At 41.3% G+C, this 144,179-nt stretch overlaps 2 protein-coding genes and 3 pseudogenes across 2 annotated transcripts; all 5 read right to left on the reverse strand.

The window, feature by feature from the left end:
- Nucleotides 1-332: 332 nt before the first annotated feature.
- On the reverse strand, nt 333-2,453 carry LOC145799217 (wall-associated receptor kinase-like 8; annotated as a pseudogene).
- Nucleotides 2,454-5,532: 3,079 nt separating this feature from the next.
- Nucleotides 5,533-10,040, reverse strand: LOC114271533 (wall-associated receptor kinase-like 1). The gene is given in 5 exon segments (XM_028213146.2): nt 5,533-6,707; nt 6,928-7,179; nt 7,345-7,389; nt 9,049-9,388; nt 9,390-10,040. Coding segments are annotated over 5 exon segments (2,178 nt in total). The 5' UTR covers nt 9,975-10,040; the 3' UTR covers nt 5,533-5,751.
- A 1,720-nt stretch (nt 10,041-11,760) lies between these two features.
- Nucleotides 11,761-72,752, reverse strand: LOC114281333 (wall-associated receptor kinase-like 1). Its single transcript, XM_082888753.1, has 5 exons — nt 72,618-72,752; nt 71,257-71,505; nt 71,092-71,169; nt 51,364-51,445; nt 11,761-13,108 (listed from the first exon to the last, which is right to left on the reverse strand). Exons 1-5 carry the CDS (start codon nt 72,750-72,752, stop codon nt 11,898-11,900), a joined length of 1,755 nt encoding a protein of 584 aa, XP_082744879.1. The 3' UTR covers nt 11,761-11,897.
- Nucleotides 45,247-47,960, reverse strand: LOC114285837 (wall-associated receptor kinase-like 1 pseudogene; annotated as a pseudogene).
- Nucleotides 48,445-49,941, reverse strand: LOC114285836 (wall-associated receptor kinase-like 1 pseudogene; annotated as a pseudogene).
- Nucleotides 72,753-144,179: the final 71,427 nt, after the last annotated feature.

Consider the following 144,179-nt stretch of genomic DNA (forward strand, 5'->3'; position numbering starts at 1 on the left):
TTTTCTTTGTACGTATCTTTTTTGAATTTAACATCATTCATACTTTGCTCTGACTAATGACTTATAATCAATCTCCAAAATAATTAAATCAAACAAAACTAAACTAAGTTTTGTAACCCAATCGAGTAGTGAATGATTCTATATGAAAAATCTAGAATAATCATTTATTTATTTTTATTTTTATCACTTAAAATGAATTATGGTATAGAAAAATATTATTATTATTGTCAATCCAAAGCATAAGTTATTAGTACATGTTTGTAACATAACATGACAGCACATAATTATTCTAACTAACATTTGAATAACAAAAGCTTTCTGGTAACTATCTAGCATGGACAAGCATTGCATATATGGTTTATACTTCACTACTTGGTATATGCAATAGTGGTTGGACATCAAATGATAAAGCTGTGCCACTGCCACTATCCAAAAATAACCCTGTTGAGGTCGAAGCAACAGCCCAAGCCTCAGAAAAATCAGTTGTATTGTATTCAATTTTTTAGTGTTGGTGAATGGTTGAACCTCCTTGTGACATTCTGATTCCTTCCAACACAACTGCTACACTTTCATTGTATGTCTCTTCTTCCCATTCAAGTTTAGGCATCTTCTTGCGAGGTGATTCCATAAAATGCGTGACTATACTCCCTACTTTCTCGAGATCTAGTGGAAGAGATTGGTTTTTGCCCAGTTAAAAGCTCAACAATAATAACTCCGAAGCTGTAAACATCACTTTTCTCAGTAAATTGGCTCGATTGGAAGTACTCTGGATCCAAATACCCAAAGGTCCCCTGTAGTAGTGTGGTCAAGTGACTCTCATCAATAGCAATTAATCTTGAAGTTCCAAAGTCAGAAACTTTTGCCTTGTATTTGTCATCCAAGAGTATGTTGGTTGACTTAATGTCTTGATGATATATGGGTATAAAAGCTGCATAGTGTAAGTCGGAAAGAGCTCCAGCTATTTCTGTGGAAATTCGAAAGCACATCTCCCATGATAATGGGAACTCTTCGTTTGGGTCATGAATATGTTGAAAGAGTGTTCCATTTGGGATGAACTCGTATACTAGTAGGGGAACGTCTGTCTCTAGACAACAACACAAGAGCTTGACAACGTTCCTATGGTTAATTTGTGAAAGATGACGACCTCATTGATAAATTGTTCAACTTTTCCTTCGTCAACAACTTTGGACTTTTTAACAGCAACGATTTTTTCATCTGACAACACGCCTTTGTAAATGGTACCTTGGCCTCCTTGGCCGAGGATACAATCCTTATTGTAATGGTGGCTTTATCCAACTTGTTTGAATTAAACAGTTTGGTTTTTTCAACACTGCCATGACTTGAAGACACTTCTTGTCGTAGCAAGAAACCACCATTCCGCTTAAAGAATTTTTCCTTGCCTTTCTTGTCATTTATTTTCTTTATTACTTTGCTTAGCCACCCAGCAATAAGTAAAACAATAATCCACCTGATCCAACGCAAACACCTATAGAGAACTCAACTCATAAATTAATATAGAAGCAAAGATTACTTTAATTTAAGATTTAGAAGCATATATGACGGTTGAATCAATAGAAACAAAGAAATAGATATCAGAAAAAATTCTCTCACATGAGTTGGGTTCCACCTTTTTATAAGTTTCATACCCATTTAAGAGGATTTTATCAGATTCACAAATAATTTCTATGCAATTATAAAATTGTATAGATAAAAGATAATAATACCTGTATTCTCACATAAAGACCCACTCTGTCTATGAATGTGTGTGGGTGTCAATCTTGGTGTGTTTTGTCTAAAATTTTATTTAGAAATATTAATGTATTGTTCAGATTCACTTTATGTATGAATCCCACCATACACTAATTCAATTTGAACCACAAGTTACTGTTAATTCTTAATAAAATTCTTTATTTTATTTATTAATTATTTTGAGCATCTAGCTTTTTCCTTGTAGAATTCTTCAAACAGTTAAAAGGGAAAATGAGCTTACCAATGATAATGTCTTTCCGCCTTTTGCACCAGGGAAGGTTAGGATATTGTGAGCATTCATCTGCATATAATTACGATAAATTCTATCAGAAAATTAAAGACACATATTTAACACTTGAACATTAATTCAAAGACATAGGTAGATAGGTTGAGAGAGCATAAGACGTACCTACACATCCATTGGGAAGATAAGGATTTCCGACAAAGGGATACCTGCAATGACATTGGATGCTTTTAACAACACACCTCCCCTCCAATAAGGAAGGAGTAACACGGGACAACATTAAACATGGGCTGTTTTTATCGTAAGGTGCCAAACCGAGGTCTGTTGTAGTATTGTGTAAAACCCATTCGAGAACAGCAGGGATATGAATATCAAAGTAAAAGGAGAACCCATTTACTATTTGGTGATCCACGAATGCATATATACACTCTTGTTGTTGTTGCACTCCACTTCCACTCATATAGTCTCTCAAACTTGCTTTGGTATCTGCAGGGATTTCAGTTCAGCAGCTAGTATTATTGATGAAATTTTGAGTAAAATTGCAAGTAGGCGTGCACCGGGTAGTCGTCTTGTTGTACATATCTGTCATGGCAACTATTGTGTTATTGTTGTTGTTGTTATTAGAGTCTTGAGGTCACGGTCATGAATAAATTGTACGCTTCTGAGAAGAGGAAAGGGCTATTGGTCAAGTCAACACTGTTTAAACTTGGGCTTGTGCATCCATTGTTAACAAGGGGACAGTGGAGAGATATTACTGGATTCTTGACTTGAACATAGTTTCCAGATAAATTGACAGAACTCAAGATTGACGCTTTTTATGTAAGGTGCGAATCCTCAGTAGCTGCTGCTGCTGTGGGAGTTCCTGCACTCTACATTGTACCAGTCATTCAAGTAACAACCGGGACCAATTCCAAAAGGAAATGAAATTCAAACATCTCCGCAGATTTCTTGACAACCAGCCTTGGCATATGAATTTTGCGCCAATGTTTTTGTTAGCCATAGCAACAGCAATTGCAGCAGCAGCAGCAGGGAGGAGGAGGAGGTGGTTTTTTGATTATAGTGTATTATCAACTGCAAAGCCATGCTTCTTCTTTTTGTTTTTTCCTTTTATAACTACTACTATAGTTGCATAATTTATACAAGAAGCCCGGAGCATTATTTATTATATTAAATATAATATATTAAAATGACTAAAATTAATAAAATCAAGAGCAAAATAGAGAGTATATAATTGAGTATGGACTATCAGACTTTGTCCGATTCTCATATTCAAACTTTGTATTTATTGATATTTTAGTGGCTAATAGCAAATGAATTACAGTGTCAATTATCATAATAAGGCCGTTTCATTTAAATTGTTGTGATACAGATTTTAACTTATAATTAAATTTGGTCTGCTATCATGAGCTAAGTGCTTGGAGACTTTGACATATTCAAACTTTTTACTTACTGATATTTTAGTAGTTAATATCAAATTTAATTACTATTTCAATTGTCATAATAATGGGGCCATTCCATTTAAAGTCTTGTGATAGTGATCTTATAACTTTAATCTAATTTGATCAACTATGATGAGCTAAGTGTTTGGAGACTTTGTCATATTCAAGCTCAACTTGAAAAATGATTCGTCCACTGAATTTAAGTTTGCCCGAATTGCTTGAATTTGTGTGTGATGGTCGACTGCCTGGATGACCACTCGAACGACCGGTACAATCCTTGTCAATTGCGGTTGTCACCCTTGTCAACCGTGGTTGTGTAACGCCCCGAAAATAATCTAACATGAACACATTGATTAACATCCACTAGACCATGACGATAAACCATCCATCTTTACATAAATAATGAGAGTGTTTATACAAAAGTTCACATGCGGATATCCGTTCAACGATAAAAGAATCACTTGAAGCTATAGCATGTGATGCATCTAATCTCAAACCAATAGACCGCCCTTAAGGGCTTACATCTTCCAAGGTAATAGCCCGGTTACACAAAATGGTCTCTTGGACCCAAACATATTAGCCCTTGGCGTACAAAAATATCACAACAAAAATAAGAGCAAGGCTACTCTTCACCAAAACACATTCCCACTCTTAGCTCGGCGGAATCACAACGTCTTTACCTACACCAAATCTCATAGGAGTGAGCATAAAGCCCAGTAGAGAGTTCTTACAAAGTATATACAGTTATGCATACTCCCAATAAAATGCCAATGTTCATGCTATGCCATGCCTTTTAAAGAAAATTTCCATTTCAATGTAAATTAGCAATCTTAACACATTCAACAAACTTCCAATTTTAATCAATAGGGGCGGTAAATACGACATTGGTAATCCCTAGGCTGGTGTCTGCAAGTAGACTTTACGAGTACTACCAAATTGTTATTTTTACCGGTATTAACCGGAAGGCTCGACACCTATCTGCGTGGTTTTCTGGTCTTTCACCATGGACACTCAGGCCAACTTATCAAGATCAACTACACCCCCTATCCGGACTTACCACGTATTTACCCCATACCACATTTCCATAGTTCTCATTACAATAATACTTTTCTTCATAATGCAAATCTCTTTCATTTAAGTTCACAATGCACAATGATAAATGAAGTAACATACAATGCAAAGATCTTTTCCACATCTCATAACATTTCTCCAACAAGAACAAGAACGAAGGCTTTAATTTGGAAAAATAACTTCCGAGGGTTTCAAACCCAACGAGGACGAAAGAGAACGAGACCAAAAGAAAGAAAGGAGAGGAAGAAAGAGACTCGGTCGTCACAGGTTGTCACCCTTGTTGTTGGATGACCAGCTAGACGACTAGCTAGTCGACTACCCGGACGATTGGCACGCACATATTCAGGCAATTCGGGCAAGCCAAAATTCGGTGAATGTAGCATTGCTGTTCAAACTTTCTACTTTCACAACCAATAGACTTTTATATATGGTTTTCACCTGGCCAGTGTCCGATCAAAATCAAATATGAGTAGAAAAACAAATATTAAAATTTAATGTTTTTTACTTTTTCCAAGATGAAAGTTTTTAGAATGAAAATTTTCTAATATATTTTCAATTGATAATACTTTTAATCCAACTACTAATTAGGTTTTTATAATCAATTTAGTGAAGAAGAAATGTTATTCTTCTTGAAAAATATTAGGCCTAACATATCTAACTATTTTGGAGGGCCAAACCAAAAAAAAAATATCATTTTATCTAGTACACTATAGCACATATGCCTTCTATTTATTTGATTCAGTACAAATATTGAGAAAAAAACATAAAGCTTCATTTTTTTTTAATTTATAATTATGATTTCGGCATGTGTGACTTATCAACTTTATTTTTACGTCTGGAGAAAGAATGGGTTTTTGCAGATTTTACACATTATTAAGCGTCTTTGTTTCATGACAACATATATTATTAACAGTATTAAGAACTTGGGGGCCTTCTCAAATGTTGAGCCTCAGGCGTTTGCCTAACTCGTTTAATGGACAGATCATTATTAATCACTCATACGTACATTAAATACATATAGATGATACCTTTATTAAAATGAATTATGTATAGTATAGGAAACTACTAATATTGCCAATCCAAAGCATAAGTCATACAAGTTTGTAGCTTTGCATACTAGTACTTAATTATTCTAACCAACATTTCAATAACAAATCTTTATGGTAACTTATTGGTATAGTCTCAAGCAAAAAATCTAAGATGGACAAGCATTACATATATGTATTATGTTGTGTGTATGTGTATACTTCACGGCTTGTTATGCAATAGTGATTGCATTTCAAATGTTGAAGCTGTACTGCTATCTAAAAAGGTTCCAGTCGAGGTTGAAGCAACATCCCAAGCCTCGATAAGGTCAATTGTATTGTATTCAACCTCTTCATAGTGTTGGTGAATTGTCGAACTTCCATGTGACATTCTAATTCCTTCCAACTCAACTGCAACATCTTTCATTGTAGGCCTATTCTTTCCATTTAAGTTTAGGCATCTTCTTGCGAGGTGAGCAACAACAATCATCTCTTCTTTCCGACCCTCTTTGAGAATCCGGGGATCAAGAATCTCAAGTAGACGATTTTCCTGCATTGATTCCATAAAATACGTGACTAAACTCCTACTTTCTTGAGATCTATTGGAAGAGATTGGTTTTTGCCCAGTTAAAAGCTCAACAATAACAACTCCGAAGCTGTAAACATCACTTTTTTCAGTAAGTTGGTTCGATTGAAAGTATTCTGGATCCAAGTACCCAAAAGTCCCCTGTACTCGTGTGGTCAAATGAGTATTACCAACATCAATTGATGTTGAAGTTCCAAAGTCGGAAACTTTTGCTTTATATTTATCATCCAAGAGTATGTTGGCTGACTTCATGTCTCGATGATAGATGGGTATGGAAGCTGCATAATGCAAGTAGGAAAGAGCTCCAGCAACTTCTGTGGCAATCCGAAACCGCATTTCCCATGATAATGGGAACTCCTCATTTGGATCATGAATATGTTGAGAGAGTGTTCCATTTGAGATGAACTCGTATACTAGTAGAGGAACGTCTGTCTCTAGACAACAACCCAAGAGCTTGACTATATTCCTATGAATAATTTGTGAAAGAACGACGACCTCATTGATGAATTGCTCAACTTTTCCTTCATCCACAGCCTCAGACTTTTTAACAGCGATGATTCTCCCATCTGACAACATGCCTTTGTAAACAGTACCTGTTGGAAAATTAATTGGAAGTAAGTGGTTGATTAAAATAAATAAATAAATAAATCTTATTGAAATCAGAGAAAACAAAAAGCCTAAGGCATGAAAATTAATTGGATGTCTGTAAGAAACAAAAAATTTGCCCCCACTCGGTCAACACTTTGGTGTAGATTGCTCTTGGCAATCATTCTTCAAACAAAACTTGTGTTTACAAAGCATTCCCAACAGTACCTTGGCCTCCTTGGCCGAGAATACGATCCTCATTGTAATGATCGGTGGCTTTCTCCAACTCTTTCGAATTGAATAGTTTGATTTTTTCAACACTACCATCACTTGAAGACAACTTGTGTTGTAACAAAAAACCTCCATTTCGCTTGAAGAAAATTTCCTTGCGTTTCTTGTCATTTCTTTTCTTTATTACTTTGTAGAACCACCAAGAAGCAATTAGTAAAAACAATCCTCCAGCTAATCCAGCACAAACACCTATATATTAGCAATCACCACCGTCTATATTAGCAATAAGTACCAAATACTCTAATACAAATTTCTAAGAATAAAATAAAGTAATTTATAAACCGCTTCATAAACTACACGAAACAATTGCTCCATTTCTATGTTTCTAAACACTTGGAATGAAAACAAGCTTACCAATGATAATACCCGCATTTGACTTAGGAGGTTTAATGGACGTATCTGCATACAATTGCAATAAACTTTATCAGAAATTTAAAGCAGTTATCAATCCAAAAAAAAAAAATTGCAAATTACTAGACAATAATCACTCCAATAATACTAGCTGCACATAATTAGAATACAAAATTCGATTTGGTGAACCATTCCTTTAACTGTTCTTTGGTCACTTTGGAAGACTCGCAATGATGTCATCTTCAACAATCATCAACCTATCCTTGAGGACCTGTGTGAGTTAGTCAAGGTCAGGATTGCTCATTGGGTCAAGGCTCACTCGGTTGGTTTACCTTATTCAATTGAGGATTTCGTTTCCAATCTGAGCCAGGTTCGCTACTGCAGCCGCTAACTCTGTTGGAGCTGCTTGACTGCTGGCATAATCAGGATATCAGAGGATTTTCTTGGTGGTGAGATGATGTATCAATTATTTTTGTGTTGATGTGCTGGCTGCTCTGGAAGGCTTGGATTGGTTGATCATGGCCTGCTGCTGTTTTATCTATGGGCGGACCTGTTATTGCTTTTTGGCCCTATGCTGGTTGCTGTGTTCTGTTTTGGGTTGCTCTGGTCTGGTTCTTTTTTTTGTTGTCTGTTGTTTGCTTTTTTCTTTCTTTTTCCTTGTTGGTTTCCCACCAACCTCAAGGCTTGCGCTAGTAAATGATTGGGTTTGCTTCGCAGTGTCAATCTAGTTGGGATCATGAAGTTTTATTGTGATGCTTTTGCACTTCCTCTTCTTTATTGATGTATCTTCACATGTCATGTATGTTTTTATACATCAATAAAGTTGTCTTTCTTTTGCCGACAAAAAAAATAATGCGTACAAAAAATGCTGTGAGTGGGTGAAATTTGTTGAATATAGGAATTAGAATATTTTATTTTTAGTAGATTATATAAAATCTATGATTGTATGAATCACGGATTTAGAGCCTTGTTTATATTATTTCTTAAATTGTATCATGAATATATTTTATATAAATGGTCTCTACCTCATTCATAGGTAAGCCAAACACATTCTCTTCACTTTATTTGGTATCATTTTGAGTATGACCTTTAAAATAAATCTTGGTCAATTTTCTGTATAGATTTTGTTTTCTAATTTTATGCACCTAACACGACTCTAATCACTCAAATTGCAAATATACATCTAAACAACAGATTTACAAGTAGCTAGTCACCAAGTGAACTGTTTTTAGACGATTTATATTTTAATCCATAGATTTTTTTTTATTATTTTAAATGTAACTAATCTAGATGTTTCTAAAAGTTTTAAAAATTGACTAAAATATATATAAAAAAAAATTTGCTAAAAATATGAGAAAATTCAAACAAAAGTCTATTTTTAGACAGGTAATGAAACAGAAATAAAAGTCATCATTTTATAACTTTGCTGTGCCAAACACAAATCGCAAATAATTATTTTCTCATTAAAATTTTCTTGAGTGGTTCATCAATTTAGACTTGTCCACAATAAAATTTGCTACTTTTATTGAAAACCAAATTTCAAAAGTCGCAACTCGAGGTAACAAATTTGTATTTAAGATAGCAAAGTACACAATTTCTACTTAAATTTGCTACCTCTCTGGCGATTGAACTGTCTCAGTTGAGATTAGTTGGTTGGTTGGTTGGTTGGTTAATTAGATGGGTTGAGAGAGCAAAAGAGGTACGTACCTACACAACCATTGGGAAAATAAGCATTTCCAAGAAAGGGAAAATTGCAAATGCACTGGAGGCTTTGAACAACAACACACTTGCCGTCTGAGAAAGAAGAATATGCAAGCGACCACGGAAGACAGGAGTAGCTATTTTTGTAGTTGTCGGGAACCAATCCGAGCTGTGTGGTACTGTACCGGACTACCCATTCGAGAACAGCAGGGACATGAATTTGGACAGCCTCACTGAAACCCTTGTTCACACCGACCAACACTTGTGTTTGGGCATCTACCAAGAATGCATATATATACACATGATGTTTGGACAACTCCACCTCCACTCTGAGTACTGTTGTTTGTGCTTTGCAAATTCACCTTGTAGCCCTGCAGGTACTGCACATACAGTGAGATTTCGACAGCGCAGGAGCTAATATTAATATTATTAATAGGATCGCAAGTAGATGAACAATTGGTAATCCTTTGGTTGTCCGGATCAGTCAATATGGCCTCCTGGTTGTTGCAATTCACTCCCGTGGCCATGAATACATTGGTTGTTTCTGCGAAGCGAAAAGGGCTAAATCTCAAGTCAATGCTTGAAGTTGAGTTTACGTTGTTGTTGATGGGGCAGTTGGGAGATGTTACTGGATTGTTGACTCGAAGGTAGCTTCCATTGAATGAAATTTCCAGCACCTCAAGATTGATCTTTATTAAGTAAGGTGCGACTCCGTTGTTGTTGCTGCTTGAGTTCTTGCATCCTATGGAGAACCATTCATCTAAGTAACAATTGGGACCTATTCCAAAAGGATATGGAATTCTAACATCTCTGCAGTATTCTGGACAACCAGGCTTCGCATAAGAAAGTGCCGATGTTTTTGTCAGCCATATCAGCAGCTGCAGCAGCAGGAGGAGGAGAGAAGAGGAGGAGGAGTTTTTCTGCAAAACCATGCTTTTCTTTTCTTTTCCTTTTTTCCTCTTCGTCTATAGTTTTTATGTCGTTTTTATTTTGCATATTTATGTTATTTCCCTCTTGATGAGGTAGTAGTGTATGTGTAATTTACTAATTTAATTTAATTAAACAGAGCCGTCTCGACCTTTGCAAATGTTTATGTAGAAGAAGTCTTGAGGTTCTCAGCTGTCATAATTGACCACAATCTACACTAATAATAAAAAGACTTCTGTTATATGTCAGCAAAGTAGTTTACTATAGATAAATAATATTTCTCTAATAACAAATAAATAAACAACAATGATTCATCCCACTAAAAACATCACCACTAATAACACTAATGCATTAAAAAAGTTAAAAAAAAAAAAAAAACACAACTCCAAGACCAAAACATCACATCATTAATGACGGGACCCACTGCCACCTAATTAGTGGGAGCACTAATAATTAGTGCTCCCAAGCATTTTTCATAAATAAATAAAGTTTTTTGAGAAATTCTTTAGAGCATGGAAGACTTCACCGGCGTTCCTCATTGTTTGACGTGGAACTCCATTAAATGTAAGAGTATGAATCCAATAATATAGGAACCACAATGACAGTCCTTTAGATTACAAATATGCAGAGAAATTTGATGATTCAGGGATAGACTGGCTAATTGCTGGAAGGGTGACAGGGATTAAGGCAAGGCAACATTGTCCAATTTACCAATGTACTACTTGTCTGTTTTTTAGAATGCCTGTAACAGTGGAAAATAAAATGGAAAAATTATAGAGATGATTTCTTTGGGGTGGTTGTGAAGAGATTAATTCGGTGAATCGGGAAAAAGTGACAACAAGAAAGGAGTTTGGTGGGTTGGGTGTTATTCCTGTAAGACTAAAGAATTCATCCCTTTTGTCAAAATGATGGTGAAGTTTCGGGAGAGAAAAAAGGACACTTTATGGAGGAAGCTTATTGTTCACAAATATAATAGGAATGAGAATGAATGATTGATCCCATTGCTAATGAGGGAAGGTGTTGCTTCTGGTTTATGGAAAGGAATTGTGGAGGTTGGCCAGAGTCATATGATTGATAGAGTTGGGACAGTGTTAAAACAAAAACTTCAACTAAAAACCGTGAAAAAGATTGCAGATAAGGTTTTGGAAGGATAAATGGTCTCATAATTATTTCTTCAAACACAGATTTTTTGGACTTTTTAAACTTTCTTTGCAAAAAGATTGTAAAGTATGGCTGAGGCCTGCTCTTTTGATGAGAACAACAACATAGTTTGGGATTTCAGATTTAGAAGATCTTTATTTGAATGAGAAAAAAGAGAATCACGTGGAATATTACTCAACTTATTGGAAGCAGTCCAATCGAGACTCAATTCTGAGGACAACTTAATTTGGAAGAGAGGCAAAGCTGGTCTTTATTTATTTATTTTTTTATCCCCCCCTGTCAAGTCTTTCTGCAATTTATATCGCACATGAGGAATCAACCAAACATCCTCTCCTTTTATGTAACTTCGCTCGGAAAGTCTGGACTGAGATTTTGAGAGTGGTGGTTTAGGTGGGGGTTTCTCCAATTTGGAGAAACAAATATGGGCATAACTTTTCTTTGCGACTATGTGAGACTTTACGGACTACACAAGAATGATATCATCTTCAATAGAGCTCAATCTAGTTGGATCAATGTTGTGGGTTTGACCAAGATCATAGCATCTTTTGGGGTGTTCGATCAAAGAAATGAATCTAGTTTGTTTTAGGTGAATGAATTTATCAACATGAATTATGGTATAGAAAACTACTATTATTGCCAATCCAAGGCATAAGTTATTAGTACAAGTTTGTAACATTACATACTAGTACATAATTAACATACGAATAACAAAGCTTTATGGTAAATATCCAGCATGGACAAGCATTGTATGTCTAGTTTAGACTTCTCTACTTGGTATGCAATAGTGGTTGGATGTCAAATGATAAAGCTGTGCCACTCCCACTATCTAAGAATGTCCCTGTTGAGGTTGAAGCAACATCCCAAGCCTCAGTCAAATCAGTTGTATTGCATTCAACTTCTTCATAGTGTTGGTGGATGGCTGGACCTCCTTGTGACATTCTAATTCCTTCCAACTCAACTAATACATCTTTCATTGTAGGCCTCTTCTTCCCATTCAAGTTTAGGCATCTTCTTGCAAGGTGAGCAACAGCAATCATCTCTTCTCTCTGACCTTCTTTCAGAATCCTTGGATCAAGAATCTCAAGTAGATGATTTTCCTCCATTGATTCCATAAAATGCGTGACTAAACTCCTACTTTCTTGAGATCTAGTCGATGAGATTGGTTTTTGTCCAGTTAAAATCTCAACAATAACAACTCCAAAACTGTAAACATCACTTTTATCGGTAAATTGGCTTGATTTGAAGTCCTCTGGATCCAAGTACCCAAATGTCCCCTGTACTAGAGTGGTCAAGTGAGTTTGATTGACAACGACTGATCTTGAAGTTCCAAAGTCAGAAACTTTTGCCTTATATTTTTCATCCAAGAGTATGTTGGTGGACTTAATGTCTCGATGATAGATGGGTATGGACGCTGCATAGTGTAAGTGGGAAAGAGCTCCGGCAACTTCTATGGCAATCCGAAAACGCATATCCCACGATAATGGGAACTCCTCATTTGAGTCATGAATATACTGAAAGAGTGTTCCTTTTAGGACGAACTCATATACAAGTAGAGGAACGTCTGTCTCTAAACAACAACCCAAGAGCTTGACAATATTTCTATGGTTAATTTGTGAAAGAATGACGACCTCATTGATGAATTGCTCGATTTTTCCTTCGTCGACAACCTTGGACCTTTTAACAGCGACGATTTTTCCATCTGACAACATGCCTTTGTAAACAGTACCTTGGCCTCCTTGACCGAGGATACGATCCTCGTTGTAATGATCAGTGGCTTTCTCCAACTCCTCTGAATTAAACAGTTTGGTTTTTTCAACACTGCCATCATTTGAAGACACTTCTTGTTGTAGCAAGAAACCACCATTCCGCTTAAAGAATTTTTCCTTGTGTTTCATGTCATTTCTTTTCTTTATTACTTTGGTTAACCACCAAATAGCAACAAGTAAAAACAATAATCCTCCTGATCCAGCACAAACACCTATAGAGAACTCAACTAAATTATCAATATAGAAGTACAGATTACTTTAATTGAAGATTTAGAAGCATATATGGTGGTTGAATTGATAGAAACGAAGAAATCGTGAGGTTACCATCAGATCAGTGCTCATGTGTAACGCCTCACTACTTGCTGGCCCAAATAACTTGTGGGTTGACCAACAATACCCAAAAGCTTAAGTTAGTAGCAAGGTAGTGGTGCTATATATGCCCAAGATCACCCATGCAAACTTCCGATGTGGGACAGGGTGTTACAAACACACCCCACTTATAAATGCTCGCGTCCTCGCGAGGGTCTATAATCAATCAGAATACCACGACAAGCTCGTGGCCAGCCCAGAATAAGTGGCCCACATGGTTGTGTGCATGGGTTGGCTCTGATACCATTTGTAACGCCCCACTACTTGCTGGCCCAAATAACTTGTGGGTTGACCAACAATACCCAAAAGCTTAAGTCCAAGTTATTTAGTAGCAAGGTAGTGGTGCTATATATGCCCAAGATCACCCATGCAAACTTCCGATGTGGGACAGGGTGTTACATCATGCATAATTATTCAATAGTTATGGAATACAATAAATTATTATTTACTTGAACTCTAAACCAATGACATAGCAGGGAAATTTGATGAGTGTGACAATAGCGACTTACCTTTGGAGGCAACGAATGTTAGTATAATTTATCATTTTTATTTATTGGGTTGAAAATATAATATAAATAATAAAGTTATCAATGTCTCTAATAGTTTGACTTTTTAGATGAGTTTGTGGTTAATAATTCAATATGGTATTAGAGTAGATAATAAATCTTGTGTTCGAATCTCACTGCTTATCCAATAATTAAAAAATATTTGCACATATTTGGCTTGCTATAACTAAAACTTTTAGATGAATTGATAGTTAACAATTCAATATACGGGAACATCTCATAGGCAATATCATAAGATATCACGGAATTATTTAATAATTTTCCGTGCCAAACTTCTGCATCAATAAATGTTCTGTTGATTTGTTAGTCTCTTCCATTTGTTTCTTTTTCCATTTCAAAGGCTAACAAGGTTGTTTTACTAGTCTATTGTCTGGTAAAAAACCATTTGTTATGAAAGTGGATTATTTTTGTTCAACTAAATGACATACGTTTAGGCTATCCGCTACGCACTCTAATATATATATATATATATCAAGAATAAATTTGATAATTAACCCGACATAAAATATTACTAAATCATTATCTCAAAAAAAAAAAGAAAGAATAATAATTACCAAGAATTCTAATTTGAACCTGTAAAATCCAAAATTTTATGTGTAGAATTATTTTTGGATAAAGTAGTAATTAAATTATTTTATATGGGTCATTTTAGTAACATCAAGGAATTAGTTATGAGGTGGTTTTTTTTAAAATTTTTATTACTTAGATGGTTAAGTTTGTAATTTTGGGAGATTGGGTTATAGGCCCACTTGGGCTTTAGGTCTTGGAAACATAGAAGCACAAACAAATAGAGGCAGTGATGTTGTTGTGGCTGCTGCGGCAGATCTAGCAATAGAAAAAAAAAAAAAAAAAAAAAGAAGAGAGAAGAAGAAGTAAAGAAAAGAAAGAAGATTCATAGATTGGTGACTTTGATCTAATCATCCCTTGGAGGTAAGATTTGTTTTTATGGTACTCCTAACTATTTCTTTAGACATAGTATCTTGTATGTTGATTGGGTGTATGTATTTTGGGGTTTTGGAATTTACTTGTAGACTATAGGATTAGATTAGTACATTATAAAGAAAAGAATGATAGATGCATCATGGTGATCAATAATAATTGTTTATGTGGTATAATATTTTATTAGGTTTGTGAGATTGAGGTGGATCTTGGTAATTTGAGATCAGCTTGGGAAATATTATTTTAGCTGTTTGAGGTAAGTAACCCTCTATCACTGTTGGTTTATTTTTAATCCTATCGAATCGTTTAAAATCATAAATATTTATTCGTAGCTTTCCTGTTCTCTTAAAATAAAAATATGGGTCAAGTATAAAACAACATCGAATATTATTATGAAAATTATTTGAATATTCGGTGAAACTATTCTGAAAATTATACTAAACGTTTATTCTGAAAATATCGAATGTTTTATTTAAAATTTGTGTATTGTGTGAATTTTGAACATCACTCTAGTCTGACTATGATTTGGACCCTAGCCAATGGGGGTTATTTATTGGCACAGAAACTAGTTTCTTTTGGGGCTTTACCACCGGCCTATGTGTGGTTCTGGGCCTTGTCACGGGCTATGTGACCGTAGTCAATAAGACTTGGGTTTTGTGAATCAAATCATTGAACCATCTGAATATCGAACCATCGATTTGAACAATGAATTATTTTGAATTATCTTGTTGGCTTTTCATTTAAAATGTATTGTACATTGTTTATTTTTAGCTATGAAACCATCTTACAAAATAATTGTTCATTTATTGAACTGTAGAAAAATTTATATTTATTGATTATCGTTTTATTTATTTATTTTTTTATACTTGATCCAGCTGGCAGTGATGGTTGGTTATTTACTAGGCTGTCTAGCTTACTCTTATTTTATTTTTTTCAGATTCTGAAGAGTAGAGCTGCGCGGGATTTTTTTACATATGGGAGTGCCGAGAGTAGGACTATGATTTAAGTACTTGGATTATTTGTTTTGTTAATGGATTTTATTAGTGGACTTGGTGGATAATTTCATATGATAAGAATAATCAATTTTTTTTTTTATGGATTTTAGTATTATGATAATTAAGGATTTGATTGGAGTATTTTACACTGTTAGTTATGTGTTGGACTCTTAGCCTTGCATGCTCACTTAAATGAGTGTGCGGCTTTGTCACGGAGCTTGGGACGTGACAATTTAGTGGTATCAGAGCCAGGTTGTAATTTTTAAAGGCTGGTATAAAATAGTGGTGAGATTGGGTAGATATAGGATTGGGAACGCTTATAATTTGATATAATGTTATTTTTATTTCCTTGTTATAGGGACTTGAGAATAGAATAAGATGGGATTTTATTATTGATGCATTTAGGTTGCAATGGAACATGAGGAGACATTGGCAAATATGGCTAGGAATACACGCCAGGGTCAAACGAATCGACGGACTGGTAATAGCAATCGGCGAGGGAATGTGACTAATAATGGTAGTGGTTCTCAAGCAGTCGGAGGAAATCAGGGGCAAGAGTTGGGACACCAAGAACAAGCTGCAAGCCCCAATCCAATTGAAATGGTTCAAGTGCTTCAAACGTTGGCCGAGGTGGTGTAACAACAAACCACCATAGGGAATAACTTGACTAGACTTATGGAGCAACAACAGCGGATGCAGCTAGGTGTTGGGCCACAACCAAGGCCACGTTGTAACATTACCGAGTTTAAGAAGATAGCCTTGGCATTTGACGGAGCCACAGACCCTTTGGAGGCTGAAAAATGGTTGACAGAAATGGAGAAGTTGTTTCCCGTTTTTGAGTGTACGGATGATCAGAAGGTGACCTATGCTACGTTTATGCTACAAGGGATAGCTAATGATTGGTGGCAGATGGAGAAGCGCATACGCGAGCATGATGCCAACCCCTATACATGGGAAAGGTTTAAGAAGGCATTCAATGAGAAATACTTCCCTAGGAGTGTTCGTCTACAAAAACAGAGGGAATTTTTGAAGTTAGAGCAAGGGAATAAGACGGTTGCAGAATATGAAGCTGAGTTTACGAAGTTGTCTAAATTTGCATCAGCATTTGAAGCAGATGAGGATAGCAGAGCACGAAAGTTTGAAGGTGGACTAAGAACGAACATTATGCAACAAGTGGTTCCTTTCAAGTTACCTACTTTTGGAGGAGTGTTGAATAAGGCTTTGCTAGTTGAGAGTGGCCTTACCAGAGCCCAAGAAGAGAAAGAAGAGAATTATAAGAAGAGGCCTAGTTCTTCCAACTTCCAAACTAACAATTCGAAGGGCAATGCTAAGAGACAAAACACTTCTTCGGTTGGGAGTTGGGGAAGTCGAACTATGGGTAGTAGTGTTGATAAGAAGAATGATCGGGTACAATGCACTAGGTGTAATGGATTCCATCGGGATAGTGAGTGTCGTTGGAATACTGGGGCTTGTTTCTCTTGCGGGCAACAGGGGCACAGGATAGCTGATTGCCCTAATCGGAAGGGGCATGAGATTGAACAGAAAGCATGGACAAATAAAGGAGCATCAACAGACAAAGGGTCTTCAGGAAGTCAAAAGAAAAATGGAGGTCATAAGCCAAAGACTCAGGGCCGAGTGTACGCACTCACGCAACAAGATGTCCAGACTTCCAACACGGTAGTGTCAGGTACTGTTTTAGTGTCTTCTGTTTATGCACATGTGTTATTTGATTCTGGTGCTACAAATTCATTTGTGTCTATGGGATTTGTTAAGAAACATGGATGGAGATGTGTCTCTAGAGAGATCGACTTATGTGTTGAAACCCCGATAGGAGGGGTTATGGTTGCTGCCTTAATTTGCAAATCTCGTGTGGTTAGTATAGATGACAGGAAATTGCTTGTAGACTTGACTGTTTTAGATATACGGGACTTTGACATAATTCTTGGAATGGATTGGTTGGCAACCAATTATGCTTCTGTGGATTGTCGAGGCAAAAGGGTAGTATTTCAGATTCCTAATCAACCAGAATTTTGCTTTGTGGGTAGTGGAGTTAACACTCCTCTTTTGGTAATCTCAGCTTTGCAAGCTAGACGGTTGTTAAGGAATGGTTGCGAGGGCTATTTAGCTTCTGTGAGAGATACCCGTGAGACTGAATTGAAGTTAGAGGATATTCTAGTTGTGAAGGAATTTCCCGATGTTTTTCCTGAAGAGTTACCAGGGTTGCCACTTGATAGAGAGATTGAGTTTGCCATTGAATTGATACCTGGCACGGGTCCTATCTCCAAGGTTCCGTATCGGATGGCCCCAGCAGAGTTGAAAGAGTTGAAGGAACAGTTACAAGAGTTACTAGATAAGGGCTTTATTAGGCCTAGTGTTTCTCCTTGGGGTGCGCCCGTTTTATTTGTGAAAAAGAAGGATGGTAGTTTTCGCCTTTGCATTGATTATCGAGAGTTGAACAAGGTGACAATCCGAAATAAATATCCTTTGCCTAGGATAGATGACCTATTTGATCAGTTGCAAGGAGCACAAGTCTTTTCTAAGATTGACCTTCGTTCTGGCTATCACTAGTTGAAGGTTAAGGCGGAAGATATACCTAAGACAGCCTTCCGAACTAGGTATGGGCATTATGAATTTTTAGTGATGCCGTTTGGGTTGACCAATGTGCCTGCAGCTTTTATGGATTTAATGAACAGAGTATTTAAATCCTTCTTAGATCAGTTTGTGGTAGTTTTTATTGATGACATTCTTGTGTACTCAAAGAGTAAAGAGCAGCACGAAGAACATCTGAGAATAGTGTTGCAGATATTAAGGGAGAAGAAATTATTTGCTAAATTAAAGAAGTGTGAATTTTGGCTGGAGAGTGTATCATTTTTGGGTCATGTGATATCTAAAGATGGGGTGTCTGTTGACCCCAAGAAAGTGGAGGCGGTGGTGGAATGGAATCGGCTTACTAGTGTCACTAAAATTCGTAGCTTCTTGGGTTTAGCAGGATATTATAGAAGGTTCGTTGAGGGATTTTCCCGAATTTCTATGCCTTTAACTCGTTTAACACAAAAAGGGGTTAAATTTGAGTGGTCTGATGATTGTGAGAAGAGTTTCCAAGATCTAAAGAGTCGATTGGTGTGTGCTCCAGTACTTATAGTTCCGTCCGGAGATGAAAGTTTTACCATCTATAGTGATGCATCGAAGATGGGCTTGGGTTGTGTCCTGATGCAAAATGATAAGGTAATGGCATACGCATCTAGGCAGTTGAAGCCATATGAGCAGAATTATCCTACGCATGATTTGGAGTTGGCTGCCGTGGTGTTTGCATTGAAAATATGGAGGCACTACCTGTATGGGGTGAAATGTGAGATATTCACTGATCATAAAAGTTTGAAGTATATTTTCACTCAAAAAGAATTGAATATGAGGCAAAGGAGATGGTTGGAGCTATTAAAGGACTATGAGTTGACTATCAATTATCATCCAGGAAAAGCTAATGCAGTGGCGGATGAGTAGAAAGACCCCGAGTAATTTGGCTACCTTGATCACTGACCAAAAGAATATCTTAGAGGACTTACAAAGGTTGAATATTGAGATTAGATGGCACAACCATGGAGTGCAGTTGGCAAACCTTAGGGTTCAACCCACATTGATTGATAGAATTAAAGATGCTCAAGGAAGAGACTCTCAGTTGCAAAAACCTAAGGCTGAAATGGAAATAGGGCTACAGATGGAATTTTGTATGCATAAAGATGGAACCTTGAGATTTGGAGAGAGGTTGTGTGTGCCTAATGATTTAGAGCTCAAGAGAGAAATCCTAAGAGAAGCTCACAGTTCAGGATATACTGTACATCCAGGAAGCACTAAAATGTATAAAGACTTGAAGAGGAACTTTTGCTGGAATAATATGAAGAGGGAAATTGCTCAGTATGTTGCTCAATGTTTGGTATGTCAACAAGTGAAAGTTGAACATCAGAGACTTGCAGGTAAGTTACAACCTCTTCCTATTCCCAAATGGAAGTGGGAACATATTACCATGGATTTTGTGACAGGGTTGCCTAGGACCCAAGGTGGTAACAATGCTATTTGGGTTATCGTTGATCGATTGACCAAATCCGCTCACTTTCTAGCTTTTAAGGTAGGGTTCTCCTTAGAGAAGTTTGCAAAATTGTATATCAAGGAGATTGTGAAGTTGCATGGTATTCCGGTGACCATAGTGTCTGATAGAGATAGCAGATTTGTTTCTATGTTTTGGAAGAGTTTGCATACAGCTTTGGGCACTAGTTTGAATTTTAGCACTGCCTTTCATCCTCAAACTGATGGATAGTCAGAGAGAACTATTCAAACCTTGGAAGACATGTTGAGGGCTTGTGTTATCGATCTTGGAGGTTCTTGGGATGAGCATTTGGCCTTAGTGGAATTCTCTTATAATAACAGTTATCATGCGAGCATTCAGATGGCACCATATGAGGCTTTATATGGACGAAAGTGTAGATCACCTATTTGTTGGGATGATGTGGGTGAAAGGAAGTTGTTAGGGCCTGAGATTATGCAACAAACAGTGGACAAGATCAATCTTATTAGAGAGCGACTTCGCACGGCACAGAGTAGACAGAAAAGTTATGCAGATAACAGGAGACGTGATTTGGTGTTTGGGGTTGGAGACCATGTATTCCTTAAGGTGTCTCCTATGAAAGGAGTAATGAGGTTTGGTGTTCGTGGTAAATTGAGTCCTAGATTTGTTGGGCCATTTGAGGTTTTAGATCGAATTGGTGAGGTAGCTTACAGACTTGCCCTACCACCTTCACTAGTTGGAGTTCATAATGTTTTTCATGTCTCAATGTTAAGGAAGTATATACCGGATCCTAGTCATGTGATTGATCATGCACCGTTGCAGTTTAAGGAGGATTTGACATATGAGGAACACCCTATACGAATTGCTGATAGGAAGGAACATGTTTTGAGGCGTCGAGTCATTCACTATGTTAAGGTTCAATGGAGTAATCACTCGGAAAGAGAAGCTACTTGGGAACTTGAGGATGAAATGAGACAAAAGTATCCCCAACTTTTTGAGACTCCAGGTATGTCAAATTTCGAGGACAAAATTTCTTTTAAGTGGGGAAGAATGTAAAATCCAAATTTTTATGTGTAGAATTATTTTTGGATAAAGTAGTAATTAAATTATTTTATATGGGTCATTTTAGTAACATCAAGGAATTAGTTATGAGGTGGTTTTTTTTAAAATTTTTATTACTTAGATGGTTAAGTTTGTAATTTTGGGAGATTGGGTTATAGGCCCACTTGGGCTTTAGGTCTTGGAAACATAGAAGCACAAACAAATAGAGGTAGTGATGTTGTTGTGGCTGCTGCGGCAAATCTAGCAATAGAAAAAAAAAAAAAAAAAAAGAGAGAGAAGAAGAAGAAGTAAAGAAAATAAAGAAGATTCATAGATTGGTGACTTTGATCTAATCATCCCTTGGAGGTAAGATTTGTTTTTATGGTACTCCTAACTATTTCTTTAGACATAGTATTTTGTATGTTGATTGGGTGTATGTATTTTGGGGTTTTGGAATTTACTTGTAGACTATAGGATTAGATTAGTACATTATAAAGAAAAGAATGATAGATGCATCATGGTGATCAATAATAAATGTTTATGTGGTATAATATTTTATTAGGTTTGTGAGATTGAGGTGGATCTTGGTAATTTGAGATTAGCTTGGGAAATATTATTTTAGCTGTTTGAGGTAAGTAACCCTCTATCACTGTTGGTTTATTTTTAATCCTATCGAATCGTTTAAAATCATAAATATTTATTCGTAGCTTTCCTATTCTCTTAAAATAAAAATATGGGTCAAGTATAAAACAACATCGAATATTATTATGAAAATTATTTGAATATTCGGTGAAACTATTCTGAAAATTATACTAAACGTTTATTCTGAAAATATCGAATGTTTTATTTAAAATTTGTGTATTGTGTGAATTTTGAACATCACTCTAGTCTGACTATGATTTGGACCCTAGCCAATGGGGGTTATTTATTGGCACAGAAACTAGTTTCTTTTGGGGCTTTACCACCGGCCTATGTGTGGTTCTGGGCCTTGTCACGGGCTATGTGACCGTAGTCAATAAGACTTGGGTTTTGTGAATCAAATCATTGAACCATCTGAATATCGAACCATCGATTTGAACAATGAATTACTTTGAATTATCTTGTTGGCTTTTCATTTAAAATGTATTGTACATTGTTTATTTTTAGCTATGAAACCATCTTACAAAATAATTGTTCATTTATTGAACTGTAGAAAAATTTATATTTATTGATTATCGTTTTATTTATTTATTTTTTTATACTTGATCCAGCTGGCAGTGATGGTTGGTTATTTACTAGGCTGTCTAGCTTACCCTTATTTTATTTTTTTCAGATTCTGAAGAGTAGAGCTGCGCGGGATTTTTTTACATATGGGAGTGCCGAGAGTAGGACTATGATTTAAGTACTTGGATTATTTGTTTTGTTAATGGATTTTATTAGTGGACTTGGTGGATAATTTCATATGATAAGAATAATCAATTTTTTTTATGGATTTTAGTATTATGATAATTAAGGATTTGATTGGAGTATTTTACATTGTTAGTTATGTGTTGGACTCTTAGCCTTGCATGCTCACTTAAATGAGTGTGCGGCGTTGTCACAGAGCTTGGGACGTGACAGAACCTACATCAGTTGAACGTGATCCTAATCAAATTTCCAAAGTCATCCACAAGAGCGTGATTTTCTTAAGGTTCAAATTGTCTATCACAAAATAAAATATAACTTTATTTCTATTATACTACTACCTAATAACACTATTTTCGGTAACATGAGGTGTTAAATCGTTACACTAGTAGTCACTCAACACAATGGCAGTCTAATTTTGATTTTGATTATTGTTTTCTATTCTATTTCTTATGAGGGAAATCTGGTTCGACTTATCAGGGAAGTTGTTTAAAACAACTCAATAGCAATAGATTTTCTTTACAATCTATTTTTATTTTCTAGGAAAATAATTTTATTTGGCGAACTATTTATGAAACTATTTTTGAGAAAATTACAATGTTTATTTGTCAAAACCTGTTTTGGTTTTTTGAACTTTCTGATCAAATAAAATAGATTTTTTTTTAAAGATTTAGTATACCTGTTTGAATTTTTTTTTCTCAAATTATTCAGCATATACATGAAAGATATATACAATTATATATAGTTATATCTACCACAATTGTTGCTACACAAATATTTAATTTAAATACAACTTGTAATCTAGCTCAACGTTTCCCCGATACTATTTGTGCATTTGTCTTGTACTCTAATGCTTTGATAAAAAAATAATTTTAAAAACCTAAGTTCTAATACCACTTGTCATGACCCGCTCCCCGTACCTAACGATTAAGTATTGTGATGTCCAGTAACTGAAGTTATCTCTGGCCAATTCTTAAAGAAATTACTAAACGCGAGCGGAAAAATATTTAAGTGTGGGTACCAAAATAATCATTGAAACTTCTATGTTTATAACAAAATTTATTGACCAAAAATGTCGATATTTACATATGAAGAAAAGAATTATAAATACTATAAAAGTGTTATGTGTGTCTATTCCGTAGTCCCGTGTCTAAGACTCTCCAAAATCTATTTCTGAATTGCATTGTTTCCTGAAAATTGGTAAACAACGATAAGCACATGGCAAATAAGAATATTATACTGAAAGCATAAGGGCATACAATTCATCATGGATAATTATTGGCTAAACAAAACTTGATGTAAAAATACAGAGTATATAATACAGAGATCATTTGACATATAATACAAAAATCATATAAACAAAATAATCATAATCACGATACAGAACAGAACATAATAGATGTATGGACTCAAGAGGTGGCTCGTACGAACTCTAGAGGTGGCTCCCACCATGGTGTAACACTTAGTTTCGTACAATACTTTGCTCCACATTAGAAATCATAATCATGGTATAGAATAAAATAGATGTACGGACTCAAGAAGTGGCTCGTACGAACTCTAGAGGTGGCTCCCACAATAGTGTAGCACTTAGCTCCGTACAACACTTTGCTCCACACCAGAAATCAAAGTGTCAGTGGATCCATAACAGGCAGAAGGTCACAACGTGACTAATCAGAGGGCCAATGGTTGTTTAAGTCCCCCAAGGCATGGGACTTCCGTAATGGTACTTATAAAATAATTACTCAAAGCACATTTTAATAAACAGTTATATTCATGGGTTTTCTTTAGTATATAAAATAAGGTTCATAAAATAAATAACATAATTAAAAATACTAATATAATTTATAAAACATAATTTGCGTAAAATAAATCATGGTAACTCAAAACATACGTAAAATATATTATGGTAACTCAAGGTATAATATAACTCACCTTAATAGTGATTCCTCACTCTTTGCCTTCGTTCAATATTTTCACTTTGTTTTGATTTTTCTTTCTACTTTTTTCCCTTCACCCCCAGCAAATCCTCCTTTCATAGAGAGGTAGCTGTGGGCACCAAGCCACCAGGCTACCACGTGTCTAATTCCCATTCTTTGCACCAAGCCACAAGGCTACGTATCGTAAGTCATTAATTCATGCTTATCTAAAATGTTTAACTTTAGGTTTGATTCTACTTTGGCCCAAATCTTAACTTAATTATATGTCCTTTTTTTTCGATAATATATAATCCCTAATTTAATTATACTTTGTCTCATACACCCATAACACTCAATATTTTATTTTACTCTGACGGAATATTTAATTAAATATTTAGAGTTTTTCTCATTTATAATTAAATAACACTAAAATAAAATTCAAGGGACAACTCAAATTTTCGGGAATCCTCCTTTTATAGAGAGGTAGCCGTGAGCACCAAGTCACCAAGCTGCCATGTGTCTAATTCCCATTCTTTGCACCAAGCCACAAGGCTACGTATTCTAAGCCATTAATACATGCTTATCTAAAATGTTTAACTTTGGTTTAATTCTACTTTAGCCCAAATCTTAACTTCATTATATGCCCCTCTTTTTTTTCCCTGATAATATATAATCCCTAATTTAATTACACTTTGTCTCATACACCCATAACATTTCAATATTTTATCTTACTCTCATGGAATATTTAATTAAACATTTAGGGTTTTTCTCATTTATAATTAAATAATACTAAAATAAAATTTAAGGGACAGCTTAATTTTTGAGTTGTTATAGGATCCCCTCTAAATACTATTCATTCTATATTTTTTATTATATTACAAATAACTTCTAATATGTAAATTTAATTTTTATTAAATCAGCATCATTAAAAAGGGTGAAATCATACCTTTAAAATGAGTATAATATTAAATAAATTTTACAAAAATTTCAAAATTAAATATTTGTTAATGAACAAAAATTATGTGTCTAAGTTAATGTTTAAAAAAAAAAAAATTGCTGTTGACCGGTCGGACGTCTGGGCGGATGTCCGGTAACACCCAATCTGAAAGAAAATGAAGGTTTGTGGTTAGAGTTTGAATGAATAGTGACATACTCTATATTTACTTTTTGAATAAAAAAATTTATTTTCATCCTCTTAGTGAGAGGATTGGGTTGGATATGCTCTTATCGATAGAAAATAACAAAATTTTAATTAATGTGGAAACTTATAAAAAATTACAAAGAATAATGTTAGGGATACCAAATTTGATACCAAACAAATGACCAAATGTCTCACATAGGTGTGGGGTCCGCAATTTTGTGAACCCTATACCCATATGAAATATTAGATCATTTATTTGGTAAAAAATTTAGGACCTATAATATTTTCCAATTACAAATTCAAACCCACCAGCCTTTCAACAAATAACAAACACATTTGATGACAAATTTTCTCCAACAATAAAAAAATAATGATGGCCACCACAATAAGTCAAAATCAAATTAATTACAATAAAAATAGAATTAGAAAAAATGAGAGGAAATGTCATATCAGAGGATTAATTTTTAAGAAAAATACTATACTTTATCTCCCCATCTTAATAATAATATATATATTATTAAAATTTATCACTCACACATGAAATAAATGTATAAATATGTGACACCTTAAATATTTAATTAAACATCACATAAAATATCCATATATAGATAATTAGAGTAATATTAAATATTGAATGTTATGGGTGTATAAGATAAAGTGTAATTAAATTAGAAATTATATATTATCAGAAAAAAAAATTGTATATAATTATTTTAGGAATTAGGTCAATAGATTGAAATTAATATCTCTTACTCTACTATGTGCTTATAGCTGTTACCCCTTTCAGGTGATAAAATATAAGTAAGGATTAGGACCTCGTGTAGTGGACCAGCATAGAACTTATTGCCGACATTTTTATTTTTTATTTTTCTTTTCTTTTCTTACTTTTTCTTCATTTTCTTGTCAATCACCGAATAATAAAATAATAAAAGCCGATAGCTGAATTTCCTTTTTATTTAAATAGTAGGGTAGTTAATGAAGTTAATTATTTTCTTACTTTTATTTCGCTTCCACTTGCGCCACTTAATTTGTTCAATTAGAATTAATAAGTTGCGATTCTAGCCCTAAGCATCAGGCGGTTGGGTCGTGACAAATGTGGTATCAGAGTAATGGTTTAATTCAAAAAAAAATATGTATATATATATATATCTAGAAATTAATATTTCCCGAATATTGTGGCACATTAGATCTTTTCTTTGCACCATAGTTAATTGTTATGTGATGTAGGGATGTCCGAGCAAATTCTCAATGAGGCATTCTGGAATGAGCTCGGGACCCTGAGTTTGAAGGGGATCTTAGGAGTGCACTACACCCCTGCCTCGCCAGAAGGATGGGGAGACTCTGAGAACATAGTCAGACAGCTACACCTTGGCCTCAACCAACTGATGGGTCGACCGGTATATCTACAAGCTGATCTTGATGATTTGGCATATCTATCATGGAGATAGAGCCGTGTATATACTCGAGAATGGTATCTCAGACCTACCCACATAGTTGGCCTTGCCGCAAGACTAGACTGTCCTCATTAAATAGTTGGCCCTTTACCCTTGCATTTTGCTGAGAGGAAGGGAAATGTTTTTTCCGGCAACTACACACTCACCGACGTCCCCAACCCTCTAGACATTATTAATGTCCAAAATGTCGATTTCAGGAATGACTTAGGCCTCGTTTGGGAAGCGACCGATTTAGTCAAAAAATCAAAAAGTTACTAAAAAAGTCAAAAAGCCAACAACCTATACAAAAAATTCAAAGATTCCATTTTCTCTCTACTTTTTGTACATCTTTTCGTAAAAAGCCAAAAAGTCATCCCAAACATACTAATTTTTTTTATATCCTATTTTAGTAAAAAAGCCAAAAAGTTACTAAAAAAACCTGTTCCTAAACGAGGCCTTAATATATGTCGAGACACCTGGGTGGATTGTTGACTGAGTGTTTTGGGGATATCTACAGTCCGTACCTCTTTATACAGTTCAGGCAACATGGATCTGTTTCGGGGTAGTGTAGTTGGGATGGGAATTCGAGCTTCTCATGCAACAGTACTTTTCGTGGTTGTTTAACTAGACGCTGGAGAGGAGGATCCTTTTTGTGAGCTAACCATGATTAATTCTAATCCCTATTTTTGTACTCAAGGATTACACACTAACATAACTTTGAACTTTTGGATAAGAATGTAGTACTAATACTATATTTGTATCAATAGGAAAGCTGGTGTTTTATATATATATATATACACATGATGCTTTATACATATGATGTCGCGCTCATTAAATTATTTCTACTAAATTTACCTTATAGTAATGGCCAATGATGGTAACGAAACCGAGTCGTCAGTCAGCGGAACAGAGTCAATGGAAAGAATCATGGAAAGAGCAGTGACCAGCTTTTTGCAAGCCTTACAAACCAACATAAACACGGAATGCCAAAACGGCGAGAAGAGTCGGTTACAATAAAACAGTTCTAGGATCTGAAGCCCACCATATTTACTGGCAACTCAAACCCATTGATAGCAGAAGCTTGGGTCAGGGACATAGAGAAGATTTTTTGCGCGTTGCCTTGAACAGAAAGGCAGAAGGCAATGTTTGCCACTTTCACTTTCCAAGATGATGCGCATGAATGGTGACTTAGGCAAGATTCATGGAAATTTTACGAAAAATACTTTCCGGATTCACCGCAAGAACAAAAAGCATTAGAATTCATACATCTAAAACAAGGAACAATGTCGGTGACCGTAAATGAAAGCAAATTCACTCAACTAGCCCGATTCGTAACATATGTCATTCCCATTGAAGCCCGGAAAGCTAGGAAGTTCAAAGCCTGCTTAGGTGATGACATCAGAAACAAGATTGAAGTTTTGAAGATGCCAACATATGCAAGAGTGGTGGATCGAGCATACATAGCCGAAAAAGGAATTAAAGCCTCGCACTCTGGGGAACCAAGTCAAAAGAAGCAATTTTGGGAAAGAGGCCACAAAAGATTTGGTGCTGCGCCTCCCAAAAAAGTAAATACGGGCTCAATTAGTCCACACAATCAAGGTCCTACTAACCTGTAGACACCCCATTTTTAACCGTCCTCAAGACTTGGATGTCACCGCTTGAACACTCGGTGATCATCCATGTTTGCGTTCGTCTTGAGTTCCCGAAGGTCTTGGCTACGCGCTTTGCCTCAGGATCTCTTGACTCGACCGTTTTGTGTCTGGTTTTGCACCAAACACTTGTGTTTTTGCTTTGGAGGGCAGGGAATGGCTTTTAGGACATCCCTACACTCCACCGGCCGTGGCTTGAGGCCACCGGCTGTGTCTTGTTGCCATCGGCCAAATGTGATGGTCGGTCGGCCAATTTGACTGCCGGTTGGCCACTTTGATGGCCGGTCGGCCAAATGTGGTTTTCAACAGATATCCCTGCAGACAGCTGGCAGCTGTCATTCAAGGCCATACCCCAGCCCATACCTAGACGTGGGTGCTCTGAGGAAGCTGCAAATTGATATATAGCTATATCAATCAACACAAGAAAAACAAAAAAAAAAGAAGAAAGAGAGAGAGGAGGAGGGAACTTAGACATTCTAGGCAAAATTTCCAAAGCTTTGAGTTCTAGGGTTAGGGTTTGTTCATACCCTATCTCTATATCTCTCTCTTCCTTGAGTGTTCTAGGTGTGTTTGTTCATAGTTTTACACACAAACACATAGTGTTACACCATCCTCTTGGAGCTGAGGCCCTTGGAGGTTGTTTTTGAAGTTTTGGAGCTGGTTTGAGCCAAAGAAGCTGCTGGTCTTCCACTCTTGAAGAGGGTCTACAAGGGTAAGGTCCTTTTCCCTTTTATTCCCCATTTTTTGTTTAGTATTTTTGGCTACCTTGCAACTGTTTTTAGGCTTTACATATAACATATAAAAGTCTTGTTTTTTATTGCTCTAAATAGTTTGTTAAGGGTGTTTTAAGCTTTGGGGTTGTTTGACCCCTCTTAAGGCTTGTTTGGCCTTTATTTTGTGCCATTTTGGTTGAGCTCCGGGACCATTGTATTTGGGCCTCCTCACCACTGAAATCTTGAGGGATTTCAGAGGTGAGGATGGTGCCTTGAGGTCCTAGGAAGGAGAGGGCCACCCCCTCTCCTTGTTGTCCTAAAAAAGGGTCATTTTTGCCTCATGTGTGAGCACCAAGTTTAGGTTCATGTTGACCATGCCTTAGCTGTTATTTGGTAGTATTTTGCCATGTATTAGCTCTGTTTTTAGTTGGTTTAGACACACCATGCATGCTTTGCATACTTGTCTTGTAATGCCATGAAATTGCCTTACCATGCTTTGTGTTTTGAGCCTTGTTTTTAGCATGATTTCAGCTTAGCTTTGTGAAGCTTTTATGCATGTTTTAGTATGCTTGAGGTCTGATTTTGGTTATTTGGGTCATCCATGACTTGCTTTGTATAGCTACCATGTAATCTCCCTTATAAGCTTTGAGTGTTGGCCCCTCTAGCATGCTCCCCTTGCATAATTTCAGTGGTTTGGCGCCATTAGTCATGTCATTTCAGTCCACTTAGCATGCTTGTATACTTGCATTTATGGCTCCTTTGATGTTTCAAAAGGTTTGTGTTTTATGCTCCATGTTTGAGTCATTGCGCATGCCTTTAGACTTAGGCCATTTAGATGCCATCTAGGTGTGTCTTTGACCTTGTTTTGGTCTTCTTAGGGACTGTTTTGAGTCCCCTCGACCCTTTGAGACTCACCTTGCATAGCCACGGTTTGATCTCTTAGGTTAGCCTTGAGCCTTGGACCTTGCTTGCATGTTTTGATTGCTTTGTTTAGTTGGTTTGGCACCATCCTTGATTTTCAGAGCTTGGTATGTATGCCATATGTCCATGTTTATCTTTTTTTAAGTGTGCTTAAAAGTTGTCTCTTTGATGCTTAAGTGTTGGTCCATTTGCATGCATGTTTGTATGTGTATTTGCCCCTCATTCCATAGCATTTTGGCCACTGTTTTAGGTTAGTTTGAGGGCTGCCTAAATTAGTCTAAGTCCATTCTTGCATGTTGTGACATGCTTACCTTGTGTGTTAATTGCATGCTTGGCCTATCACGTGTTGTGGCATGTTTAAGTGACTTTGCATTTGGCATGCATTTCTCTTAGTTGGAATTGCCTAACATGTTGCATGCTTTGCATACTTGCATGCTTGAGTAACTGGCATAGTTGTCACATGCCTTGTATGCTTGTTTGCATTACTTGCTTGCATGCCCATATTGTACACTTAGGCTCACATGCTTAGGATTGCATTGCATTGCATTGGCATGCATGCTTCACCTCTTGATCAAGCCATGATAGAGGTTGAAAGCCCCCTTGGTTTGTTTATGTGCATTGCATCTCATTTGAAATCGAAATGCACACTTGATGCTTTGGGCCATCATGCGTGGAAATGCGCAATTGGTGGTCCGAGAATCGAGAACCATATCCCTTTGAGTCATGAATATGATAAGGGGTGTGATTGGTGCATACATTGTTTGAAATACATTGCCATGCCAAGTCCTGTCCTCTGCTGCTGTCAAAACAGATTCAGCAGGAATATTTGGCCGGCCAGCAGTGTTTGGTGCCGGCCGGCAAAACGATTTTGGCCGAGAGCATGATTTTGTGGCCGGTGACCATTCTCCATGGCCGGTGGAGTTCTCACTCAGCCGGTAGTGTCCCACAACACTCAGAGAAGCAACCTTGGAAGTTGTGCAATTTTCAGAGAAGCAGAACAGCCAAAGCAGTGGCAAACTTGTGCATGGCAGTGACTTTCCGAGCGGAGCCGAGTGCGCATTGCATTGGGCCCTCTTCCTGAGGCTGTTTACTGCTTTCATTAGATTAGTTAATTTGTTAATTAATTAATTAGTCTGTAATAATTAATTAGCTTGATAGCTAGTTAATTGTATTATTCTTTTGATCCCTCCGAGCGAGGGCGAATTTGTAATAAGTGTGGGTGCGTGTGTGCATGTCTTCCAACCCCCACTTCTTTCTCCCTTTTATTTACCTGCTTTTGATGGTTAGTATTAGGACATGTTGACTTTAGCATACCTTATGCTATGCATGCGTGCATCATTCATTAGTCTTGCATGCACCGGGCTCGGCGCATCATGCTAACTGCATAAGTATTTCAAAATCTAACTTGAATACGTGCTACTTGTCCATTTTCACATGTCATTCATAGACTAGCCGAGCCTACTCTAGTGACATTCCGTATGCGTTGCATTAGACATTTAAACATGGACTTGGATCATGCATTGATTGCTAACGAGTTCTTTGTTTTGGCACGAAGTACGATGTAAGTATTTATGCTTTAGCATCTCGCATGAGTGTGAATGTTAACATGATAGTATTCTTGCCATGCGGCTATATGTTTACATGATATTACTGCTTGAATGCCTGTGGGTGAAGGTTGGATTGTTTGAGTTGGAACAACTCATTGAAATCCGTATTTTTTTAGCCTACTTACGAGTAGCAAATTTTAAATTGTTTTCCAAACAAACGGATATGCAATGTTTTGTTCCAATTTAGGCAATTTGGTCTATACTTGTTTGCTGTGCGCATAACATAGTAATTCTAGGCTAATAACCGGAATAAGAACACATAACGTTTTCAAAAATGGATATCATGGTTAGTAGAGGCCGATCTTCGGATCGGGCGAGAGGGGGTGCTCATAGCTGACCTTCCCCAATCGTACCCAAGCTCCCGAGCCGAGGCAACTTTGGTGATGACGGACACGTGGCCTTTGGCACCGAGTCAAGGTTTCCCAAATTCCCCCATAAAAAAATATTTAGGTGGCGACTCTGTATCTGGCAAAGCAGTCCATGTTTGGCACTTCTTTTCAAAAATCTGTTTCTCAAAACGATTTGCCGGATTTGGACTCTTTGGTTCAGATTAAGGACCGTGACACAAATTGAGTTCGAACTGTAGTGAGGCCCACAGGCGCGTCTACATAACCCCATAAATGGCACCATTTCAAATTGCCTTACGTGTGGGAAGGCTCATAGGGGATAATGCCATCGAAGCATGGGTGCATGCTTTAGATGCAGTCAAGTTGGCTGCTTGTTGCGAGATTGTCCAAAGTTTACCAATCCTATAGCAGGCCCCTTCGAACCAGCCCCAAAATCCGCAGTACCTGGAAGAGTGCGGAATGACCAAAAATGCCAAAGAAGAGCTTTCGCTTGGTGCCTGGAAACCCGGAGGTTACCGAGAACGTTATGTCGGGTGCAATTTCTGTTTATGGTCATTTAGCTCATATCCTCATTGACTTTGGTTCAACTCATTCTTTTGTTGCACCGCACTTTGCTTCCAAGTTAGCATCAACACCCGAACCCTTAGGATATATACTGTCTGTGTCTTTTCCTTATGGTAATTCTGACCTTGGTACTAATGTGTACAAATCTTGCACTATATCCTTAAAAGGTGAAACCTTATACGTAGATTTGATTCCCCTCCGTATTGGTAACTTTGATGTGATCTTAGGAATGGATTAGCTGGCTACCAATCACGTTTCTATTGATTGCAAAGCTATAAAGGTCTCCCTCCGATTACCAAACCAACTCAAGCTTGTCTTCGATGGAATTAGAGTTTTTACCCCCCTCCATGTGTTATAACCTCCATGGCAGCTCAACGACTTCTAAGAAAGGGTTGTTGTAGTTATATCTGTTATGTGATCAATACTTAACAAGAGGCCCTCATACTTGATGCAATTTTGGTGGTTCGAGAATTTTTGGATGTCTTTCCTGAAGATCTACTTGGCACCCTGGTTGACCGAAAAATTGAATTCACCATTGAAACTCAACCTGGTACACAACCAATATCAAAAGTTCCTTACCGCATGTCAATGACAAAATTGAAAGAACTGAAGACCTAACTCCGAGAACTACTGGACAAAGGCTTCATTCGACCAAGTACCTCGCCCTGGGGAGCTCTAGTATTGTTTGTAAAGAAGAATGATGGTACCATGAGATTGTGTATCGATTATTGAGAATTGAACAAGGTCACCATCAAGAATTGGTACCTCCTGACATGAATTGATGACTTGTTCGATCAACTTTAAGGTGCCCAAGTATTCTCAAAAATCGATTTGCATTATGGCTATCATCAACTAAAAGTTAAAACGAAAAGCGTCAAAAAGACTGCCTTTAGAACACGTTACGGGCACCACGAGTTCCTCGTCATGCTATTTGGCGTCACAAATGCTCGAGCAGCCTTTACGGACCTCATAAATTGGGTGTTCAAGCCCTATCTTGATGAGTTCATCATTGTCTTCATTGACGACATTCTCATATACTCCAAATCACCAGAATATCATGAACACCATTTGTGAAAAGTCCTACAGACACTACGTGATCACAAATTTTATGCCAAGTTGAAGAAATGCGAATTCTGGATCACTAGTGTACACTTCCTCGGTCATGTCATAAACAAGGATGACATCTTGGTTGAATCCCAAAAAGTTACAACAATCGTGGATTGGCCACGACCTACTAACGTGTCTAAGATTCGAAGCTTCTTGGGTATAGCCGGCTATTATCAATGCTTTGTACAAGATTTCTTGAAGATAACATCACCATTGACCCAACTAACTCAGAAGAACACAACCTTTGAATGGACTAACAAGCAGAACATTGTTTCCAAGAGTTAAAAAGCAAACTGGTGTCAGCTCCTATACTAGCACTCCCTACGGGAATGGATGGGTTCGTAATTTATAGCGATGATTCATACAATGCTTTGGGTTGTGTAGACGTGCCCGTGGGCCTCATGCTACAGTTTGGACTCAGATAGTCATGGTTCTTAATCTGATCTCACAATGTGCGATGTGAGATTGATAAATCACCAAAGAGTCCAAATTCGGCAAATCGTTTTGAAAAACAGATTTTTAGAAAGAAGTGCCAAACATGGACTGCTTTGCCAGATACAGAGTCGCCACCTAAATGTTTTATTTTGGGGGAATTTAGGAAACCCTGACTCGTGCCTAAGGCCACGTGTCCGTCATCACCAAAGTTGTCTCGGCTCGGGAACTTGGGTACGATTGGGGAAGGTCAGCTATGAGCACCCCCGCTCGCCCGATCCGAAGATTGGCCTGTACTAAGCATGATATTTTGTTTTGAAAACATATGTGTTCTTATTCCAGTTAATTAGCTAGAATTTACTATGTGATGCGCACAGCATACAAGTATAGACTGGATTTCCTAATTCGGAACAAAGCATCGCATGCCCGTTTGTTTTGAAAATGGATTGAAATTTGCTACTCACAAGTAGGCTAAAACGCGGGTTTCGACGAATTATTCCAACTCAAGCAACCCAACCTTCACCTACAGGCATTTAGGCTGTTATATCATGTAAGCAAATAGCCTCATGGAAAGCATGCTATCATGGCAGTCACTCACACGCATGCAAGGATGCTAAAGCATAAAAAATTACCTAGTACTTCGAGCCAAAACAAGAAACTAGTTAGTAACCATGCATGATCCTAGTTCATGTTAGCAATGGCTAATGGAACGCATGCAAAATGCAACTAAGATAGGCTCGGCTACCCTAAGAATGGCATGTGAAATGCGACAACTCGATACACGTATTCAAGTTGGAATTGAAACACAATGCAGTTAGCATGATGCGCCGAGCCCGGTGCATGCAAAACAGATGAATGATGCAAACATGCGAGCATAAGTATGCTAATTGAAACAAGTCCTAAACTAACCATCAAAAGCTAGTAAATAAAAAGGAAAAAGACATGGGGTTGGAAGAAATTCACACACGCACGCACACTTATTACAAATTCGCCCTCTCGATGGAGGGTCCGAAAGAATAATACAAATTAATTAACCTATAAGCTAATTAAATATTTACAACACTTAACTAACTAACGAATCAATTAAGGTAAGAAAAGCAGTAAAGAGGCCTCGGGAAGAGGGATGAATGCACGCGTGCTCGATTCCGCCCGAAAATCCATCGCCATACTCTTGCTGCCTCTGTTTGCACTGTTTTTCTTCTCTGGCGACTGCACAAGTCCCAAGGATGCTTCTGAAATACTCCCTGAGGGTTGTGGGATGCCACCTGTAATAACCCGACCCTCGCATGTGATTCTGCTATATTTTAGTCTTTATTCTGTGCTTACAAATGCTTAATGTGGCACTGCATGAGAAATTAAGTTTAAGTATATATATGCTTTATGAATCGAACCTGTATCTGTTTAATGAGGAAAAGCATCTGTTACCATTATAATGTTAAATCAGAAATTGGAAGCCCTAGAGGCTTAATTATCTGAAATTGATTATATATCTGGGATCAGCATAATTTTTAAGTAATATTGAGCATGGTTACAAAATTTCAATTTCGGAATGATTAAACGATTGAATTTTGTCTTATATGCTTTATATATGAATCTATATAAGTTCAAGTCTTCTTAGGTGTGATCAAAACTTGAAGTATCTCCTGGAGAGGAAAAAAAAAAAAAACGAAATAAGAGAAAAGGGAAAGGTTAACAAGGAAGGAGGTGAGATTAATTAGGAGGATCTTGGAGATTTGTGAAGCCAAGGTATGTGAAATTAATTTTGCATAAACTTTCTCTTAACCATGTGTAAAAATTCTCCTTTCAATTGTGAGGAAGGGTTGTCAATTTCTTATGGGAGCTACTAGGGTTATAATGGAGAGTTGTGTGTGATTCTTGTGTGATTATCAAGACATGCTCATTAATGGGTTGGGTTGGGATCTAATTTAAGTGTTGTGTAGAATTCTACTTCAATATTTAGTTTCCATGCCAAACTCAAGTAATTCTATTGATGAATTGTGCTATGTTTATGGACATAAGGAATCTTATGTGTTTATGTTACATAATTGATAAGATCATCCTATCTTTGAGTATTGTAGTCCAACTTCCTTGAATTGTTATGCTTGAACTCAAATATAGAGACATATGGCTCTATGTATATATATATATATGTGAGAATGCTCAAGGAAAAAGGAATTGGATGGTAGTTATGAATTTAAAGTTTTGATGAATCAAATTGAGTTGTGAAGTTAAGAGCTAGTTTATATTGAGAATCATCATGTATGTGTAATGATTTTGGAAGCTTGTTTTGGCAATTAAAGGATCTAATTTAGACCTTGTTGATGCTCACCAAAAGTGGGATTTTTCAGAATTTTCAGACTGCCAAACAGGGCCTTGGCTGCACGTGTGGAGAAGAGGGAAAAAATCTAGGTTGCCTACTGTCTACGATCGCTCGTGCAGAGGAGGGGGACCGCACGTGTGGTCAATGTCCACTCGTACGGAGGGGGCTGCCGCACGTGCGGCCCAGGTTGGAAAGCATGCCGGTTCTGTTTTGCGTGCTCGACCCTCTGATATGCTTAAAATATTTTTTTGATAATATGGTTAAAAATTCATTCGAAGCATGTGATTCAGGAACTATTTAACAAGAAAAAGAGGAACTAATGTGAATCTTTGTGTGTGTAGGAAGCACGTCAATAGGAACTAGTGCCCCGTCGCAACACAGTGAGTAATAGTACTCGATGTACCTCAATCACGTTAATCATTATTGTTATTGACGTTATGTTTAATATGTATGCTACTTAGAAACCAATATGAAGTTATGAATTTGAGACACATTGTGAAACTATGAAAACATCAAAAGGAATTGTGAAGTTATGATCCTATGTGGCCAAGGGCCATTTGTGAAGTTACAAACCTATGAGGCCGAGGGCTGACTTGTGAACTATGTGAAACATGAAACTATTACTATGAGGCCGAGGGCCGACTTGTGAACTATGTAAAACATGAAACTATGACTATGAGGCCGAGGGCCGACTTGTGAACTATGTGAAATATTAATCTATGAGGCCGAGGGCCGACTTGTGAAATTGTGCATCCAAGAGGCCGAAGACCGATGTAATAAGTGATGAATCTATGAAGCCAAAAGCTAATTTGTGTATGTGTGAACCTATCAGACCAATGGCCAATTCGTAAAGTTGTGGAACCGACAAAGTCGTTCAAGTAATATGGAATCAGACTAGTTATGTGATTACTGCTTCCTTTACGTTGTTATCTATATATGAGTAGTGAAGCATGTATGTACTATTGTTCACTGAGCTTAGCTCATCCTATGTTATGTCTGTTTCTGTAGGTAACCAATCAGGAGGTCGGTCCTAGACTTGGCGTCGTCATACTTTTGTCAGCCTATGCATAGCCAGGCACCTGCTCGAAGCCGTTTATTTTTGTGATGTTGTGCTAAATTATGGCTTATAGTCTAGTTATTGGCTTAAGAGGAATGTATATAATGTTTTTGCTATACGCCCAACCATGGGGTTGGTTCTGTATATGCATATGTATATAACTAGTTCTCAAACGTGTATCTCCTCATGGCTGTTCGTCTTATGCTATATCTGTGATCCTGGCATGATAGTGATAGCTCAGTGGATGTCATACTTTCTTATATACTATTCTATGATTACTACAATGCTTCCGTTCAGGCCCCTATATATATATATATATCAGGTTAAGTGTCCTTTTCTGCATTGGTCATGCCCAAACTTTCAGGGGCAAGTTGGGGGCGTGACAAGTGGTATCAAAGCACGAGTTGCTATCTCACACACGGATCCATTAAGCTTAGGGTGTCTAGAAAAGCTTTAGGCATCTTGCATAACATCCTGAAAGTATATGAAAGAGCGATGGCAACGTTAAGTGTACTCTGATAATGTTAACAACTTTGAATTATGTTTCTTGTATATAATTGATGGTTGTGTAGGAAATGGTGAGAACAAGGACAGAAGATGCGGAAGATGCTACTTCTGCACGGTTGGATAGGATGGAGAGAATGATTATGGAAATGGCGGAGACCCTACGACAACAATAGCAACAACCACAACAGCAGCAACAGCCACCAGAACAACCGCCACCACCACCGGTACCTCCACCGGCAGTACCAGATTTTCATGCTGAAGATCGAACCATCACCCTTACTAAAGAGTTTAAAAAGATGAAACCACCAGTCTTCAAAGGAGGCATAGGACCAATAAAAGCTGAAGCATGGGTGTTGGGAATCGAGAAACTATTCGAAGGTTTTCCTTGTACAGAAGCTCAAAAAGTGCAATTGGCTGCTTTCACTCTTGAGGATGAGGCGCGGAGATGGTGGATGCTCACAAAGATGGTGGATGCTCACAAGGACCATACACCCAGGATTAACATGGGATAGATTTCTAGAATTGTTCTACGACAAATATTTTCCCCAAAGCATGTGAGATAAGAAGGTGACTGAATTTGAAACTCTCAGACAAGGGAACAAGACTGTTGCTGAATATGAAGCCCAATTTGCAGAACTAGCTCGATTTGCGCCTCATATGGTGGATACGGATTATAAGAAGGCACGAAAATTTGAAGGGGGCTTACGGGGTGCTATCCTAGACCGGGTCAATATGTTAAAGCTACCTACTTATGTCGATGTGCTAGAAAGGGCCGTCATAGCATAAGGGAATCTTGCTGCTCAGAATCGGATTTCCGAGTGGAAAGGGAAGAGGCAGAATAATCAATGGTCAAAAGGATCAATTACCCCACCAAACAAGAGGCAGAATTCAGGGAACTTCAGCATTACCACCCCTACCCACAACTCCACTCCGGTGTGCCCAGATTGTGGAAGACAACATCGAGGGACTTGCCACTGGAAGACTGGGGCTTGTTTTAAATGTGGCAAAACGGGTCATCTGGTAAGGGATTGCTCGCAATGGACTCAACAAAAGGGCAATAGGACTGCTACAAGTTCCGCGGGGTCTACACCAACCCCCAACGCGAAGGCAGCTGCTAAACTTATGAATAATAAAGATACTGCAAGGCAAGGTAGGGGGTTCGCATTGGTTCCAGGTGATGTACAAAATGCGGCGACGGTGGTGTCAGGTACATTTACTGTTTATGGTCATTCTGCGCATGTATTGTTTGATTCTGGCTCCATCCACTCTTTTGTGTTGAAACTATTCGCCCCTAAATTAGATAAAACTGAAGAAAACTTGTCTTATATGTTATGTGTGTCTTCCCCTTTGGGAGACTCTATGATCTGTGCTTCGGTATATGTAGCCTGTGAACTTCAACTTGGGGATATTCGGGTGTATGCTAACTTGTTACCTCTCGACATGACCTCTTTTGATGTTATTCTGGGAATGGATTGGCTGAGTGATTATGGTGCAACTATAAACTGCTTGACTAAGCAAATCAATTTCCATCCTCCGGGGCAACAAGAGACTATTGTTTAGGGGCAGGAAGTGACTTCGCCATCTTATCTGATTTCTGCCGTGAAGGCTTATAAATTAATGCAAAAAGGATGTCAGGGGTATTTATGTAGTATTTTGGAGGAACAAGTGATGAATGGGGGTATTGATGTGATTCCGGTGGTCCGTGAATTTTCGGATGTTTTTCCCGAAGAATTGCCAGGGCAGTTGATAGACCGCGAAATTGAGTTTATAATTGAAGTAGCGCCAGGAACCCAACCCATCTCTAAGATGCCGTATAGGATGTCCCCAGCTGAAATGAAAGAGTTAAAGATTCAATTACAAGATTTGCTTGAGAAGGGATTCATCCGACCGAGTGTATCTCCTTGGGGCGCGCCAGTTTTATTTGTGAAAAAGAAGGACGGAACACTTCGGCTATGTATTGACTATAGGGAATTCAATAAGGTAACCATTAAAAACAAGTACCCCTTACCACGGATTGACGATTTATTTGACCAGCTACAAGGGGCACAAGTTTTCTCAAAAATTAATCTACGGTCTGGATACTATCAATTGAAGGTCAAAGCTGATGATGTGGAGAAGACAGCTTTTCGAACCTGGTACGGCCATTATGAATTTCTAGTCATGCCCTTTGGAGTTACTAACGCACCGGCAACATTTATGGATCTAATGAATCGCGTCTTTAAACCTTACCTGGACGAGTTTGTGGTAGTCTTTATCGATGATATTCTCATATATTCAAAGAGTGCAGAGGCTCACGAGGATCATCTTCGCCTAATCTTTCAAACACTCTGGGAGAAGAAATTATATGCAAAGTTAAAGAAATGTGAATTCTGGCTACAAGAGGTGGCATTTCTGGGGCATGTAGTAACAAAGGAAGGAGTCTCTATTGATCCGCATAAAATTGAGGCGATTGTGAATTGGCCAACTCCTACCAATGTCACTGAGGTGCGTAGTTTTATAGGATTAACTGGCTATTACAGAAGGTTTGTTCAGAATTTCTCCAAAATCGCTGTGCCGCTTACACAATTGACTCGAAAGGGAGTTGCATTTGAATGGTCAGAAGAGCGGGAGTCTGCTTTCCAAGATCTGAAAACAAAGTTGACTATAGCACCAGTTCTGGCCTCACCATCTGGTACCGAAGGATTTGTAATTTACAGTGATGCTTCGCATAAAGGGCTTGGTTGTGTACTTATGCAGAATGGAAGGGTTATCGCTTATGTCTCTCGACAATTGAAACCCCACGAGAAAAATTATCCCACACACGACCTTGAGCTAGCGGCAGTAGTTTTTGCTTTGAAGATATGGTGGCACTATCTCTATGGCACAACCTGTGAAGTCTATACCGACCACAAAAGTCTCAAATATCTGTTTACCTAGAAGGAGTTGAATATGCGACAGCGGTGATGGTTGGAGTTGCTTAAAGATTATGATTTGCAGATCCATTACCATCCTGGTAAAGCCAAAACAGTCGCGGATGCATTGAGTTAGATAAACTGAATGTGGAGTATGTGATGCGTGGACAGGAGGTCATAATGGCAGCAGTAATGGCTCAACCAACCTTACTTGAAGAGATCAAGTTGCATCAAATGGAGGATGACACTTTAAGGAAGATATGTGATGAGTTAGAGACAAAACCAAAACCGGGGTTCAGTTTAATGGAATCGGTGCTCAAGTTTCAAAACAGAATATGTGTCCCCAATGTGTTGGAACTTAAGCGGAAATTGATGGAAGAAGCACATGCCTTAAGATTTTCAATGCATCCGGGAAGTACTAAAATGTACTGGGATTTGAAGCAAAATTTTTGGTGGCCAAGTATGAAAAAGGAGATCGCGGAATTCGTTTCTAAGTGTTTACAATGTCGGCAAGTAAAAACGGAACATCAAAGACCAGTAGGATTATTACAACCCCTTCCAATCCTGGAATGGAAGTGGGAACATTGGACCATGGACTTTGTTGTGGGGCTACCACGGACTCCTCGTGGTATGAATTCGATATGGGTCATTGTAGATCGGTTAACTAAGTCTGCTCACTTCTTACCAGTGAAAACTCAGTATAATGCAGATAAGCTTGCAGTACTGTATATGAATGAAATTGTAAGACTTCACGGCGTTCCTGTTTCAATTGTGTCGGATAGGGATCCCAAGTTTGTTTCGAGATTTTGGCAAAGTCTGCAGGAAGCTATAGGTACAGAACTTAAGTTCAGCACATCTTTTCATCCTCAAATTGACGGTCAATTCGAGAGAACGATACAAACTTTAGAAGATATGCTCCGAATGTGTGCGCTAGATTTTCAAGAAACTTGGGAAACCCATCTACCGTTGGTAGAATTTGCATACAACAATAGTTATCATTCGAGTATTGAGATGGCACCTTATGAAGCTTTATATGGAAGACCGTGTCACTCCCCAGTATGTTGGGCCTCGGAAATGAAGGATAAAGCAAGTTTAGCTGATGTGCTAAATGGAAGAAATGATATAGGTTCCATCACCTCAGGATGCTGAGGTAATAGAACCTAGGGGGCAGTTGTGGGGATATATTTTTCTAATGACAGCACGTGGCCAAGGTGGCATCGAAGTGCCAGCCAAGGTGCCACATGCACTGGTCATGGCGCCGAGGTGATCTCGGCTAGGCCGAGGTTATCTGCGGAGATACCGGAATCTGAGATGAGCGGATAAGGGATAAGAGTCCTAGAAAGAGGAAGGACCTCAGCCTGGATAAGGATAAAGCTCTTAGGAAGTTTATCTTTATCAATTGGAGAGGCCATGATGAGCATTGAGCCAGAGTCCATTGAAGCTAGGCTTCTACGAGGACCAGGTTAGTATAGGCTATAAAAGAAAGGCACCCTCGTGGGTCTAAGGTACGCTTTTTGTATTATGAATAGTGAGTTAAGCACTTTTGCTATCTTTGAGAGATAACCGACTTGATCGTTGGAGTGCCCCCGGGTGAACGAACCACCGCCGGAATCTCATCTTTCTATGACAGGTCGTTCGGGTGCAATCTATTCTGCTGGTGTTCTCCAGCTGAGTAGCTGTTTGGGCAGTGTGGTCAGAAAACAGCACACACAACAATATTAATATAATGTGTCTTAGCATTAATATATAATTTTAATAAATTGCTGACAATGACACATAATATAGTACAAATAAATAGGAGTGGTCATTCACCCACTAGGCCGGATTTGGGTCGAGCCGACACTACTTAATAAGAAATTATGTTTGTTTAAGTCCATTTGGCTCAAACATCAGGCCTGTATAATCATTTCAAGTCCAACCGTAATATAAATTATAATTCTCAAGTTTATCCATCGAGCCATATACATAAGCTATTAAAAAAAAAAAAAAAAAACTAAACATTATAGCATCTATTATTTTTTTTTCACAATAAACAAAGACCTATCAAGCAATTAACAGTTAAAGATTTAATACTATATTAATTAAAACATTATAAAGTTTTTTAAACCAAACACACCTATAATTCTATAAGTTCAAAGTTTTTAAAACCAAATTATTAGTAGTACATCAATTTTTTATTTTTATTTTTATAAAAAAGACCACGATTTAAATTTCAAACTTCTCCCTCTCTTTCATTATCATCTTTTGAAGAGTGAAAATAACCATTAACCATTATTTCTAATGATACTAAGTTTCCTACATTATCAATAAATAAATTATTAACATGAAATAAATATCAAAATAAAAAATTATACAATTAAAAGAGTACATATGTATATATATTTTTAATCTATTATATAAATTAATTAATTTATTAAAATAAATATGTAGCAGGTCAGGATGGATCAGAAATACAATTCTCAAACCCAGATCATTTATTAATCGGGCTAAAAATATCAAGTCAGTCCAATTTTATAGATTAAAATTATATTTCAAAACTCGAAAAAAATAAGACTTAATTGGATAGGTGAGGCGGGCTAACGGATTGATACCCACCCTTACAAATAAATGATTTTTGTAACAAGATTGTGATTCTATATATTATGTTATTATAATGGCAGATTCTCATTACATTTGTGAAATAATCGCATTAATTGATTTTTTCTTAATTTATATTCACTGATCAACCAGTAAATTCAATAGGTTTTCACTGGGTGAGGTTCAAAGCCAAAAGCTACATTCTCTAATGTTGGGGTTAGTCCGTTATACTTTCTCTCCAAGTCATTATTGTTGAACGGTGTCCGTATGCTGAGTCATTCAGTCAATTTTTATTCATGTGTGGGATTGTTGGAAAAAATGGATTTTTGGTGACTTTAATTAAATATTAAAATAGGTCGCAACCATGTATTGTGTTGGGTCCAAGTGGGTCTAGATACTTTGCAATGAGATCTTTACACCACAAAAAGAATGGCCAAAAATCATTAAGAATTGAATGAGAAATTGCCTCATGAAGTTAGCTTCATGAAAGAGATATTGGGATTAGTGTGTAACATCTATCTCATATTGATTGTAGAGGAATGCATTGAAGAGTATTTTAATCCCTTTTTGGCTAAAGTGTGTGAGCCTTTTGGGCATTCAAATTTTTCAACTTTTCGAAGGAAGAGAGTTATGGATGCTTTATAGGATGGGCTTGGGTCCATGTTGGTTCTGGCAAAAGTACCACACGCACGCACGCGCCGTCTGCTCGCCTGATCTGGGTCCGTGGGCTTGGCTTAAGGCTATAGGCTATAGGGCTTGGGCTTGGTTTGGTGGTCCACCAAACTCTAAATATATTCTTTTACAGACCCAGGGTTTGGTGTGGCTATTGTAGGATTATTATACACATGTGTATAATATGTTTGTAACTCCTGCTATATTGCAGAGGTTAATGGTGCATTAGTGACCAGCTTGAAGGCTGGAGGCTCCTCCTCTCTCCCCTATACATGTATAAATTGAGACCCTCCTGTCAAGTCTCAACACAGAAATTTTTGCTTCCATTTTTACAAGTCAGTTTGCCAGAAAGTTCCTACAGTGAGAGAGTGCTGCCACGGTTTTTGTTCAATAAGGTAGACAGAGAGTGCTTCTGCCATAGCTGGTTTTTTGACCGTCGTATCCTAGGAGACAAACGTCGGAATTCCTCAAGCACTCGATCGTGAGGCGGAGAAAATCTGTTTTAAAGAAACTGCTACCGTGTAGGCTTCGGTTTGCTTTCTTTACCATTTTATTGTATTGGGTATTTCTGTTGTAATTTAGTTGTAATTCTTAGCATGTATTCTTGGTTTATAATTTTGATTTATTCGTGAATCTAATTGTTTAATTTCACAATTTGGGCAATAACTCCAATTTGAAGAAACAAATATGGACATAACTTTTCTTTGCGACTATGTGAGACTTTATGGACTACACAGGAATGATATCATCTTCAATAGAGCTCAATCTAGTCGGATTGATGTTGTGGATTTGATCAAGATCAGAGAAGTTTTTTAGGTATTCGATCAAACAAATGAATCCAGTTTGTTCTTGTTGAATGGTTTTTTATCAATAGAAAATATGGTATATAAAACAACTATTATTGCCAATATCCAAAGCATAAGTAATTAGTACATATGTTTGTAACATTACATACTAGTACATGATTAACATTTGAATAACAAAGCTTTACGGTAAATATCTAGCATGGACAAGCATTGAATGTATAGTTTATATTTCATTACGTGATATGTAATAGTGGATGGACATCAAAAAATAAAGCTATGCCACTCCCACTATCTAAAAATGTCGCTGTTGAGGTTGAAGCATCATCCAAAGCCTCAGTCAAATCAGTTGTATTGTATTCAACTTCTTCATAGTGTTAGTGAATGGTTGAACTTTCTTGTGACATTCTAATTCCTTCCAACTCAACTGCTATATCTTTCATTGTAGGCCTCTTCTTCCCATTCAAGTTTAGGCATCTTTTTGCGAGGTGAGCAACAACAATCATCTCTTCTGTCCGACCGTCCTTGACAATCTGTGGATCAAGAATCTCTAGTAGACAATTTTCCTCCATTGATTCCATAAAATGTGTGACTAAACTCCTACTTTCTTCGGATTTAGTGGAAGAGATTGGGTTTTGCCTAGTTAAAAGCTCAACAATAACAACTTCGAAACTATAAACATCATTTTTATCAGTAAATTGGCTCGATTGAAAGTGCTCTAGATCCAAGTACCCAAATGTCCCCTATACTAAATGAGTATTATCAACATCAATTGATTTTGAAGTTCCAAAGTTAGAAACTTTTGCTTTGTATTTATCATCTAGGAGTATGTTGGTTGACTTCATGTCTCGATGATAGATGGGTATGGAAGCTGCACAATGCAAGTAGGAAAGAGCTTCGGCAACTTTTGTGGCAATCCGAAAGCGCATTTCCCATGAAAGTGAGATTCCTCATTTGGATCATGAATATGTTGAGAGAGTGTTCCATTTTGAATGAACTCATATATTAGCATAGGAACGCCCGTCTCTAAATAACAACCTAAGAGCTTGACTATATTCCTATGGACAATTTGTGAAAGAATGACGACTTCATTGATGAATTCCTCAACTTGTCCCTCGTCGACAACCTTAGACTTTTTAACAGCTATGATTCTTGCATCTGACAACATGCCTTTGTAAACAGTACCTGTTGGAAAAAGAATTGAAAGTAAGTGGTTGATTAACAAATTTAGAAAAATAAACAATAAAGATATCTTATTCAAATTAGAGAAAACAAAAATCATAAATTTTGCTGCAAATCAAATATGGATTTATGAAATAGCATAACTACTTAATTATGGTTAAATTAATTAGGAAAGATTGTAGTTGATTTTTCAATAAAAATATTATGATAAATATTGACTAATATGCGCGCTCACCATGCTACATACAAGTCCAATACACGTGTCTGTATGTATATGTAAATATATTATACGAGTGTTGTGCTGACTTTTGGCATAAAAAAAATTATAGTGCCCTCATATTCTTGACCCTTATCCAACCCAAAGAAGGATCCATGTATAAAAGGTCTCAAGATGTTTGATAATAAATCAAAGCAAAATAAGAAATTAGTAGTAAGCTTTAGATAATGAAAGGATAACAAAATTGTACCTTGGCCTCCTTGGCCGAGAATATGATCTTCATGGTAATGATCGGTGGCTTTCTCCAACTCCTTCAAATTAAACAATTTGATTTTTTCATTGCCATCAACTGAAGATAGCTTGTGTTGTAGCAAGAAACCACCATTTTGCTTGAAGCAATTTCCTTGCATTTCTTGTTATTTCTTTTCTTCATTACTTTGTACAGCCACCAAGAAGCAATAAGTAAAAACAATAATCCTGCTGATCCAGCACAAACACCTGTAGAGAACTCAACTCCAGAATCAATATATATATATATATATATATATAGAACCAAAATTAAAAAATTAATATTTGAATCTCAAGTCTAGCAAAAATTTTAATTATTTTTTAATTTTATAAAGTCATGTGTAATTCAAATGAAATGGATGGTATATATATTCAAAGTTGATGTTGTGTGGACATACTCAAAATGCATCAACTCTATACACTTTATTTTTCTGAGTACTAACAAATTTACTAAAAATCTATCCTTACATTAAAAAATAACAATAAAAATGGACATTTTTTTTCGTAAACATAACTTATATTGAATTATTTGGACACAAAATTTGAAACAAAGAAAAAAAAAAGAGAGCTGATTTTAAACTCTATCAAGATTATGGTTGTCAAAAGCAATTGTATATAATATTTATTTTGTTAAAACAATAACATTAATTTATTAGAATTATTTATTTGTTTGTGATTTAAAAATTTTAAATTAAAGAAGTTATTAAAAATGAATGATAAATAATGATAAGAGTAATTTTTTTAACATAAATTTTAATCAAGTTTTTAAATCATTACTCCAATCAATATTTCTAATTTTAAAAAATCATTAAAAAGGAATGTTAAATATTGATAAGAGTACCTTTTTTTTTTAAACATAAATTTTAATCAAGTTTTTAAATCAGTAATGACTTAAAAGCAGAAAGGAAAAGGCAGAGTAATACTGTAATAGAATTATCAGGCAGATCCATACGGGACTTTGTTCTTACTTTAATTGAGCTCTTCGTTAGTGAACAATGGGATTGATCCCCGAATTAGTTGGTCCACCAGGTTGGATACTGAGTTATCAAGAAAAAAAAAATACTATAATAGGACTAGAGGATAAGCGACTTATTTGGTGCAATTTTTTGAAAGCTGAAAATTGATATTTAAAAATCCAAATAGGCATGTCTCCTTCTTCCGAAGTCGAAATTAGATCAATTTTGTATCTAAACCGAAGCCTCGGAACTAAACTTTCTAAGAGAGTGCTTCTGCCGTAGCTGGTTTTTTGACCGTCATATCCTGGGAGACAGAAGCCGGAATTCCTCAAGAACTCGACCCGTAAGGCAGTGAAAATCTGTTTTAAGGAAACTGCTACCATGCAGGCTTCGGTTTACTTTCTTTACCATTTTTTTGTATTGGGTATTTCTGTTGTAATTTAGTTATAATTCTCAACATGTGTTCTTGGTATATAATTTTGATTTGTTCGTGAATCTAATTGTTTAATTTCACAATTTGGACAATAACTCCAATTTGGAGAAACAAATATGGACAAAACTTTTTTTTGCGACTATGTGAGACTTTATGGACTACACAAGAATGATATCATCTTCAATAGAGCTCTATCTAGTTGGATTGATGTTGTGGATTTGACCAAGATCAGAGAAACTTTTTGGGTGTTCGATTAATGAAATGAATCTAGTTTGTTCTAGGTGAATGAATTTATCAATATGAATTATGGTATAGAAAACTACTATTATTGCCAATCCAATGCATAAGTTATTAGTACAAATTTGTAACATTACAAACTAGTACATAATTAACATTTGAATAACAAAGCATTATGGTAAATATCTAGCATGGACAAGCATTGCATGTATAGTTTAGACTTCACTACTTGGTATGCAATAATGGTTGGATATCGAATGATAAAGTTGTACCACTCCCACTATCTAAGAATGTCCATGTTGAGGTTGAAGCAATGTCCCAAGCCTCAGTCAAATCAGTTGTATTGTATTCAACTTCTTCATAGTGTTGATGGATGGTTGGACCTCCTTGTGACATTCTAATTCCTTCCAACTCAACTGATACATCTTTCATTGTAGGCCTCTTCTTCCCATTCAAGTTTAGGCATCTTCTTGCAAGGTGAGCAACATCAATCATCTCTTCTCTCCGATCCTCCTTCAAAATCTGTGGATCAAGAATCTCAAGTAGATGATTTTCCTCAATTGATTCCATGAAATGCGTGACTAAACTCCTACTTTCTTGAGATCTAGTGGATGAGATTGGTTTTAGCCCAGTTAAAAGCTCAACAATAACAACTCCAAAACTGTAAACATCACTTTTATCGATAAATTGGCTTGATTGGAAGTACTCTGGATCCAAGTACCCAAATGTCCCCTGTACTAGAGTGGTCAAGTGAGTTTGATCGACGGCGACCGATCTTGAAGTTCCAAAGTGAGAAACATTTGCCTTGTGTGTTTCATCCAACATGATGTTGGTGGACTTAATGTCTCGATGATAGATGGGTATGGACGCTGCATAGTGTAAGTAGGAAAGAGCTCCTATAACTTCTATAGCAATTCGAACACGCATCTCCCATGATAATGGGAACTCCTCATTTGCTTCATGAATATGCTAAAAGAGTGTTCCATTTGGGATGAACTCATATACTAGTAGAGGAATGTCTGTCGCTAAACAACAATCCAAGAGCTTGACAATATTTCTATGGTTAATTTGTGAAAGAATGACGACCTCATTGATGAATTGCTCAACTTTTCCTTCGTCGACAACCTTGGACCTTTAACAGGGATGATTTTTCCATCTAACAACATGCCTTCGTAAACAGTACCTTGGCCTCCTTGGCCAAGGATACGATCCTCGTTGTAATGATCAGTGGTATGATCCTCATTGTAATGATCAGTGGCTTTCTGCAACTCCTCTGAATTAAACAGCTTGGTTTTTTCAACACTGCCATCACTTGAAGACACTTCTTGTTGTAGCAAGAAACCACCATTCCACTTAAAGAATTTTTCCTTGTGTTTCATGTCATTTCTTTTCTTTATTACTTTGGTTAACCACCAAATAGCAACAAGTAAAAGCAATAATCCTCCTGATCCAGCACAAACACCTATAGAGAATTCAACTAAATTATCAATATAGAAGTACAGATTACTTTAATTGAAGATTTAGAAGCACATATGGTGGTTGAATTGATAGAAACAAAGAAATCGTGAGGTTACCATCAAATCAGTGCCCGTGCATAATTATTCAGTAGTTATGGATAACAATAAATTATTATTTACTTAAACTCTAAATCAATGACATAGTAGGAAAATTTGATGAGTGTGACAATAGCGACTTACCTTTGGAGGCAAGGAATGTTAGCATAATTTATCATTTTTATTTATTGGGTTAAAAATATAATATAAATAATAAAGTTATCGATGTCTCTAATAGTTTGAGTTTTTAGATGAGTTCATGATTAATAATTCAATATGGTATCGGAGTACATAATAAATTATGTGTCTGAACCTCACTGCTTATCCAATAATTAAAAAATATTTGCACGTGTTTGGCTTGCTATTACTTAACTTTTAGATGAATTGATAGTTAACAATTTAATATACGGGAACATCTCATAGGCAATATCATAAGATATTAAGGAATTATTTAACAATTTTTCGTGCCAAACTTCTGCATCAATAAATGTTTTGTTGATTGGTTAATCTCTTCCATTTGTTTCTTTTTCCATTCAAAGGCTAAAAAGGTTGTTTTACTAGTCTATTGTTTGGTAAAAAAAAAAACCATTTGTTATGAAAGTGGATTATTTTTGTTCAATTAAATGTTGGGGAGAAATAACATAGGTGATCATTTAACAAAAATTTAAAAAAGTTAAAGATTAAATTAACATGATGAAAATATCAAAGAATAAAATAAAAATAAAATATATATTTTGATGACTCACAATATATTTAATTCAAATTTATTTTATGATTGAATATTATTGATATTTTAAATTCAAATAATTATTAAAAAATTTATATAATAGTTCATATTTATGGAGTTAAGTTGATAGATTTGATTTAAATATTTATTTGAGTCCAAAAAATTGATTTTATAGCCATAACCCATGTAGCAAATTTTAGGAAAAATTACTGAAACATCTCTCTCTAACTTTGAGTAGTAGAAGAGGTCCAATATATTTTTTCTTATTAGTTAAGGTCTATCAATAATATTGTTATGGTAGTTAGGGTCCTTCATACTAGAAAATTTTTCTTCATACGGAGAAATTTTTATGAAGATCTAAAATTTCTCTGTAAAGAGCTGAATATTTTGTAAAAATGTTAAAAGATCCCAATTACAATAAAACTATTGCATGTCATTAATCTTATAAAATTTTAATATCAGAAACCTTAAACTAAAAATCGCCAAATTTCAACACTCTCAAATTCTTTTTATTTTTTATTTTTTTGATTTGTGCAACAAAATGAAAAATCTAATAACAAGGGTTTAAGAATAGCCTCAAGCCTTTTTAGCATTCATTTAGCCCCCCAACCAAATTATCTTCACCCGAATAGTGCCATGTCATTGTAATCAATAAGTAGTCAACCAAAAACATAAAATGTAATGCTAGGGATACGAAATAAATGACCAAATGTTTCACATGGATGTGGGGTTCGCAATTTTGTGGACCCCATACCCATGTGAGACATTTGATAATTTCTTTGGTAAAAAATTTGAGACCTATACCATTTTCCAAACATAAAAGGCAGTAACTCTTCTAAACACTTCTAAGGAAAATGAGCTTACCAATGATAATAATTTTTGATTTGTTGCACCAAGGAAGCCAAGGAACTTCTGAGCACCCGACTGCATACAATTGCAATAAATTCTATGAGATAAAAAAAATGCAGTTACCAACCAAAAAACAAAGTGAAATAATTTTTTATACATTGAAAATTATATTGACACAATTTAAATATTAGAGATCAAAATTACACAAGACTCATACTAAAAACCAAAAATCTAATTAACCCCATTTTTTTCTTCTCGATGTGTGTGTAAAAGAGCAAGGTTACCAACCAATCTTGTTTATAATTTTATTTTTCAACACAATATTAGTGTAATGTGCCTCCCATTAATGTATAATTTTATTGGAGTGCTGACAACTAGACTGATAGTAACACATAATATAGTACAAATAAATGGTTATTATAGTAGGATTGTGATTCTATCTATAGATATCCATTATATATTTGAAATAACTACATCAATTGATTTTTTCTTAATTTAAAACAAAAATAACTTTACATTAAAAGCAATGGGTATGTAAGCTAGCTTGGTCTGATAAGAGCATCAGCATCAAACTAGCTAAAATCATTTTTTAGCTAAATTAGTGATATTGTTCATAAAAAATGGACGTGCATCAGTCTCGCTACCGTTCATCGCTAATTTACGAGTGCTACAGTACCTCACTACCACAAATGAGCATCACCATGTAGACACCCCATTTTTGACCGTCCTCAAGACTTGGACGTCACCGTTTGAACACCCGGTGATCATCCATGTTTGGGTTCGTTTGGAGTTCCCGGAGGTCTCGGCTACGCGCCTTGCCTCAGGATCTCTGAACTCGACTGTTTAGTGTCTGATTTTGCACCAAACACTTGTGTTTTGCCTTGGAGGGGCAGGGAATTCCTTGTGAGGCATCCCCACACATCACCGGCCATGGCCAGAGGCCACCAGCTGGTGTCTTGATGCCATCGGCAATGTATATTGCCGGTCGGCATTCTTTGTTGCCGGTCGGCACTCCATTTTGTCAAAATGGCAATTTTGAGCAGCCGACTACTGTTCATCTGCTTTTGTAGATATTTTAATATAGCTGTATGGCATTTTGTTCCCCTCCATACACGTGTATGGAGGGATGGACTTCTTGTTAGCTTACCTTGTAAGCTTTACAAGATTGTCTCCTCTATAAGAGGAGCCCTCCCCTCTTGGCTTTAGGGTTAGACATTTTAGAGACAAAAAATACAGAGGAGAGCTCTGGTTCTAGGGTTAGTATAGTTGTAGCTATTCTATCTCTCTTTTTCTCTCTTGAGTGTTCTAGGTGCATTTGTTCTTAGTATTGCACACAAACACCCACCATTACACCTTCTCTTGACTATTGAGGTTCTAAGGGATTCTTTTCAAAGTTTTGGAGCTGGTTTGGAGCTTAAGGAGCTGCTGGAGCTCCATTTGTGAAGGGGGTCTTCAAGGGTAAGAAACTAGTCCCTTTTTACCCCATTTTTGCATCCTATTTTTGCCTATCTTAGAACTGTTTTTGAGCTTAGTGTATAATACAAAAAAGTTCTATTTTTAGGCCCTCTAAATAGTTTGTTTAGAGTGTTTTGTGGTTTGAGGTTGTTTGACCCCTCCTAAGCCTTGTAAGGCTCCATTTTGTGCTATTTTGTGTAAGCTCTGAGACCTTGGTGTTTGGGCCTCATCACCACTGAAATCTTGAGGGATTTCAGAGGTGAGGATGGTGCCTTGAGGTCCCAAGAAGGAGAGGGCCACCCCCTCTCCTTGTTGTCCTTGAAATGGACCATTTTTGGCCTCTTGAGGGAGCACCTAGCTAAGCTTCTTGTTGACCATGCCTTGGCTATTTTTTGTGCTTATTATGTCATAATATGCTTCTGTTTTTAATTGGTTTTGGTACACCATGCATGCTTAGCATACCTACCTTGTAATGCCATGTTTAGGCCTTAACATGCCTTAGGTTGTAAACCATTGTTCAAGCATGTTTTAGGTTTAGCTTTGTGAAGCTTTTGTGCTTATTTTTCCATGTTTGAGGTCTGTCCTTAGTCATTTTGGTCGGCCATGACATGTTTAGTATAGCCCCTTTGCATTTTGGCTTGTTGGCCTTGAGTATGTGAAGGTATAGCATGCATTACTTGCTTTGTTTTAATGGTTTGGCACCATTTATAGCATCATTTCAGTCCCCTTAGCATGCTTGTATGTTTGCCTTGGATGCCCCTTTGATGCCTTATGAGCTTGTGTGGTATGCTCCTTGAAAGTGCATTTGTGCATGCTTTTGAATTCAAGCCATTTAGATGCCATCTAAGTGGTCTTTTGGGCTTTGTTTTATGTGCTAAAACTTTATTTTTGGTCATTTAAGTCTTACCATGTGTGGTCATATCAAGTGTAGTTCAATACTTCATTAGCTTGCCTTGAATGCTTGGGCCATTTGTTGCATGTTTAGCCTATCTTGTTTGCTTGGTTTGGCACAATGTTCTTGCATGATTTTCAATGCTTACTTTGCATGCCATTAGTCCATGTTATGCCTCTTTCAAGTGTGCTTGAGAGTTGCCCTTTTGTGCTTGAGTGTTAGCCATTTAACATGTGCATGTGTGTATGTGTGTTTAGTTCTCTATTTTGGGCATTTTGGCCACTGTTTTGGGCCTAATTAGAGCTGCCTAAATCATGCTTAAGTCCATCCTTTGCTTGCTTGCATGCTTACCTTGCATGTTTGTTTGCATGCTTGCATGTACATCTTGCATTCCCATGTTGCATCCTTAGCTTACATGCCTAGGTTGCATTGCATCTAGCATGCATGTCTTGTTCCTTGATCTAGTGATAGGAATTGGGCTTTAGTTTGTTGGTTTGCATTGCATTTGACATCAAAGTGTGCACACTTGGTCCCTTGGGCCATCACGCATGGAAATGCGCGATTGATGGTCCAAGAACCAAGGACCATGTCCCTTTGAGTCACTAACATGATAAGGGACATGATTGGTGCATATATGGCTTGAATTGCATTGCCATGCAAAGTCCTGTCCTCTGCTGCTGTCAAACAGGTTCTGCAGGCACTTTCTGCCGATCGACTGCATGGAGTGCCGGCCGGCAACCCATTGATGGCTGATGGATGCATTCACAGCCGGTGATCACATATGTAGACACCCCATTTTTGACCGTCCTCAAGACTTGGACGTCACCGTTTGAACGCTCGGTGATTATCCATGTTTGTGTTCGTTTGGAGTTCCCGGAGGTCTCGGCTCGCGCGCCTTGTCTCAGGATCTCCGAACTCGACTGTTTAGTGTCTGGTTTTGCACCAAACACTTGTGTTTTACCTTGGAAGGGCAGGGTAGGGCTTGTGGACCATCCCCACCCATCACCGGCAGTGGCTAGAGGCCACCGGCTGGTTTTTGCTGCCACCGGCAATGTTTATTGCCGGCCGGCACTATTTGTTGCCGGTCAGCACTTTTTAGTGCCGGCCGGCACTATTTTTGGCCAAGATGGCATTTTTGGCCGGCCGATTACTGTGCATCTGCTTTTGCAGATATTTTAAGACAGCTGTCTTGCTTTTGCTCCCCTCCATACACGTGTATGGAGGGATCTCCCTCTTATGAAGCTTGTCTTGTAAGCTTTACAAGACAAGAAGTGCCATATAGAGAGAGTGGGGTCTCTTGGCTTGAAGAGGTTAGAGAGTTAAGATATTTTGAGAGCTTAGACAGCCATTGTTGAGCTCTGGTTCTAGTGTTAGGGTTAGATATACACTCTATCTCTCTTTCCTTCTCTTTAGTGCTCTAGGTGTTTTGTGTCTTACTATTGCACACAAACACCTAGTGTTTCACCTTCCTCTTGGAACTGAGGTTCTAAGGGACTGATTTTGAAGTTTTGGTGTTGGATTCAAGCCAAAGGAGGCCATTGGAGCACCATTTGTGAAGGGGTCTTCAAGGGTGAGAACCTAGTCTCATTTTTCCCCATTTTTGCATTGATTTTCTACCTATCTTAAATTCATTTTTGAGCTTAGTGTATAATACAAACAATTTCTGTTTTTTAGTCCTCTTGATTGTTTATTAAGAGTATTTTGTGGTTTGGGTAAGTTTGAACACCCTTAGGCCTTAAAAGGCCTCATTTTGTGCCCTTTTGTGCTAGCTCCGGGATTTTGGTGTTGGGGTCTCTTCACCACTGAAATCTTGAGGGATTTCAGTGGTGAAGGTGATGCCTTGAAGTCCCAAGAAGGAGAGGGCCACCCCCTCTCCTTGTTGTCCTTGAAAAGGGCATGTTTTGGCCTCTTGAGAGAGCATTATGTTTGAGGGTGTATTGACCATGACTTGGCTGTTTTTTATGCTTAATATGTCATGTTATGCCTCTGTTTTTACTTGGTTTTGGTACTCCATGCATGCTTAGCATAGTTGCCTTGTAATGCCATGTTATTGCCTCAATGTGCCTTAGGTTGTTAGCCTTTGTTGGAGCATGTTTTAGGCTTAGTCTTGTGAAGATTTTGTGCATGTTTTGCCATGTTCTAGGTCTGTCCTAGGTTGTTTGGGTCGAATTTGGCATGCATCATATAGCCCCTTTGCATTCCGGCTTGTTGGCCTTAAGTATGTGAATGTATAGCATGCCATCCTTGCATTGTTTTGGTGATTTGGGACCATCTACCATGCCATTTCAGACCTTATTGTATGCTTGAGAGCTCGCATTTGATGTCCCTTTAATGTCTTGTAAGGTTGTCATCTCATGCTCTATGTTTTGGTGATTATACATGCCTTTGTTCTTGAGTCATTTGGATGCCATCTAAGTGGTCCTTAGGCCTTGTATTAATGTCCCAAAACTCTGTTTTTGGTCAATGAGTTCATGCCATGTTTGGTCTTGCTAAGTGTAGTTCAATACTCTATTGGTTTGCTTTGAGCATTTGGGCCATTTGTTACATGCTTGGCTTGATTTATTGCTTGGTTTGGTACCATGTCTTAGCATGATTTCAATGCTTATGTTGCATGCTAATTAGTCCATGATTCCTCCTTTCAAATGTGTTTGAGGGTTGTCCAATTTGTGCCTAAGTGTTGGCCTTTCAACATGTGTATGTGTGCATGTGTATTTGGTCCCTCATTATAGCACTTTGGCCTTTGTTTTAGGCCTTATTGGAGTTGCCTAAAATCATGCTTTAGACCACCTTTGCATTGGTTAGCATTGCTTCATGTTTGTTTGCATGCTTGCATAAGTTTGTTGCCATGCCATGTTGCATCCTTAGCTTGTGTGCCTAGGTTGCATTACTTCTTGCATGCATGCCTTGTTCCTTGAATTGGTGATAGGAATTGGGCCTTGTTTGTTTGATTTGGTTTGCATGCATTTGAAATCAAAGTTGCATACTTGGTTCTTTGGGCCATAATGCATGGAAATGCGTGATTGGTGGTCCGAGAATCGAGGCACATGCCCCTTTGAGTCATTATCATGATAAGGGACATGGTTAGTGCATATATGCCTTGAATTGTGCTGCCATGCTTTGCCTTGCCCTCTGTTGCTGTCATTTGCAGATTCTGCAGGAACACTCTGCTGACCGGCAGTGTAAGGTGCCGACCGGCAACAATTCCTCTGCCGACAGCTTCATTTTGTGCCGATGGCCACACACCACTGCCGGTGGTAATTCCACTCAGCCGGTGGCACTCCCCAGTGTCCAGGGATGCAGTCCTGAGGTTTTGACAGCCTCCAGAGGAGTGAAGGAAGGAAAACAGAGGCAGCCTATGCATGGCGGCGCGTTCCTCGAGGCGATTTTCCTGTTTTTCTTAGTTTAAGTTATTTTGCTTAGTTGATTAGGCAATTTGTAATATTAATTAGCTTGCGTAGTTAATTAATTTGTAATATTTATTTGGTCCCTCCGAGTGAGGGTAAATATGTAATAAGTGTGCGTAGGTGGTGTGTATGTCTTCCAACCCCACTTCTTTCTTCCCTTTTATTTACCTGCTTATGATGGTAGATTAGGGCACATTTATTTTAGCATACCTTATGCTATGCATGTGTGCATCCATGCATTCGTATTGCATGCATTAGGCTCGGTACATCACGCTAACTGCATTTGTACTTCAATTCAAAAATTGAATATGTGATAGTTGATCGCATTTCATATGCCATGCTTAGATTAGCCGAGCCTATCTAATTGCATCCTGTATGTGTTGCATTAGGCAATTTAGCATGAACTAGGACACGCATGTTTTGCTAACTAGTTTACTGTTTTGGCATGGAGTACGATGTAAGTATTTATGCTTTAGCATCTCGCATGTGTGTAAATGTTAACATGATAGTATGCTTGCCATGCGGCTAAATGCTTATGTGTTAAACTGTTTGAATGCCTGTGGGTGAAGGTTGGATTGTTTGAGTTGGAAAAACTCATTGAAATCCGTGTTTTAGCCTACTTGCGAGTAGCAAATTCCAAAGCATTTTCAAAACAAACGGATATGCAATGTTTCTTTCCAAATTAGGCAATCTAGTCTATACTTGTTTGCTGCGCGCATAACATAGTAATTCTAGGCTAATAAATGGAATAAGAACACATAACGTTTTCAAAATCGGATATCATGGTTAGTAGAGGCCGGTCTTCGGACCGGGCGAAAGGGGGTGCTCATAGCTGACCTTCCCCGATCGTACCCAAGCTCCCGAGCCGAGACAACTCCGGTGATGACGGACATGTGGCCTTCGGCACCGAGTCAGGGTTTCCTAAATTTCCCCATTTTAAAAATATTTAGGTGGCGACTCTGTATCTGGCAAAGCAGTCCATGTTTGACACTACTTTTTCAAAAATCTGTTTCTCAAAACGATTTGCCAGATTTGGACTCTTTGGTTCAGATTAAGAACCGCGACAACAAAAATCGCGAGTTCGAACTGTAGCAGCGAGGTCCCCCTCCGCGGGCGCGTTTACAACATACCACTGCCGGTGGATATTCTACTCAGCCGGTGGTGTCTCCCAGTGTCCAGGGAAGCAATTCTGAGACTTTGACAGTCTTTAGAGGAGTATAGCAGGGAAAACAGAGGCAACTCATGTATGACAGTGTACTTCCGAGCAGAACCGAACATGCATCGCATTGGGCTCTTTTCCCGAGGCGGCTTATCTGTTTTTCCTTCCTAGCTTAGTTAATTTGTTAACTAATTAGGTAATTTGTAATAATTAATTAGCTAGGATAATTAATTCATTATTCGAACTGTACTATTCTTTCGATCCCTCCGAGCGAGGGTAAACTTGTAATAAGTGTGGGTGAGTGTGTGCATGTCTTCCAACCCCCATTTCTTTCTCCTTTTTACTCACCTGCTTTGATGATTAGTAATAGGACATGTTTAATTTAGCATACCTTATGCTATGCATGCGTGCATCATTCATCAGTATTGCATGCACCGGGCTCGGCGCATCATGCTAACTGCATTAGTATTTCAAATCTAACCTGAATACATGCTACTTGTGCATTTTCACATGCCATGTTTAGGTTAGCCGAGCCTATTCTAATTGCATCCTGTATGTGTTGCATTAGCCAATTTGACATGAACTAGGACCATGCATGCTGGCTAACTAGTTTATTGTTTTGGCTCGGAGTACTCGGTAAGCATTTATGCTTTAGCATATCGCATGCGTGTGAATGCTATCATAACAGCATGCTTATCATGTGGCTAGATGCTTATGTGATAAACTGTTTGAATGCCTGTGGGTGAAGGTTGGGTTGTCTGAGTTGGAAAAACTCGTTGAAATCCGTATTTTAGCCTACTTGCGAGTAGCAAATTCCAAAGTGTTTTTTTCAAGACAAACGGATATGCAATGCTTATTTCCAAATTAGGCAATCTAGTCTATACTTGTTTGCTGTGCGCATAACGTAGTAATTCTAGGCTAATAATCGGGATAAGAACACATAACGTTTTCAAAATCGGATATCACGGTTAGTAGAGGCCGGTCTTCGGACCGGGCGAGAGGGGGTGCTCATAGCTGACCTTCCCCAATCGTACCCAAGCTCCCGAGCCGAGGCAACTTTGGTGATGACGGACACGTGGCCTTTGGCACCGAGTCAGGGTTTCCTAAATTCCCTCATTTTAAAATATTTAGGTAGCGACTCTGTATCTGGCAAAGCAGTCCATGTTTGGCACTTCTTTTCAAAAATCTGTTTCTCAAAACGATTTGCCAGATTTGGACTCTTTGGTTCAGACTTAGAACCGTGACACAAATCGAGTCCGAACTGTAGCGAGGGCCCCCCTCGCGGGCGCGTCTACACACCACAACACGGAGATTAGTGTTACCGGATGTCTGCTTGCAAGTCCAGTCGGTCAACCAGTTAACGACCAATTTTTTTTTTTTTTTTTTAAAGAATTATTTGGTTGGTAACTATCAATTTAATAAAAAAAGAAAGAATAACAAACACAATAAAAAAATAATATTTTAATAAAGTTAATTTATAATAAAGAGTTTGATGCAGTAGGTACTAAAGATGTGACTAGCTAAAATAGTAAAATAGCTTTTTTAGCTATAATTTGACTAAAAATTTGAAGAGACTGATGCGGATGCTCTAAGGTGGCAAACCAATATTGGTCCGTATGACAGAGTCGTGATCAATGTTGGTTAAGAGCCCCTACTATAAGGTTGACATATTGAAAGTGCAATGACTCGGATTCTAATTTGTACTGGATTGGTGTAAATTAGTACTCGTCACCTTAAAACTTGTATGGTTGTTGGACTCGTGGCATTGATGGGTTGGAAAGTGAACTCAAAATATTATAATTGACGATCCTTGGGGGATGTTTGGAACCTTGATTGAAGCCTTAACAAGGTATTTCGGCAAGATTAGATCAAAAGCCCCAAATTTGAGTTTTCATTTTTGACCAACCTTTACTCTTTATCCCTTTTCTCCTTCCATACTTTGAATTTTAATGTAAGGATGGAACCATTGGAAAGCTTGTTTCCGGGGCTTCGATTTGAACACAAGAACGACCTCAAACGGAGTCCGAACGAGAGAGTCATACCTGTTTGAATTCTTGGTACCTCTGTTGGTTTTCTATAGGGTCGACACCAGTCTGGGAAGGGTCGACCCTTTTCTATTGCAGAATTTCTGTGTTAGTTGCTGAAAATTAGGGTCGACTCCCTCCTGTCTAAGGGTCAACCCCTCATTGCCTGTGCTAGATTGTCTTTTCTACCTAAACGGTCGACACATCCGCCCGAAGGGTTAACCCCTGCATGTTATTTCCAGAATTTTTGGGTCCGAATGGGCCCTACGTTTGGGGGTTTTGGGCTTATTCTTTGCAATGACCTCAGGGTTACTTTTCTACTACTATAAATAGACCCAACACTCTTCTCTCTCATGATTTTCTCCTCCTTTTTCCTCTCAAACTGTGAGTCTCTCGCCTCTCTCTAAACTCAACTTTTTCCCACTTAAATAGCTAGATCTACTCATCTAGAAGCATTTTCTTGCCTAGGTCCCTTGAGAAAGGTTGGAGAGCGTGTCAAGGGCTTTCTTTAATCCACGGACTTCAAGATTTCATCAACTTTGGGTTTCTCCGAGTTTTCTTTTCATTTCTTTGAGGTAGGGATACTTTTATCCTAGTATTTCTTTATTTTGAAGAGATTTTGTGGTATTGTTGTGACTTATAAGCTAATTTGAGGATCTTGTTGGATAAAACCCATGCTTTACACAAATAAATCATTTTGCTTGACTTTTGCTTGAAATTTCTTAACTCTTTTGCTAAAAACATATATATAAATGTTGTTAAAACCCATATCTATGATGAAGGATAGAAACCCCCAAATTTGGTAAAACCCTAACTTTTCAATTTGAATAGAAAACACTAAATTGAGTGGAATTTCCTTTGATTCATGGAACATTATGAACAATCAAGAGATGAAAGATGTGGATGTTGATATGGTAAAGGAATTGTGACTTGAATGTTATTATTCTTTGAATATTATGTGGTGTTTCATCTATTGTGATGATGGATGTTTGTTGATGGAATTAAAATGTGATGGAATTGTTAATTGTGCATGAGTCCGGGTAAGAGTCAGTTTTGAAAAATGTGGTGCTGTGTTGGTACCCGCACGGGGAGTTTAAAAGGTGCCCAAATGCCCTGTCTAGGCTTATCGCTGGACGAATGTGGGAAAAATGTTTTTGGGTGTCCACACAGTCCTGTTGTATAATAGCCGGCGAAAGTGGAAAAACTGATGGTTTTCTTGGGTGCCCACTTCCTGCCGTATAACAGCCAACAAATGTGGGAGATGGTTTTTGAAACTAAAGCAACTTGTGTTGGACTCTTACGTGGGACTCATGGTTTGTTTTCCATTGATGTGATTGTTTAACTGTTGTGCTGTAAAGGTGCGAAATGTAATGGTCCATGCTTAATCGTTATGTATTTACATAATCAATGAAGATTACATGTGTTCATAACTACTTATTATGTTTTGTCTCAAGGGTGCCATAAATTTATTCGAATGATTTAATACTTGGTTAAATGTATTCCTACTGGGCATATAGCTCACCCCTATTCTATTTTTCAGGAAATAATGTTGTACAACTACAGTGGTGACTTGAAGTAAGCGGTTTTGGGATTGACAATTGAGAATATTTTGTTGTAATGACTTAGAGTTTTGTATTAGGGCTGTTAGACTTATCTTGTTGTTGTCTTGTACACCCATGGGGTTCTTCTATTGTAATTGTCATCTTGTTGTAGAACATGGAGTTGGGTGCAAGGTTTTAAGGACATGTAAATAGAGAAGTTGTAAATTTTAATTTTTAGTTTAGTGAAAAGGATGGCTTTGGGATGTATTGTTATATTGGTTGCGATGGATTCATGTATGAAATAGCGGGGCGTTACAAATTGGTATCAGAGCATTAGGTTCGAATACCTTAGGCTCGTGGGAAGTGACTTTCGTCACAATGGGATTCCTAGGCTAGGATGGGATGTTTACGTGCCTTGTGTGCCTTATGTATATATGTGGTTATATGTGTATGGGGTTAACTTATGAGATATGGCTTTTATCTGTTGCACTCATCGAGATCCTTTTGGAAAGGCATCTGATCAATGCTTTTTCCACTTGGAGGCCCTTGATTGCCATGGGACTGGCTAGTATCTTAGGAGGGTAGCCTGTATATTCTTTATGTGATTGCATGATTATGTGGATGGTCTTATGTAAAAGTAGATATTTGTGTAAATGCTTGTTTGGATGGTGTGTAGAGCATGAAAATCATGAGTGGGAACCTTGGTGTGTCACATGGGTTAGGTGTTAGCATTGGTGGTGAGTTGGCATAGGTTTGCCCTGGTGGTGGTTGACATGTCTTGAGAGGTAGTAATACTTTTGAATCCTTTGTGGCAGTGTGAGTGGTTATGGCACGGTAGGGATTATAGTGGTGCACAAAGAATTTTTTTTAGAAAATGAGTTAAATGTAGAATTTTGAGGTAAATTAGACTGTGGAGAATAAATGAAAAAGGTTGTAATTGTGGTGTTGAATCTCTGGTAATGGAGATGGTGACTTGAGGGTTGGTGATTTGTTATTAACGATTGAGATATTGAGTGCTAGAATTGGTTGCTCTCTAGAAATTATGGTCTAGTTCATAAGTAATTGGTCTTGATGCTTGATTATTGGAGTGCTTGAGTGGTGTAGTTATTATATCAGGGGTCGTGATGGCATAATAAATGTTCTTAGAAGAAGCTCTTGGAGTTAACTTGGGAGGCTATTATGGTTCAATAGAGCGTGTGACTAAAGTGTGTTGGATTGATCGGTGAAGTCGGATCGGTGTGTCCTTATGCAAATCTGTGCCTGATGGTTTGAGAATCATTGATGTTAATTCTTTGGTGGTTGCTTTTGACTATGAGATAAAAGTTTCGTAATGGCTAAAGGTGTACGTAAGTATTTCGATTGGGTTTAGAAGTGTTTGTGATGACATAGCTTCTAATATTGAGGTAAATACAAACTTTTGGTGCCTGTATCTCATCTATGAGGTTGAGTTATGTTAAGTTAGTCACTAGTTGGGATGCGAATGTGGAGATTTCCTCAAGTAAGGGTTATCTTAAATTTTCTTTTAGGAGTTTAAGTTTTTGACTTAGTTATCCGTTATACTGTGGACGTGGAGGAAATTTTAGGGTACTAGTGGGTCGGTATAGTGTTACCATTGTGCTTGGTTTTGTGTTTACCCCATCTTGAATGTTTGGAGTTAGCTCCGATTCAAGGGTACTAGGTTTCCCTTGGTAAAAGAGGACGATATATTCCTTACCTTTGGTTTTAATTAAGAGCATCTGTTGGTGATGGTATTTTGTATCTCTCTTAGTTGGACTAGTGTGGAGGATGTTTTTGTTGTTGTTTTTAGTTTGAAACTTATTCTTGGGTGACTTGGATGTGCCTTACTCTTGTGGGAATGTTAGCGGTGTCTTCAAAATGAATGGTTGGAATATGCCTCGCGATCATTACTTTTGGAAATCTTATTTAGGAATGGTTTGACTATTGGCTTCAGGCAGACTTTTGAGGTTGAATATGACAGTGTGATGGTTGGTTGATAAATAAATAAAATAAATTAAATTTGTGAAGTGCCTACTTGATAGGAGATAGGAATTGTTAATTGGCCTAATGGATTGTATCGTTGCTTAGTGCTATGTGGTGGTGTTATCGGGTTATTGCTTAGTATAGGTTGGGCATTGTGAATCACCGTAGTACTAGTGTAGTGTTGTGTGCTAATTTTGGGATAGGCTCCATGGTGTGTTGGGTTTAAGGAGTAGGTGTTGATGTGAGTTAGCTCGTCGACTTGGGGTGTTGAAGTATGGTTTAGTTGTATACCTAGTCGTGAAAGAGCCCATAATGAACTTAGAACATATTATTGGAAGTTTTTGGTGAACACCACATAGGAGTAAAACTAGTTAAGTTTATGTTGATAGGTTGTGGAGGTTATTGGTAGTTATTGGTGGTAAGTTTATTAACTGTCATGTAGAAAGGAGTTGGTGGGTGAGTATTCTTCGTGAAAATTGTGATTGGTCCACTGCTAGTGATTGGTGTTAATTCTTAGAATCACTTTACTTAAAGGATAGAAATGGTGAATATGAGAAGTATACGTGAGTATTTTGGGTTAAGTTTGGTGTGTGTGACGACGGTGCTTTCATGCAATTGAAATGAGAGTTATTTTGCAGCCCTTACCCTTTAGTTAAAAATAAAATAAAATAAATAAAATAAAATAAAATAAAAATAAGAAGAAAGAAAGAAGAAAAAGGGGGTTTCGTACCCTTGGAGTAAGAGCTGTGAACTCCTTATATTGATCCTTTGTTTTGCTATAAGAGTGGTGAGATAGTGTGTTGTTGGTAGGTTGATCGAATACGATTATTGGGTTTACTTTGGATGTATTTGACCTTTAGTGGTAAGTGGTTTTCTTAATTAGAAGATATAGTTATGCCTACTAGAGAGTGATCCCTTATTTTAACTTTATTCCATTAACGCTTTGTGATGGTGTCATCTTATAAGAAGTTATTAGGTGGACTCCTTGTCAGGAAATAAAATGGTGCGAAGTGCCGTTGTAATTTGGTTGGTTATGGAAATTATGTCGGAGTGACTATTATTGACCTGCAAATTTTGTAAAGTGAATGAGTATTTGCTGGTGTATCCTTTCATCTTGAGTTGTATAGGCTTTTAATGAAAGGTTTGATATAATGGTTGATGTTATTGTTTTGTGACTAGAGCAATTATGAAAAGTATATTTTAATTTCATTGGGTAAGTCGCGGTGAATGACCTTCTGAGTTAAACTATTTTCAAGGGTGGAGCAGCTGTAGTAATGAATGGATTGAAGTACTGAAAGTACGATCTTGTTAGAATTTTGTATTAGAGGCATAATACCATCATTAACGGTGTGAATGTTTGTTATGGAGTAAGTCTGCATTACAGAAGGCTTTGAATTTGGGTTTGACCTCCTAGGACATTACAATCTTAGTATGGTGTGGAGCCGTATTTTAATTTTGGAAGTGAATACCATGGCATTGACTTTAGGGAATGTAGTGTGTTGTGTAAGCATAGGTAGATGATTTTTTCTTACGTGGTGTGTTGGTTATTATTGTGGCATTAAGAGAGATTGGCAGGGAGTCACCTCAGAACGTATTTAAATTTTAGAAATGAGGTGGGTGAATGGGAATTGATTGTTTGATGAGCATGTGTGTCATCCAAGGGAGTGACAAGTTATGATAACAGCTTGGTACTTGTTTTAACTGATTATGCGTGAACCCCAAAATGGGGTTGGCTGTGAAGAATGTGATGCAAATATAGAATAAATAAAGAGTAATTGGTTGATTATGGTAGAGGTTGTAAATGTGATGTGACTTCCCCAAACTCATGATGTTTAGTCTATTTGCGTTGTTATTGTTTAAATAACTATATTGAGATTGTGGCATCACTATGGTGATGGGATTATTGATTAGGTGACGGTTGAGAGTCACTAGTCGGAATATGCTAAAAAAACTGAGTTGGGAACGGAGTTCTCCCATTGAGCACGATCTAGTTTTTACCGAAATTGGGAAAATATTATGATGGACAAACCAGCTAGAAAATGTGAAACACTTATGAACAATGCATATTGAGTTTTATGGTATGTATGATTCTTAATAACCTTAACATAAATAAATATGTCTTTTTTTAAAACTCAGTACTTTTACAAATCATTCGTATGTATTAGAAACATTTGCATATAAAGTCTTTTACCATTAATGATCTCTTTTAAAATGTAAAGGTCATAAAATATATTTCCGGATGTTCTTTTTCTTTTTAATTATCAAATATTTTAAAATCACAAGTGCGCAATAATAAGGCATAATTCCAGTTGTGTGGCAAGCACGAGGTTTAAGGTGCTTGGTTTCATTAAATTGTGTTTGTTGAAGGCTATGGTTGCCGGATAAAACATTTATTAAAATCTTTTCTTCTCATGAAAGGGATCAAGGACTTGGGTTGTAATGTGAGATAATTGTTTGGAAATTTATTGCCAAGAGATCGATAGTTTTCTTAGGGTGTGAATATAAGGTGAAAGCTCAGTCTCCTAAGGTTCTACATTGTTAGGCAACTGAAAATTATTTTCTTGAGGTTAAGTTTGTTTGAGATACGACTGTAGGGTATGTTAGTAAAGCCTTTACTTGACTTCTTGTTTCAGAGAATTGATGAATTCTTGTGGCTTGTTAAGGATAATCATGTGAATGAGTTGAAAAAGAGGTTCACCACTTTAATCATTTGGGTATTATTAGAATATAAGTGGAGGACTGAAATATGGAAGTTTTTTTTAGTCTTTGAGTTAGATTTTTGGCATGATGAATGTAAACCAATTGGGAGTTGTTTCTTGTCCAACTCGTGAAATTCATTACATTGGGAAACTCTTCTAGAGACTTGTGATAGAGTAGAGATTGTTCATGATTAGTTGGAGTAAGTGTCAATTTTGGAATCCATTCCATTTTGGTTGTTCGAAACTCTGATTCTTGAATTGTCTAATTTTAGGGACAAAATTTCCTAAGGTGGGGAGTTTGTAATGACTCGGATTCTAATTTGTATTGGATTGGTGTAAATTAGTACCCGTCACCTTAAAACTTGTATGGTTGTCGGACTCGTGGCATTGATGGGTTGGAAAGTGAAATCTAAATATTATAATTGATGATCCTTGGGGGATGTTTGGAATCTTGACTGAAGCCTTAACAAGGTATTTAGGCAAGATTAGATCAAAAGTCCCAAATTTGAGTTTTCATTTTTGACCAACCTTTACTCTTTATCCCTTTTTCTCCTTCCATACTTTGAATTTGAATGTTAGGCTGGAACCATTGGAAAGCTTGTTTCGGGGGCTTCAATTTGGACACAAGAACGACCTAAAACGGAGTCCGAATGAGAGAGTTATACCTGTTTGAATTCTTGGTACCTCTACTAGTTTTCAATAGGGTCGACACCAGTCTGGGAAGGGTCGACCCTCTTATATTGTAGAATTTCTGTATTAGTTGCTGGAAATTAGGGTCGACCCCCTCCTGTCTAAGGGTCGACCCCCCCTTGCTTGTGCCAGATTGTCTTTTCTACCTAAAGGGTTGACACATCTGCCCGAAGGGTCAACCCCTGCATGTTATTTCCAGAATTTTTGGGTCCGAATGAGCCCTACTTTTGGGGGTTTTGGGTTTATTCTTTGCAATGACCTCAGGGCTACTTTTCTACTACTATAAATAGACCCAACACTCTTCTCTCTCATGATTTTCTCCTCCTCTTTCCTCTCAAACTGTGAGTCTCTCTCATCTCTCTCTAAACCCAACTTTTTCTCACTTAGATAGCTAGATCTACTCATCTAGAAGCATCTTCTCACCTAGGTCCCTTGAGGAAGGTTGGAGAGCCCGTCAAGGGCTTTCTTTTAATCCAAGGACTTCGAGATTTCATCAACTTTGGGTTTCTCCGAGTTTTCTTTTCATTTCTTTGAGGTAGGGATACTTTTATCCTAGTATTTCTTTATTTTGAAGAGATTTTGTGGTATTGTTGTGACTTATAAGCTAATTTGAGGATCTTGTTGGATTAAACCCATGTTTTACACAAATAAATCATTGTGCTAGACTTTTTCTTGAAATTTCTTAACTCTTTTGCTAGAAACATATATATAAATGTTGTCAAAACCTATGTCTATGATGAAGGATAGAAACCCCCAAATTTGGTAAAACCCTAACTTTTCAATTTGAATAGAAAACACTAAATTGAGTGGAATTTCCTTTGATTCATGGAATATTATGAACAATCAAGAGATGAAAGATGTGGATGCTGATATGGTAAAGGAATTGTGACTTGAATGTTATTATTCTTTGAATATTATGTGGTGTTTCATCTATTGTGATGATGGATGCTTGTTAATGGAATTAAAATGTGATGGAATTGTTAATTATGCATGAGTTCGGGTAAGAGTCGGTTTTGGAAAATGTGGTGTTGTGTTGGTACCCGCACGGGGAGTTTAAAAGGTTCCCAAATGCCCTGTCTAGGCTTATCGCTCGACGAATGTGGGAAAAATATTTTTGGGTGTCCACACAGTCCTGCTGTATAATAGCCGGTGAAAATGGAAAAATGGATGGTTTTCTTGGGTGCCCACTTCCTGCCGTATAGCAGCCGGCAAATGTGGGAGATGGTTTTTGAAACTAAAGCAACTTGTGTTTGACTCTTACATGGGACTCATGGTTTGTTTTCCATTGATGTGATTGTTTAATTGTTATGCTGTAAAGGTGTGAAATGTAATGGTCCATGCTTAATCGTTATGTATTTACATAATCAATGAAGATTACATGTGTTCATAACTACTTTTACGTTTTGTCTCAAGGGTGCCATAAATTTATTCGAATGATTAAATACTTGGTTAAATGTATTCCTACTGGGCATATAGCTCACCCCTATCCTATTTTTCAGGAAATAATGTTGTACAACTACAGTGGTGACTTGAAGTAAGCGGTTTTGGGATTGACAGTTGAGAATATTTTGCTGTAATGACTTAGAGTTTTGTAATAGGGCTGTTAGACTTATTTTGCTGTTGTCTTGTACACCCATGGGGTTCTTCTATTGTAATTGTCATCTTGTTGTAGAACTTGGAGTTGGGTACAAGGTTTAAGGACATGTAAATAGAGAAGTTATAAATTTTAATTTTTAGTTTAGTGAAAAGGATGGCTTTGGGGTGTATTGTTATATTGGTTGCGATGGATTCATGTATGAAATAGCGGGGCGTTACAGAAAGATACAGACATTGAGGGCCAAACTTTCTCACTCTCAAACTCTTTGGTTCAACACTATTCTCTCTATATATATTTTACTACTTAGGCATGGAAAGGGATGGGATTAAGGAACGACCAAGGGGTCACATGTCCTCACTTAAAAAAAAAAAATAAAAAAATAAAAAATAAAAAAAATAAAAAATAAAATAAAAATAGTGTAAATAACTTGATTTTTTTGAAAATAATTATTGGTTAAAATTTTAATCTACTAACTTTGAGATTATGAGTTCAAATCTAAGGCATTCACTTTGTGCATTTATATCAAAGGTTAGATATGTACTGAATTTAACCTCTCTCATATATCTATTAATGGGTTACTGTTGGCTATATATTTTGTATACGCCAATCGAAACTTAACATGTGGCTCGTAAAAGGTAATTTGGAGAAATAATGCAAGTCTCCAGTCAACGACAGACACGTGGCAGTTCATATTGATATTAATGAATCTGCGTACCATTGGAGCAGTAAGAAGGCGCAAGATGACGTGGCCCAACAGTTACTCACAATTCAAATTCAAATTTAAGAGGAAAGTCCAACTGCAGGAATGAAGTAGTGGGAGTAAACTATTCAAAGCCATGACCAGTGATCGTGGAAAGGCATTTCGACGGTTAGAAGATGACTTCGACAGTTACCATTAGTGGGTATAAGTAGAAGAGAAGGCCAACAGAAGAATGACTAGACTTAGATCCAGAAACCAGTTATTTACTTTATATTTTTCCAGTTTTTTACATTTTTTGTTCTTCAATTCCTATACTGCACTTCAATTCTTAGGAGTAGTTCAAAATAGTTTGTTGCTGTAAAACCCTTTGAGGCTGTGAAAGTGCGAAGGTATCATTGTAAGTTCTTATTAATTAATGAAATTCAGTTCAAGAAACTGTTTTTTATCTATTGTTATTATCTTCAATTTTCTCCTAAGCAAAGCCACCAATAAAAGTCCTCTTCATTGAGGTTAAAAGAACTTTAACACAATCATCTGATAATTGGTTGGCAATTAAAATTTCTGTAAGGAATAACTAGTCCTTGTTGGCACACTTAAAATTGCATTATTAACCTTTGAAAGCCAAAAAATCCAACATATATTTTTTGACACGCCTAGTGGGACTTAAAAAATGGCTAGACGTCTAGTAAGAGGAGAAAATGAACACCTCGAAGAAGGTGCAGAAGGAATTAATATAGAGGAAAACACTGAGCTACATCCAGAAAAATGTGCCTGCTTCAAACAGTCCTCCACAATTAATTGAAGAAACCATTACTTCAAGATATACAACGCAAGTCCAGAATATTGGACAAGGCCAAGAAGTTGGTCCTTCGACTCTCTCATGCACAAATCAATGGGGAAGTTTTGTGGATGTTATGGGACAACAGTTGATGTATACAATGGAAAGATGGGTAGTGTCCCTTTTAGATCGAATACATACATATCAACCACCCATCAATAGACATGCTGAAGAAAATGACCCCATTTGGTGTAGCTGTTAAAACAGATTATAGATTATAGCTTAATAGATTATAAATTATGACTTTAATCAGAAGCTGTTAATCTATTTCATGTAGCTGTTGGATTATAGATTTAAGTTGTTGAGTAGTATTTGTTAAATAAGCTGTGAAGTAGCTTTTTCAATTAACTTTTATTTTTTGTTATTCATTACTTGTCTGCATTTCTCATAAATAATAATAATAATAATAATAATCTATAGTCCATTTGGGTCTTTTTCTATTTTTAAAAAAATAAAAAAATCTAAGAGTATAAGCGTAAATTAACATATCCACAACAGAAGTTGATAATCAGAAGCAAGGGGTGAGTAGCTTCTCAGAATCAGTTTTTTTGAGTTAAAGTAAATTGTTAGAATCAGAAGCTGTTTGAAATAAGTTTAACCAAACAGTCTAAAATAGATTTTTGAAAGCTAGAAGTTATAAGTTAGCTCAAAAAAGCCTAAACAATCACCCCCAATATAAATATGCTTTAGCAGCAAATTGGCTCGAAATAGACGGCATGCACAAGATAATGGGCAAGATAATGGTCAAACCAGTAATCAAACACCTGAAAGACCAGTACCAATGTCTCAGTTATGGTATGAGCCCTTCCATAGAGTGCCAACAGGCCAAAACATGTCTTTACCTATCAGCGAAGCCATAAATAGTTGTGGGGTAGGATCAACACAAGGAAATAGCAAAACATATACTAATCCCATGTTTGAAGCTATACCTGAGTGTTTGATGGGATTCCTACAATTGGAAGAGAAACAATGCGTGTTCCCCGTCCCAGCAGTTCCTTTTGTAGGCCAGACACCTGCCTAAAAGGGTCAGCCATATCCTTAGGTTTACCAGGCACAACAGGGATAACTAGTCCCAAATATGACTTCGCCTGGACCAAGGTGACTCCAAGCACAAGTGGTTCCTCCAAACCAAGTGTTTGCTCCCTCAATAGTGGCTCAATTAGCACCAAACATGGTGCCTAGACACCATATGGGTAATATAGTAAGAGAGATTTATGGACCCATGGCTCGGGGGGTCCAGACTCCTATCTACAAAAAGCCTTACCCAAACTGGATAGATAGGCTACATGAGTATCCAAGGGGATATAAAATACCATATTTTGCTCTTTTTTATGGGAATGGAAATCAGTCAACCATTAAATACATTGTCAGATTCACAAGCCAATGTGATGAGTTTACCAATAATGATTATATGAAATTACAACTTTTTCCAAATTCTCTAACAGGGGCAACTTTTGTTTGTTACACTAACCTTACACCTGGTTCTATTCGAACGTGGCAACAAATGGAGGAAGTATTTCATGCCTAGTTTTTCCAAACAGAACCTGAGGTTTCTATGGCAGACTTGGCAAGATTGAGCCAAAGGCCTAATGAGAAGGCTACTCAATTCATTGCCAGATTCAAAAGAGCACGTAACAAATGCAGGGTTGTTTTACCCGAACCTGAATTTGTTAGATTGGCCCAAAATGGGCTAGAATTTATGCTTCGAAAGAAGTTTGATTCGATAGAGTTTCGAGACCTAGTAGAACTCACTTATAAAGTTTTTTGAAGAAGAACAAGATTGAAGCAATGCATCTTATAGGACCTATTGTAGGGACCATAACTTTGAAATTGATGCAACAAAAATCATAGGAAAAGAACCTATGACTTGTGAGGCATTGATTCAGAAAGATACTACAATTGACTAACAGTTTAAAAAGAAAGACCTTCATTGAAAATATTCTTTTGACATATTTGATCATTTGCTAGCAGCACATTTCTTAAAGTTCCCTAAAGGAGTTAAGATCCCAAATTCTGAAGAACTTAAAGGAAAATTGTACTGCAAATGGCATAACTCTTGGTCCCACTCAAGTAAAAATTGCATTGTTTTTCAAGATAGGGTCCTAGAACAAATTCGGAAAGGGAGGCTGAAATTTCCAACCAAGACTGAAAAGGCTATGGGAATTGATACCAATCCATTTCCAGAAATTGGAGAGGCATCAACTAATGTTAGCATACCAGATTTCTAGAATCTCTTTTTGAAGGAATTGGAAGAAGTCAGTGTGCAAATCCATGTTGTTAGCCAGGTTACCTTTAGGAAGAACACAAAGGGTTCACCAGCCAGTGGACAAAGCTTTGTAGGCCAAAGGGATGGCTCCAGTGAACAAGCATTTGATAGTGACTCTCTCGAAGCAGCTGTAATGCAGAGAATGTGTCCCAAATGCATGTTGAGTTATAAATGGCTAAGGGGGCTCCCAACTGATGGGAAGCAATACTACAAAGATGTGCAAAAGACCGTAAGCCAGTTAACAATTATGGCAGGAGGCCATTTCCAACTGGTTCTAGGCAGCAACCATCCTTGGTTGGACCTCCAGACACCGGGAATCTGTCAAGAGGTAAGATACCTCTGCATGAGCTCAGGCCACATGACTACTACATGACAGTCAACTAGCCTGAAAGGAATTCTAAATTTGGTTCAAGACAAGGCACCAGAGCCAATGATTGGCTCTCTGAGACAGCTTCGAAGACAGTTCCAAAGAAAAGAGTAGCAAGCCTACCAACCGGAGCAGTAGGAACATGGGTACCAGGGGTACCTGATTAGTTTGTCATGCAAAACAAACCAAAAGTGATTCTAACCCAGGAAAGGGCTTTCGGAGGGAAAGAGAAGATGATCAAACCCCCTTTCGTAGCCCTAAATAACTGGGAACTATTGAAAAACACAAAGACAAGGGAACCAGATATGGTTCCTGTAATCTCCAGGTCTCAAACAAGAAAGATCCAGCGAAAGTACACCCAGTACCATATAGATTTGAAAGAAAATGGAAAAAGTACTTCCTTGGCTTAGTTAAAGAGCCAGACAGAAGAATAAGAGGGTTTAAAGCCTGGTCCTAAGATCAAAATGAGTACCAGCAAAGAACAAATGGCCAAAGTTCATGTTGAACTAAGAGCCAAAGAGAAATCCAGTCTAGCAGGCCTCAAAAAGGCCTTGATGGAGAGTGATGATGAGACAGCTAAAGAAATTGAACTAAGCAAAGAAAAGGTATTGGCTGAAGAAGAAATGTTCGAAGCTTTTATGGTTGAGCAGCCCTTCATGGTTGAAAAGCCAACAAAGGTAGACCACCAACAAACTACTTCGAAGGAACCTATTAGTACTGAGGTACCAGAATACAGTATGAAGGGTGCTTCCTAAGCATCAGAGCAAACCAATATGGAAGGAGAGCAAACACAACCAGTAGTACAATTTGGCTCATTGCCTCCAATGCCAGTTAATATGGTCTATGTGCTGCCTTAAGAGTTTAAAGTTGAGGAGGAGAACCAAGAAGGCCAGAAAGATCACCCTATTTCAATTTCTAGTGGGCATTCATAAACCAGCATGGTCCAAGATGAATCTAAGGTGGCCAAGCCCATGAAAACTGATGAAAAGAGTGAAAAGGTGAACATTAACCTCTCGTATCCCTTCGAATAACCTACAGTATCCATGACCCAACATGTTAAGCCCCTGTACATTAAGGTTTATTTCGATAGAGTAGAAATGGGCAGAGTACTGGTAGACAATGAGGCAACAGTAAACCTGCTTCCACGATCCTTCTTAAAGAAGTTAGGGAAAAGAAATCGCTGGTTGATTCCAACAAGCACTACCATTGCTGGTTTTGCTAGAGATAAGTAGATGGCTCAAGGCATTCTGCCTATCAACCTGAGTGTGGGAACCAGAGACTGCAGATAGTATTTTTTGTCATAGATGGCAATGCTAAATATAATGCTTTGCTTGGCAGGAATTGGATCCACACAAACAAATGTGTGCCTTCTTCTTTGCATCAGAAGATAATGATAGCAATAGGCAATGGGGAAACGGAGGAAATCGATGCAGATCCATAACCCTTTTTTGCCTATGCAGATTTTACAGAAGCCAAGTTGTACACTGAAGGTGTGGTATCACTTAGTGTACTAAGGAAGTCTGATGTAACAGCCGAAGTGACGACTGATGAAGAAGTGGCACACTTGAAGCATCTAGTACAAGAGAGTGCTGATGAGGAGTTCATCATCAAAGATGCCAATGATGCCTGGTTGTAGGCAAAAAGATCAAGGTCAAGAAGCCAAATCTTTGGCTTTAATCAAATTTTCAACATTTGACATAAAGGCAATTAGTTCAGAAAGTGCAAGAAGAAGAGAAAGAAGCGATGGTGATTGGCTGTAGTCAGGGGCAACAAGAGGCCAGACCTTTGGCTCTTGGCAAATATTGTGCATTGGATGTTGAAACTAAAGTCTAGGAAATACAGGAGGAAGAGGCTCTATGGACAGATTTTGTCTATGAAGAAGAGAGTAAGGATATTGAACCAGAAAAGGTAGAAGCAGAATAAGATGAAAGGGTTGCTTCGAAGGTAGAAGAAGTCCAATGGGAAGCATCAATGAGTGCTCAAGTGCAAGACCCCTTGGAAGAAGTCAACCTAGGTGAAGGTTCAGTACAACAACCCACTTACATCAGTGCTTGGTTGGATCCTATTGACAGGAACCAGTTGTTAGTTGTCCTGAAACAATATAAAGATTGTTTTGCTTGGTCTTATAATGAGTTGCCTGGTTTGGACAGGTCATTAGTAGAACATAGGCTCCCAGTGAAGGCTAATTTCAAGCCACACAAGCAGAAATCAAAACGGATGAGCCCTAAAGTGGTTCAAAAGGTGAAAAAGAAGATTGTTCCTTAAAGCAGGCTTCATCAGAATAGCCAAGTATGTTGAATGGTTGCTCAATATTGAGCTTGTGTAAAAAAGAATGGTAAGTTGAGGGTATGCATTGATTTCAAAAACCTGAATTTGGCAACTCCAAAAGATGAATACCCCATGCCTATAGTTGATTTATTGGTGGATAGTTCGGCAGGACACAGTATTTTGTCTATGATGGATGGACATTTTGGGTATAATCAGATATGCATAGTAGAGGAGGATGTTCACAAGACAACTTTTAGGTGTCCTGGAAACATTAGCACCGTTGAATGGGTTAAGATGCCATTTGGATTGAAGAATGTTGGAGTAACATATCAGTGGGCTATGAATACCATCTTCCATGATCTCATTAGAGGGTACTTAGAATGTTATATTGATGATATTGTTGTAAAATCTCAGTCTATAGAGGAGCATCTGGTTCACTTGACAGTAGCCTTTGAAAGAATAAGAGAGTTCAAGCTGAAACTCAATCCTTTCAAATGCGTTTTTGGTGTATCAGCTGGAAACTTCTTGAGGTATGTGGTACACAAGAAGGGAATACAGATTGATTAGAACAAAGCGAAAGCCATCATTGAGGCCAAACCTCCATCAAGTAAGAAAGAATTGCAAAAATTCCTTGGTTATGTTAATTTCTTTCGAAGGTTTATTTCTAACACTGCTGGAAAAACTTAAGTGTTTTCTTCTTTGTTGAAGTTAAAAAATGAAGAAGAATTTGTGTGGACAACAGAGCATCAAGTGTAGACGTCCCCGGAACGCCCCCGGGAGGAATGAGCTCCCGTTCCGTTCATTTTTGGGGTCACTACAGCTCAGGACTCTCAAATTGTCACGGTTCTAAGTCTGAACCAAAGAGTCCAAATCCGGCAAATCGTTTTGAGAAAACTGATTTTGAAAGAAGTGCCAAACATGGACTGCTTTGCCAGATACAGAGTCGCCACCTAAATATTTTATTTTGGGAAATTTAGGAAACCCTGACTCGGTGCCAAAAGGCCACGTGTCCGTCATCACCAAAGTTGCCTCGGCTCGGGAACTTGGGTACGATTGGGGAAGGTCACTTCGTGAGCACCCCCGCTCGCCCGGTCATAGACCGGCCTCTACTAACCATGATATCAATTTTTGAAAACATTGTGAGTTCTTATTCCGGTTATTAGCCTAGGTTACTATGTGATGCGCACAACATACAAATATAGACCGGGTCACCTGAATTGGAACGAAACATTTCATGTTTGTTTTTGAAAATGGTTTGCTACCCGCAGGTAGGCTTGAAGCATTTGATGATTTATTCCAATTCAGATAACCCAACCTTCACCCACAGGCATTCAGGCAGATATATCAGATAAGCACATAGCCTCATGGTAAGCATGCTATCATGGCATTCACTCACACGCATGCAAGGATGCTAAAGCATAAAACTTACCGGTTACTCCAAGCCAAAACAAAAACTGTATTAGAAATCATGCATGATCCTAGGTATACAGAAATGCCTAATGCAACACATGCAAAGATGCAACTATAGCAGGCTCGGCTATTCTAAGATGGCATATGGAATGTTATAACTAACATGTATTCAATTTGGAATTGAAAATACAATGCAGTTAGTATGATGCGCCGAGCCCGGTGCATGCAATACAAATGAATGATGCAAACATGCTGTCATACTGTATGCTAATTTAAATATGCCCTAATCTAACCATCATAAGCGGATAAATAAAAGGGAGAAAGACGTGGGGTTGGAAGACATACATCACACTCACGCACGCTTATTACAGTTATGCCCTCGCGCAGAGGGTCCGAATAAATAATACAGTCCAAATATTACAGTCCCGAATAAAAGAATATTACAGTGCAAAATATTACAAAATTCTAATTAATTAATGAATTAACTAAGAAAGCAAATAAAACTGGCATGCAAGCCAGGGACTGCCTTGCTTCTGATGGATGATGCATATCCTGGTTGTCTTCCGCGGAAATCCACCGGAATGCCCCAATTAGCCTCTGTTTACACCTGTTCTTGAAATGCGTGCCAAGCTCCAAAAGGTTGCTGATTCTTTGTTTTGCTGCAACAGAGAGCAGGAAAGGGGCATAGCAATGTATTTGCACAGATATATGCATGTCTCGATCCTCGTGCCACCAATCACGCATACCGAGGCATGATGACCGAGGAGTCGAAATGCACAACTCAATATAGAATGAATGCTCATGAAACTACAGCTAAAACCTAACTCCATCATGGGTAATCCGGAGTGTCGGTGACTGGGATTTGAGACACGTTCCGTCACTCGGAGTACGAAACGCATCTCGTTTCCCGTGCCCGGGCTAACTCCTATTCCGGACACGATGCAATATGCATGGTATGCATGAAATGCAACTAAGATATAATCCTAACATACACAATGCTATGAAAATGAGATGCCTCGAAATGCGTGCACACGGGCACGCAAACCGAGGAAATGACAGAATGCAATGCAAGTGACTAAAATGGCATGGGAAAGGTAACATGGACTTATACTAACATGAGAGGGCCTCGGCCTTACTCACATAAGAAGCTGGTTGATGAAAATGAAGTGGTTCGAAATGCATGTACACGGGCACGCAAACCGAGGCGATGACGGAATGCGATGTAATGGCATGGAAACATGATATGGGCTTATACCAACATGAGTGAGCCTCAGCCACACTCACATCGGATGCCGGCGGATAAAAAATGAAGTGCCTCGAAATGCGTGCACACGGGCACGCAAACCGAGGCGATGATAAAATGTGATGAAATGACATGGAAATGACAAATGGGCTTATACCAACATGAGTGAGCCTCAGCCACACTCACATAGGATGCCGGCGGATGAAAATGAGGTGCCTCGAAATGCGTGCACACGGGCACGCAAACCGAGGCAATGACAGAATGCAATGAAATGATATGAAAATGTGATATGGGCTTATACCAACATGAGTGAGCCTCAGCCACACTCACATAGGATGCCGGCGGATGAAAATGAAGTGCCTCGAAATGCGTGCACACGGGCACGCAAACCGAGGCAATGACAGAATGTGATGAAATGATATGAAAATGTTATATGGGCTTATACCAACATGAGTGAGCCTCAGCCACACTCACATAGGATGCCGACGGATGAAAATGAGGTGCCTCGAAATGCGTGCACACGGGCACGCAAACCGAGGCAATGACAGAATGCGATGAAATGATATGAAAATGACAAATGGGCTTATACCAACATGAGTGAGCCTCAGCCACACTCACATCCGATGCCGGCGGATAAAAATGAAGTGCCTCGAAATGCGTGCACACGGGCACGCAAACCGAGGCGATGGCAGAATGTGATGAAATGATATGAGAATGTGATATGGGCTTATACCAACATGAGTGAGCCTCAGCCACACTCACATAGGATGCCGGCGGATAAAAATGAAGTGCCTCGAAATGCGTGCACACGGGCACGCAAACCGAGGCAATGACAGAATGCGATGAAATGATATGAAAATGACAAATGGGCTTATACCAACGTGAGTGAGCCTCAGCCACACTCACATAGGATGCCGACGGATGAAAATGAGGTGCCTCGAAATGCGTGCACACGGGCACGCAAACCGAGGCAATGACAGAATGCGATGAAATGATATGAAAATGACAAATGGGCTTATACCAACATGAGTGAGCCTCAGCCACACTCACATAGGATGCCGACGGATGAAAATGAAGTGCCTCGAAATGCGTGCACACGGGCACGCAAACCGAGGCGATGATAAAATGTGATGAAATGACATGGAAATGTCATGCAATCATTCTAATGGAATTTCAGCACTAAAATATGGGGTAAAACAGTCCCGAAATGAGGCGAAATGACATGAAATGCAAGGAATTGTCCCGAAATGCGAATTTAGGCACCCGAAATGGCCTATAGCTATGCTAAACATGCACAATATGGACATGCAATGCAAAGACAGAAGCTAGACAGTCCCAAAAAAGGCACTTTCACAGTTGGAAACATGGCCAAACAGCAAGCATAGGTATGGAAAAAATAGCATGCAAGAATAGGGGCCAAGAGAGGGGTAATGAAGCAAGTGATACAAGAAAAACCCAAACTGAAAAATTTCCTTCTACAACATTGAAGAGGGACCAAAAATATGAATATTTACATTATATGGCAGACCTCAAATCAGTATACAAACATGGTAGAAGTGTGATGCAAAATGAGGCTCAAAAGTGGCTACAACATGAAGTATGCAAAATATTCACCAAACAGCTGAAGACCCTTAATAAAACATGTAGAATGGGCCAAAATAGGACTATTTCCAGAAATGTAAAATGGCCAAAAACAAAAGCATGGTAGGATAACTAAACATGCAAGAATGGGGAATAAAAGAAAGATATAACATGAAGTGACCTATGGCGGTCTCAAACCATGAAAGGACCTAAATGAAAAATGAAGAATGGACCAAAATAAGCACCTTTTCAGAATTGGAAAATGGCCAAAAACAAAAGCATGGTAGGCTGCCATTGCATGCAAAAATGGGACCAAAAGAAGAGTATAAAGGTAAGTACAACATGGAAGTCCCAAATAGTATTGAGCCCTTCTTCAATGTTGAAGAGGGGCTCAAAATAAGCCTGATATCAGTTTACAACATGCTCAAAAACAGATTACTCATGGGCCAAAAATATCATGCAAAATTATGACATATAAGAGGATCAATGAAGCAAGTGTATCATGGAGGGCTCAAACAGGGTTGAGCCCTTAATGAGAAGTGAAGATGAGCTCAAAAGAGGGCCCTTTTCAGTTAGGGCCGGAGCTTGAAACAAAAAGCAAGTGGGGCTTACAAATGGATCAAGAAAAAGGGTCAAAAGAGTAGAAGTATTACTTACCCTTGAAGACTAAGGCTTTGGTTGCTTCTTGGACCAATTTGCAGCTCCTCTTGCCTTTGAGAAACTTTCCTTGTTGCTGGAAATGAGGTGGTGGTGGTAGAGCTTGGTGGTGTAGAAGAAATGGTGCTTAGGGACTTAGAGATTTTTTAAGAAATGAGAGGTATGGAGATGGAGTTTTGTATGGATGCTTGAAGGTAAAGTTTTCTAACCCCAAAATACTACAAGGCTTGCTTGCTATATAGGCCAACAAGGGGGTGTAAAGGTGGGGGAAAAGGAGAGTAACTTTCCCCCACAAAATATCCCCCGGATAAAGATCTTTTCTGGGGGAAACAGCTCCACAGCTGTAAAGTGCACAGTGCAAGGAATACGGCCGGCCTGGTACTTTTGCTGCAGGTGGCCGGCCGGCCACACCCCCTAGCCGGCCGGCTAGGGGTCAAAAGGGTCAATCAGATTTTCCGGCCGGCCACCAACTGATGGTGTCCTCCTATGTGTGTACATCACAACCATGTGGTTAAAAGTCCAAGAAAGTGGGTCCAAGGGGTTCAACATTAGCTCGGAAAGAGGGGGTCAAAAGGGTCAAGTAGAATTACTGGCTGACCACCAACTTTTAGGGTCCTCCCATGTGTGTACATCACAAATATGTGGTTCAAAGTTCGAGAAAAAGGGCCTAAGGGGTTCAACATTAGCCCGGAAGGAGGGGGTCAAAAGGGTCAAGCAGCATTACTAGCCGGCCACCAACTTTTAGGGTCCTCCCATGTGTGTACATCACAAATATGTGGTTCAAAGTTCGAGAAAAAGGGCCCAAGGGGTTCAACATTAGCCCGGAAGTGTGAAAAACGGGCGCCGGAGGGCGTCGGAGGATGTATAACTGGTTGCTGCAACAATTGCTGGCCTCCCACCCTTCAGTGACCTTCCTGGCGATGAAACAGAGGTACCTGCCAAAAATGAACGAAAACCGTTGCAAAATGAAAGTTCCGGGGCCAAAACACGCAGTTCGGGGTCCCGAAAATGGGTTGTTAAGCACCGAAAGTGGCGTTCGGCCACGAAGTGGGTTTCTCAGACCCCAGTGTCCCTCAAAAGGGAGTAAACAGGAAGTATGCCAAAAATCAAAGCAATAGGAGATGGTTAAGCGGTCCCGAACCGAGGCACACGACCTGACGGCTCCGAAAACCGGAAACCGGACTCCGAAATGGGAAAAATGGCCTACGGTCACCAAATGTAGCCTACGGACATTGAGAGATGGTCTGCGGGACCTCTCCCTCCCCTCAGGAAAAGAAACAGAGAAAACCGAGTCTGGTTCGCAAACCGAGACAAGGTACAAAAGAGGGTTTGGAAGTCCGGAGGCAGGGCTCACGGCCGTGACTCTGAAACTTCTGAACAAGCACATTATGCAACATCACCAAGCGCTCAATCGGTGACGTCTGAGTCTTAAGGTCGGTCAAAAATGGGGTGTCTACATCAAGCTACTTTCAAAGGAATCAAAGCCTACTTGGCCAAGCCTCTAGTATTGATGCCACCAAGGAGGGACAGACCTCTGAAGCTATACATTGCTGCCGCAAAAGATTCGTTGGGAGTTTTTCTAGCTTAGGATAATGAAGAAGGCAAGGAATTGGTGTTGTAGCTGTTTTTGGCATTGTTTTCTAGCTTAGAAAAGTTATGTTTGGCATTGTATTTTGCAGCAATGAAATTGAGATATTATCTTTTGCTTACTGTTTTCTTAGGAATTGCAACCACAAATTTGGTTAAATACATGTTATCTAGACCCATGTTAAGAGGAAGAATTGTCAAATGGATTTTAGCTTTGTCAGAATTTCACTTGGAATATGTTCCCCAAAAGGCAGTAAAAGGATAGGTTTTGGCTAACTTTTTGGCTAATCATCCATGTCAAACAGAAAGCCAAGAGATAATGGAACTTGGCACAATTGATATTGAACCATGGCAAATGTGGTTCGATGGATCGAAAGCCAATAGTTTAGTTGGAATTGGTTTTGTAATTAAGTCACCACAGGGGATAGAAACCACACATGGTTTCAGAATTGATGAAGCTACTTGTTCCAATAACCATGCTGAGTATGAAGCTTTAGTAATGGGACTTGAGCTACTTATTACATTACAGGCTCATGCAGTTGATATATTTGGAGATTCCTAATTGGTAATCAACCAAGTAAAAGGAATTTTTAAATATCAAAGTACAAGCATGTTACCATATTATGTTGCTACATTACATTTGCTTTCTTAGTTTCAAATAGCAGATGTGACTTATATCCCAACATTCATGGTTCAACTTCACTATTGGGAGATGAAGCTGGTGCAGACATGTCAAATAGACTGGCTAGCCAAGCTTCGAAGATATCTATCTCTTCCTCAGAAAATAGAATTGTAGAGGGATCATCAGTTGAGGGAAGAGCTGAAAGCATTGGCATAGCTAGAGGAATGGAAGCTTCCTTAGTGGAATCTATTATTCTGGCTACTAACAAGTCAAGGGATAAGGGACTGGAGCTGGATGGTAGGGAAAAAGTTGGTGAGCTGCCAGTATCATCCAGGAAAAGCCAATTGCCACTGGAGGAAGAGTGACAATTAGAGTGCTTTCAGTAGGTGGAGGGATAGCTAAGACTCTAGAAGGAATAGGCTGGGATGAGGCAATGGACATTAGGGGTAGATAGAAAGATAGGCCAGGAGATATGGAGGATGGAATGCGTTGTCTCAAGGAGAAAAGGGAAGAAGGTATACGAAGTGTAGAGGAGGTGAGTGAAAGTATTCTTGAAACAGGTTCTATCCTCAATGATGGTTCAGGAACGACCTTTTCTTTTCTTTTTAAGGTTGCCCTTAACTCTAAAGAAGTCAAACGTGGCTTTTCATGACCAGCCAGAGAGGAGCCAGGGTTAAAGGAGGCAAGATTAAACTAGTTGTTGATGCAGTCCAAAAATAGAAGAAAAGTTAGGCCCATATCAACCTTGGGACAGGAACAAACAGAAAATGACGAAGGTAATAAGGAAAAGAACCTACATCAGTGGCACTAGGTATGAGGGTTGGAGAACTGTGAAGGGAATAATAAACAACAGTATTACCGTTTCTTGCAGCCTCTTTTTGTGCTGCCTCAGCAGCATTAGCCTCCTCTTGTGCAATCTTTTGTTGTCTCATTTTCTTTGCTCTCTGGAAAACAATGACATCTTTGCTTTGCTCTTTCTCCACTGTTTTGGTAGCTGCCTCATAAGTAGAGTCTGTGACGAGCTTAGTAAGGGAGAATGTTTTCTTTTTCCTCTTCAGTAGAACTTCTTCTTCTTCTTCCTCCCTTGAATAGGCCTCAGGTGTTGTGAACCAATTGAAAACTGATTTCGTTGCTTTTTTTTTTCTTCATTTCCACCACTTGAGGGTTGTTCTCCTCAAGTTTCTCTTGGGTTTGGCGCCTTTCCCCAGGCTTTGACTTTTTCTTCTATTTTTTCTCACCTAGGGTTTGACTTGAGTTGAGTTTTGGCATTTTCCACCTATTTTTCCCATTTTCTTCACTTTTCATCGACTCTTCATCTATATTCCAGATGGTAAACGACTTTCCATATGATGGGGCTCATCCAGAGGCGAAGTTCGTGACAGAGTTCGATTCTGATGCAGAGCCAGAGCCCTTACCACTGGGAGTGAGGCCTTTTGACGCGACAAGGTATCATCCCCAAACGCACATTCTGCCTGCTAGTGGCTTCAGGCACTTCACTGATTTCGCTGATGCATCGGCGGAACTCTTACTGAGGGAGCCAGACTCCCATTTTTCAGCTGTTGCCGTTGAGGTACGAACTCTATGCACTTGCACATCTGATGTTCTTTACTTGCATTTCTTGCACTACCTTTTATCTGACTGTATCTTCATTAGTGAGATTTCATTTGTTTTGCACTTCCTTTTCATCGAACTGTATTTACACTGATTAATCTGTTCTTTGCCACAGGATGACGCCCGCGCATACAGGGGCTATGGGGCCATGACGGCTAGAGATTGGTAGGACGAGCTCCTTGCCAGAGTACGAGCTATTATTGGCGAGGCAGGCTTCGGCCCATTCTACTCTGGATTGTCACGAGTCATAGTGAGCCGTCCACTTCTTGGAGCATTAGTGGAGAGATTGTGGGACACCACTAACTCTCTCCACCTTTCACTACAGGAGAGATGATGATAACCCCTTACGACTTCGCTTTGATCACAGGCCTAGGCGTAGGGGGTGATCCGATTCCTCTTGATCCAGATATAGGGGAGTGAGAGGCTGCTTGCGTTGAGCTTCTAAGGGCGCGCCCGCTCTTGTTCCGGACAACCCAGGTCAGATACATCTAGTTCGAGGAGCGATTTCTAGGGATCGTTCCAGAGACAGTAGAGGAGATAAAGCACTACGCTCAAGGTTTTCTAATGTTCCTCTTCGGCCCCACCCTGTTTGTGAACAGGGCAAACACCGTAGGGCTATACTTGCTGAGCGCACTGGTGGTCCTTCCCTGAGTGAGTTTCTACAATTGGGGCGGGGCCAGCCTCGCTACCCTGTACGGCTATGTGAGCTTGACCTCCCGCGGGATTGGACTCTTGATCAGAGGCTACTGGTGAGCCTGGGAGGTACACATCTCAGATCCCTCTTTACACTTTTGTATTTTTTGTTCAACATTTCTTGCTTTACATCTGTTCAACGCATGTACTTTCTGCTTTGTACTTTCTATATCTGTTCAAACACTGTATACTTTCTACTTTGCATTTCCTGTATCTGTTCAAATACTGTGCTGATCATATACCATTGCGCTTTCCCCACAGCTATGGGTGTATGCATACTTCCCGACTCTGCTCCAGAGCCAGAGGTGGAGGTTCCATTGATGGTCTCCTATTACGGGTGTACGATGGTCAGCTTCGCCGCAGGACTCGCAAGCCCTTTTCTTTCTTCAGGCTTTTCTTTGACACCGTAGCTACTCACTAGGTAACCTAAAACACGGTCATCATTTTTTTTTCATACTATTCTGATTCACATTATAGCCACTGATAGCAACTGACAATCTATACAACTTCCATTTGTAGATCTCATGGCAGCCAAGGGCCATGATACTGAGAGGAGTTAGAGGCCGGTATAATGCGACCTGGGGGCATGTCTCGTTATCGCTTTCTGCTTGAGGGCCTGGTCTGCCAAGCCTGGTACCTTGGCGAGAGAGTCGTACGCCAGTCTCGGGGCATGCCTGCTTAGTTTATACCGACGAAACCGCCAGAGTCCATGAGATCAGCGGACAGCCTATCTATTAACAGAGTTATCCAGTTCAGGTGGACTTGGAGGCAGAATACTTCCGAGTTGAGGGTGATTATGCAATCTTCATTTAGACACATCTTATGCCACCTCTGACCGGTGTTCGCGGAGGCGAGGGAGTGAGAGCTCCTGTTGCAAGGATGGGGCCTTGGGCGACCAGGGCAACCAGGGACTATGGCAGAGGGGCTTCTCAGGCGAGGGAGAGGACCGGTTGGCCGAAGCTACCTACTGCACTCACCTGTTGGCGATATACTGGGGAGGCATATCAGATTAAGATTGAGCCTGCCGCAACTGGGTACATATACGTCAGAGCTCCCGACTCACCCCCGGTATGTGCCACGTTTTTTTTTTTTTTTTTTTTTTTTTCGCTTTCTCGTCTCAGATATTCATTCCTTCTAGACACTGATCATTCCCAAATGCATTTGCAGGCACCCCCAGGATACACCAAGGGTCTGTTGGAGCTATTAGCCTCATTCGAGGCTATGATATTGAGGAGGGAGGCACAGCTCAGCTTCCACGGCATTTAGGTAGTTTCTTTAGTTTTCTTACATTCCAGTTATCAAATTTCTGCTAACACACAAAACTGACACTTCAACTAAACACTTCCCATACTACACCGATACACTGCATCTAACATACTGCACTTCCAGACCACACTCATACATTGTATTTAGCTCCTGCATACGCTCATTCTGCACGTCATCTGATACAAATATTGTGGCTGACATATGAAAACCACCTTTTCAGGTCCCACCCATACCTACAGCACCAGCGGCGGTTGCAGCAGGACCATAAGTGCCCCCTCTAGCGGTAGGGAGGAGAGAGAGACATGCTCCGGCACGCAGCTGAGGCAGAGCCAGGGACACTAGAGATGAGAGTGGCCCTTCCAAGCCCATTCTGAGTGATAACGAGGCTGAGAGCAGCGAGGTCGAGTAAGCATCGAGTCAGCATGCTGAGTCAACCGAGAGCGGAGATGATGACGCTGGCTCAAGTTCTGCTAGCGGAGATGATGCTGCGTTAGGCTCCGAGGCAGATGGCAGCAACGATCCTGATTCTGGTTCAGAGAGAGGTGTAGACAGCGGCGCTGACAGAGACAGCTTTGAGGCTTTGCCCAGGAAGAGGACGAAGAGGGCCTCTCGAGGCTAAGATAGCTAGAGCTGACTTTCTGTGTTTTTGCTTAGTTTCTTTTTGCTAGTAGTGTTAGCATTTTGTACAGCTTTAGACAGGTTTTATTTGTTTTAAAAACTTGTACTCTTTTGTAAATAGTAACCATGATCGGAATGAAAACCAGTCTTTTTGATGAAAAAGTGTTGCATTTTGCATTCTGAGCACCGCATAACATCGTATAGCATAAAAAACAAGATCGATTTTGATTGAAAAATTGCACATTGTATTGGCACTTTCTTAATCAGGTAATGAACCGACCAACACTTAGCAAACAAAATAAGACAACTCAATAGACAATGCAACAACTAGACAAGCAAAAACAAAACAAATACAACTCGATGAGCAATACAACAACTTGATAAACAAATTGAAACAACTCGATAAACAAATTAAAACAACTTAAAAGCGACTCAACAAAACTACTAAAACAAGACAGCAGAATGCACCAAGAGCAGAACAAAACACAGGTTCTCAACACTCTTAACACACAGAAAGACCACAAGAATGCTGTCGGCCATGAACAGAGGTTGTCAGCCACCAGTGGTGGCTGTCAGCCACCAATGGTGGCCAGTCGGCTACCAAAGGTGGCTGTCGGCCATCACCACTGCCCGGTCGGCCATCAGTGTGAGGGACCTCCAGATTGTTGCCACCTGTCTTCCACTTAGTGCCTTATCTTCTACAAAACCTGGGACTTCGTAGTTTCTTCATTCCAGCTCTGTTTTTGCCATAAATGGAGCCATTCTTCACCGAAAAACTCTCAAATTGGATTGCAACTTTAGATGGCTCGGAAAAAGTGAATTTCCGGGGTTTCAATAAATGCACTATTCCCGCTAAGTCATTCTCCACTATGTTTTCCATTCCTTCATGTCGCGGCCAGATGTTGGAACCCAGTTACACATGTTTTTAGCTTTGGCGGGCAAGTGATATGCCCTACAATTGAAGAATTCCAAGTTTTGATAGAATCCCGACGTGATGAGAAAATCTTGACTCAGTCCCGTTTTAGCCACATCCAAGCTTTAGGAAGGATGTGTGGGCTCACTTTACATGAGGCTCGATCCTTGGTTCACAACGGAGAGTTGGCTATTCCCAGCCTTATTCATCGATTTTCTGATGCTGGTAATCGCGGCGACCGTCTTTGGTAGAGTTTTCGGCAGCATGCCCTTTGTTTATGTATGTTGGCTCATTTTTGACTGGCCCCAAGTTTCGGAAGGTCTAGCATTCGACTGATTGAAGTGGCGTAAGGCTTAAAAGAAGGCAAGAGCTGCATTGGCTTAGCATTAGCAGAGACTTTGATGGGCTTAAATGCCTTCCATCGGCGGGAGATGACCAAATTCACAGGAAGTCCACTACTTTTGCAGGTAATGTTTACCACCCTATCTGATGTGTGTTTCTCACATCTCTCGGCACTCAGGCTCTATTTTTCTCTCAAAACCCTTTCTCACTTTTTCTCTCCACATACACCTCTCTATTCTTTAATCCCTTCCCAGATATGATTGATGGACAAGTTGAAGGTAGTGGACTCTTGCATTGTATATTCAGCACGAGGCTATTTCTTTCGCCAACGGCTAGTTAATTTCTTGAATGAAGGGTGATGGTGCCATTGGATGTGCAACAGGTCTACTGTTGACATTGCCTGGCATTGCCCTTGGTTTGATCTGCCCGAGATGAGCTACAGCATGTCTCGGCAACCTGGCGTTCAACTGATTGGCTTGACACACTGCGTCTTCTATTTTCCATTTCGGTTCAGGCGTCAATTTGGACATGACCAAACTTGTCCTGAAGAGGGGGTAGTGTACCCGGCTCCATTCTTCGTCCGAGGCTCACAATTAGCTCAATATCCCACTGCATGGAGGACAAGAGAACTTCTGGCTCCCGCTCCCATTGTCAGTTGAGTCCTTTCTGGCCAATGCCTGGCTTAGCTTGAAGATGAGGCGCAAACCGGGCCTACTTTAGCATCTGAAGCTTCTACAAACTCTGGGAGGGGACGCAGGAACGCCTGATTTATCTATGCCCCAAGTTTGTTGCTTTGATCTGCACTTTCAAGTTAATTTGAATGTAATAAAAAGACAACTTTAATTTACATCGAAAGTTGGGAAACTTTGCATTGAAATCAATAAAATTAGAAGCTGTGGGCACTGAAAATTTTCCTTTTGGTCCAAAAATGGTCTAAGTTGTTAAAAAAAAAAAAAAAAAAAGAAGACCAAAATCAATTTTTGTCAAAACTTTTTGTAGATGTGCCCGAACGTCCTGGGCTCAGCGCGCGAAATGGGCACGAAATCCGGTTTGTTCATTAGGCTTACTATAGTTCAGACTCAAATGTCACAGTTCTGAATCTAATCCTGTAAAGTGCGATGCAAGATCGATAAATCACCAAAGAGTCCAAATCCGGTAAATCGTTTTGGAAAACTGATTTTTATAAAGAAGTGCCAAACATGGATTGCTTTGCCAGATACAGAGTCGCCACCTAAATGTTTTTTGTTTTGGAAAATTTAGGAAACTATGACTCGTGCCTATGGCCACATGTTCGTCATCACCAAAGTTGCCTCGGCTCGGGAACTTGGGTACGAGAGGGAAAGGTCATGCAATGAGCACCCCCACTCGCCCGATCAAAGATCAGCCTTTACTAACATGATATCTTGTTTTTGAAAACACATGTGTTCTTATTCCGATTATTAGCTAGAATTACGATGTGATGCGCACAACATACAAGTGTAGACTAGATCGCCTAAGTTGGAACAAAACATCTCATGTTTGTTTGAAAATGGTTTGAAGGTGCTACTCGCAAGTAGGCCAAGACGTGGATTTGCCACCGTCGAGTGGGCTTAGAAAACATGATTTTGCCACTCTCAAGTGGGCTTAAAACTCGTATTTCAATGAATTGTTCCAATTCAGGTAATCCAACCTTCACCCACAGGCATTCAGGCAGTTATACATATAAGCAGTTAGCCTCATGGCAAGCATGCTATCATGGCAACACTAACACACATGCAAGATGCTAAAGCATAAAAGCTTACCTAGTACTCCGAGCCAAAACAATAGCTAGTTAGTAATCATGCGTGATCCCAGGTTATGTTAAGATGGCTAATGCAACGCATGCAAAATGCAACTAGAAATAGGCTCGGCTATTCTAAAATGGCATATGAGATGCAACTTGATAATCATGTATTCAAGTAGGAATTGAAATACAATGCAGTTAGTATGATGCGCCGAGCTCGGTGCATGCAATACAGATGAATGGATGCAAACATGCGAGCATAGGAATGCTAATTGAAACATGACCTAGAACTAACCATTGTAAGCGGTTAAGTAAAAGGGAGAAAGACGTGGGGTTGGAAGACATTCACACACTCAAGCACACTTATTACAAAATTCGCCCTCTCGACGGAGGGTTCGAATAAATAATACAAACCAACTAATTAATCAACTACCCTAGCTAATTAATTATTACAAAACAAATTGAAGCAAATAATTATTCTAAGTTATCAAAAGCACTGAAATGGCCTCGTAACGAGGGATGTATGCATGCTTGGTCGGCTTCGCTCGGAAATCCGTTGTCATGCCCCATGTTGCCTCTGTTTGCACTGTTTTGCACCTCTGAACTGTGAAAACCTCTGTGATGCTTCTGAACCACCTCATGGGCACTCTGAGATGTCATCGGCCAAAGAGGCCGAGTTGCACACATCAATATGGAATGAATGCACAAAAACACACAAATGCCTCAAACTCTATCATGTTGGATCAAGAGTGTCGGCGACCGAGGATTGAGGCACGTTTCGTCACTTCAAGTACGAAACGTCCCTCGGTCATCGTGTTTGGTTTGACACCCCAAACCAAACACAATGCAATGCATGCAACACGGAAAAGCTATGTAATGCAACATAAGCATGCCAAATGCAATATGACTCAAACATGCACACAAGGCTAAGGTAACAAGCATGCCAAATGCAATGCAACCTAAACAAGCGTGTGACAAAATACAAACTATCAAGCATGCAAAATGCAACCCAAACATACAAACATGCATGGCATACAAAGATGGACAAGCATGCAACAACATGCAAACTAGCAAACATGCAACAACATGCAACATGTCAAGCATGCAACAACATGCAAAGATGGACTTAAACCAAAATGAGCTGACCTCAGCCATGCCCAAATCAGTGGCCAAAAGTGGTGAAATGATGGAATGAAATGCAAAACAAGCATGCATGCCAATTGGCCTATCACTTAGGCATGAGGACACAACTCTCAAGCATGAGCAAGAAGTGACAAACATGATAATATGGCAATGAGGTAAGCTCTGAAATCATGCAAGGAGTGGTGCCAAACCACTCAAACAAGTCAAGCAAAGCATGCAAGAAAGCTCAAGGCTTAAGGCTAGCCCAAGGAGCTTGTACCAAGGCTACAAAAAACAAGCCCCAAAGGGCCAAGGACAACCAAAACAGTCCTAGGTCATGCCAAGAGGAGTCTAAAACATGCAAGGGCTAAAGCTAAAACAAACCAACATGAAAGGCGTAAGGCATGATGCAAGTAAGGCCAACAAAGGGGATTGCACTACACCTATTACAACCAAACATGGCATGACATAACCAATAAAAATTAGAGTTATGGCATGTCAAAATAAGCCCCGAAACCCACTTAGATGGCATCCCAAATGCCTAAGCATGGTGGCATACACAATGATGCACTCTTAAGGCATAAAACACCAAACCTTCTAAGCATAGAAAATGTGACAAATGTGAGTGCAAGATCACACTATATAGACTAAAATATCATTTCAAATGTTGCCAAATCATGAGAATAGTCTAAGCAATGCGTGCTAATGACTTGGACACTCAAAGCCAACAAGCCAGATTAAACCATGGCTATACAAAACAGTGCATGCATGACTAAAACAATATGAAACAGAGCTTAAGCATGGTAAAAGAAGGCTAAGAGCTTCATGGAGTTGAGCCAAAACATGCAAGAATGATAGTCTAAATGCATGATGCATGTTAAGGCAAATGAGAGGATTGCAAGACAAGTGTATGGTGCATGCAAGATGCTATCGAACCAACTTAAAACAGAGGTAAAGCATGGAAAAATAAAACCAAATACTTGCTGAAATGAAGCCAAAACATGCTAAGCAAACATGCTACCCATATGAGCCATTTATATTAGCAAATAAGACACAAGGAGAGGGGGGTGTCCCTCTCCTATTTAAGACTCCAAAACTACCTCTCCACCACTGAAAATCCTCTGGATTTCAGTGGTGAGAAGGTCAAAAAAAGATGGTTCCAAAGCTCAAAAGGGAAAGCACAAAACAAAGGCCAAACAAGGCCTAAGAGGGGGTAGACAACCTCAAACACAAAAGTGACCTTAAACAAACATCACAAGCATAAAAAATCAGAACTTTTTGTAGTAGAAAGTTAAGCTTAAAACAATATATAAGTAGGTCTAAAAGCTTAAGCCAAAATGGGGGATTAAAAGGTAGTTTACTCACCCTTGAAGAATATCTTCAAGAACATAACTCCAGTAGCTTTTCTGAGCTTAAACCACTCCAAGAACTCTAAAACCAACTCCTAAGGACCTCAACAACCAAAGTATGGTGTTCTAGTAGGTGTTTGGGTGCAATAGTGTGAAGATATTACACTTTTGGGCACAAACAAAGGCTAAACAAGAGAGAGATGTAATATATATATATATATAGAGAGAGAGAGAGAGAGATATAGAACTTGTATCTCAAGATTTCAGAACCTCTGGAAAGGGAGGGGAGGCTCCCTTCTTATAGAATTTCAATTCTCAAGCTTGTTCAACAAGCTTGAGTCTTGAATGCAATCCCTCCATATACGTGTATGGAGGATGAAATTTGTGCCCACTAGGTGTCACAGCTGGCACAAAATCTCTGCAAAAAGTAGATGGAAAGGTCTCGACTCAAAAATATGGTCGATCGACCAAAAAGAGTGTCGATTGGCCAAAAAGAGTGCAGATCGGCCAACACTTATGGCCGATGGCAAGAAAACAAGGCTGATGGCATCATGCCTTAGCCGATGGGTTGCGGGGATGGCCAACAAGCCACCCTCTTCCCTCAGAAGCAAAAACACAAGTCCTTGGTCCACAACCAAGCACAAAACAGACAAGTTGAGAGATCTTAAGGCAAGGCGTGCAGCCGAGACCTTCGGGAACTCAAAACGAACACGAGCATGGATGATCATCGAGTGTTCAAATGATGACGTCCAAGTCTTGAGGACTGTCAAAAATGGGGTGTCTACAGTTGCCCCTCTTTGACAGAACTCGAAAGTCATAAGATGCCGGGAGTGAATGTCAAAGCCTAGAGACGACCCATTTTTGACAAGGCCGAAGACTTAGACAAGCATACAAGATAACAAAGATATGCGCTCGCAGGCGGCGGCAAGATGCAAAGGACATGCACAATGCCGAACATAACTTATGATCATGCAAAGAGAGCTGGAATGAAGCATAACATGCAACAGTTTAAGTGAGCGAATAAGAATTAAACTACATTACATGCAGAAAGGATGTAAGAGAATTATATAATTCTCGCTACGTCTCACGCGGAGTACATACAATACTGTCTGGTTCGTCTGGTCGCGCCAGCTTCAAATGAATCGTACATACAATATCGTGCCTGTAAAAGAAAGAAACAGAATAGGTACAATATCGTTAGAAACATGCATAGCAATGCAAGTGAAAAGTGTGTGACAACGCAAGTAAAGGGGTGCATGACAATGCAACCTAAGTGTGACGCATAACAATGCGGGGAGGGCATGCGTGACAACGTAAGCCGAGTGGGATGCATAACAATGCAATTTGAAACATGCATAACAATGCAAGGAGGGCATGCGCGACAACGCAAGCCAAGTGGGATGCATAACAATGCAATTTGAAACAAGCATAACAATGCAAGGAGGGCATGCGCGACAACACAAGTCGGGGTAAATAAAAATGCAATTTGAAACAAGCATAACAATGCAAGGAGGGCATGCTCAACAACTCAAGCCGGGTTGCATAAAAATGCAATTTGAAACAAGCATAACAATGCAAGGAGGGCATGCGCGACAACGCAAGCCGAGTGGGATGCATAACAATGCAATTTGAAACAAGCATATCAATGCAAGGAGGGCATGCGCGACAACGCAAGACGAGTGGGATGCATAACAATGCAATTTGAAACAAGCATAACAATACAATTTGAAACAAGCATAACAATGCAAGGAGGGCATTCGCGACAACGCAAGCCGGGGTGGTGCATAACAATGCAATTTGAAACAAGCATAACAATGCAAGGAGGGCATGCATGACAACGCAAGCCGAGTGGGATGCATAACAATGCAATTTGAAACAAGCATAACAATGCAAGGAGGGCATGCGCGACAACGCAAGCCGGGGTGCATAAAAATGCAATTTGAAACAAGCATAACAATGCAAGTGAAACATGCATGACAACACGAGTGAAGGGGTGCATAACAATGCAACCTAAGTGTGACGCATAACAATGCGGAGGGATGCGTGACAATGCAACCTAAGTGTGCGCATAACAACGCGGAGAGGTGCATGACAATGCAAGGAAAGGGAGCACAAACACATGTAAGTAAAGCATGCATGACAACGCAAGCAATGTGTAAAGCAAGAAAGGCATAAACACATGTAAGTAAAGCATGCGCGACAACGCAAGCAATGTGTAAAGCAAGAAAGGCATAAACACATGTAAGTAAAGCATGCGCGAGAATGCAAGCAATGTGTGTAACAATGTGAAAGGGTGCATAAACACATGTAAGTAAAGCATGCGCGACAACGCAAGCAATGTGTGTAACAATGCGAAAGGGTGCATAAACACATGTAAGTAAAGCATGCGCGACAACTCAAGCAATGTGTTTAACAATGCAACAACAAAGAGAGGTATATATTCAACGGAAGCATGGTAAAGGCACGTTATTCACGATGTTGAGATACAGCTTTAGAGCAAGACGAAACATGCTCAATGCAAGAGCGAAAAGACGCATAACAAGCGCGCTTATTACAATCATGACAAAACATTGTAATGTAACACAAAGTAATTCTCAAATTTCGCAATATACAAAAGGATATGAAAAGGATACACCTCGTTCGTATCGAGTGCCGCACACGGAAGACACGGTTCGAGGTCAACACAAAGGCCGATTAAGCTTCAAAAGTGTACTTTCTTGCACTTTCTTAAGAGATGAAGGTACCAATCAACATAAACGTCCCAAACAAGGGTATTGGAGGTGCATCGACCACAAGGGAAGGCCATCGGCCATCCATCGGCCATAAAATGAGCTCATCGGCCAACAATTTAGCCGACCGGCTAACAATTTGGCCGATCAGCCAAAAATGGCAATTTCAGGGTAGTTTTGTCCATTCACCTCAGGTTTTTAAATATAGGGCCTTAAACCTTATTTCCTCACTTCCTCTTGGTCGAAAATCATTGCTCTCTCTCTCCAGGTCATTTTCCCTCCTTAGATCTGAGCTTTTCTCTTGTTTTCGAGCCTCCCACAACGTTCGATTCGCGAAACCCTCTTCGTTCCAAACACTTTGAACCGAACGAAACACGATTTCGGTGCCACATTCTTGATTTCCACCTCTTGGGGTTTGTTTCCCCCTAGTTTACCTCGATCTTCGTGTCTTTTCCCGCACTCTGACCTTTTCTCCCATTTTTCACCCCTCGAGGTTCACTTTTGGTTGACTTTTGGCATTCTTGCCCATTTTCCACACCCTCGGCCATATTTTTTTCACTCTTCTTGAGATGGCAGACGACGTTCCACGGGGTGGGACTCCCCCAGAGATGGATACAGACCCTGAGGTCGAGCTCCTACCTCTTAGCGTTCGACCATTCGACCCGGCGACATACCGGCCGGCGATTTACATACTGCCTCCTGATAGCATCCGTCAGTTCAGGAGCTACGCACGAGGTGTGCCATTGGAGCTCTTGCTACGCGAGCCATAGTCGCATTTATCTTTTGGCGCCGCTGAGGTATACCCTTCCTCTTTACTTTCTGCAATGTAGATTGTAGTCTTCGGATAGCCAGTACTGTTCTGTAACTGAATAACCCAAACACATTGATACATCACATGCATAGTTCACCATGAGCACACCTACACCCGATATCTGTGTAAACTCGAACACATGCACACACACTGTATTTTCATCAACTTTGAAAGCATTCAAACGCTGTATTTCTAATACTGCTTCGCATTTGTTTGTCTTTGAACACAAGGAGATTCCCATGCCATCCGAGGGTATGGGAACACCATTGCTCGAGGATGGTACATGGAGTTTCCCGATGCGGTCCTCCATATCGTTGATCAAGCCGGCTTCGGCGTCTTCTGCATGGGACTCTCGCGCCTTACTGCGAGTAAGCCCCTTTTAGGTGCACTGGTGGAGAGGTGGTGGGACACCACCAATTCCTTCCACCTTTCTACTGCAGGGGAGATGATGATGACTCCCTTCGACTTCTCGATGCTCACCGGCATCGAGATAGGGGGTGATCCGATTCCCTTCGACACCGACATGGGCGAGTGGGACGCTGCCCAGATCCACTTGCTCAGCACTCGGCCACCTCTCTCCCGGCCAGGATTCGTGAGGTATTCTTAGTTCGAGGACCATTTTAGAGTGCAGACGTGGACGACCCCGAAGGAGGTGGAGCAGTACGCTCGTGGATTCATCATGTTCCTGCTAGGGACCACCCTCTTCGTCGACCGGGCAAACACTTTCGCCCTTTATCTGCTAAGCGCGTTGGGGGACGTGACCAGGATCCGTCGCTACGACTAGGGTGGCGCAGGCTTGGCCACACTCTACAGATACATGAGCTCATCCTCTCACCGCAGGGGACACTTGCTCAAAGGCTACTGGCGAGCCTGGGAGGTATATTTTCCCTTTTTTTCTTTTCAATTCTGCTTTACATTATCTGTACACCACATACACTGCACACACTGCACAATACACTTCACATGCTGCACAATACACTGGACATGCTGCACAACACACTGCACACACTGCATATGATTCTGATTTCTGCTTTATCTGCATACTGCCTTACTGATAAGCATACTCATTCCTACCCTATTACATTTTGTAGTTGTGGGTGCATGCCTATTTTCCTAGGCTTGCCCCAGTGCCAGATGTGGAGATCCCCCTCGGCGTTCCATACTCTCATCGCTATGACGTGAGGTGCGAGCGGAGGCCACGGGAGTCTTTTCTATTCTTCCGTAGATACTTTGACACCATCACCGCTGCAGAGGTATTTCAAACTTTACAGTTCATTTAAGCTTCACTTTACATTGTACTTTCAATAGTAGATAACAAACTACATACCTGATCATTTGCAGATCACCTGGCAGCCCTGGGCCGCGTTGCCAGAGGTAGTGAGGGATCAGTGCACGGGCACTCGGGAGACTGCCCGGTTCAGGATTTTGCTAGAGTGTCTGGTCTGTCGGGCTTGGTATTTCGGGGAGCGCTTCCTACGGCAGACCCTCAGCTTACCAGAGCAGATAGTCCCGAGGCCACCTCTTACCCACACGAGGGCTACCGAGAGGTACACCCTGCAGGAGATGATGGACTACACGATCGGCTAGGACTCTGACTTCTTTAGAGATGAGGGCGACTACACTGAGTTCATACAGACTTATCTCATGCGACCTTTGGATGGTGTTCACTGAGTCGAGAGAGAGAGGCCTGCAGCGCCAACGGCAGGAGCAGGAGCACCGAGGGCGACTCAGGCCCATAATAGGAGTGGGTCCCGGAGAGGACAGGGAGTTGGGTGGCCAGAGCTGCCCACGACCATGACATGCTGAGGACAGGGTGGGAGACTTACCTGATATCCATCGCTCCTCCTCCGGCTGATCATGAGCTCGTTGGAGTTCGCGGCTCAACCTCGGTATGTGCTGCTATACTTTTCATTCTGTACAGTCATTTCATTTCATTTGATATTCCGCGGAATACTAAATACTTCAACACTTTTGCAGGCTTCGATTGAGTACACCGAACAGTCTTTGGAGCTGACGGCCTCAGTGATGGGGATGCTGCAGCGGAGCATAGACCTACTCACCATCTACGGGATCTCGGTGAGTTCTTTCAACCTCAGTTTCAAAACCCTGCACATCTGTTCCATACTGATCTGGTGCATCGCATTATCAATACGGCACTTGATACACTGCTTTCACACATACCACTCACGGTATTCATACACTGTAACTCACATACTACTCACAGCACTGATACGGTACTCATAGCATTCATACACTGCTCAAAGCATTGCCCACGGCATCCATACACTGTACTCATGCACTGTATTTGGTATTCATGCTTGACTTTGCATAGCATAACTGATGCGTTTGCCAATTGTTCTTTTCAGGCCCCTTTCTAAATACCGACCGCAGGGGGTGCTCCAGCCGGACCTTCTGTACCTGCCCGGGAAGGAGGGGGAGTCAGGCGGGGGATGACGATACATAGCCGAGGCAGACACAAGCGTGCTCGTGCTGAGAGTAGTTCACGGCAGCCTTCCCCCGATGATTCTGACGAGGAGGCAGCGTCGTCTCAGGGTGAGGCTGGAGACAGCTCAGACAGCAGAGATGACAGCGGCGATCCTGGACCTTCGTCCAGGAAGAGGACGAGGACGAACTCTCGTACTTGAGGCTACCGGCGCCGACCCAGGCATTTTTTATGCTTTTCTTCTTTTTTTGCTTTATTTTTCTTTTTACTAGTAATTTTGCACATTGTACTGAGTCAGGCAGGTTTTGTTTTCTTCAAAACAATGTACTTTTTGCAAGAGAAAATATGATGAAATGAAACAGCTGTTTTGTTCAAAAAGTGTTACATTTGTATATCGCATCGCATCGCATCGCATTACATAACAATGTAAATGAGATTGAACTTTGTTTTGAAAACTAAACACTCGAATTGCATTAATCAGGTAGTGAACCAACTAATGACAAAACAACTTGATAAGCAAAACAAAGAACTCGACAGGCTAACCAAATGTAAATACAACTCGATAAGCAAAACAAAGACTTAAAGAATGCAAAATACAACTCGATAAGCAAAAGTGCAATAACTCGATAAACAAACTGTAGTAACACAGGCGCGACTTCGCAAAATCATCACCGAAAGGCACTTGAAGTGGAACCAGTCACAAGTTCTCAACATGTCCAACACATAGACGGCTCATAGAACAAACGGAGAGGCCATCGGCCAAATAGGGATGCCATTGGCCACAAGAAATGGCCATCGGCCAACATTACTAGCCGATCGGCCAAAAAAGATGGTCGGTTGGCATTATTTTTGGCCGATCGGCCAAAAATGGCAAGCACCTCCAGAATACTGACACATGTCTTCCACTCAACACCTTATCTTCTACAAAAGCCTCAGCTTCGTAGTTTTCTTCATTTCAGCTCAGTTTTTTGCACCAAATGGAAGCATTTCTCGTCCAAAATCTCACAAATTGGATTGCCAACATGGATGACTCGAAAAAGTTGAATTTTCAGGGCTTCGGCATAAATGCACTATTCACTTTGAGTCGCACCCCGCTGCGTTTTCCGTTCTCCATGCCGCGGCAAGGTTTTGGAATCCGATGACACACGTCTTTAGCTTTGGCGAACAAGAGATGTGTCCCACTTTCGAGGATTTCCAAGCTTTAATGGAATCCAAATGCGATGAAGAAATCTTGCCTTAGCTCCGGTTCAGCTACATCCAAGTATTAGGACGGATGTGCGGCCTTACTTTGCACGTTGCTCGGTCATTGATTCACGATAGAGAGCTGGACATTCCTAGCTTGATTCATTGCTTTTCTGATGCTGGTGACCGCAGCAATCATCATTGGCAGGGTTATCGGCGACATGCGCTTTGCTTGTGCATGTTGTCCCATTTCTTGCTTGCCCCAGGCTCCGGTGGGTTTAGCACTCGTTTGATTGAAGTCGCCGAGGGCTTAAAAGAGGGCAAAAGCTGCATCGCCATGACACTAGCCGAAACATTGATGGGTTTGGACGCTTTTCATCGTCGAGAGACGACTAGATTTGCGGGGAGTCCACTACTACTGCAGGTAATGTTTCCCATCCCATCTCACATATATATTGCTCGCATCACTCGGCTCTCAGGCTCAGTTTTTCTCTCAAAAACCTTTTTCTCACTTTTTCCCTCAACGTACACCTCTCTATTCTTTAATCTCTCATTTTTCAACCCTCCCCAGGTATGGTTGATGTACAAATTGAAGGTTGTGGACTCGTGCCTAGTGTATTCAGCCCCCAGCTATTTATTTCGATGGCGGCTAGTCGATGCCCTTGATGAGGGATGGTGGTGCAATTGGATGTGCAGTTTGTCTGCTCTCGACATTGCTTGGCGCTGCCCTTGGCTTAATCTACCGGCGATGAGCTACAGCATGACTCGCCAGCCCGGGATTCAGTTGATTGGCCTGACACACTGTGTCTTTTGCTTTCCGTTTCGAATCCAACGCCAGTTCGGTCATGATCAGACTTGTCCGGAGGAAGGGATAGAGTACCCTGCTACATTTTCGGTCCGAGGCGCACAGTTGGGCCGGTGTGCCGCAGCATGGAGGATGAGAGAGCTTTTGGCCCCCGCTCTCAGTTTCAGTTGCACTCTCTCTGATGAGTACATAGATTGGCTCAATGAAGAGGCACAAGTAGGGCCCAATTTGGCATCAGAGGCTTTGACCAACTCTGGAGGGGACGCAGGAACACTTGACTATGCCCCAGATCTATTTGCCTTAATCAGAACTTTCGAGTTTTCTTTATGAATGTAATGAAAGCAACTTCAATTTGTATTCAAGAGTAGGAGAACTCTACATTGAAATCAATGAAATTAAAAGTTGTTAGTACTGAAAATTTTCCGTTTGGTCAAAAAATGGTCTAAGTTGTAAAAAGATTAATTTGAGAAAAATCAACTTTTATTAAAACTTTTCAAAACCATTTTCGATATGGGTCACAATTGGACATGCCTGAGATCTATCACTGAGATGTACAACCTCGGATCCCAGCAACTGGAAAGTTGCCCCTAGTCTGAATAGCACTGCACTAGAGATCATAACCGAGCTGTTGAGTGCAGAATAGACAAAGATGACCAAACATGATCACATGGACAAAGTTGATCGGGGAAGTGTTTATGGCTGGACTTCAGAATGAAGTTGTCTACGTATCCTGAAAATGGGAATCAAGCCTTACGTAGTTCAGTTTTGGTTCACTCGTGTATTAACTCTCTCCTTTTGCACTCTAACTTTTGCCAAGGCCGCCCTTTCTAGGTTTTGAACCTTGCGAGCTTAGTTTTTATAATTTCAAATTTTTTAATGCTCTAATTTTTGCCTAGGTCGCCCTTTCAAGTTTTCGGCCTAGCGAGCCTCTCAAGGAAAGTATTTCTTCAACTTGTCCATGTTGATCGGTTGGGAGAACTCTAGGCCATCTAGGTCCATCATAACGACAGCTCCACCCGACCAGATTGACTTGATGATGTAAGGGTCAGTCCAATTGGGTCTGAACTTGCCCCTAGGGTCGTGAATGGGAGCTCGGTTGTTTTTGAGCACCAAATCTCCTTCCTTCAGATTCCTGGACTTAACCTTCTTGTTAAAAGCTCTGGCAATTCGTCGTTGATAACCCTGAACATGGTACAGTGCTTTCAACCTTCTTTCATCAAAGAGCATGAGTTCTTCGAACTTGCTTTGCTGCCAATCTGCTTCAGCTATCTGACACTCAGCCGGTACTCATAATGACGGAACTTCAATTTCGATAGGTAGAACGGCCTCCATCCCATAGACTAAGGAATACGGAAACGCCCCAGTAGAAGTTCGAATTAAAGTCTGGTAGCCCCACAGAGCAAATGACGACTTATCTGGCCAGTCCCAATAGGTTTCCACCATCTTCTGTAGAATGTGCTTGATGTTCTTGTTGGCAGCCTCAACAGCTCCGTTAGTTTGCGGTCGATATGTAGATGACTTATGAAAAGCCACGTTGTATTTCTCCAACAATTCAATCACTTCATTCTTAAAATAGGAACCATTATCTGAAATAATCTCGTTCAGGACCCCATAGCGACAGATGATGTTGTTCCTAATGAACTTAGCAACATGCGATGCCTTCAACATCGCATAAGACTGGGCCTCAACCCACTTTGTAAAATAGTCTATCGCGACTAGAATGAACTCATGCCCATTGGACCCCTTCGGAGTGACAGCCCCGATCACATCGATCCCCCAGACTGAAAACGGCCATGGCGAAATCATGTTGTGCAGCTTTGACGGCAGAATGTTCATGCGGTTTGCATGGATCTAACATTTGTGGCATCGCCGAACAAAGCCAATACAATCCTCCTCCATGGTGGACCAGTAGTAACCCTGTCTGAGAATCTTCCGGGCTAGCATCACCCCATTCATGTGTGCTCCGCACTCCCCTCTATGGATGGCCTCCATCAGGGCGCTTTGATTCTTCGGCATCAACACACAGCTTATGCATCCCGAGATGACCTCTCTTGTATAGTTTACCTCCGCAGATGATGAATTGAGCGGCCATTTTTCTAATTGCCCTCTTATCTTTGGCATTTGCCCCTAGTGGATACGCCTCTTTTTCCAAGAAGTTCCAGATATCGTAATACCAGGGGTTCTTATCTTGCACTTCATCTATGGCGGCAATCAGCTCGTAGGCCGGCACAAACTTCTAGTCAATGATGATCAGATGCATCCAGACTCCAAAAGGGATGTCTATCATAGAAGATAGAGTTGCTAGTGAATCTGCGAACCTGTTGTTCTCTCTTAATAGATGAACGAAATTCAGTTTCTCAAACCGAGGAATCAACAAGTCCAAGGTCTGGTGATACGTTCTCATCTTTTCTTCTTTGACTTTCCAATCTCCTTTAGCTTGAGATACAACAAGGTTTGAGTCCCTGATGATGTCCAACTATTTTGCCCCTAGTTCTAGGGCGGCTTCTAAACCAGCAATACATGTCTCATATTCTGCTTCATTGTTCGATACTTTGAACCGGAGTTTGAATGCTAGAAGGATACGGGAATTGTCGGGTGCTATCAGCAACACCCCTATCCCATACCTGTATTGGTTTGATGCGCCGTCAAAGTACATCGTCCAGGTTTCGTCTTCGACATGCAAAATAGCCTCGTCTGGGAATAGGTACTCAATTGCTTCATCCCCTTCAACTAGGTGATCGGCTAGGAACTCCGCTACCACTCTCCCCTTCACTGACTTGCGCGTCACATACTTCAGATCAAATTCGGAAAACAGAAGCAACCAACGGGCTAGCCTACTCGTAAGTGCTGGTTTCTCGAAGAGATATTTGATGGGATCTAATCTCAAAACCAGTATTATAGAGTGAGCTAACAGGTAGTGCCGCAGCTCCCTGGTAGCCCATACCAAGGCCAGACAAGCCTTCTCCAGCGGAGTGTAGCGGGTCTCATAATCCAACATTTTTTTGCTCAGGTAGTAGATAGCTCTCTCCACTTTGTCCTCAGACTCCTGTGCAAGTATGCAGCCCATTGTAGTTTCAGTCATTGAAAGGTATAGAATCAACAGTTTCCCCGGCTCATGCGATGACAACACAGGTGGGTTCTGTAAATATTGCTTGATCTGTTCAAAAGCAGCTTGGCATTGGCCGTCCCATTGGAATTTCTTTCATTTCTTCAGGAGACCAAAGAGTGGTTCACAAGTTACGGTTGATTTTGCAATAAACCATCTTATGAATTGCACTTTACCCAGAAAGCCTCGCACCTCCTTTTCAGTCCTTGGTGGTGGCATTTCTAAGATGGCCTTGATTTTGGAAGCATTGACCTCGATACCTCTCTGTGTAATCAAGAACCCTAGCATTTTCCCTGCTGTAACATTGAACGTACACTTCTGAGGATTCAGCCGCAACCGATATTCCCTGATCCGTTGAAAGAATTTCTGCAAGGCGGTGTAGTGGCCCCCTTTTTCCTTGGACTTGACAATCATGTCGTCCACGTACACCTCAACCTCTTTATGGATCATATCATGCAAAATCGTGGTCGCAGCCCATTGATACGTAGCTCCAGCATTCTTCAGCCCAAACGGCATCACCCTATAACAATAGGTCCCCCACAGGGTAATGAAAGCAGTCTTCTCCCGGTCTTCAGGTGCCATCAAAATCTGATTGTAGCCTGAAAAGCCATCCATGAATGAGAGCAACGCGTGCCCTGTAGTGAAGTCCACTAATTCGTCGATATGCAGCAGAGGAAAGTCGTCCTTCGGACTGGCTTTGTTCAAATCCCTGAAGTCCACACATACCCAAATTCTGTCATCCTTCTTCGGCACTGGAACTATGTTGGCCAACCAAGTTGGGTATTCAGATACCAGCAGGAACCCTACGTCAATTTGCTTGGTGACCTCTTCTTTGATCTTGATAGCCCAGTCCGGGCAGATCCTTCTGAGCTTCTGCTTAATAGGTCGGGCCTCTGGGTCAAGAGGGATCCGATGCTGTACAATCTCAGGATCGATTCGAGGCATGTCTTCGTAGGACCATGCGAAAACATCTTTGAAATATTTTAATAAAGCAACTAAGCGCTCACGCTCCTCCGAATACGACGTGGATTCGATCTGGACTAGCCGCGGGTCCATCTCAGTACCAACATTAATTTGGATGATTTCATCAACCGACGGTTTTACAAACCTCTCTTGCTCCTGATCTAGCAAATATTTCAAAACCGGAGGAATTTCTTCCTTGTCGTTTTCATCAAAATTTTGAAAGTCTAAATTAATGCAATAAATCAAGGGCACAGAAAAATACTTAAAGGCCACAGCCATTCTATTCTCATTAATCACTTCCAAGTCGCCTGATTCCTCTGTTACAACAGACTCAAAGGAAAAAGAAAAAGACGACCTAGACAGGACTGTGGCATCCGGGTTGTCACTCCCAAGAATACTGGACTCAGACTCAGACGAGCTGGAACCTGAGTCTGACTCCACAGACTCAGTGGAATTAGATTCCGGCTCACTACCTGACCTGGTGCTGTTCGATAAGAATCCCTCCTCGTATTGCCAGACTGAGGGAGGGTGCGATGGACGCATCCAGAATGTTTGAAGATGGGCTCACAGCCATTTCATTCCCAATCATAGACACTGAGAGGTCATCCCCCAAGCACTCATGGACGATCGGAGGATCTGAAAGTAGACAAGTCAGTGCTACCCCCATTTCAATCTCAGTGCTCTCGGAATCCACTTCCTTACACTGCTCAACCTTAGCTAATGGGTCTGTCTGCTCTTCGGCAACATCATCCCCGGTCAACTGCAAGTCAAAGAAGATCTCGAAACCCGACAGGTGCCTCTTCTCGGCATTCAGCCATGGCTCTGGGAAGCCACAGAATGGAAAGTCTTCCCCCTCTCAGACAAAGCGTCCATTCAGGGTGCCTTGGATAGGCTGATGGATCAACTCAAAATGCCTCCCGGTCTGCTTGGCTTTGGCTCTCCTAGCCATTTCTTTGCCTTTCCTCACCCAGTCCTCTTTGGTGGGCAGATAACCCAAGCCAAAGGTATGCGGGTTATGCGACACTTCGGCCGATATTGCAATGTATTTTCGGCCACTTTTTCCTAGTCCCATCCTAGGGACATGCTAAAGTTTGTTCATGAGGTACACAGATTGTGCGCTGACATACAACCCCTCATTAACAGCCAAAATGTTCTGTACGACCCGGGCCTTGGCTAGGGTAAATCCCGACAGGAACACATCCTTCGTGCCATGCTCGATTTCCAAAACCGGTGTAGACACCTCTGGCGGTGGATGTATTGACGAATTCCCAAAAACAATAGCCATCCCCTTCCCATGGGGGTATTTCAACATTTGGTACAGGGTGGAAGAGACCGCCTTCACCTGGTGCAGCCACGGCTGCCCTATGAGTAGATTAAAGGTTGCGGAAACGTCCAAGACAAGAAAGTCAATCTCGTGTTGTCCTGGACCAACCTGAGTATGAATCTTCACAGTCCCCATCACCTCTCTGCTGGTGTTATCGTAGGCCCTTATCACCTGGGCAGTTGGCACAAAGTTCACGGGCTTCAACCCGATTGCATATGTCGTCCTCGACGGGCACATGTTAATGGCGGATCCCGTATCAACAAGAACTATCGGTATCCATTTGTCTCTGCACTCCACGGAGATGTAGAGAGGTTTGTTATGGTTTGTGCCCTCAGGCAGCAGCTCCTTGTCGGTGAAGGTCAACGTTGGGGAAGCTCCTCCCGGAAAGACCAGTCCTACCAGTTGCTCAAGCGTGGTATCTATTGAGAGTTTGGCTTTGTCCATTGCAGAAAGGAGAGCTTGTCGATGTACTCTTGAGGCCATAAGCAGTCTCCAGATGGAGATGTCTGCTTCTATCTTCTTAAGCTATTTCAGCACAGCCTCCTCCTCGAGCAGCTTACCTTTCTGCTTCTCTGCCTCTTTGTCCTTTCCGGATACTTCTGGTTGATCTAAGTGCGGGGGTTTGAAATAACGCCCACTCCTAGTCATGTGGTCTACTTCGCCAATGTACCAGGTATCATTCGGCTGGCTTTGCCCCCAATCTTCATTTGTGTGGGCAAGACATAGGTCGTCATCTTCCCACCACATGCCATCAGCAGCCGACAGACACCTGTCCGGCTCCATTACAACTATTCCTATGCCCGAAGCACCTTCCATTCCTGTGCTCGCAGCACGCTTCGTTCCTGTGCACATAGCACGTTTTATCCCCGCAAGGGGTTTGGCCTTTCTGACCCTCTCAGAATCTTCGATCCTTTTCCGCTCAAACTAGTTCAGTGCAGCCTGCTGTTCAGCATCTTCCGTACCCAAACTGCCCGTATTCTAAGCAAAATTCTTAACATCGGTGTTCTCCGGCGATGTATTCAGTTCCTTGGTCCTTCCGGCCACAGTTGATGTCCCTGTCCCTGACGGACCCTGTTCTAGTTGAGGCTGCTCAACAACATCTGGTTGGTCGTCAAGCCACCCAATAGACTCTGTTGACCCATCTAAATCAAACCAGTTGACTGTCACGTCTCCCTGTCACGACCCAAACCCGACCCTATGGGTTTAGCACCGTAACCAGCCAGTAATCCGAGATTACCGAAGGCCTGCAGAACAGTAGAACAGTAAAACAGAGTACAGGGCCTGGCAGAAGCCAAAACAGTAAATAAACAATGTCCAATGAGCTGTGACAGTCTGTATGCAAAAAGACTTTTATACATATATACATAATCAGTACAGAACAGTATGCACAAAATGCACAATCATTCAGACGAGGGACTCAACCCTTCACATCACAGTACAGTAAGCATTCGATCTATACAAAACAGTAAGACAGTACAGAAGGGGGAGTCCTAAAACACCCCTAAGCCTTAGCATGATAGGCTTGGAACCTTGCAGTGAGGCACAGTAGTTGGCTTGACAAAACTGGAGTAACCCTGACGCTCCTAGCCGCGGTCTGGTGCCTGTACACCTACATATATATATGAGCAGTGAGCTAAAGCCCAGTGAATAACATAATGCGTAAAGAGGTTAAGAATGAATGTCCTTACAGTAATGAAAACAGTCTATTTAAACAGTATTTCAGTCGTTCAATCAGTACAGTCATATGTGGTACACCCATTAGCATAACAGTAGGTCTTAAAAGACCGAACAGTAATGATGGCCATCAGTCAGCAAATAGTAGTGGTTCCAATAAGGGAACCGACAGAGATCTTTGTAACAGTAACAGTAAACAGTAGGTGCTAAGGATGCCACAATACAGTTCAAAATATAGGACATACATTCATTCAGTTAACAGTAATCAGTTCAGAAAATAGTACAGTTCAGTTGTTCAGAAGATAATCATTTGCGAACATATCTTTACACAAACGTTACTCACAGAGTTCTGGGCTACAGTATGCTAGAGTGTGTCTCCCCAGTCGCCAACCCTACACAGTTAACAGATTGAACACACTAAGCTACACAGCTGGGAAAAATAATAACTTAATCCCTAATTTGCCTCGGTGTGTTCTACATCTATGCCCTCAAGAAGATGTCTTAAACCAGGCCTAAGAGTGCCTAGAATGGGATGAGGATGCAAAGATGTACTCAAAAAGCAGTTTCAAAAGTTTCATAAAAACAGAGTCCCGCTCGAGCGCGGTTTTACCCGCTCGAGCGGACATGCAACAAGGTACACGCTCGAGCGTCAACTTTCCCGCTCGAGCGTACTGTAAAAGTACTGGATGGGTGAAATCTCCGCTCGACGGACGCTCGACGCCCGCTCGATCGTGAGACACATGCCTCCGCTCGAGCTCCCAATCCTCCGCTCGAGCGGACTGTAAAACAGTGCAGAGAAAATACTGGATGCTCGGATTCCACGCTCGAGCGCCACTTTCCACGCTCGAGCGGAAGTGCAAAATCTGGAAAACCCAAATTGCACCTCCAAGCCAAAAACCAAGTTTTAACAACTCAAAACTCGACCTCTTGGGCTGAATTTCCAAAAAACATTTGTAAACACCTAGTTAAACAAGATTCAAAACTCAACTTTGAGAAATCAAAGCCCAAGGGTGTTTAATTCAAACCCAATTTCAAACCATTTTCAAGAACAGGATGAACATGCAAACATGCATGAATTCAAATCAATTCAAAGCTTCAATTTGATGCTCTAGAGAGCCAAATCTTTCAAAAACATGATGAGTTCATGGTCTCTTGTAAAAATATGAGCATGCATGTACAATTTTTATGAAGAACAAGCTCAAAAATGCAAGAGTATGCCATGCATGCAACAATTAAGCTACAATTCAACATGTAAGAGCCATAACTTGGCTCAAGGCTTCAATTTGCTATGAATCATGCAAGAATTTACTTAAAGTCAAGAACAAAAGAGTAGTTACTCTACCTTAGGTCCTCAATGCAAGACTAGAAGCTCAAAATGCAATCTATACTTCAATTCTTCAAGCGGTTCTACCAATGAACTCAAGATCCACTCAATTCTCTCTCACTCTCTATCTTGGTCGGTTGAGTCTAAGGAATGAGCTGATAAAATGTGTTGCTCAAGTGTAATGAAGCTCACAATGAATCAAGTAGTGGACCACTCACAATGGCAAGATGGTAAATAAGTGCAACTATGCAATTGATCAATATTTAATCTAATTTAGTCATACCAAATCACATTTTAGATAAATATACCATAAAATCACATTAATTCTAAGGATCATAGAACATCAATCAATTCCGGATTCGGCCGCCGATAAGGCCTTCAATTAGCAGTTTAAACACTAAAATACGAACAGATCAAATAAACAATCAACAGATAGAATGCAATTCAAACAGATGTACTCAATCAATTAATTCCAGATTCCAGTCAGTCAGTTCAGTATTTTAATCAGTCCAATTATCAGTCATAATCAGTTCAGTTCGACGGTAATCAATAATTATCGGTAAGCAGTGATGAGGGTTATTACAGTCTCCCCTCCTTATAAAGAGTTTAGTCCTCTAAACTTGAGTTACCTTCATTCTGGAAGAAAATAGGATTCAGTGGAAACAGTTCAGGATATCTTTTAGCCATGTCCTCTTCCCTTTCCCAAGTGGCATACACACCACCATGGTTTTGCCAGTCAACTTTTACCAGCGGGATTTCTTTGTTTCTCAGTTTTTTGATCTGTCTGTTTACAATCTGTATAGGCCGTTCCTCATAAGTGTAGTCATCACTCAGCACTACACGGGTAGGCTCTATTACATGGAAAGGATCCCGGAGGTAGTCTCTCAACATAGAAATGTGGAAGACGTTATGCATATGCTCCATTTCAGGAGGAAGCGCAACTTGATGCACCACCGGATTGATTTTCTCAATAATCTCATATGGTCCGACGTATCTCAGTGCTAATTCGCCTTTGACTCCAAAACCAGTCTGGCCTTTCATCGTTGTCCGTTTCACAAATACGTGATCACCCACTTCATACTCTCTGTCTCGTCTTCTGACATCAGCATAACTCTTCTGTCTGCTCTGTGCAGTTTTCAATCTCTGTTGTATCAGTTTCACTTTCTCAGTCGTTTCATATACAATCTCGGGCCCAAGCAAAGGCCCATCTCCAAATTCTGCCCAGCAAATCGGAGATCTACATTTTCTGCCATACAATGCCTCGAAAGGCGCCATACCAATACTCGAATGGTAGCTGTTGTTGTAGGCGAATTCAGCCAATGGTAAATGGCTTTCCCAGTTTCCCTGAAAATCAAGGACACACATTGTCAGTAAATCCTCCAGAGTTTGGATGGTCCTTTCTGACTGTCCATCTGTCTGAGGATGATAGGCACTACTCAGCCTCAATTCAGTACCCAATGCAGTCTGTAGACTTTGCCAAAACCTCGATGTAAACTTCGAATCCCTGTCAGAAACAATAGACACAGGCACTCCATGCAGTCTCACAATTTCATCAATATAGATAACAGCCAATTTGTCCGCATTATAGATTGTCTTGACAGGTAAGAAGTGAGCAGATTTGGTTAGTCTATCAACAATATCCCAAATCGAATCCACACCTTTTCTGGAGCGTGGTAACCCAACGATAAAATCCATCGTGATATGCTCCCATTTCCACTCTGGTATGGGTTGGGGTTGCAATAATCCGGCAGGTCGTTGATGTTCAGCTTTGACTTGTTGGCAATGAAGACATTTGGACACAAAGTCGGCAATTTCTTTCTTCATTCCCGGTCACCAAAAATTCAGTTTCAGGTCTTGGTACATTTTCGTATTCCCCGGATGGATAGAAAATCTTGAGTTGTGGCCTCTTGCAGAACTCTTCTTTTCAGTTCAGTATCATTCGGTACACACAGTCTTTCTTGAAATTTTAGTACATTATTCTCAAATTTGAATCCCGATCTCGGTTTAGATTCTCTTTCTTCGATGATCTTTTTCAAAAAGTCATCCAGTTGCTGTTTCTCTTTAATCTCTTCAATCAGTGCCGGTTGAGCAGAAATAGCAGCTAAGGTTCCACCTTGTTCTCGTAAAACAATTTCAATTTCAAATTTTTTAAGATCACAAAGCAACTCTTTCTGTCCGGTAAGCAAACATGCTAAGTTTCCAATCGATTTTCGGCTTAATGCATCGGCAACGGTATTGGCTTTTCCCGGATGGTACAATATCTGTAGGTCATAGTCCTTTATCAGTTCTAGCCATCTCCGCTGTCTCTTGTTCAGTTCTTTTTGTGTGAAGAAATACTTTAAACTCTTATGGTCGGTATATACTTCACATGTTACCCCGTACAGATAGTGACGCCAAATTTTCAATGCAAATACTACTGCAGCAAGTTCCAGATCATGGGTCGGGTAGTTCTTTTCATGCGATCTCAGTTGTCGGGAAGCATAGGCAATTACTCTCCCATTCTGCATTAAAACACATCCCAAACCCTTATGAGAAGCATCACTAAAGACAGTATAACCATCCGTACCTGAAGGTAAGGTAAGAACCGGTGCAGTTACTAATCGAGTTTTCAACTCCTGGAAGGCAGATTCCCTTTGGTCAGTCCAGTCAAATGATATCCCCTTCTAAGTCAGTTGAGTCAATGGTAAAGCAATTTTGGAGAAATCTCTGACAAATCTTCTGTAATAGCCAGCCAAACCCAAAAAGCTTCGGACTTCAGTCACGTTGGTTGGTCTAGGCCAGTTCACTACAGCTTCGATTTTCTGCGGATCAACGGAAATTCCATCTTTGCTTACAACATGGCCCAAAAACATAACATGGTCAAGCCAAAATTCACATTTAGACAGTTTAGCATACAGTTTCTGTTCTCTTAAGGTTTGTAGGGCAAGTCTCAGATGATGTTCATGTTCTTCTATACTCTTGGAGTAAATCAATATGTCATCAATAAATACAACAATAAAATTGTCAAGGTATGGTTTAAAAATTCTGTTCATGAGGTCCATAAATGCAGCTGGTGCATTCGTGACTCCGAAAGGCATAACTAAAAACTCGTAATGTCCATACCTCGTTCTAAAAGCAGTTTTATCAATGTCATCTGATTTAACTTTCAGCTGATGGTATCCGAATCTGAGATCAATCTTCGAAAATACTTTAGCACCCTGTAACTGATCAAACAGGTCATCAATATGCGGTAATGGGTATTTATTCTTTACAGTTACCTTATTCAGTTCATGATAGTCAATGCATAGTCTCAGTGAGCCGTCTTTCTTCTTTACAAACAAAACAGGTGCGCCCCACGGTGAGGTACTAGGTCTGATGAACTTCTTGTCCAACAGTTCTTGCAGTTGCACTTTCAGTTCAGTTGGAGCCATTCGGTAAGGAGCTTTAGAAACTGGCTGTGTTCCGGGAACCACATCAACGGTAAACTCAATCTCCCTGTCAATCAAATCCCCTGGCAAATTGTCTGGAAAAACATCTGGGAATTCTCTGACTATAGGAATACAGTTCACATTAGCATTATCATCAGTAGATACAGTCAGTACAGAACACAGATACCCTTTACATCCCTTCCTAATCAATTTAACAGCTTTCACAGATGAAATCAGATATGGGGGAGGTACTACTCCAACCCCATTAAACACAAATTCAGGCAAACCAGGTGGACGAAAAACTACTTGTTTCGTTACACAGTCTATGGTGGCATGATATTTCGTTAACCAATCCATCCCCAATATCACATCAAAATGATCAATGTTCAATGGCAGTAAATCAATAAATAGATGTGCATCTCCAACAATAATTTCACAAGCAGGATACGTATATGCACAAGTCATAGATCCCCCAACGGGTGATGATACAGCTAACAGATAGTTCATGGGTTCTAAGGGTCTATTCAATTTTCGAGAAAAGGCATGCGATACATAAGAATGCGTAGACCCCGAATCAATCAATACATGAGCATTCTGAGTACAAATAGACAGAATACCTGACACAACGGTCTCGGTATTCTGGACGTCTCCCGGTACTAGGGCGAACACTCGACCCTGCCTCATAGGCTCTTTCCCGGTAGCTTTGGGATTCGGTTTTGGTGTAACAGTTGATGCCGCTATGCTTGGTGTAGCTTTACTACTAGCTTGTGGAGCAGAGGGACAGTCTTTAACCATGTGGCCCACTTTGCCACACCTATAAAAGGCTCCTGATATCTTGTAACAAACTCCCTTGTGATTTTTACCACATTCAGAACAGGGCGGTATTGTACGGTTTCCTTGACTAGACGTAGTCGTTGACCCCGTATTTTGTTTCTTGTTCAATGGACTATGCTTGCCTTTCTTGAACTTGAAACCCTGTCTTTTACCCCGCCATTCAGGCAATGGCGTCGCAGTTTTCAGTGCTTCAATGTTTGATTCAGCCATCAAGGATCTGTCAAGGACATTTACATAATTCGGTAGTTTCAGAACATTTATTCGGTCAAGAATTGCAACATTAAGGCCGCCTTCAAATTTTCTGGCCTTCTTATACTCAGTATCCACCATATGCGGTGCATATCTAGCAAGCTCGGTGAATTTCGTCTCATATTCAGCCACAGACATTGCCCCTTGTCTCAGCTGTTCAAACTCAGTCACTTTTCTGTCCCTAACACACTGAGGGAAGTACTTTTCAAAGAAGGCTCCCTTGAATTGAGCCCAAGTCAGAATGGTATTTTCATCACGGATGAGCATCCACCACCTTCTAGCTTCTTCTTGCAATGTAAAGGTGGCTAACAGTACCTTGTGTGCTTCAGAGCACGGGAAAACTTCAAACAATTTTTCAGTCTCCAAAACCCATGCTTCAGCTTTTAACGGTTCAAGGCCTCCCTGAAAGGATGGCGGTTTTATTTTGCTGAACTTCTGGGTGAGTGCAATTATGTCCCGATCATTTACATTCACATTCTGTTCCGGTACGACCGGAGGAGGAGGAGGTAGGGGCTGTTGGTTCAGTTGTTGGTCCAGTCTTGCAGTTATCAGTTCCATCATTTGTTCCAGTCTGGCCATTCTGGCCTCAGAGGATGAGGATTCAGTTTTATTTGCAATGTTTGTGTTATCCATTTCACTATAAGCAGTTATAACCGTTTTAAACATAAGCAGTCATTTGTTTAACAGTTTAACACATTAGCATATATTCAGTCAGTCATATCACACACTTATTATGCTCATGAGATGCCCTAATTACTTTTCTAGGACACCCTATAGCTCATTTGGACACGTGTGTGCGGTATAACTCATGGTAGGTATCGCTCTGATACCACTCTGTCACGACTCAAACCCGGTCCTATGGGTTTAGCACCGTAACCGGCCAGTAATCCGAGATTACCGAAGGCTTGCAGAACAGTAGAACAGTAAAACAGAGTACAGAGCCTGGCGGAAGCCAAAACAGTAAATAAACAATGTCCAATGAGCTGTGACAGTCTGTATGCAAAAAGACTTTCATACATATATACATAATCAGTACAGAACAGTATGCACAAAATGCACAATCATTCAGACGAGGGACTCAACCCTTCACATCACAGTACAATAAGCATTCGGTCTATACAAAACAGTAAGACAGTACAGAAGGGGGAGTCCTAAAACACCCCTAAGCCTTAGCATGATAGGCTTGGAACCTCGCAGTGAGGCACGGTAGTTGGCTTGACAAAACTGGAGTAACCCTGACGCTCCTAGCCGCGGTCTGGTGCCTGTACACCTACATATATATATGAGCAGTGAGCTAAAGCCCAGTGAATAACATAATGCGTAAAGAGGTTAAGAATGAATGTCCTTACAGTAATGAAAACAGTCCATTTAAACAGTATTTCAGTCGTTCAATCAGTACAGTCATATGTGGTACACCCATTAGCATAACAGTAGGTCTTAAAAGACCGAACAGTAATGATGGCCATCAGTCAGCAAACAGTAGTGGTTCCAACAAGGGAACCGACAGAGATCTCTGTAACAGTAACAGTAAACAGTAGGTGCTAAGGATGCCACAATACAGTTCAAAATATAGGACATACATTTATTCAGTTAACAGTAATCAGTTCAGAAAACAGTACAGTTCAGTTGTTCAGAAGATAATCATTTGCGAACATATCTTTACACAAACGTTACTCACAGAGTTCTGGGCTACAGTATGCTAGAGCGTGTCTCCCCAGTCGCCAACCTTACACAGTTAACAGATTGAACACACTAAGCTACACAGCTGGGAAAGATAATAACTTAATCCCTAATTTGCCTCGGTGTGTTCTACATCTACGCCCTCAAGAAGATGTCTTAAACTAGGCCTAAGAGTGCCTAGAATGGGATGAGGATGCAAAGATGTACTCAAAAAGCAGTTTCAAAAGTTTCATAAAAACAGAGTCCCGCTCGAGCGCGGTTTTACCCGCTCGAGCGGACATGCAACAAGGTACACGCTCGAGCGTCAACTTTCCCGCTCGAGTGTACTGTAAAAGTACTGGATGGGTGAAATCTCCGCTCGACGGACGCTCGACGCCCGCTCGATCGTGAGACACATGCCTCCGCTCGAGCTCCCAATCCTCCGCTCGAGCGGACTGTAAAACAGTGCAGAGAAAATACTGGATGCTCGGATTCCACGCTCGAGCGCCACTTTCCACGCTCGAGCGGAAGTGCAAAATCTGGAAAACCCAAATTGCACCTCCAAGCCAAAAACCAAGTTTTAACAACTCAAAACTCGACCTCTTGGGCTGAATTTCCAAAAAACATTTGTAAACACCTAGTTAAACAAGATTCAAAACTCAACTTTGAGAAATCAAAGCCCAAGGGTGTTTAATTCAAACCCAATTTCAAACCATTTTCAAGAACAGGATGAACATGCAAACATGCATGAATTCAAATCAATTCAAAGCTTCAATTTGATGCTCTAGAGAGCCAAATCTTTCAAAAACATGATGAGTTCATGGTCTCTTGTAAAAATATGAGCATGCATGTACAATTTTTATGAAGAACAAGCTCAAAAATGCAAGAGTATGCCATGCATGCAACAATTAAGCTACAATTCAACATGTAAGAGCCATAACTTGGCTCAAGGCTTCAATTTGCTATGAATCATGCAAGAATTTACTTAAAGTCAAGAACAAAAGAGTAGTTACTCTACCTTAGGTCCTCAATGCAAGACTAGAAGCTCAAAATGCAATCTATACTTCAATTCTTCAAGCGGTTCTACCAATGAACTCAAGATCCACTCAATTCTCTCTCACTCTCTATCTTGGTCGGTTGAGTCTAAGGAATGAGCTGATAAAATGTGTTGCTCAAGTGTAATGAAGCTCACAATGAATCAAGTAGTGGACCACTCACAATGGCAAGATGGTAAATAAGTGCAACTATGCAATTGATCAATATTTAATCTAATTTAGTCATACCAAATCACATTTTAGATAAATATACCATAAAATCACATTAATTCTAAGGATCATAGAACATCAATCAATTCCGGATTCGGCCGCCGATAAGGCCTTCAATTAGCAGTTTAAACACTAAAATACAAACAGATCAAATAAACAATCAACAGATAGAATGCAATTCAAACAGATGTACTCAATCAATTAATTCCAGATTCCAGTCAGTCAGTTTAGTATTTTAATCAGTCCAATTATCAGTCATAATCAGTTCAGTTCGACGGTAATCAATGTTTATTGGTAAGCAGTGATGAGGGTTATTACACTCCCGAATCTTGTTCGTTAAAAAACTGAAGCTAAGCGATGTCCTCCTCCAGATCCGCTAGGTCATTTAGCCCCTGATTAGGTCCATCCTCCCAGACTACACAAATCCCTGCCCCCACTGGCAATTCCACATTCGGCCTAGCCTGGCCTGCTAATGTAATGTAACCACTCGGGTTGTACATGAAGCTTGCAGACTTCTCAGGCTCTGTATCATCAATCTCATCTGCCCCCGTAGTTGACCAAATTCCATCTTCGATAGCCACCACCACCGTTTCAGGTTGGGTTTGGGAGACGTCCAACATGCATAAGTCAGTGCTTTCAGGAATGAACACCTCCGGCTTGGGTAGGTGAGAAGGGGTGATATATATGCTAGGGTCGTATGACACAACCCCAGTTTAGATCAAGTTGATGCGTTTGGGTGGTGGAGCTTGGTTATGTGGTGAGAAAGGGTTGGTTGTGACGTTCGGTTTCTCCGGAGGCACAATTACCCTGTTGTCGACGAGATCCTGAATCTCATGACTCAATCTAAAGCAGTAGTCGGTGTCATGTCCATGCTATTGGTGAAACGCGTAGTACTTCGTTGGGTTATAAGAGGGGGGAAATTTTTCTGGCAATGGTCGCGGCTCTAGGGGCTTCAGGTGCCCTTTCCTGATCAAAACCCCCAAAGCCTTGGACAAAGACATGTATAGCGGGGTGAAGACTCTCTAGCCTCGGGGTGGGTTCCTGGTTGTTTGTGAGCTACTTCCGGACGCACCGGTGAATGGGGTAGCTGCAAGGGTTCGTGGGGTGGTGGTGGTGACCATTCCCACATCTGAAGATCTGGTTGCTGCAGCACTGCTTGTGCCTGCATTCATACTGCGGTTGAATGCCCTCCTAGGCTGCTCCCTCTCATGATCAATGAGGCCCTGTTTCATAGCATCCTCGATTTTCACCCCTATCTCATGTAGATCTGCAAAGGTAGGGAGGGAGAGAACGATCATCTTCTGCATGAGCTTGGGCTGGAGGTTGCGCACAACCATCCGAATATGATTTTTGTCAACAGGCTTGATGGTCATCATCGAGGCCTTGGCCCTCCATCGGGTCACAAAATCAGAGAAGCTCTCCTTCGGCTCTTGCCTAGTTGTCTTGAGATCACAAGTTGTGACCTCGATCTGTGTATTATAGGAGTATTGAGCTATGATGGCCTCAACCATATCCTTCCAACTTCTCTTAACGGAATCCTCCAGTTTTGCAAACCAAATGGCCGCTACACCCGACAGGGCCCGGCCAAATAGAGAAAGCTTTTACAATCTGGAGAGGCCCATCGGCCTTAGTATGTCCGAAAATAGTCGCAAATGCACCATAGGATCTCTAGACCCATCGAAACGGTCTATGTGCAGCATTTTAAACCGGTCTGGCAGAGTCACGGCCGAGTCGGTATACCCATCCTCAATATCCGAAATGGACTTCACGCCCTGAGACTTCTTGAACAACTTTTCAAGCTTGCTCACTTTTAGCACTGTGGGGTCAACCTCGAACTCAAAGGGGGAATCCGGTAGGTTGGTAGGTGCTTTGGATAGTTGGGGTAGGATTGGGGGCAGAGCCAGCCCTGTTGGAACGTCCGTATTATCCTGGACGTGTGCGGTCTCCCCAAGTATAGGAACTATTGGTGGGGGAGGAACCTGGTGCGAAGCGGATGCTCCGACTTGCTGTGGTGGTTGTTGTTGCTACAGTCTAGTAATCAACTCTACCTGTTGTGCCACAACCTCGGTTGACGCATCATCTCTTCAATTCCTGCCATAGGGTGTTGGTCTAGCTGAGTAACAGGTATATCTGTCCTTGCAGTAGAAACTGAGACCTTGGCCTGACTGTTCACTGGTGGGGTAGACCACTGGTTTGGCGGCTGCTGTACCGATACATTGCGCCTTTTTGACCTCCGTCTGGTAACCGGGGGTAAAGAAAGGAACACTGCTTGTCCGTCTACCAGATCCCTGGATCGATTAAGTATACGACCTCTAACCCAGAGTGCTCGGGGAATATCTGCCTGGTCAGATGCAATGGTGCTAAACTACCTTGCAAAAACATAAATAAAGCATAATAAGGAAAAAATGAACAGAAAAACAGACAGCAAAACAGCTTAAATAAAGATAACACACAGTTGACAAACTTAAGTTGAAAGAACTGTTCTCAACCACTGATCACTGTTCCCAAATCACTGCCCCAAATCTGAATCTGATACCCGCAGGTAAAACTGATTCCCAAATACTGATGCAGATGCCCGCAGGCCTGATACCTAGACTTGCAAACTGATACGTGCATTACTGTAGAGGCCAACTCTAAAAGCACATATCAAGTAAGAGAGAGCCAAAACACCCCTATGGACGGGTAGGGTTTCCCTGTCCTATTTTGTCAGGAGCTAGGGTTTCACTACGCACATAGCGGTTTCAAAACAACCTATAATCGGGTAAGCAACCTGTCCTAGGTTGGAATAGTCACTATGGATTCTGAATATGCACTAGGTCGAATGGACAAAAAGGGTGCCACGGTAAAAACCGAGGTTTGTGTTCCCGTCATGGCAGAGCCCGCAACCGGTCAGCCTTATGGCACGCTTCTTAAAGTGAGCCTCCGGCAAACCGTTCAGGAATAGCATACGGCAAACACGGTGTCCTAGGCGCACCAATGCAAATGCAATGCAAAGAGACACATAAGTGTAATCAAAACAAGATATCATGAGTTCGAGTCAAGTTCTCTAATTCCCCAGCAAAGTCGCCAGAAACTGTAGACGTGCCCGAACGTCCCGGGCTCCGCGCATGAAATGGGCGCGAAATCCGGTTTGTTCATTAGGCTTACTATAGTTCGGACTCAAATGTCACGGTTCTGAATATAATCCTGCAAAGTGCAATGGAAGATCGATAAATCACCAAAGAGTCCAAATCCAGCAAATCATTTTGGAAAACTGATTTTTATAAAGAAGTGCCAAACATGGACTACTTTGCCAGATACAGAGTCGCCACCTAAATGTTTTTTGTTTTGGGAAATTTAGGAAACCCTGACTCGTGCCTAAGGCCACGTGCCCGTCATCACCAAAGTTGCCTCAGCTCGGGAATTTGGGTACTAGAGGGGAAGGTCATGCAATGAGCACCCCCGCTTGCCCGATCAAAGATCGGCATTTACTAACATGATATCTTGTTTTTGAAAACACATGTGTTCTTATTCCGGTTATTAGCTAGAATTACGATGTGATGCGCATAACACACAAGTGTAGGCTAGATCGCCTAAGTTGGAACAAAACATTTCATGTTTGTTTGAAAATGGTTTGAAGGTGCTACTCGCAAGTAGGCCAAGACGTGGATTTGCCACCGTCGAGTGGGCTTAGAAAACATGATTTTGCCACTCTCAAGTGGGCTTAAAACTCGCATTTCAATGAATTGTTCCAATTCAGGTAATCCAACCTTCACCCAGTTAGCCTCATGGCAAGCATGCTATCATGGCAACACTAACACACATGCAAGATGCTAAAGCATAAAAGCTTACCTAGTACTCCAAACCAAAACAATAGCTAGTTAGTAATCATGCATGATCCTAGGTTATGTTAAGATGGCTAATGCAACGCATGCAAAATGCAACTAGAAATAGGCTCGGCTATTCTAAAATGGCATATGAGATGCAACTTGATAATCATGTATTCAAGTAGGAATTGAAATACAATGCAGTTAGTATGATGTGCCGAGCCTGGTGCATGCAATACAGATGAATGGATGCAAACATGCGAGCATAGGAATGCTAATTGAAACATGACCTAGAACTAACCATTGTAAGCGGTTAAGTAAAAAGGAGAAAGACGTGGGGTTGGAAGACATTCACACACTCACGCACACTTATTACAAAATTCGCCCTCTCGACGAAGGGCCGAATAAATAATACAAACCAACTAATTAATCAACTACCCTAGCTAATTAATTATTACAAAGCAAATTGAAGCAAATAACTATTCTAAGTTATCAAAAGCACTGAAATGGCCTCGTAATGAAGGATGTATGCATGCTCGGTCGGCTTCGCTCGGAAATCCGTTGCCATGTCCCATGTTGCCTCTGTTTGCACTATTTTGCACATTTGAAGACTGTGAAAACCTTTGTGATGCTTCTGAACCACCTCATGGGCACTCTGAGATGTCATCGGCCAAGGGAAAGGGGTCATCGACCAGTTCTTAGTCCATCGGCCAAAAATTGTTAGCCGATCGGCACTCCAGATAGCCGATCGGCCATCTCTTCCTGCAATCTGCTCCTTTTGCTGCAGCAGAGGACAAACAAGGGCATGACAATACATTTGCAAGGTAGTACAGTGCAACTACACCCCTTATCATGTTTGGAACTCAAAGGAGTGTAGTGTTCGACTCTCGAGCCATCAATCACGCATTTCGATGCATGATGGCCAAAGAGGCCGAATTGCACACATCAATATGGAATGAATGCACAAAAACACACAAATGCCTCACACTCTATCATGTTAGATCAAGAGTTTCGGCGACCGAGGATTGAGGCACGTTTCGTCACTTCAAGTACGAAATGTCTCTTGGTCCTCGTGTTTGGTTTGACACCCCAAACCAAACACAATGCAATACATGCAACACGGAAAAGCTATGTAATGCAACATAAGCATGCCAAATGCAATATGTCTCAAACATGCACACAAGGCTAAGGTAACAAGCATGCCAAATGCAATGCAACCTAAACAAGCGTGTGACAAAATGCAAACTATCAAGCATGCAAAATGCAACCCAAACATACAAACATGCATGGCATGCAAAGATGGACAAGCATGCAACAACATGCAAACTAGCAAACATGCAACAACATGCAACATGTCAAGCATGCAACAACATGCAAAGATGGACTTAAACCAAAATGAGCAGACCTCAGCCATGCCCAAATCAGTGGCCAAAAGTGATGAAATGATGGAATGAAATGCAAAACAAGCATGCATGCCAATTGGCCTATCACTTAGGCATGAGGACACAACTCTCAAGCATGAGCAAGAAGTGACAAAGATGATAATATGGCAATGAGGTAAGCTTTGAAATCATGCAAGGAGTGGTGCCAAACCACTCAAACAAGTCAAGCAAAGCATGCAAGAAAGCTCAAGGCTTAAGGCTAGCCAAGGAGCTTGTACCAAGGCTACAAGAATCAAGCCCCAAAGGGCCAAGGACAACCAAAACAGTCCTATATCATGCCAAGAGGAGTCTAAAACATGCAAGGGCCAAAGCTAAAACAAGCCAACATGAAAGGTGTAACGCATGATGCAAGTAAGGCCAACAAAGGGGATTGCACTACACCTATTACAACCAAACATGGCATGACTTAACCAATAAAAATCAGAGTTATGGCATGTCAAAATAAGCCCCAAAACCCACTTAGATGGCATCCCAAATGCCTAAGCATGGTGGCATACACAATGATGCACTCTTAAGGCATAAAACACCAAACCTTCTAAGCATAGAAAAGGTGACAAATGTGAGTGCAAGATCACACTATATAGACTGAAATATCATTTCAAATGATGCCAAATCATGAGAATAGTCTAAGCAATGCGTGCTAATGACTTGGACACTCAAAGCCAACAAGCCAGATTGAACCATGGCTACACAAAACAGTGCATGCATGGCTAAAACAATATGAAACAGAGCTTAAGCATGGTAAAACAAGGCTAAGAGCTTCATGGAGTTGAGCCAAAACATGCAAGAATGATAGTCTAAATGCATGATGCATGTTAAGGCAAATGAGAGGATTGCAAGACAAGTGTATGGTGCATGCAAGATGCTATCGAACCAACTTAAAACAGAGGTAAAGCATGGAAAAATAACACCAAATACTTGATGAAATGAAGCCAAATCATGCTAAGCAAACATGCTACCCATATGAGCTATTTATATTACCAAATGAGACACAAGGAGATGGGGGTGTCCCTCTCCTATTTAAGACTCCAAAACCACCTCTCCACCCCTGAAAATCCTCTGGATTTCAGTGGTGAGAAGGTCAAAAAAAGATGGTTCCAGAGCTCAAAAGGGAAGGCACAAAACAAGGCCTAAGAGTGGGTAGACAACCCCAAACACAAAAGTGACTTTAAACAAACATCACAAGCATGAAAAATCAGAACTTTTTGTAGTAGAAAGTTAAGCTTAAAACAATATGCAAGTAGGTCTAAAAGCTTAAGCCAAAATGGGGGATTAAAAGGTAGTTTACTCACCCTTGAAGAACACTTTCAAGAACACAACTCCAGCAGCTTTTCTAAGCTTAAACCACTCCAAGAACTCTAAAACCAACTCCTAAGGACCTCAGCAACCAAAGGATGGTGTTCTAGTAGGTGTTTGTGTGCAATAGTGTGAAGATATTACACTTTTGGACAAAAACAAAGTCTAAACAAGAGAGAGAGGTAAAATATAGAAAGAGAGAGAGAGATATAGAACTTGTATCTCAAGATTTCAAAACCTCTGGAAAGTGAGGGGAGGCTCCCTTCTTGTAGAATTTCATTTCTCAAGCTTGTTCAACAAGCTTGAGTCTTTAATGCAATCCCTCCATACACGTGTATGGAGGACGAGATTTGTGCCCACCAGTTGTCACAACTGGCACAAAATATCTGCAAAAAGTAGATAGAAAGGTCTCGGCTCAAAAATATGGTCGATCGACCAAAAAGAGTGCTGATCGACAAAAAAGAGTGCCGATCGACCAACACTTATGGCCGATGGCAAGAAAATAAGGCCAATGGCATCATATCTTAGCCGATGGGTTACGGGGATGGCCAACAAGCCACCCTCTTCCCTCAGAAGCAAAAACACAAGTCCTTGGTCCACAACCAAGCACAAAACAGACAAGTTGAGAGATCGTAAGGCAAGGCGCGCAGCCGAGACCTTCGGGAACTCAAAACGAACACGAGCATGGATGATCATCGAGTGCTCAAACGATGACGTCCAAGTCTTGAGGACAGTCAAAATGGGGTGTCTACACTTTTCAAAAACATTTTCGATAAGGATCACAACTTGACACACATGGAATCTATCCTTGAGATGTACAACCCTAATCCAGAAATGAAAAATTGCCCCTTGTCTGAATAGCACTGCACTATACTGTAACCAGCTCTCATAGTGAAGGTCACAACCGAACTTTCAGATACAAAAAAGACAAAGATGACTGTAGACACCCCATTTTTGACCGACCTTAAGACTCAGACGTCACTGATTGAGCGCTTGGTGATGTTGCATAATGTGCTCGTTCAGAAGTCTCAGAGTCGCAGCCGTGAGCCCTGCCTCCGGTCTTCCGAACCCTTTTCCGTGCCTTGTCTCGGTTTGCGAGCCAGACTCGATTTTCTCTGTTTCTTTTCCTAAGGGAAGGGAGAGGTCCCGTAGACCATCTCTCAATGTCCGTAGGCTACATTTGGTGGCCGTAGGCCATTTTGCCCATTTCGGAGTCCGGTTCCCGGTTTTCGGAGCCGTCAGGCCGTGTGCCTCGGTTCGGGACCGCTTAACCATCTCCTATTGCTCTGATTTTTGGCATACATCTTATTTCATCCCTTTTGAGGGACACTGGGGGCTGAGAAGCCCACTTCGAGGTCGAATGCCACTTTCGGTGCTTAACAGCCCATTTTCGGGACCCCGAACTGCGTGTTTTGGCCCCGGAACGTTCGTTTTGTAACGGTTTTCGTTCATTTTTGGCAGGTATCTCTGTTTTATCACGAGGAAGGTCACTGAAGGGTGGGAGGCCAGCAATTGTTGCAGCAACCAGTTATCTCTCTTCCGGAGCCTCCCGGCGCCCGTTTTTCGCACTTCCGGGCTAATGTTGAATACCTTGGAGCTAGTGTTGCCAACTTTCAACCACATATCTGTGATCTACACACCTGGGAGGCCACTAAAAGTTGGTGGCCGGCCATTAAGGTCACCTGACCCTTTTGACCCCTTTCTTCCGGGCTAATGTTGAACCCCTTGGACCTTTTTTCTTGAACTTTCAACCACATATCTGTGATCTACACACATGAGAGGCCCCTAAAAGTTCATGACCGGCCAGTAATTCAACTTGACCCTTTTGACCCCCTCTTTCCGAGCCAATGTTGAACCCCTTGGACCCACTTTCTTGGAATTTTAACCACATGGTTGTGTTGTACACATATAGGGGTACCTCTCCAATAGCTTGCCGGCCAGAAAATCACATTGACCCTTTTGACCCCTAGCCGGCCGGCTAGGGGGTGTGGCCGGCCGGCCACCTCCAGCAAAAGTGAGAGGCCGGCCGTGTTCCTCCCACTGTGCACTTTACAGCTGTGGGGCAATATCCCCCAGATATTTTCTGTGTCCGGGGGATATTTTGTGGGGGAGTTTTGCCCTCCTTTTCCCCCACCTTTACACCCCCTTTTGAGCCCTTATAACCAGCTGGTAGCCTTCTTTGTTAGGGTTAGAAAAACTCTCCAAAAAGCTTCCATAGCTAACTCCATCTTCTTCCTTCTCAACTCTTGAAAAAACCCTAAGCCCCTAACCATCCTTCCTTCTACACCACCAAGCTCTACCACCACCATCTCATTTTCAGCAACAAGGAAGGATTCTTGAAGGTTAAAGAAGCTGCAAATCCATCCAAAAAGCAACAAAAGTTTGAATCTTCAAGGGTAAGTAAGACTTTTACCCTTTTGACCCTTTCTCTTGATCTTTTGCTAAGCCCCACTTCTTTTTGGTTTAAAGCTCCGGCCCTAACTGAAAAGGGCCATCTTTTGAGCTCATCTTCACTTCTCATTAAGGGCTCAACCCTGTTTGAGCCCTCCATAATATACTTGCTTCATTGATCATCTTGTATGTCATGATTTTGCATGCTATTTTTGGCCCATGAGCAATCTGTTTTTGAGCATGTTATAAACTGATATAAGGCTTATTTTGAGCCCCTCTTCAACATTGGAGAATGGCTCAATATTGTTTGGTGCTTCCATGTGTCACTTGTAGTTATATCCACTATTTGGCCCCATTTTTGCATAAATTGGCAGCCCCCTTTGCTTCTGTTTTTGGCCCTTGATCCGAACTGAAAGTGGCCTTATTTTTGCCTATACTTCATGTTTCATTCACACGTTTTTTCTATTTGGTGATTATTTTATATACTTCATGTTATAGCACCTTTTGAGCCTTGTCTTGCATCACATTTTTGGCATATTTGTATACTGATTTGAGGACTGCCATATACTGTAAATGTTCATGTTTTTGGTCCATCTTCAATGTTGTAGAAGGAAATTTTTCAGTTTGAGTTTTTCTTATACCACTTGCTTCATTACCCCTCTTTTGGCCCCTATTCTTGCATGCTATTTTTCCCCTACCTATACTTGCTGTTTGGCCATATTTATAACTGTGAAAGTGCATCTTTTGGGACTGTCTAGCTTCTGTCTTTGCATTGCATGTCCATATTGTGCATGTTTAGCATAGCTATAGGCCATTTCGGGTGCCTAATGTTGCATTTCGGGACATTTCCTTACATTTCATGTCATTTCGCTTCATTTCGGGACTTTTTTCCCCCATATTTTGTTGCTGAAATTCCATTGGCATGCTTGCATATCATTTTTGCCATGTTTCATTACATTTTTGCTTCGCCTCGGTTTGCGTGCCCGTGTGCACGCATTTCGAGGCACTTCATTTTCTGCCATCGGCATCTTATGTGAGTGTGGCTGAGGCTCTCTCATGTTAGTATAAGTCCATGTTGCATTTTCCATGTCATTCGCATCGCTTTTGCTTCGCCTCGGTTTGCGTGCCCGTGTGCACGCATTTCGAGGCACTCCCTTTTTTTCTGCCACCGGCATCATATGTGAGTGTGGCTGAGGCTCACTCATGTTGGTATAAGCCCATTTATCATTTCCATGCCATTTCATCGCTTTTGTCATCGCCTCGGTTTGCGTGCCCGTGTGCACGCATTTCGAGGCACTCCATTTTTTTTCTGCCACCGGCATCCTATGTGAGTGTGGCTGAGGCTCACTCATGTTGGTATAAGCCCATTTATCATTTCCATGCCATTTCATCATATTTTGTCATCGCCTCGGTTTGCGTGCCCGTGTGCACGCATTTCGAGGCACTCCCTTTTTTTTTCTGCCACCGGCATCCTATGTGAGTGTGGCTGAGGCTCACTCATGTTGGTATAAGCCCATTTATCATTTCCATGCCATTTCATCATATTTTGTCATCGCCTCGGTTTGCGTGCCCGTGTGCACGCATTTCGAGGCACTCCCTTTTTTCCTGCCACCGGCATCCTATGTGAGTGTGGCTGAGGCTCACTCATGTTGGTATAAGCCCATTTATCATTTCCATGCCATTTCATCATATTTTGTCATCGCCTCGGTTTGCGTGCCCGTGTGCACGCATTTCGAGGCACTCCTTTTTTTATCCGCCGGCATCCTATGTGAGTGTGGCTGAGGCTCACTCATGTTGGTATAAGCCCATTTGTCATTTCCATGCCATTTCATCGTATTCTATCATCGCCTCGGTTTACGTGCCCGCGTGTACGTACTTCGAGACACATATCATCGCCTCGGTTTGCGTGCCCGCGTGCACGTACTTCGAGACACATATTATTGCCTCGGTTTGCGTGCCCGCGTGCACGTACTTCGAGACACATATCATCGCCTCGGTTTGCGTGCCTGCATGCACGTACTTCGAGACACATATCATCGCCTCGATTTGCGTGCCCGCGTGCACGTATTTCGAGACACATATCATTTTCATGTCATTCGCATTGTTTCTGTCATCACCTCGGTTTGCGTGCCCGTGTGCACGCATTTCGAGGCACCTCATTTTCATAGCATTTTACCATCGCCTCGGTTTGTGTGCCTGTGTGCACGCATTTCGAGGCACCTCATTCTCATAGCATTTTACCATCGCCTCGGTTTGCGTGCCCGTGTGCACGCACTTCGAGGCATCACATTTTTATTGCATTCTGTCATCGCCTCGGTCTGCGTGCCCGTGTGCACGCACTTCGAGGCATCACATTCTCATAGTATTCTGTCATTTTCTCGATTTGCGTGCCCGTGTGCACGCACTTCGAGGCATTTCATTCCATAGCATTGTGTATGTTAGGATTGTATCTTAGTTGCATTTCATGCATGTCATGCATATTGCATCGTGTCCGGAATAGGAGTTAACCCGGGCACGGGAAACGAGGTACATTTCGTACTCTGAGTGACGGAATGTGTCTCAATTCCCTCAGTCACCGACACTCCGGATTATCCATGATGGAGTTAGGTTTTAGCTGTAGTTTCATGTGCATTCATCCTATATTGAGTTGTGCATTTCGGCTCCTCGGCCATCATGCCTCGGTATGCGTGATTGGTGGCACGAGGATCGAGACATGCATATATTTGTGCAAATACATTGCTATGCCCCTTTCCTGCTCTCTGTTGCAGCAAAATCAGGAATCAGCTACTTTTTGGGACTTGGCACGCATTTCAAGAACAGGCGTAAACAGAGGCTAATTGGGGCATTCCGGTGGATTTCCGCGCAAGACAACCCGGACATGCATCATCCATCAGAAGCAAGGCGGTCCCTGGCTTGCACGCCAGTTTTATTTGCTTTCATAGTTAATTTGTTAATTAATTAGAACTTTGTAATATTTCGGACTGTAATATTCTTTTATTCGGTACTGTAATATTGGGACTGTATTATTTATTCGGACCCTCCGAGTGAGGGCACAACTGTAATAAGTGTGCGTGAGTGTGTTGTATGTCTTCCAACCCCACGTCTTTCTCCCTTTTATTTATCCGCTTATGATGGTTAGATTAGGGCATATTTAAATTAGCATACAGTATGACAGCATGTTTGCATTCATTCATCTGTATTACATGCACCGGGCTCGGCACATCATACTAACTGCATTATACTTTCAATTCCAAATTGAATACATGGTAGTTGTAACATTTCATATGCCATCTTAGAATAGCCGGGCCTGCTATAGTTGCATTTTGCATGTGTTGCATTAGACATTTCTGTATACTTAGGATTCATGCATGATTTCTAATACAGTTTTTGTTTTGGCTTGGAGTACCCGGTAAGTTCTATGCTTTAGCATCCTTGCATGCGTGTGAGTATTGCCATGAATAGCATGCTTACCATGAGGCTATGTGCTTACATGATTTAACTGCCTGAATGCCTGTGGGTGGAGGTTGGGTTATCTGAATCGGAATAAATCATCAAATGTTTCAAGCCTACCTGCGGGTAGCAAACCACTTTCAAAAATAAGCATGAAATGTTTTGTTCCAATTCAGGTGACCTGGTCTATACTTGTATGCTGTGCGCATCACATAGTAACCTAGGCTAATGACCGGTATAAGAACTCACAATGTTTTCAAAAATTGATATCATGGTTAGTAGAGGCCGGTCTATGACCGGGCGAGCGGGGGTGCTCACGAAGTGACCTTCCCCGATCGTACCCAAGTTCCCGAGCCGAGGCAACTTTGGTGATGACGGACACGTGGCCTTTCGACACCGAGTCAGGGTTTCCTAAATTTCCCAAAATAAAATATTTAGGTGGCGACTCTGTATCTGGCAAAGCAGTCCATGTTTGGCACTACTTTTTCAAAAGTCAGTTTCTCAAAATGATTTGCCGGATTTGGACTCTTTGGTTCAGATTAGGAACCGTGACATTTTAAAGAGTCCGAGCTGTAGTGACCCCAAATGAACAGAACGGGACTAACCCTCCCGGGGCGTTCGGGGACGTCTACAGTTTCTGGCGACTCTGCTGGGGATTTAGAGAACTTGACTCGAACTCATGATATCTGTTTTTGACTACACTTGTATGTTTCTTTGCATTGCATTTGCATTGGTGCGCCTAGGACACCGTGTTTGCCATCTGCTATTCCTGAACGGTTTGCCGGAGGCTTGTCTTGTCAAGGCATGACCATAAGGCTGACCGGTTGTGGGCTCTGCCAGTATGGGAACACAAACCCCGGTTTTACCGGGGCACCCTCTTTGACCATTCGACCTAGTGCATATTTGGATCCATAGCGACCATTCCAAATTAGGACAGGTTGCTTACCCGTTTATAGGTTGTTTGAAGCCGCTGCGTGCGTAGTAAAACCCTAGCTCCTGACACAATAGGACAGGGAAACCTTACCCCAACATAGGGGTGTTTTGGCTCTCACTTATCTGTTATGTGCTTTAGAGTGCGTCTCTACAGGAATGCATGTATCAGTATATGAGTTTGGGCATCAAGCCTGCGGGCTTCAGTTCAGAATTGTCAGTATCAAGCCTGCGGGCATCAGATCAGTATATGAGTTTGAGTATCAAGCCTGCGGGCTACGGTTCAGTATTGACAGTATCAGGCCTGCGGGCATCAGTTCAGTATTGTCGACATCAGGCCTGCGGGCATCAGTTTGGTATTACGGGTATCAAGCCTGCGGGCATCAGCCAGTATTTGAGGATTAGTTATCTGCAGATATCAGATTCTGTTTCAGGGAACAGTGATACAGGGATAATAATCAGTGTTTGAGGCCAGTGTGTATTTCAGCTTATTGACTGTGTATTGATTATGCCCGACTGTGTGTCTTGCATTTTATTTTAAGCTGTTATGCTGTCCGTTTATCTGTTTATTTATTTCCTTTTCGCTTTATTTATCTTTTGCTAGGTCAGTTTTAGCACGATTGCTTCCAACCCAACAGGCATTCCCCAAGCACCTTGGACACGAGGTCGTCGACTCCATCGATCTGAGGATCTAATCGACGGACAGCCAGTGTTCCATTCTCTACCCCCTGTTACAAGAAGGAGGCAGAAAAAGCGCAGTACATCTGAACAGAGAGCGCCAGAACAGTGGTATCCCCCATCAGTGGACAGTTGGATTGAGATCCCCATTGAGACAGATCTGCCAGTAGTTCAGACCAATCGAAACAGTATGACAGCACCGACAGGAGTTGAGGAAATGATGCGCCAAATGCAGGAAACCATGCGGGCCATGCAACAGGATGCCGTTCGCCGGGATGAACTCGCCAAGCAACAATCCGAGATTATGACCCAACAGGCTGAGCTAATTACCAGGCTGCAACAGCAGAATGCTGCGTTTGCTTCACACCAAATTCCTCCTCCGGCAGGAGCCCCAATACCTTAGCAGGCACCTGTTGTTCAGAATATTCCTCCGAATACCCAGAATACTGTACCAACTGTCCAAATTTTACAGGAGGACACGAGTCTTCCAACGGGGCCAGCTCCGCCCCCGCTTCCACCACAACTGTCCAAGGTTCATACGTCCAATCACCCGGACTCTCCATCCGAGGTCGAGGTTGATCATACCGCTCTGAAATTGAGCAAACTGGAGAAGCTCTTCAAAAAATCCCAAGGGGCCAAGGCTATGCCGGATATCGGAGATGGGTATACCGAGGAGGCCGTAACACTCCCCGATAGGTTCAAAATGCCACAAATCGACCGTTTTGACGGGACCGGCGACCCCATGGTCCATATCCGACTGTTTGCGGATGTCTTGCGGCCAATGGGCCTTACACGACCACAGAAGCTCTCACTATTCGGCCGAACCCTGTCGGGTGTGGCCTCCCATTGGTACGCAAGATTACCAGATGAAGTAAAGAAGAATTGGGATGAGATGACTGAGGCCTTTGTCACACAATATTCATACAACACTCAGATCGAGATCACAACCTGTGATCTTGAAACGACGAGGCAAGAGCCCAAGGAATCTTTCTCGGACTTTGTGATCCGATGGAGGGCAAAGGCGTCAACGATGACTTTAAGGCCCACTGACAAAGATCAGATTCAGATGATTGTGCGCAATCTCCACCCGAAATTAATGCAGAGAATGATTGTAGTCCCCTTCCCTACTTTCGCAGATTTACATGATATGGGGGTGCAAATAGAAGATACTATGAGGCAAGGTCTGTTTGACCAGGACAGAGAACAACCGAGGAGGACCTTCAATCGCAATAACAATGCAGGCCCGAGCGGCGCTGCAAATACGAGAGCCTCAGAAGTTGGTATGGTCACCACCACTCCCCCTCCCCCTCCAAGACCTATGATTGCCACACCCTTCTCCGGCGCGTCCGGAAGCAACACACAAGCCAACAACCGATTCCAACCACGAGGCCAAAGAACCTTTACCCCACTATATATGCCTCTGACCAAGGTTCTGGGAATATTGATCAGAAAAAATCATTTAAAACCCCTAGAACCAAAGCCATTACCGAATCCACTCCCTCCCTCTTACGACCCATCAAAATACTGTGCATACCACCAACAACACGGTCATGACACCGACCGCTGTTACAGATTGCGTCATGAGATCCAAGATCTTATTGACAAACAAGTGACCGCGCCTCCTGATCAACCCAATGTCACAACCAACCCTCTCCCATCACATAACCAAGCTCCTCCTCCCAAAAGAATTAACTTTATCCAGACTGGGGTCGCATCTTACGATCCTAGCATCTATATTACGCCCACCCACCTACCCAAGCCGGAGGTGTTCCTCCCCAATTGCACTGATTTCTTGTGCATGGTGGACATCTCCAAAACCCAACCAGAACCGGTGGTGGTGACCGTCAAAGACGGAGCAGGGCAGATTTTGGGAGAGACTGAGATTGCTGAATCTGGGACTGGGCAGAATTTCGCTGAGGGAGCCTATGATCCAAGCAAGCACATCCTATCAATGAGCCGAATTGGGCTAAGTGTAGAATTGCCAGAGACAGGAGAGCTATGCATGATCCGGGGGGATAGATCTGGGCTATGGGCAGATGAGCTGACAGCCGCAGGGGAGGACTTTGCCAACCTGCAACTTCTTGATGACCAGGAACTGGGGGAGGCGTCAATTAATTGGTATGATTATGAGGAATCAGAGGAGGCCACGGGATGGCTCGAAGATCAACCGGATGCAGTGGGGGAAGCCCAATCAGAACAGAGCCCGACAGGGGCAGAAATATCAGTTGTGGCCGGAACGGCCGAAAATCAAGTTGTACCGCCGGAGAGCGCCGGTGTTAAGAATTCCGCTCAGGACATGGGCATTACGGATGTAGGAACTGTTGAACAAACAGCTGTACTGACGCAGCTGGAACAGGAAAAGTTTGAGGCTACTGAGAGAGCCAGAAAAGCTAAAGGCCCTGAGGGGACTGAAAGTGCTGTGTGCACGAAGACAGACAACGTTGCGAGCATATGGACAGAGAGCACTGAGAGTGCGAGTGGACCGGAGCCAGACAGGTGTCTGTTGGCTGCCAGTGGAATGTGGTGGGAAGACGACGACTTGTGTCTTGCCCACACGGATGAAGACTGGGGGAATAACCAGCCGGATGATACTTGGTACCTCGATGAGGTTGACCATATGACAAGAAGTGGGCGGTACTTCAAGCCCCCACACCTAGATCAACCCGAGGCATCCGGGAAAGATAGAGAAGCGGAGAGACAGAAGGAGAAGCAGATTGAAGATGAGGCTGTGCTGAAACAGTTAAAGAAGATACAAGCAGACATCTCCATCTGGGGACTGCTAATGGCATCACGAGTACACAGAGAGGCTGTTCTATCTGCTATGGACAAGTCCAAACTCTCCATAGACACCACGCCTGAACAGCTGGTTGGGTTGGTTTTTCCGGGAGGAGGTTCCCCGGCATTAACCTTTTCGGACAATGAGCTACCGCCTGAGGGCACAAACCATAACAAACCTCTCTATATTTCTGTCGAATGTAGAGATAAGTGGATACCGGTGGTACTTGTTGATACCGGGTCTGCAATTAATGTCTGCCCGACCAGAACGGCATATGCAATCGGGTTGAAGCCCGTGGACTTCGTCCCAACCACCCAAGTGATCAGAGCATACGACAATACCAGCAGAGAGGTGATGAGGACTGTTAAAATTCAAACCAAGGTTGGTCCAGGACAACACGGCATTGAATTTCACATCTTGGACGTTCCTGCAACCTTTAACCTACTTTTGGGGCGACCGTGGTTGCACCAGGTCAAAGCAGTCTCTTCCACTCTACATCAGATGCTAAAATACCCCCACGGGAAAGGGGTAGCGATCGTTTTTGGGAATTCATCAATCCATCCGCCGCCGGAAGTGTCCACACCCGTCTTGGAGATCGAGCACGGCACGGAGGATGTGTTTTTGTCGGGGTTCACTTTGGCCGAGGCTCAAGTGGTGCAGAATGTCATGGCTGCGAATGAGGGCATGTATGTTAGTGCACAATCCATATACCTCATGAACAAGCTAAAGCATACCCCTGGAATGGGATTAGGGAGAAGTGGCCGGAAAGGCGTCTCAGTGTTGGCCGAAGTGCCACACAACCCTCATGCCTTTGGACTGGGTTATCTGCCCACCAAGGAGGATTGGGTAAGGAAAGGAAAAGAAATGGCCGGAAGGGCCAGAGCGAATAAGGCCGGGAAGCCATTTGATTTAATGCACAGGCCCATCTGGGGTACCCTAAACGGAAGTTTCGTCCGGGAGGGGGAAGATTTTCCGTTCTGCGGCTTCCCGGAGCCATGGCTAAACGCGAAGGGGGAGCGCGTGCCTGGTTTTGAAATATTCTTCGACGTACAATTATCTGGGGATGACGTTGCCGAAGCGCAGACAGACCCACCAACTGAGACTGAGCAGTGTGAAGCAGTGGATTCTGAGAGCACAGAGCTTGAAATGGGGGTAGCACTGGCGAGTCTACTATCAGATCCTCCGATCGGCCAAGAGTGCTTGGGGGATAACTCTTCGGTTTCTGTGATTGGAGATGAAATAGCTGCGGGCTTTCCAGCGCCGATCTTGGATGCATCTATCGCACCTTCTCTCATCTGGCAATATGAAGAAGGCTTTTTATCTAGCAGTTCCGGGTCAGGTAGTGAGCCGGAATCTGATTCTACTGAATCTTGTGCGTCAGAATCAGATTCCAGCTCGACTGAGTCTGAGTCCGGTATTCCTGGGGGTGATAACCCGGATGCCACAGTCCTGTCTAGGTCGTCTTTTTCATTTTCTTTTGAGTCTGTTGTAACAGAGGAATCTGACGGCTTGGAAGTATTTAATGAGAATGATGTGGATGTGGTTTCCGAGTATTTTTCTGTGCCTTTGATTTATTGCTTAAATCAGGATTTTCAAAATTTTGATGAAAACAGCGAGGAAGAAATTCCCCCAGTTTTGCAACGATTAATTAATCAAGAGCAGGAAAGATTTGTTAAACCTTTAATGGATGAAATCACTACTGTGAATGTTGGTACTGAGAAGGACCCGCGGCTGGTCCAGATCGGGTCCACGTTGTCTTCAGAGGAGCTCGAGCGCTTAGTCGCTTTATTAAAAGATTTCAAAGATGTTTTCGCGTGGTCCTATGAAGACATGCCTGGAATCGATCCTGAGATTGTACAGCACCGGATCCCTCTCGATCCAGAGGCTCGCCCTGTCAAACAGAAACTCAGAAGGATTCGCCCGGACTGGGCCCTCAAAATTAAGGAAGAGGTCACCAAGCAAATTGACGCAGGGTTCCTGCTGGTATCTGAATATCCAACTTGGTTGGCCAACATAGTTCCGGTGCCAAAGAAGGACGGCAGAATTCGGGTCTGTGTAGACTTCAGAGATTTGAACAGGGCCAGTCCGAAGGACGACTTTCCCTTGCCACACATTGACGAATTGGTGGACTTCACGGCAGGACACGCCTTGCTTTCATTTATGGATGGTTTCTCAAGCTATAACCAGATAGTAATGGCACCCGAAGACCGGGAGAAGACTGCGTTCACTACCCCGTGGGGTACATATTGTTATCGAGTGATGCCATTCGGGTTGAAAAACGCTGGAGCTACGTATCAACGGGCAGCAACTACAATATTGCATGATATGATCCATAAGGAGGTCGAGGTGTATGTGGACGACATGATTGTCAAGTCCAAAGATAGAGAGGGCCACTACACCGCCTTACAAAAATTCTTTCAAAGGATCAAAGAGTTTCGGCTGCGGCTGAATCCCCAGAAATGCACGTTTGGTGTTACAGCAGGGAAGATGCTAGGGTTTCTGATCACACAAAGGGGCATCGAGGTCGACCCTTCCAAAATCAAGGCCATCTTAGAAATGCCACCACCAAGGACTGAAAAGGAGGTGCGAGGCTTTCTAGGTAAAGTGCAATTCATAAGACGGTTTATTTCTAAATTAACCTTGACTTGTGAACCACTTTTTGGTCTCCTGAAGAAAGGAAAGAAATTCCAATGGGACGGCCGATGTCAAGCAGCTTTTGAGCAGATCAAAGAGTATCTACAGAACCCACCCGTGTTGTCATCGCCAGAGCCGGGGAGACCGTTGATATTGTACCTTTCGGTAACTGAGACCACCATGGGCTGCATGCTCGCGCAGGAGTCAGAAGACAAAGTGGAAAGGGCCATATACTATCTGAGCAAAAAGATGCTGGATTACGAGACCCGCTATACACCGCTGGAGAAGGCTTGTTTGGCCTTGGTATGGGCGACCAGGAAGCTGCGGCACTACCTGTTAGCCCACTCTGTAATGTTGGTTTCGCGTTTAGATCCCATCAAATATCTTTTCGAGAAACCAGCACTTACGGGTAGGCTAGCGCGTTGGTTGTTGTTGCTCTCCGAATTTGATTTGAAGTATGTAACGCGCAAGTCAGTAAAAGGCAGAGCGGTAGCGGAGTTCCTTGCCGACCACCCGGTTGAGGGGGATGAAGCGATTGAGTATCTATTCCCAGATGAAGCTATTCTACACGTCGAAGATGAAACTTGGACGATGTACTTTGATGGAGCGTCAAACCAGTATGGGTATGGGATAGGGGTGTTGCTGATAGCGCCTGACGATTCCCGTATTCCTTTAGCATTCAAGCTCCGGTTCAAATTTTCCAACAATGAAGCAGAGTATGAGGCATGTATTGCTGGCCTGGAAGCAGCCCTGGAACTAGGGGCAAAACGGCTGGACGTCATTGGGGACTCGAACCTTGTTGTGTCTCAAGCAAAAGGAGATTGGAAAGTCAAAGAGGAAAGGATGATAATCTACCACCAAACCTTGGATCTGCTAATTCCTCGGTTTGAGAAGCTAAATTTCACCCACCTCGTAAGAGAGAACAACAGGTTTGCAGATTCATTAGCAACTCTATCTTCTATGATAGACATCCCGTCCGGAGTCCGGATGCGTCCAGTCATTATTGACCAGAAGTTCGTGCCAGCATACGAGTCAATTTCCGCCATAGATGAGGTTCAAGATGGAAACCCCTGGTACTACGACATCTGGAACTTCTTGGAAAAGGAGACATATCCACTAGGGGCAAATGCCAAAGATAAGAGGGCTGTCAGAAGAATGGCTGCTCAATTCGTTATCTGCGGGGGAAATTTGTACAAAAGGGGTCATCTGGGAATGCATAAGCTCTGTGTAGAAGCTGAAGAGTCAAAACGCCTGATGGAAGCCATCCATGGGGGGGAGTGCGGTGCACACATGAATGGAGTAATGCTGGCCAGAAAGATCCTCAGACAGGGCTACTACTGGTCAACCATGGAGGAGGATTGTATTAGCTTTGTTCGGCGATGCCACAAGTGTCAAATTCATGCAAATCGCATGAACATCCCGCCGTCAAAACTGTACAACATGACTTCGCCATGGCCTTTTTCAGTCTGGGGAATTGATGTGATCGGAGCTGTTACCCCGAAGGGGTCCAACGGGCATGAGTTTATCCTAGTAGCGATAGATTATTTCACAAAGTGGGTCGAGGCCCAAACATACGCGGTGTTGAAGGCGTCGCATGTCGCAAAGTTCATCAGGAACAACATCATCTGTCACTACGGGGTGCCAAACGAAATAATTTCAGATAACGGTTCCCACTTCAAGAAAGAAGTGGTAGACTTGTTGGAAAAATACAATGTGGCTTTTCATAAGTCATCTACATACAGGCCGCAGACCAATGGAGCAGTTGAGGCCGCCAACAAGAATATCAAGCATATACTACAGAAGATGGTGGAAACCTATCGAGATTGGCCAGACAAACTGCCATTTGCTCTGTGGGGCTACAGGACGTCAATCAGAACTTCCACTGGAGCAACTCCATATTCATTGGTCTATGGAATGGAGGCTGTTCTACCCATTGAGATTGAGGTTCCGTCGTTACGAGTATTGGCCGAATGCCAGATAGCCGAAGCAGATTGGCAGCAAAGCAGATTCGAAGAACTCATGCTCTTTGATGAAAGAAGACTGAAGGCACTGTACCACATCCAAGGCTATCAACGCAGAATTGCCCGGGCTTTCAACAAGAAAGTTAAGTCCAGGAATCTGAAAGAAGGAGATTTGGTGCTCAAAGACAACCGAGCTCCCATCCACGACCCAAGGGGCAAGTTCAAACCTAATTGGACTGGTCCTTACATCATCAAAGCTATCTGGTCAGGTGGGGCTGTGGTTCTGATGGATCTAGATGGCTTGGAGTTCTCACAACCGATCAATATGGACAAGTTGAAGAAATACTATCCTTGAGAGGCTCGCTAGGCCGAAAACCCGAAAGGGCGACCTAGGCAAAAGTCAGAGCACAAAAAATTAGAAAATATAAAAACTGAGCTCGCAAGGTTGAAAACCCGCAAAGGGCGGCCTTGGCAAAAGTTAGAGCGCAAAAGGAGAGTGAAAATACTCGAGCGAACCTTAGCCTGAACTACGTAAGGCTTGATTCCCATCTTTGGGATACGTAGGCAACTTCACCTTGAAGTTCAGCCATAAACTTTTCCCCGATCAACTTTGTCCATTTCGATCATCTCAGTCATCTTTATCCATCAGCATTTATCGCGATCTCCAGTACAGTGCTGTTCAGACTAGGGGCAACTTTCCGTTGCCATGATGATGCAAAGTTACTCAGACTAGAGGTAACTTTCCGTTGCATTGGAGTGCCGCATTGTTCTTCAGACTAGGGGCAACTTTCCAGTTGCGGGGATCTGGGGTTGTGCATCTCAGTGACAGATTTTCGGCATGTCCAATTCTGATCCACATCGAAAATAGTTTTGAAAAGTTTTAATAAAAGTTGACTTTGTTCAAATCAATCTTTTTACGACTAAGACCACTTTCGGACCAAAAGTGGAAAATTTTCAGTACCATAACTTTCAATTTCATTGATTTCAAAATAGAGTTCTCCTGCTCTTGCATTACAATCGAGGTTGCTTTTTAGTACATTCATAAAGAAAACTTGAAAATGCTAAATAAGCAATAAATTCGGGGCATAGTTGAATCAAGTATCTCTGCGTCCCCTCCCAGAGCTGGACGGAGCATCTGATGCCAAGCTAGGCCCGACCTGTGCCTCCTCATTGAGCCAATCCACGCACTCATCGGACAAAGTGCAACTGAAAGTTGAAGCAGGGGCCAGGAGCTCTCTAGTCCTCCATGCCGTGGCATATCGGGTGAGCTGTGCCCCCCGGATCGGGAAAGCAGCTGGGTACTCAATCCCCTCCGGTGGACAAGTCTGATCATGGCCAAACTGACGCAGGAACTGGAACGGAAAATAGAATACACAATGGGTTAGACCAATCAGTTGGATCCCAATCAACCGAGACATACTGTAGCTCATTGCCGGGAGGTTGAGCCAAGGGCAACGTCGAGCAACGCCGTCTACGGACAAATCGCATATCCAATTGAACCACCACCTTTCGTCAAGAGCATTGACTAGGCGCTGCCGAAAGAAGTAACCTCGAGCTGAATAGGCCAGGCAAGAGTCCACAACCTGCAACTTGTCCATTAACCATACCTAGGGGAGGGATGGAAAATGAGAGAATAAAGAACAGAGAGATGTACGATGAAAGAAAAAGTAAGACAAGGGTTTTGTGAGAAAAACCGAGCCTGAGGGCCGAGTGATGTGAGTAAATATATATGTGAGGTTAGGTGGGAAACATTACCTGCAGCAGCAGTGGACTCCCGGCGAACCTAGTCGCCTCCCGGCGATAGACAGAATCTAAGCCCATCAATGTCTCGGCCAAGGTCATGGCAATACAGCTCTTTCCTTCCCTCAAGCCTTGGGCGACTTCAGTCAGGCTAATGCTAGCCCCGCCGAAACCCGAAGAAAGCAGAAAGTTCCAAGCATTTCCATGCAACGGGAGAGTCAAAGGCCTTCATTTCGGATGCGTTCCAGGGCCCAGATCGTCAGAAGTACACTTTGTTGTTGTTGAGTTTTGTTTATCGAGTTGTCGTTTTGCTTATCGAGTTGTTTGTCGAGCGGACGTGTTTTTGAGTCATTGCTCTCTGTTTAAGCAATCTTTGTTAGAGTCTTGTTTATTTACGTTGTTGCATTTTGCTTATCGAGTTGTAAACTTGCTAAAGATCCTGTTATATCTTAGTAAGTTGAGTTGTTTAGTTTGTTGCGTCGGTTCACTACCTGACTTGGTGATTACACAATGCACAATTCCGTTCAATTTCATTTTTGTGCGAAATAAATTGATGCGATACGATGCTAGAAATTTAAAATACAAACATCTTTTCAAAAGCTATTTCATTTCATCATGCTTTACAACAAACAAAGGTACAAGTTTTACAGAAAATAAAACTGCCTGACAATGTGCAAAGTGCTATAAACTACTAGCAAAAAGAAAAATAAAGCAGGAAATAATAACATCAAAGTCCTCGGGAGCGGGAACGAGAAGCACGCCTTGTCCTCTTTTGCGGGACAATCTCCGCACCATCATCATCATCTGAGTCGGAGCCTCCTTCCTCAGCAAATGTCTCTGACTGACGGTCGGTAGCCTCCTCCTCCTCCTCAGCATCCTCCTCCTCCTCGTCAGGCTCCACCTCCACGACGCGAGCCCTGCGTCTGCGGACGGGCCCTCCTCGAGCTCCTCGAAAAGGTCTAGACGGCCCGGCTCCTCTGGAAGGCCGAGATGACCCTGCCCCCTGAAAAGGCTCGGGTGACCCAACTCCATGGAAAGGCCCAGATGGCCCAGCTCCCCAAGGAGGCCCAGGTGGCCTGGTCTGCGGCTGACCGGACCAGGAAGGCATCTGAAAACAAAGAGTTCAATTCAAATGCATCAGTCCAAATATATACATCAGATGCAGATACAAGCAAAGGCTGCATAAAGTGGGTGCATATAAATAACAGTGTCCAAGTGGGGTGTGTGTCAGATGTGCTCTACACAAGTAGTCTATCGATGCAGTAGAAATCAGCATGTCATCAAAAGTATGATAAATGCCAGAAAACTGAAGGGTACCTGAATGCCTGCGACAGACAACTGTGCCTCCCTCCGCAGGACCATGCCCTCGAGTGTGGCCACCAGTCCAACCACCTCCTCCATATATCCTCGCGATGGCTGCAAAAATGAGTTCATAATCATTAGTAAACAGAAGAATGTCTAAACATCTGAATGATGAATGGAAAAGTAGAGCATACCGGCGGTGAGTTCGGATCAATGGCGTATCGATCACTGGGCATCGGAGGCTCTAGTGGAATCGGAGTCGGAAAGCTAGCCCCGTACTGCCACGCCATCAACTCAGTAGGCATATCTGGCCATCCGACATGAGGATGAATCGACGGAGTCGGAGGAACCGGTCTACTCCCACCCCTAGAAGTACCGGCCCTGCTAGAAGAAGGGACGTCTGTAGCTCGAGCCCGAGCCTGGTCCGAGGATGACGTACCGGCAGGCCTCATCATCGGGATACGAGCTTCCGTCAATGGAGGCATCAAGTATATGTGACGGTAAGTGGCGTAGTCCCCCTCCCCAACATATAGCAAAGCATCAGTACCCAGCATGGCGCCGACTACCTCTGAGTAAGAGAGCCTGTCAGCAGTCCGCATACTGGCTGGGGGTACTGCGGGAATATCCTGAGAAAGATACCCCCATACCTGGCGCAGAAAGCGCTCCCCCAGGAACCATACCCTGCCAACCGGCCCTTCGAGCAGGACCCTATACTGGGAGATGTCCGATGCTCCGGTATACTGAAGACGGAGACCATCACCCAGGGACACCCAGGGCTGCCATGTAATCTGCGGATGATGAATGCATAAACCAATCAGAAATCGAGAGTATACAGAGCAAATCAAAGATGAAAATGAAAAGAGCTGAAAGTTCTGAGGTACCTCTGAATGTCGCACCGTGTTGAAATACTGTCGCAGGCGAAGGAGGGTCTCTCGAGGTCTCGGCCGGTGCGGGCCCTCGAATATCAATGAATATGGGGTCACAGGAATCCCTACTACCTCCAGCTCTGGGGCTAATGATGGGAAGTATACATAGACCCATAACTGAGAAAAACAATGCAGATGTAAGCATGAAATGCTGAGAGCAAAATACAGACTGTAAAAGTGCGCTGTGTGTGCAATGTACAAGTAATGAGAAGCAGAAATGTAAATCAAGGGGACAGAAAGTACCTCCCAGGCCCTCCAGTAGCCGCCAAGTAAGTCGCCCCGCCCGCGGGAGGTCGCGCTCATATAAAAGTAAAGGGTAGCCAGGCCGGCGCCACCCCAATCATATCTACTGACCTGTGATAGGTCAACCAAAGCGCTCAGCAGGTATAGCCCAATGGTGTTCCCTCTGTCGGTGAACAGGGTAGTCCCGAAGAGGAACATCAGGAAACCACGGGCATACTGCTCTGTCTCCTCAGGAGTCTCGGGCACCATCTCCGCCCGCCGGAAATGGGAAGAGAACCAAGTGTATCGGACTCTCCCAGAGACCCTATCAACAGGTGGGCGAGCCCCCAACAGATACGTCCAGGCGGCCTCCCACTCGCCCATGTCCTCGTCGTAAGGGATGGACCAACCTCCGACGTCAAGGCCGGTCAATACAGCAAAGTCAAAAGGGGTCATGGTCATGTCCCCGGTAGCAGAGAAATGAAAGGAATTGGTGGTGTCCCACCATCTCTCTACCAAGGCTGCCATCAGCGTCCTCCTGGCAGGACAACGTGACAACCCGACGCAGAAGGGTCCAAATCCCGCCAAGTCTACTAAGTCTCTGACGCCCTCCGGGAGCTCAGCGTACCAATCTCTCGCGGCAGTGGAACCATACCCCCGCACACTGCGGGAGCAAACCTGCATTCAGAATGAATACATGTGTCAATAATGAGATGAATGGGCTGTGTGCCAATGAAATGAATGGGCTGTGTGCCAATGAAATGAATGGGCTGTGTGCCAATGAGATAAATGGGCTGTGTGCCGATGAAGAGAAGTAAGCTACATGCAACCACTATCTACCTGGGCTGCGTGTTCAGAAAATTTGAAGTTTGGGCTGCGTGTTCAACTTTCAGTTAAATTGTGGGCTGCGTGTTCACTATCTATCTGGGCTGCGTGTTCAACTTTCAGTTAAATTGTGGGCTGCGTGTTCACTATCTATCTGGGCTGCGTGTTCAGAAAATTTGAAGTTTGGGCTGCGTGTTCAACTTTCAATTAAATTGTGGGCTGCGTGTTCACTATCTACCTAGGCTGCGTGTTCAGAAAATTTGAATTTTGGGCTGCGTGTTCAACTTTCAGTTAATTTGTGGGCTGCGAGTTCACTATCTACCTGGGCTGCGTGTTTAGAAAATTTGAAATTTGGGCTGCGTGTTCAACTTTCAGTTAATTTGTGGGCTGCGTGTTCAGAAAATTTGAAATTTGGGCTGCGTGTTCAACATTCAGTTAAATTGTGGGCTGCGTGTTCACTATCTATCTGGGCTGCGTGTTCAGAAAATTTGAAGTTTGGGCTGCGTGTTCAACTTTCAGTTAAATTGTGGGCTACGTGTTCACTATCTACCTGGGCTGCGTGTTTAGAAAATTTGAATTTTGGGCTGCGTGTTCAACTTTCAGTTAATTTGTGGGCTGCGAGTTCACTATCTACCTCTGCTGCGTGTTCAGAAAATTTGAAATTTGGGCTGCGTGTTCAACTTTCAGTTAAATTGTGGGCTGCGTGTTCACTATCTATCTGGGCTGCGTGTTCAGAAAATTCGAAATTTGGGCTGCGTGTTCAACTTTCAGTTTAATTGTGGGCTGCGTGTTCACTACCTATCTGGGCTGCGTGTTCAGAAAAATTTGAATTTTGGGCTGCGTGTTCAACTTTCAGTTAATTTGTGGGCTGCGTGTTCACTATCTACCTGGGCTGCGTGTTCAGAAAATTTGAATTTTGGGCTGCGTGTTCAACTTTCAGTTAACTTGTGGGCTGCGTGTTCACTACCTATCTGGGCTGCGTGTTCAGAAAATTTAAAGTGTGGGCTGTGTGTTCACTTTCGAATTCGGGCTGTGTGTTCGACAAATCAGTGTTTGAGCCGTGTGTTCTAATGTGGGCTGTGTGTTCGCAATTAATTAATGAGCCGAGTGTTCAGAAATTCAAGTGTTGAAACTACATGTTCAAGATATGAGCAAAGTACTATGTCATAAGCTAAACTGCATGTTCGAGCATGGCAAGGGTGCGAAATGTAAAATGCGGAAGATAAGGTAAATACCTCTCGGGCCTCATGAGAGAGATGCTGCTCTGGCTCTCTGAGAAGTAGATCCACGGGTGCTCTCTCGTCAAAGCTGGTAAAATGACGGAAGACGGCACGAGGGAGGACGTGTGCTGCCGGACGGTACCTCTCCGGAATGAAAGGTCGGGTCCTCGGAGGTAGAGTCATGGGATCGAAATCATCTCCGGCACCCGGAAAACCTCCACCGTGAGGAGAATTGCCCGCCATTTTCAAGAATCCGCAAAAGGGGAGCAAAAGTGAGCAAAATGAGCAAAAATTGGAGAAAGTCAACAAAAGTCAACTCTCGGAAATAAAAAGTCAACAAAAATCAACTCCCGAGAAAATATTCCAAATATTAAGATAAACTTACCTCAAGTGTTGAAAATGCAAGAAGAAGCTCCGAAGCCGGAATTTAATCGCTCCAAAGTGCTTAAAACTGAGTGTTTTTGCGAAAACAATTTGCGCGGGGCGTTGGAAAATGCGCGTAAAACTCAGATCTGGAGAGAAAAGTGTTGAAAGAGGCAAGAAATGAAGTGAGGCTCGGCTGCCTTTTATAAGCCTCAAACCTTGGTTGAAGAGGCATGCAAAAGGAGGGAAAAAGACCGAAATGCCCCCGGAAAAAGGCCATGGCCGGCCGGCCCCTTTTTCTAGCTGGCCAGCCATCTGCTTTTTGCAGAAATGGCCGGCCAGCCGTTAGCTTTAATGGAAAACGGTTGGACACCCCCCCTTGGGAAGATAAATGGCCGGCCATGCTCCCCACATGCTCACCTAGCTCTCTGCAAATTT

The sequence above is a fragment of the Camellia sinensis genome, chromosome 9 (genome assembly GCF_055761805.1).
Source record: "Camellia sinensis isolate YWXY chromosome 9, ASM5576180v1, whole genome shotgun sequence".
NCBI classification, from domain to species: Eukaryota; Viridiplantae; Streptophyta; class Magnoliopsida; order Ericales; family Theaceae; genus Camellia; species Camellia sinensis.

Coding starts and splice junctions, on each gene's coding strand:
- LOC114281333 (XM_082888753.1), bottom strand. CDS start 72,752: ATGCATTTGGGACACATTCTCTGCATTACAGCTGCTTCGAGAGAGTCA. Junction 71,506..72,617: donor CCTTTGTGTTCTTCCTAAAG/GTAACCTGGCTA, acceptor TATGGTGTCTAG/GCACCATGTTTGGTGCTAAT. Junction 71,170..71,256: donor GAATCCCATCAAACACTCAG/GTATAGCTTCAA, acceptor CTTCGCTGATAG/GTAAAGACATGTTTTGGCCT.